This window comes from Paramisgurnus dabryanus, chromosome 10 (assembly GCF_030506205.2).
Source record: "Paramisgurnus dabryanus chromosome 10, PD_genome_1.1, whole genome shotgun sequence".
Classification (NCBI taxonomy): Eukaryota; Metazoa; Chordata; class Actinopteri; order Cypriniformes; family Cobitidae; genus Paramisgurnus; species Paramisgurnus dabryanus.
Window position 1 is genome coordinate 1,463,895 of NC_133346.1, and position 142,553 is coordinate 1,606,447.

The window sequence follows — 142,553 nt, forward strand, 5'->3', positions numbered from 1 at the left end:
ATGAGTTTCAATTTCATCAAACCACCATTATGGTGATCAGTGTTTGCATTATCAGCTAATTTGCATTTTAAAGGACACACCCAAAAACTGCACATTTTTGCTTACAACTAGTGGAAATTTTAAGATGTTATAATTAACGATCTGTGGGGTATTTTGAGCTAAAATTTCACATATGTACTCTGGGGACATCAAAGATTTATTTAACATCTGAAAAAAGTCATGTCCTATTTTAATTATAACATGGTAACTAATCAATATTAATGCAAGTGCTTATAAATGATGAATATATGAAAACAGACTTGTTACTGATCCTCTCCAAGTGAAGCAAACAGAAACGTCTGAAGTGTCTGAATGGCTAAGAGATGTATATTTACAGCGTAGATGTTTTGTAACCACTGCTTGTAAAACATTTAGTTGAGATAATGAGTTCATGATTTTTAGAGGAGGATGAGATCGCAGAGTTCATCATGAATCCAAACCTCTGAGATACATCAACACTGCCATCCAGAGGAAGATTTGACACTAAAATACTAAAGTCAGAGAGACATTTCAGTCTAATAGTTCACTGGAACATCTGTTGGCTTTGCATTTTATGATAGATTGATGTAGTTTTTTATTAAACGGGCATTCATTGGTTTTAAGAGAACAATCCTTACTATATTTGAAACATTTAAAAACTTAAGTATAGTCTATCTTAAAGCACTTATTATGGAAATATATAGACGTGTGCAAAACTATGCAAAACTTGTGCACTGCCAAAAATATCATATTCTGAATTATCTAACAGTGGTCTCCAACATGATGCCCGCGGGCACCAGGTTGCCCGCACAGATTGCCCGCCAAAGCACATTCTATTAATAGCCTTAATGTTAATATTTATTTATGACATTTTTTTATAAAGATTGGCTTCTTTCGTGTATATGTTAACATTTTAAACAATGATCATTAAATAAATGATGATGATGAACATTCAATAAAATCAACAAGAAATGCAAAAAAGTTTTGAGGAGACTATATTAAAAAAGTAGCCCTCCAGATTATTTTATCCATTGTGGTAGCCATTGCTCACAAAAAGGTTGAAGACCCCTGATCTAAAATCACTAAAAAGCAAAAGCATTTGTCTTGATTTAAGAGAGAAATATAAACTAAATTTTGTGAAGTTTGTGTTTAAAACGAAAAATATTGCCGTTTGCCAGTGAAGAAAATAACCTTGTTTCTCATTTTAAATTAGATTATTCTGTTTTTTTCATTGGCAAACAGCTTTTTCTTGTTCGAACCAAAAACAACACAACTTTGTTAGATTTTTTCTGAAAGCAGGACGTACAATCTTCTTGTAAACATATCTCATATTAGGGCGGTTTAGATAAATGTATTAAAAACAAGATAAAAATATTATATTGTTGCAGTTTGTTTTGCAAATATTTTGGTATCTTAGTACAATGATGAGAATATGTGGCATTACCATCTGAAAGTGAATCATCATCATTGATCTTTCAAGCTACTTTATGTTATTATCACAGTACAAATCTCAAATAACAAGACAGAGCAATGAGGAACAGAAGTAGCACCACAGGGCCCTCTAATGGTCAAAAATACAACAGCAGCAAGTGACGTCACACATAATCATAGTGTTATTTATTGAACATGTGCAACTATTTAATAGATTCCCACAATACAGACAAAAAATACATCAAGGTCCCTGTACATCACTTTTATCAACTGTAATAGCTGCTTCATGTATTCAGTATATACATGTTCAAAATAATCTTAAAAAAAAAACTAAAATGACTTTAGAGTACATGCTTCGCAGACGGCACTAGTATCATCTGCTCAAGAGACATTTGGACTGACGCATGTCATACTGATCCAAAATATTTCAGGTCCGACAGGTAACACAAGTTTATTCCTTAATACTATTATTCAATACATATACAATACTGTACAATCCTAAAAGTATTCATATGACCTGTTATATTACATTACAAGCTGTGCACATTGTCCTATATACAAAACCCAAAGCATGGGCCGCTACCAAGCGTTTGCCCATCACACACACACACACACACACACACACACACACACACACACACACACACACACACACACACACACACACACACACACACACACACACACACACACACACACACACACACACCATTGCTTTGCTGCATAATAATGTGATTGAAAATTCGGATAATGCAAAACACAAATAAAAGTCAAAGGTTGAGAATAAATAATAGGAAGGTATGGAAATTCAGATGCTAATGATATTTTCTGGCTGTTTCAGGGGTCACAGAAGAAGTGAAAGGGATGTTGAAGCTGCCGTTGTGCTGTTAGGGAATGATGGATGTGTTTGACAAACAGGAATCACTGAGCTCAGGTCAGGCTGAAACTTTTCTCAAACACAATTCTTTCACACACAACTTCATTTGGCAAATGTAAAAGCGTACTTAAATCAGATGAGCAGTGTGAAAAAGCCATAAATACCTACAAACATCAACACCTCAGCTTATATGAGCCCCAATAATGAGGGACACAATTAGGGCTGCAAAACGATTAATCGTGACTAATTGCGACTAATCATTTGCAGAATAAAAGTTTTTTATTTAACTCATATATATATATGTGTGTATAATAATTACTTATATATGAATCATACACACATTCATGTATGTATTTAAGAAAAAAAATCTATTTGTATTTTACGCATTTATAATTATATATAATATAAATTATATATAAATATAAAAATGTTCTAAATATATACTTGCATGTGTGTGCATTTATACATATATCATTTTTATACACAATACACACACACATATATATGATGTAAACAAAAAAACTTTTATTCTGCAAACGATTAGTCGCAATTAGTCGCGATTAATCATTTTGCAGCCCTAGACACAATCAATACAAGGATCAGTCAATAGAGTTCACACTGTCATATCTTGGAAAGATCTCAAATAATTTCATACTGGACCAAAGGAATGTGGTTATAAACATTAACAAAATAATTAAAGTAGTTTAAAAAATAGTTTAAAGTCAAAATTTCACCTCATTCCTCAAAACGTCCAAACATGAGGTAGCTGGTATGTATGTTGGCTACTTTTTAATTATTTTATAAATGTGACCCTGGACCACAAAACCAATCATATGTGAATTCTTTTTATATCATATAATAAATAAGCTCTTTCATTGATGTATGTTTTGTTAGAATAGGACAATGTTTGGCAGAGATAACTATCTGAGGGTGCAACAAATCAAATTATTGAGAAAATCATCTTTAAAATTGTTCAATTGAAGTCCTTAGTAACACATATTACTAATTATAGATACATTTTTGATATATTTATGGTAGGAAATGTTCAAAATATCTTCTTGGAACATGATTTTTACTTAATATCCTAATTATTTTTGATAATTTTGACTCATGCAAAGTATTGTTGGCTATTGATACAAATATACCCATGCGGTTTTGTGGTCCGAGGTCACAAATGTCTATTAGTTTTATAATGTAATGAACTACGGTACTGTTGAGTCAAGTCTTCTCGAGTGTAGAAATGAAGACAATTACATTTACAGAAAAATGTACAAGTATAATATTTTAAGCATATATAATGTATTTACTTATTTAAAACGCTATTGAATACCAATGTTCAAAGAGTCAACATGAAACTGCATTTGCAACATTTAGTTTCTGATTAAAATAGGTATAAAAAACGGATTTAATCTATTGATCTCGATATTTCAGCTTGCACAGAATGAAACCTAAGTAAAAGTTGTTTTGAAAGCAGAGCAAATCTTAACATTTTCATAAAGATAAAAAAAGACAAAAATATTTCTGGATTCATAAATGAATCTCTAAGAAAACAAGGAATGTGTAGTAAACTTTACGGGATGATTTCCCAGACAGGGATTATTTTAAAACGCGACTAGGCTTTAGTTTAATCAGGAAATATAACTAGTTTGAACAAACATGCCTTACTAAAAACATTACTTGTGTTGTGTCACAACAAAAAACAAAGGGCACTGATGTATTTTAAGATATGTCAGTGCAAGCTGTTTTACATTTTTCAAATTTTAGTCTAGGACTAGTCTAATCCCTGTCAGGGGAACCGCCCCTACATGTTGAATTTAAAATGTGAGACAAAAATGTCATTAACTCTCAGTTTATACTGACACTACTGCATTACACACGCACACACATGATATAAAGACTTAAACATATGAATTCAGAGAAATAACAACATCAAACCTGTGATGCTTCAGTCTGTCTGACATCAAACACCAGATTCATTTCTTATCTTATAAACTCTTCTCACATGATATGTGACTTTAAGGCTTATGTTAAGAAACAAATACGGACACATTCACTTTCAAAATCTGCCACATCTCACCCCATAATCAAAAGAAAGATTTTGCACAAAAAATGATTTTTGCATTTGAAATTAAATGTAGCTTCAAGTTTTGATCAATGATTTAATAAAATTTTGTCTTGTAAAAAAAAACTGTATTACATTAAAGTAATACAGTAAAACAATTTCAGAAGTTGGCTTCATTTCTTTTTATTTTGGGGTGAAATATATTATTGTAAGAATTCAGCTCTATTAGTTTACACATTAACAATACTCTTTAAACCTCACAAGCATCACGACCGTCTACTGCACTTTGCCCAAAGATCCACATTCATGAAGAGCACAGCTTTAAAGAAACTTCAAAAGATTCAATCCAACCACAGACATCTGAGTTTCTCAAACTCAACTTTCATTACATCCAATCAGATTCCTCTTATAAAGCCCTTAGTGTGTTCATTCATTTCAGTGTGGTGCAGTCAAATGAGTTCAAAATTTAAAATGACCATCATCTTAAAAACGACCGAATCTGAAGAATAAATACATTAAGCACTGAACACATGAGTCGTATGTGATGTGTTGACCGGCTTATCGTTTCTCATTCGCTGAAGTCACACGCCGCTGTCCTCCAGCAAAGGTTCGATGTCTTTGTCGCTCCCGGGCAGCGGGGTGTTGGTGTGGGCTCCGGCCAGGCTCGTGCTGGTCTTACTGGTTTGGCAGGACGTCGCCGGTGGTGTGCGGTGATCTGGTATGAACAGAGCGACAAGAAACGCCACCACCACTGAGCAGGCGCCGATGATAAACGGTGGACCGGGGATTGTCATTTTCTATTTATGAAAACAGAAGATACAATAAAGACAAAATGTACAAGAAGGTCAGTCTTGATATTAACTAAATATAGAGCTGTGAATGGGTCGAAACACTTCTGGATCATAACAAAACTGATGTAACTAATGATGATGATGATGTACCTCAGTGGACGTCTGGAGAGGAACGGTGTACTGCTCTTCTATTGATGGAAGGGCATCCAACTCCACATTAAAGAGGAAGAAAACGAAACCATAGAGCGCAGGACCCAGACCATTACAGAGACCCCGAATCCCAGTGATCATTCCCTGAACCAGTCCTGAAAAACACATCACAGATCAATTCAGCAGGAAATCTACATAGCTGTCAAATTTACTTGAGATATATTAGCGCATGTTATTCTGCACTAGGTTAACAAAGGGACGGAAAGTTTCCAGTAAATTTCAGGTAAATTTCCAGTAAATTTCCTAAAGGGAACTTAATCTGGGGAATTTTGGAAATATTCCAAATTGGAAACTTAATGGGAATTTATGGGAATTATTTGGAAATTTAGGGAAATTTATATAAACTAAATCATTATTTACAGTACATTTACAGTAAATTTCCTAAAGGGAACTTAATCTATGGAATTTGGAAATATTCCAAATTGGAAACTTGATGGGAATTTATGGGAATTATTTGGAAATTTGTGGAAATTTATATAAACTATATCAAAATTTACAGTAAATTTCCGGTAAATGTCCTAAAGGGAACTTAATATAGGGAATTTGGAAATATTCCAAATTGGAAACTTAATGGGAATTTACGGAATTATTTGGAAATTTTGGGAAATTTATATAAACTATATCATAATTTACAGTAAATTTCCGGTAAATTTCCTAAAGGGAACTTAATCTGGGGAATTTTGGAAAAATTCCAAATTGGAAAGTTTATGGGAATTTACGGGAATTATTTGGAAATTTAGGGAACTTTATATAAACTATATCATATACAAACATAAAAAAAAACATTTTGTTAGGTCATGAGCAGAAATGCATGCAAGGTAATGCAAATTTTGAAGAATCCTAACACTTGTGCTTATCAAGCCGGGATTTATTTGATCAAAAATTTGAATTTTGAATATGAATAAATTTTTTAGGATTTTTGGTCCGATAAATGCAGGCTTGATGAGCATAAGAGACTTCTTTTAAAAACATTAAAAATAGTAATGTGTCCACACTTTTGGGTGGTTTTTCTGTACTTTTTTTATTTGTCTCACCTAAATGTTTTCTCAGTCAGTGTATTTGTCTTTACAATGGTATAATGTTGTTGCACACTATCTTACACACAGCACAAGGAAGTTTAAAAAAAAAAATTATCTAATTTACGTGAATACATGCAAAGATTTTTTCAAATTCCCAGTTTATTCCCATATATTCCCGTTAATCCCCAGGAAAGTTTCCAGACTAGAAATTCCTGTAATTTTGCAACCCTAACCCTGATCTTTCATCAATACCACGTTGTCAAGACTTAGTTTGGAGTCAGATTTACCTTGTTTATCTGGATCTGCATTGTGGGACACTAAAGCGCTAACGGCAGGAAACGTAATACTGGACATAGCGGCTACGGCACCTGCTGCCCACATCATCCTGAATAACAAATTGCGTGATAGTAAATGACAAGGTAATAGATGTAATATATAATATTCAAATAAATGCACATCACTCACCACGGCTCAGAGCCCAAACCGTACCAGGCCAGCTGAAGAATCTGGAAACCCAGACCCAAGAGAACCGTGTTCTTGTTTCCAATGGTTCTCATTAATAAAGTGAGAAACAGCGTCTGTCAAGAACACAAGCCAATGAATGTTTGATTCATTATTAGACCTGCAGACTTAGAAATGTCACAAAAAATACTTATCATATTCATACACCATGTAAGATTAGTGCCATTGCATAAAGGTAGACAATTTTGCATTGAAATACTTTTAAATAACACGTCTGTTAAAGCAACAAGAGCGATCTCTTCATTACAGCCCTGTCGTAATTTCATTAGCTTTGCCTGTGAACTTCTATTGAATTCGAATCATCTGTAAGAGACACTTTCACAGTACCTCTCGCCAGCTCGACGACACCAGTAATAAGGCCGAATGAGGAATATTGCCTCAATTAAATACCTGCGCCAAGATGGAGAGAATTCCCACCACTCCAATGAACACGGCAATCGTTTTGGGCGAGAATTTAATGACCTGAGAGACAGAAAAGAGAGAGAAGCACATTCACATCAGTCTGCACCACTAAACCCAAATCAAATAAACTCTGTTATGTTCAGTAATGATCCGTCACAGACCTAAAGAGAGACCAAAACTAGGGCTGCAAGATATATGGGAAAATACTAGAGATGCATCGAATCCAATTTTCTTTCAGAACTATAATTGACAGCATATAGGATACAAACAAAAATTCACCTTTCTTTCATTAAAAAAATGCAGTTTATGAAAATAAAGTGCTTTCAGACTCCCTGACATTATGTTAGATGTTCAAATATCAGTTGTAGAAATGATTGCTGTTTCATGATCGTCTTGTAACTGCTGCGTGTCTGATAAGTAGGAATAAACACGAGTACGCGAGCACTCGAATGTGGCATCGATGACCGATCACGAAAATGATGATCGTGTGAGTTTATTTATTTATTTTTTGTAAAGACTGGGGGCGTGTTTAAAGTCGTGTTGCGCTGTGCAGACCTAACGGCGTATGACATCAGTACCATGATCCAAAAGCAAACGGAGAAGTCCGCTACCAAAGCACCCACGACACCCCTGACATATCAGTCTTGATACAATACAACATAAATATATTATACAACGTGCATATATTTGCACAACCTGCAGGACTTAAACCAAGTTATGTACTACTGGACAGAAAGTTTAACTCCTGTTGTGGATATGCACCATCATAACAGTGCACTTTAAAGGGGACATATGATGAAAATCTGACTTTTTCCATGATTAAGTGCTATAACTGGGTCCCCAGTGCTTCAATCAACCTAGAAAATGTGAAAAAGATCAACCCAGGAACTTAGTTTTGGTGAACCATTCTCTGCAAGTATGTGAAAAAATCCCTTTGTGATGTCAGAAGGGGATAATGCCACCCCTTAATCTGCACTATCCAACCACAGCACTGCCATTTAGTGCAGAGAGAGAAAATAATTGATAACACAATTGAGTTTCAATTTCAACAAACCACCATTATGGTGATCAGTGTTTGCATTAGCAGCCAAAAACAGCAAATTTTTGCTCAAACCTACAAAGTGGCAATCTTAATATCTTATAATAAATGATTTGTGGGGTATTTTGAGCTAAAATTTCACATATGTACTCTACGGACACCAAAGATTTATTTCACATCTTTAAAAAGTTTTAAAACACGTCCAGTTAAAACACAAGGATTCAAAATGACCGGCTCGGAATGTCGTGAGACTGACCGGCCGCTTACCGTTTCAGCCGATTAATGCGTAAAAATGGCCAATTTCAGTCTCTGGCCGGTCGATCGGTGCATGTACAACAATATCAAAGAGTTAAAGTTGTAACGTATCTATGTTGAACTCAGTATCTCACTCAGTGTGTTGTGTTGAATCCCTGAACATTATGTAGTACATCATCTGGATATTTCGTGTATACAGACAACTCTTATAACAGTTATAATCCTTGATTCTGAACTTTGTCTTTATTTTTAGCTGCTGGTCATACGGTTGAGGTTTGACTCTTTGTGTAATTTAAAAACCGCTGCAGTAAAAACATCTCCAACAGTTGCTGTGAGGTCAGGCGAGTAAATTAATTGAGGGTTGCGTGAGAGGAACAATAGGAGCAGTCGGTCGTTGGATAAATTGCTCTGCGGGAAAACTGCTAATTAAACTTTAATGCATGCGGACGACTGATTTAACCGGTGCGACAGGTCACAAGGGCAAAAAATATACAGGATATTTACACTTTTTCATTATAAGCAAGAAATAAACGGCATACCTGACGTAAATAGAGGAAAAAGCTGGAGTACTGCCCCGCCTCGGGCAGATACGATAAAACCACTGTTACACAAATGAGAAGAACTGTTGTGTCCTGTCCAACTTTTCTTAAAGACTGTAAAAAACAAACAAAATAATTATTAATAAAACAGCCAATATTTCTAATGAAATACATATGAATGTATTTTAGTTAAGTAAGGACCTAACAGGTGATTTTAGAGATAAATCATAGGTTGGACGACATGCATTATCTGTAATAAGCATTTTTATTCAAATATACACTAGGTTCAAAATGTGCTCTTAAAAATCTTTGTATGCAAAATGTTTGAAATTAAATGTGTAAACAAAAATATATTTGCCAACATATTACTGTAATGTCTTTCATTAGGAAACAAAATTTTTATTTAAAATAAAACAAATTGACAGGGTTCCCAAACCGTAGTTAACTTCAAATTCAAGGACCTTTGTGGGGACACATTTCAAGTGAGAGCAAGGTTACATCGTGTTACCTTTTAGGATACATTGTTACAGTTTCCTTTCGAGGGAACTCGCGCTGCGTCACTGCGATGACACTTTGGGGACGCCTCCAGGGGTAATATATTAAATTCAACCAATGCTGAGGCTTAACGACAAAGACAGGGTGACACGGGAGCCAGGTAGTATATCGCTATCTGAAATATTGCCACAGACAGCGTTTCAGGGACGCAGTAAGTATGGCAAGAGAGACGCAGGGTCTCATTCCCTTCTCAGAGAACAACAGTTACATATGTAACCCGAGACGTTTTCATGTGTCAAACACAAATATGCAAAAAAGCATTTTGGTATGAATCAACATTCACATACAGAAGATATAAGCATTTAAAGTGAACAGTTTAGCACGTGTGCTTAAAAAGTCTAAAATTTTTATAATATTATCCTACACTACACAGGGAATAATATGGACTTCTTGCATAAAATAGATTCAAGCACTTTAAATGACCTGTATCTATGTATGCATATTTTCAAAAACCTTGAATTTTTCCCCTCCAGATTCACAAACTTTCAAGGATTATAAGGACCCGTGGGAACCCTATTTTGAAATAGATGACTGAACGGTTGTATATATATATATATAAATAATATTTTATTTGTGGTCTTACAGCAAAAGGGTCGGCCTGCTCCCATGAGATCGGCGCTCCCCATGTATTGAGTCTCATCTTATCAGGCAGTGACTCTGGGACGGCCAACATAATGAAACAGATGTCGGCCAGAGCGACGAGAGTCGCCAACAGCACCACCAGATTATCACCGTAACTGGCCGAGAGATACGCACCGATGGCCGGACTCGTCACCAGACTCGCTGCGAACGTCGCTGAAACCTGAAGCCATTAAACAGACAAAGAAACTTAGAAGTCTGCCGCCCGGGCCAGTAAGATTGAATTCAAGGCATCTCATTGTGCTTTTAATGCTTTAAACTTGTTAATATTGCGTAAAATAACATTTTAGAAGATTTAATAAAAGTCCCTTACGAGTCCGTACGCCGTACTCCTCTCGCGCTCATCTGTAATGTCTGCGATGTAAGCAAATATTACAGAGAAGGTGACGGAAAACGCACCGGACATGGATATCATAGCAAAATACCACCTGAAAACAACAACAAAGATGCAAAACAAGAGACTTAAACTCACAAAGATAATGTTTCCTTTAATTTCCAGTCATTTATGATGAATACAGACATTATTAAATATTTAATAGATAGGACACTCACAAAATAAAATCTTTTGGACAATAAAATATCAAAGGTGAGCATAATTATGATTTATATTCACTAAAGAAAGTTAAAATGAAAGTTGACTATTTCCTGACTTTAAAAAAATGTCATGTTTCTAGATTGCCTAAATCAACATGAGTAGATCTTACCATGGACTGAGTCTCATAAGAGGTATAGGGGCACAGGTGAAGAATACAGTAACCAATAGAAACGATCGTCTGCCCCATACGTCTGATAGGGCGCCGATCAATGGTGCGCTCATAAACGACAACAGACCCTGATGAACAACACAAGAAAAATCATCCTTACATCATCCAACACAGATTAAACTGTAAAGATTTTAATATATTACACAGAACAACATTTACCTTCACGCCCTGAATGAGACCGTTTATTAAGAAAGTGTGTTTGGGGAATGTTTCATGTAAAACCTGTAAGCAAAAGAAGATAGACATCCGTGAGCTGCAGTAAACCATTTCAGTACAAAAATATATAAAACAACTGTAAACTAATGCTGTTCCTGAGCAAGACTTATATAATTTATACGAGGGGTGGCTGATATGCCCAAAATCTTATATAACGATATGATTCATTTTATATCATGATAACGATATTTATCACGGTAAAGTTTTCTTTTAATAAGGCTTTTATGTTACTAATTTAATACCATAGAATTTTTATAAAACTTGTTAAAAGGTAGAAAAGTGATTTAGTTAAAAGCAGTGAGAGATTTTCTCAAAATTAGGTAACTTCCTCTTTAAGATCAAAGTCTGAATCCAATATACTGTTACACATGCGTTTTCTTTTTCAGCTGTTTGATTCCTCTGAATGGGGCGTACACACCAAACGCGAATTCAAGTATTTGAGTAGATTACATGCAATGTCAATGCAAAGACGCAAATTCACGCTGGCCGAGTGACGTGAATTGGGCGGCACGATCGCAGTGAAAACACGCACTATTCCACCTTAATTAAACGCGTCTTTGCATGAGTTGAAAATATCCAACTTAAGCGAAAAATTTGCATGGCACGAAGTTAAATCTCACAAGTTAATTTGCTTTGCATTTGGTGTGTATGCAGCATAAGACCTAAATTGAGATTTTTATGAGGATACTTGCAAAGATGGGAATTTTGACGCGTATGTGCATTTAAGGTAAAAAAGCATGAGTTTAATGAGCGGCAGATGCGCGGCTTGCACTGTTGTTTGTGTTTCAATAACTTACAATCACTTGTTTTAAAACTGTGGTGCTAAAATACACTGCAAAAAATTATTTTCAAGAAAAAAAATTCTTAGTATTTTTGTCTTGTTTTCAGTAAAAATATCAAAAAATTCTTAAATTAAGATGCTTTTTCTTGATTAGCAAAAATATCAAATTTAAGTGATTTTGTGCATAAAACAAGCAAAAAAATCTGCCAATGGGGTAAGCAAATTTTTCTTGAATTTAGTGTTTAAGAAAAATGTTCAAGATTTTTTTGCCTAACCCATTGGAAGATTTTTTTGCTTGTTTTATGCACAAAATCACTTAAATATTATATTTTTGCTTTAAAAACTAGACTTATTTTTTTGGGGTGTTTTGCTCATCAAGAAAAAGCATCTTAATTTAAGAATTTTTAGATATTTTTACTGAAAACAAGACAAAAATACCAAGATTTTTTTTTCTTGAAAATCATTTTTTTGCAGTGTATGTGTACAAACGTACATTTTTGTGACCACGCACACAGCAACGTGACGTGGGCGCGTAACCTTGATAGTGACCATAGTCCAAAATCTCTACCGGTTGACAAATTTCGGTGCAATATACCTACCGGTTATATCGCCCACACCTAATATTTACTCTATACTTTAATCTTGCTTTTTGTCCTTTTTAAAGCTTGACTTTATAAATCACCACCAGTATCTTTTTATGTACAGAAAAAAAGCTGCTCTGATAATTCACAGAAAGAAAACCATATTTTTAAAAGGACATGAGTGTGAAATAAAAGGTGAAGTGTTCCTTTAAAGGCACAATATGTAAGATTTTTGCTTTTAAAATATCCAGAAACCACTAGCATAGTGTTATATATCATGTTCATTTGCATCAACCCAAATGTGACCAAACCCCAGTGTTTCATTATCACATTGGGTGTTCATTATTTTCTAATAATACAATGAACCAGAGTTTTTCCTTACTTAAATATGAATTATTCCTTACTTATTTTATAACTCCCATCATTCCACTCTTCTGATTTGTCACGACTATTATAAAAAATATATTGATATAATAAATATTCATATTTATATAAATTATATGTAAATATACAAATGTTTATACACATGCAAATATTTATTAAATATATACAAGCATGTGTGTGCATTTATATATACATAATTATTATACACATTACACACACATTTATTGTGTAAGCAAAAACTTTTATTCTGCAAACGATTAGTTGCGATTAATCGTTAGGCAGCTCTACAAGCTACACCTTGGAAGTGAATTATTATAGTTATTGTTTTGCGAAAATTACATATTGTACCTTTAAGAACTTAAAAGCATTTATCATGATATATAAATTAAAAGCTGAAATATCCAATAAAGCAGAACTCACAGTCAGCATTGGTGTCGTGAGAAGACCCCAGGCAAAGAATTCCAGAAAAATGACCACAACAGCATGATACACGCTGGGCTTTCCGATTCCCTGCTGGACCTGAAACATCAAAAATAATGTGTGTTATAATGCTGAATGTGGCACATCTCCAAAAACCACAGCTTTCCATGAGAACCAGCAACTTATTTCCATCAGATATTCTTCTGGGGCGCTTGGTTACAAAAAACCTCTTATACAGCACCAACAGCACCTTTATTGAGACTTGACCGGAAAATATTCATTCTTATCTTGTAAGGTTGAATTACAATCATTTATCTTTTGAATTAAAGCCCCCTATCCTAATAAATGCATTTTTTAAATGTGTGTGTCTATGACACACCTGACATTTTACACACAAGCCAAACAAAAGTCCTTTAGTATTAAATACCTTTGGCCAAACCCTCGTGACGTCGCCGATACATTAGAAAAAAAGATTTCGCAGTCGCCAAGACAACAGACTGCGCTCCTGGTTGTGGCTACAGGGGATACAGCTACGGCCAAAGTCCCGTAAAATCTCGCAAAAAGAGTGCTGTTTTCATCCTTATCCTACCCCCAAACCTAACCCTAAATACAACATTTCACGGGATTTAGGCCGTAGATGTATCCTATCAAGCCAGAACCTCTGTTTTTCATCCTAATCTTAACTCTGAAGGCAACTTCTCGCGAGACTTGGCCGTAGCTGCATCCCCTCTAGTCAGAACCCTAGCAAAAGGCGCGAAGGTGCGTCAGTTCCATTGTGCGCGCGCTCGCCTCCGTGTTACGTAATAAGAGACAGAAGCGTTCAGATGTATTAGCATCTGTTAGCTTTACCGCAATCTCGAAAAAAATGACACAAATCACCCATGACAGGCGTAAATACCTAATGAGAGACGTTATAAAACACCATATACGAGCTTTGGCGATACATACGATGAAAAGTTTCCCTGTCAAAAATCTGTATCTGTCATGTTTTAGTTAGCTGAGATGCTAGCATTGATGCACACGAATACATCTGTATGTGCACACGGCTCATACACGTTATAAAGACAAAAATAGTCACAAAAAAAAAGAAACCGTTTTGTTGTGATGTGTATTTAATGGGAGCTATGGTGGTAAAATAAATAAAAAAGGTGTCAACGGCGCCCAATGAATACGTGTCAATGGCATGTTAGATTTTACATACCGGTAATAATGTAAGGTTTGCTTTAGTCATGTCTTACCGGATTGTCGTGCTTCATTATTATCCTCTTGACCAGCACGACTTGGTTGGTGTGTTTTGGATCTTTCTCCCCCTGGGCCATCATCATCATCTCATCACTTCTCATACGAGCAACATAAACTCCATCCTGCTGGGTGCATATCTGCGAACCGCCGCCTGCTTCCAGCTTTCAACAGTGATGTAAGCCGTCAAAGCGGCTAAAGATAAGCTAAAAAAAATCTCCGATCAGATGATCACATCCAGTAGATAACAGACTGACAATAGCGTGTCGACTAAAATGATCAACACTTTCAATTTCTCGCCTCTGTTGAGTGCAGCGCGCAGAACAGCGACATCATGCGGCCGCGGTGTGAAACTGCACGCGGCTGTTCCTGAACCAGCATCGTGATGACCGCACATCAATGTGGATCAGGAGGAAAGTGAACTAAGCTGATCTGGACTCAGCATCACAGTTCAGTTTCTCACTTGGCCAATGATAAGGGCTGGTGACCGTCTATTACCTTATCAGATGAAGTTTCCTATTTCGGATGATGTTACCAAGGCTCACCAAAATAGATCAAAAGTGGGACGACATTACACTATTATAAATTACATTACCTTACTTCATATTCTCAGTAGTACTGTATTCATTGCATCTTAAAAAATGCTTTTGCATAAATGTACATTTGATATTGTGAGCCAATAAGAATGCTTTTAATAATAACATTTGAGTGAAGCAATCCAGTCTTAATTCTTGATTAGTTATATGCTTTGCTTTGCTTTAATTCAAATAAATTGGTTTCTCTGTGAGGTTATATGGCACCAGATCTGTTAGTGCCTGTGTAGTTTGTTTATCTCCATTACTAGGTAACAGGTGTGCTCATCTTACCAGCTGCTGGAGAGAATATATACCTTTGGATGGATATATCCACCGGGACAAAACATCAAAGCACATGAGACATTACTATTGATGCTCACAGAATATACAGTATTAGAATTTAATTCAGGAAAAATAACTTAAGGCCAACAGTTAAGAGAACTAAAAATGGCACTGGCAAGTGGACACTGGATTGACAAGGAAATTGCAGGAGTACCTCCAAGTCCAAGGTAAGCAGTATACATTTACAGTTTCTTTTGCTGTCAGAAAACTTTCACAGATGAACAAAAGCAAATGAAAGTGCTTTGACTATAAGCACAGTTTGGTCCAGTTAAATGTGATCATATGAAAATAATGTCTTTCAGATATGGTCATGCGATTGCTGTTGCAGGAAATATTGCATTCTTGTTTGGAGGAGCATCAAACGTAAACACAGAGGTGTGTAATCCCAATAAACTATATTTATTACATTCTTTATAAGATTATTGATTCTTACATAGAGCCTGAGCAAATAATAAAAACTATTTTCTCTCTAGGATTATCTTCCAACATATCTTCATGACTTTTATATGATTACGGGTATGTTGAGCGAGGCTCACTATTCTGCATTTGACAAACGATTGTCTCAAAATAGGCCTTACAGCTGTCTGCTTTTTTCACTGTATCTTTTAGTTTCAGCTAATCGTGTGACGTGGGAGCAGATGCCTCAAAAAGGAGACGTTCCCACAGCAAGAGCAGGACACTCACTGTGGTGATGACATGAGTCATACAGATTAATACGCTTCATTTAGATAGCTATATAATAAAAAATATGGCTGTCAAAGATTTAACGCAATTAATTGCATACAAAATAAAAGTTTGTTTGCATATTATATGTGGGTGTACTGTGTGTAATTATTATGTATTTTTAAATACACACACATTCATGTATGTATTTACATTTTTATATAATATATATATATATATATATATATATATATATATATATATATATATATATATACTTTTTTAATGTATAAATGTACTGTATGTGTGTATATTTATATAAACATAATAATTATATAATATATTATGCTAATACAAACTTTTATTTTGTATGTAATTAATCATTAGACAGCCCTAATTAAAGGGGACAGAGAATGAAAAACCATTTTTACCTTGTCTTTGTTGAATAATTGTAGTCTACCTGCATTCACGAACATACAAAAAGTGCTAAACATGCTAAACATCTCAGTCTCATAGAAATTCCTCTTTTTGAAATGTCAGCTTGAAAACGGCCCAATCTGAAAAACTGATGCTTATGACATCACAGGCATCTCACTGCTCCTCCACTTTAAAATAATTGTCTACATTTTTTGAGTGGCAGCAAAGTCAGCCAATCAATAATGAGATTGCAAGTTAAGCCATAGGGGGAGCCAAATAGGTGCAAAACCACTTGTTTAAAATCCCCCACCCTAATAGAGCTATCTGAGAGAGGTTTTTAGGAAGCTTCTAAGGTATTACAGACCCAAACAAAACATTTTTGTCTACATGTCACATTACAGAACAAGGATAAATACCCCGTTCTGTCATTCTATGTCACCTTTAAAAGCGATGTTTATTACTCTTCTCATAGTGTAGTTAAAGGCAAACTCTACTTGTTTGGAGGTTCATCACATCCTGAAGCTAAAGAATGTTTGCCTGGTGTCTACTGCTTTGATATCGGTAAGATATTAGACTGACTGTACTAATATACTGCTCAGATAAGCATCTTATACGAAACAATATTAACAAGTTTTTGTTGTTTTCAGTGACTATGACTTGGGAGAAGCTGCTCACTGCCGGTGTATCTCTGAGGACATTGAAAAACAGTTCAGCAGCTTTAGGAGAGAATATCTATGTGTACGGAGGAATCCTGGATGGAGTCCCTACAGATGATCTTATGATGTTTAACACAGGTCACTTTATGAGGCCCATAGATTTCAAGCAGAAATTATTTATCCAGAAATTATTGTTTGTCTTCATTGTTGAAAAACTGAAGACTTTCTTTATTAAAAAGCATTAATAGTCTTCCAAATATTCAACTTTGTTTTCCATGACAGAATATAAATTATATGGGTTCTGAAGAAGTATTTCAAATGACCAAATCAATGTTTATTAAATATTGATAAAACATTATATACATATAATAATATATATATAATGCCTACATACATACAGCCGTGGAAACAAAAAATAAAGAGACCATTTCAATCGTCCCTTTCTAGATCAGTGGTCTCCAACCTGCACAGAGTCTGTGAGTTTCCCACCAAAACACATTAATAACTCCAATTTAATATTTATTTATTACATATTTTTTATAAAAGGTTGGCTTCTTTTATGCATTTTTTAAAACCAAGAAGTTTTGACTGTATAAAAAAGTAGCCCTCCAGAAAAAGTTAGGAGACCCCTGCTCTAGATTTACTATTTATAGTGTTTAGGTAAAATTATAATTTTTGTTTCATTCTGTCAACTACCGACAACATTTCTATCAAATTCTTAATAAAAATGTGTTTTTATTTGCATTTACTGAAAATTGAACTGGCGAAAACATGGTCAAAATAAGAAAAAAAGATGCAGGCTGAATCCCAAACCGCCTACTTCCATACTATATAGTACGCAAAGTAGCGCTTTTTACATACTATATAGTATGGAAGTAGGCGGTTTGGGATTCAGTTGCAGTGTTTTCCAATCTTCAATACTGCAGAGAAGTTCAAATTCATTTCTCAACAACAAAATAATAATGATTTTACAAAAATCATTACATTTACAAAATCCCGCTCTCAGTCTTTTATATTTGATGTTGGGTGACTTTGACACTCCCGAGGTTTGCTTTTGTTTAAATTCAACAGAACCTGGACTGAAATGATCACAGTACATAAAGAAATCATTATTAAAGTCAAAACTCAAGTGGTCTCTTAATTTTTTCTGCGGCTATATAAAGTATGAGGACCTCAGATCCAATAAGATCATGATATTAACTGAATGCTCTTGGCATGTATACATTCATCAGATACTTCTGCTTATTTCTGGTCATTCAGAAATACTGCTTTGTTGGCAGAGACTGATCAAAAAAGCTGATTTATTTCTTAAATTATAATTGTACTGTAATCAAAAGTTTAACACCAGTAATGAAGTCATTTTTACATTTTTTTATTGTTTTTAAAATTCTTTTTTTATTCATAGTAGCTTGTGTTGTTACCATACTGTTTTTTAGTGTCATTGATTTGGATGCCAATCAAAACAACTGGCACCCTCCCCTCAGAAAGGTAATCTGTCTTGATTTAACTGTGAAATACAGCAGATTTAAGCTCTGCTTTAGTCAATCTATCCTTTAAATGTAGTGAATAGAATGACTGCTTCATCAGTATATATTATGTGTAGATGTGAAAATGTCATTTCAGGCCATCTGTTCAAAGTTGCAGTGAGCTGCTGTTTATCTGATGAATTTATTCAGTGTTTATTAAAGTCTCTGTAAAGTCAATCCTGAAGATTGTTTCTAAACACATTATAAATGTTAGAAATATATTGCTTAAACATGCCACAAAGGGTGTAAACCATAGTACTGAAATGCAAAGAGCAAAATCATCAGTGTTAAATGTACACTGCTGGTGTTTATATGAGTATGGTACTCTTGGAAATATTTTTTTACCATTTCTGAATTCAGGAGGCGGGCCTAAAATGGTGGCTCGATGACACACTTGAGCCACTAGGCATGGCCACGCCTCCTAACACAATCGTGAGCATTCATTAAAGGAGTAGTCCACTTTAAAGATGGGGTCCATTTACTTTTTATAGTAGGAAAAAAATACTATGGTAAGTCAATGGGCCCCATCTATAAAGTGGACTACTCCTCTTAGGTTGTAACAGTATTTGAAAGTTGAGAGAGACGGCAGCTTTGCAGCAAGTGGCTGTGGGTTCAGCATCGACAGCGGATGCGCACCCAGCGCTTGAGAGCAGTGAATGCTGCCTATTTTTTTCAAGATTATGATAACTTATTTATTTAGTTTTGTCCATAATTAAAACTTGGTTTGGTGGTTAAAATCTGAACACATTCGATATCTGACTTTACACAGACTTTAAGATTAATTGACACTGATGCACATAGTTTGAATGGGTGTGAATTAAACATGTCATCTTTTAAATGTTCTGTAGGTTTAATCATTCACTTGCTGTAGTTGGTGAGCAGATATTCTTGTTTGGAGGATGCTCAGAGGATGGTTCACCTCTCAAAGACATATATGCCCTGAATACAGGTACAACAAAACTGTATGGAGTGCTGGTATCTCGGGTATCATCGCTGCATGTACAGTAGTGAATGTTTTCTCCTGTAGAAACCCTGATCTGGGAACAGTGTAAAGTGAAAGGAGACTGTCCTGTCGTTTGCGCTGGTCAGACTTTCACATCACATCATGACAAGGTAAAACTAGTTTTCATAAAATCACATATTTCATCTTAAAACAATTTGAGTGATATTCACCTGTACAAAACCTGTCACTATAATGCTGGGTGGATTTATTGATGGATGGTTTTTATAGTAGTTTTTGTTGGGTACTGATCATATGCTGTATTAATAGTATATTAGGCCTAAGGCCTGTTGTTTCTACACAAGGCTATAAGACACCCAGGTAAACTTTCGTTTCCTAATTAAAAGAGCCCAGGTGCGATCCTGCGACTATACCCCGATTGTTCTCAGCACGATTATCTTGAGAAGCAAGGTCGAAACAACCGATAAACAAGAGTACGTCATTTTAGAGTAGAGAATTCATCCAGCTGTACTTCGCTACATTAACAATAAGGTATCTGTGCAAGCTAGGCCAAGGCCATGAGAACCAATAAGCAGAATATATCATTTTAGATATGAGGAAGGATTCAGCTGCACTTCTGCTACATCAAACAAATAAAATGTATTGTGGCAGACCGAGACCAATGAGAAGAATGTACGTCATCTCAGATAAGAAGTGTTTGATCTTACTGTATAAAAATGGAGTCAGATGTTGGGAGGGCAGATGATCTTTGAGCACCTCTTTGAGGGGTGTTGATTGTCTCACTTTGTTGGCTCAAGCGAATAAAGTAATTTTTGTTTGGCACCTGGAACCTTTGTCTCCTGAGTATTTTTCTTATGAAGACTTTTTGCAAACATTACTACTATCCTTTAAAGTTTAACTTTGACTGTTTTCAGGATATTTACTTATTTGGGGGAACAGTCACTAATCCAGATGGAGCAGAGACATCAACCAGTGAAATTTACAAATTAAGCATCGGTAAGGAAGAACAAACTCAAACTGAACTCTGAATACCCAAAAGTCTCATATGGTTGTGTCCAGTGGATAAGCAGACACTAACATTATTTCTGTATCACCTACATCCATCAACAGCAAAGATGAAGTGGAAGATACCGCTGTATGTGGGAATTTCTCCTGCCAGACGTCATGGACATACAGCATTCATTGTCCATAGTCATGTATGTGTGTGTTTGACCAGTCAAAAATTTGGACACACTAATTCATTGTTGGACAAAATCGTCCCAAGCTGTTACTGGGGCTGTATCATATGAAATGTTTCTTGTAATCTTAACACTCTTGATATAAAGGCTTTATGCATAAGGGGTTGTGTACACCAAAACTTTTACGCCCGCGGCCGGCGCATGTTTTCAATTGCTTCCAATGGAAGCTGGGCGTTTTTCAAATAAGCCAGCAGCTAGCGGGTTTTTTCCGCGCTGAAAACCGGGGCTCGGCGTTTTTTCCGCGCTCGGCGCTGAGCGTCGAGAGTTGAAAGAGATTCAACTTTGGGAGAAAAGCTCCGCTCGTCAATGTCAGTTCTCACACGGCCGCCCAATCACAGTGGAGGAGGGGCGGGACATTACCACAGCAACCAACCGGCTCGCAGCTGAAGTATCACAGCTACCAAAGCGCTCAGCTGAAGAAAGCTGGCACTCAGCTGAAAAACAGCTGGCATTCGGCATCCTCAAGGCGTTTTCAGCCGCGTTTAAAAGTTTTGGTGTGTCCAGCCCCTTAGGGTAATGTCCCGCCCCTCCTCCACTGTGATTGGGCGGCCGTGTGAGAACTGACATTGACGAGCGGAGCTTTTCTCCCAAAGTTGAATATCTTTCAACTCTCGACACTCCGCGCCAAGCAAGGAAAAACCGCTGAGCGCCGGTTTTCAGCGCGGAAAAAACCCGCTAGCTGCTGGCTTATTTGAAAAACGCCAAGCTTCCATTGGAAACAATTGAAAACATGCGCCGGCCGCGGGCGTAAAAGTTTTGGTGTACACAACCCCTAAGTCTTTTACAGGTGCCGTGGAATGTAAAACTGTATTTATTTAGGCATAGATGAATAATACGATGTCTGTACATGGTGATGGGATATCATGAGCCTCAAACACGATTGTTTCCTCCTTCTTATGTAAACCTCGAAACAGACCAATCTCAACATAACACAGACTGCGACGTTACAGTCAAGATGTACACCACAAGATTAAATTAAGTACAATGTTGTTACAAAGTTGTGACTGTTGAGTTAGCGTTATATGCTAGTAAATGCTATATGGTAGCGTTTAGGCTGAAGTTCTACTATTGACGCTACAGTTATGTTTTGCAGGTCCATACTGAAAAAAACACAAACTTACCACTCAGAAACGTCCATTAACAATCTCCAAACAATTGATTATTCCTTAAAATCTGATACAGACTCAAACATAAGGGGCTCTATTTTAACGATCTGAAACGCAAGTGCGAAGCGCAACGCGCAAGTGAGTTTGTGGGCGGATCTTGGGCGCTGTTGCTATTTTCCCGGCGTGAGAAATAACTCTTGCGCCGGGCGCAAATCAATAAGGGGTTGGTCTGAAGTAGGTTCATTATTCATAGGTGTGGTTTGGGCGTAACGTCAAATACACCAATCAGAACGCTATCCAACATTCCCTTTAAACGCAAGGGCGCAAGTTCCATGGCGGGTTGCTATTATTATGACGGATTTACCAGGCGCACGCCAGGAGCGGTTCACAGCCGAGGAGACCGACGTCCTTGTACGGGGGAATCCCACGCTTTCCAGCATAAATCGGGCACGCCGTGTAACGGGAGGTGGATCTGCCTCAGGACTTGATGCCAGCAGAGGACATCGCTGCGTCCACCCTCACCGCTGAAAGGGTTTGGGGGCTTTGAAATCGGACCCAAGAAACGCAAGCAAGGTCCAACCCCAAAGTACTCTTACAAATCAAGTTCATATACATTAAGGTTTCTTATGAAAACATTTTAACTATTATTTACATAAAATAAACGTAATACAGCCACACAACAAAGTTATGAAAATATTTTAATCGTTATTTGCATGAGAATAAATAAAAACTATCACCACAATGCTCACCACTATGATTCCCCTTATCTCGTGTATTAATATTTTTAAGTGTAACAATTTATGATTTGCAAAAATAACTGTTGCATCTGTGTAGATTAGATAAGCAAAGTGTATGCGCGTTGTGCACGCTATACATTATGGTCAAGCATGCGCCCTTAAAATAGCATAATGAACCACGCGCAACGCGCCACTGACTTTAGACTAGTTTTTTTTGGTTAGTAGCGCAATTGTTTTTTGAAACTGCAAAATAGCATAAGAGATGGTTTGCGCCGCAACACGCCTCCTTTTTGCGCTGAACCGCCCAGGGAGCGCAAGTTCATTCCCTAGTTTGCTGACGTGCATCTGTGGAGGGAAAAACCCCGCTGTGCGCCGGCGCAAAATACGAATGATACATGCGTCACTGACAAAGTCAATTGCGCTGGGTGCAAGATAGGGCCCAATATCTGTTTACACACATACACAGAGCTACTGAAGGAGCTGCTCTGAGAAACAGCCAATCAGAGCAGAGCTCAACATTATTATTCATGATCCTTTCAAATAAGGTATAATAGACCATTTCATTCTAAAGGCAAATCTTAGGGTTGTAAATGAGCATGTAAAACCATCTCTGGATAATTTTTGCACTTAATAAAGCCACAAACTTTCTATCAGAGAACAATTTTACAGATTATTACAATGCATTCTCTGGCACCTTTAATATTAGTTTTGTAGACTTCAGCTATACATTTCTTTAATGTAACAAACAAACAATTGAAAGAAGGCATTGTTCAGCACAAATTCAACATTATTTAAAAGCATCTTATGATGCACATCATGTTAGTTAAGGGAATGACAAAACTTTATTTTCCATGTTCCAAACATTTGACATAGATTACCTGTTAAAACAATACCCAAACTTTATTTCTGTTTTTAATTTTGTTAACTTCATGATTTTCTCTTCAGCTTTATGTGTTTGGAGGCAAAAATGAAGAGCAAGAATTGAATGACCTGAAAATAATGAAATTAATCAATCCATCTGAAAGACAGCCAGGTGAATATTATTGTCTGACACCTTTATGTCACCAGTTTTCATTTAATTTAAGCTCTGTTTATTAATCTCTCTGTACAGTGATGAAAGAGATTCTGTCTGAGTTTGGACTACATGGAAACAGGTGAGTGTTTTTGAAACACATCTGTCATTCACAGTTTCATATGAAACTTCTGTTATTTTTACTTTTAGTTTCGCTCCAACAAAGATACCTAACGTGAAGTATGAGCTCAGTCAGTCACCAGTGATCATAAAAAGCTACAATGGTGAACATATTCAGGTGATTTACACTGCATTTATTTACAACAACAGAGAAATGTGTTCATTACCCTAATGTCAAAACGAGTAATGATCTATACAATACAGTATTATTTGTTGTAATGAAATTACATTCTGTGTACAATCACTAATCATTTAACAAGAATACTGAGAAAATAAAACATGTATTTCTTCTTGATATTTGCTCGTTTGTTATTTGGAAAGGATGAGTTTTATAATGAAGATAATAAAATGTTATTTTCTTTAGGTGACGGGACATAGAGATTTCAAAGCAGTACGTGATGAGGCTATGAAAATGATTCACAAAGCCTTTACTATATTAGATGATGAGTTCCAAAAATTAGACAGGTAAAATTATCATTATTATTTCTCTTTAGTTATTTGTTAAACATAACTTATATTGCAAAATTAAATCTGTTTGACCTGAACCAGGGAGAAGGCTGAACTTGCACGAGACACAGAGATTCTGCGAAATGAGAGGGAAGTTCAAAATGAGCATCTCCAAAGACAGAAACAGGTGTAACTGCCTCAGACCTTCAATGATCAGATGTGTTTTTTGATTGTGTTTTCTTCACAATAAATAAATGAAAAAGTTTGTGGTTGTGATGTGACAGGAACTTGAGGACATGCTGGAGAGACACAAAGCTCAGAATGAGGCTTGGCTCCGTGCACGTGCAGACGAGAATGACAAGGAAAGGAAAGAGCTGTGTAAACTAAGGGTGTGTGACCTTCACAAAACCACAACCACATCTACAAACCAGTGACAGATGCAGACCAAACTCAAAGGGGCTCTTTACACTTCCAACAAACCGTTTCTTCCTCATTTCACAGCTTTTGCACAGCTGGTTTTTGAAACTGCGTTCACTCAAAAATTGCATTTTATTTTTGTGAAACACATGAGGAGTTTTCTTACTCTTTATGAGACCATGCAATGATGTCATATTGCCAATGTTTCTATATGTATTAGGTCCAGAAATATTGATGAAGTTGTGCTTTTGTCACAACTTCCAGCCGATGCCTGACCAACAACCACCATTTCATATCCCTATCGTGCTTATATATATAAATATATATGTATCTCTCTCAAGGGTTTTTCTCTTTCCTAGGAGTTTTCCCACAGGGTTTTTCTCCTAGGGGTTTTTCATTACCTGGAGAGTCAGCCAACATTGGCTTAACTTAGCACTTTACCGTATATGTTACATTATTATTACGCTCGCTTGTACGGTTTATTCTTAGCCACTGTATTCTGCTTCTTATATTATCTATCGATTATTCTGTGTTTTCCCCTACATCTAATCATGTAAAGCTGCTTTGAAACAATTAACAATTGTGAAAAGCGCTATATAAATAAAATTGAATAAAGAACAAAAATGTCCCTTCCATTGCAAAAAATGGATTATGTGAGAGATTAATGAAACTTATTAGCTATTTCCAAAAAGAGACAAGCCCTTCTATATGTCCCACCCAAACTTTCTGTTTCAATAGGAAATATGACTGCACAAAGTTAATTTTAAGTCATCCACACCCTCATAAACACAATAATAGTTTTTTTTCTCACGCCACGACATTAAAATGAACTATAAGAAGTCAAGAACACTTCTCATGCATTTCATGTCATTGAGAGAGACAATCACATTTGATAATTTTTTGTATACATTTTCTAGGAGGAGGTGCTTCACGAGCAGGAGAGATTAAAAGAGGAGCAATGCAACATCCAAAAACGCAGTGAGCAGCTCCTGTCCATTATGCAGCAGTTCAAAGGCATGTGAAGACACTGTCTCCATGGCAACCACACAGGGAGACGGCCAAATTTTGTTTGGGAAACAGCGAGATTATCGATGCCACTCCTTTACGGTGATATTTGGGGTTGATCGTCTGGCTGATGATCTGGTGATTCTGCTGTGCGTGTCACAACACATTAGACAACTAAATTGCTAACTTTAGACAAAGAACATGATTCCTTTATGACCGGTTAAAAAGGAAATCCTTAAAGGTGCAGTGTGTAACTTTTCATCTCTTGACAGAAATGCAATGTAATATACATAAATTTATTATCTGTGGTGTATAAAGACCTTACATAATGTACTGTATTGTTTTTATTACCTTACAATGAGACGTTTTATCTATATGCATCGAGGGTCCCCTTACATGCAAGTCGCCATTTTGTGCCGCCATGTTTCTACAGAAGCCCTTAACAGACAAACTTTGTTAACCATGTGCCTCCGATGATGACATGTTGGTCCAGTGACGGCTACAGTTGCGTCTCTATTCGTTTTCAAAAGCGAGTGGTGAGCCATGGACTGAGCCGTTGGTTGCAATTCACAACCTCATCACTAGATGCCGCTAAAATTTACACACTGCACCTTTAAAAATGCTTTAATGGGTTATTTTATTATTTCTCCGAAACATAATATTTGATTACTAGTTTGTATACAAAGTTGTCTGTAAAAATGATCATACTTTCATGACTTGTTCAGGGCCTTTGCATTCCGTGTATGCCATACAACAGTGTTGTGTATTTCATTGTTAATTAGTAAAGCACAGAAATTGGACTGTGATTGGACTTTTATTAAAAGCAACTATTATCCCATAGCAACTTTTCCTATAGCCTATTTTTAGAACAAATAAATAAACAATATATTATAATAATATATATATAATGAATTATATGAATTAACCTAACAATCTTTACATTCTATGATATAAATAAAAATTATTGGTGATATTAATAATCTGTGTATTGTGGCTTAAAATGGCCTTTTAACAAAACCCTTCAGATATTTTATTGGTCTTTTATTTTTAGTTTATGAAACTTTTAAAATGCACAACGATTAAATGCTGACCAGCTAAACAAAACCTTCACCTTTGAAAGACATTTGACATTTCAATAAACATATATTACAAATGTTTATATAAATGTTTACAAATTCATTTAAAAATGTTTGCCCAACCTGTCAGTCTAAATGTCTGCAAAGTTGTGTAGCACTTCACTGTGTGTCATGTGGACTTTATTGTCTACTGCCAGTAGATTTTGCCAGTGTATTTTGGGGGCAATCGTGTATCCTCCAAATCCTGTCGCAGTGCTTGCGCATGCGCAGAGCCGCTCGGCCGTCAGACCGAAAGCAGCCGAGGAGAAACGATAGAACACGATCTGCGGCGCACTATTTGGCAGGAAGGCTCGTACGTCAGCGCCGGTGGAGCACTATCTGGCAGCGGGTGAAGGGAGGGCTGGAGCTCGGCCGCAGTCGGGGCCGCCGCGCTCATCAAACGCTGCTCATTGAACAGACAGTGAGGCAGAGCTCGAGTGGAAATATTTTTATGCCGCAATATGCGTGATTTTCTAAAATATTATTGGGGTAAGCGAGCATCCACGCCATTAATGTCACATTTATGCATTGTACTTGAATAAAAACAAGCGAAATCCGCAAAGATGTCGGTGAAATGTGCAGAGGGTGATGAAATAGGTTTTTGGGGCGAGCTGTGGGGAGGCTTGAACCAGACGCTTCAGTTGAAATTCTGTTTCTTGCGCTTCCTTTGTTTCTGCTGCGGGATTGTAAATAAGAGCTTGAGCCAAAATGGCGGCCGGAGCCGTTGAGGTGCCGCGAGCTATTGCACTGCGTTTAGACACAAAAGTGACACATTTTTATCACCGTAAACTCTTTAATATGCCATATAACCACCTTGCATCGTTTGTGTGGTTTCTGAACATTTAAAACAAGGTATTTGAGTGCGTTTGTGGTGAATGTTTGATGCTTTATAAGGGTTGTTAGCAGGCTCGAGTCAGTTAGCTAGACAAATTTGAATATATTTGCAAAGTATTTCTCTTTAGCGTGCGCGTTTATGGTCATTTGCAGCCTTGTTTGAGTCGTTTGGTTGGTAAATATATTGTAAATGGTTTGTAATGGGTTTGATCTGTCTGTCAGGTAGCTATTATGTGTCTGCAAGGAGTATTTTGCTCGTTTTTGTCTTTGAAAATGCTTTGATGCTTAGATTTAACGTTATGGATGTGTGTTTATATAGTTTATATTGGTAAGATAACTAGACAACTGGCAGGTTTGCTTGTTAATGGCAGCAGTGAAACCCAATCTGGCCAACTGATCTCACTGCATTGTTGAAGGTTCTGGCCATCTGAAATGTAAGGTCTTGAATTAATTAATGTGAATGATGAAGTCTCATCTGATGCTCACTGATCAGGTTGCATTAAGAAAGTCTGCTGGATTTTCATGAGCACCACTGTCATACATCATTTGGGGATGGGGGTGTTTGGTTTGGAGGGGGGCGCGGTGGTTCATTTGTATTTCATGGCAGTCTGCTGAAGAGTTTTGTAGGACACCTCTGGAGGATTAATGAATCAATTAGGTTTGTAAAAGTGAGATTACAAGAAGAAAAAGGCATTGTGCTGGGTTTAGGTGCTTGAAAATGGGTGGTTTTGATTTAAGCATGTTTTTATGTTATGATTTGGGATATTTTCATGTTTCACCCAACCCCAATGAAGCAAAGCATGGCCATATGCTCATCTTTCCATTGTAGTTAGTTATGTTCAAAGATAATGTATTACAACTTATACTTCTTTGTTGACGTTACATGTTTTAGAATCATTGGTATAATGATATTTGATAAGGATAAATTGTGCATTATTAAGTCTACTATTGCATGTAACATACTTCTTTTCATGTCCCGGTTTACTTTGTTAAAAATCGTGTTATGAAATAGGATTGAATCGCACAATTTTCCTGCATCATTGAGCTGTAAATGCTTTCTCTTTAATTGTATTCATTGTCGTCAGATGCTGTCATTATAGCAGCCACTGGCCATCATTTGATACAGATCAGTACTTCTACAGCGAAAATATTCGATTTTCATACACTTGAAATAATGCATATACAAAATTGCTCCATCATCCATGTGTAGGTTTTTAATGCAATATATGATGCTTGTTATAGACAAAAGTTTGACAGCATTGAGGAGCCATTATCATAAATTTAGGGTTGTGTTGTGTATACTGGAAATTGTGTACACAAGAATATAATACAATAGTCAAGTGTGTAAGGTTAAATGCATGATTTTTATTAAATGTGTCCGGTTAACATCTTACTCCAACAATTTCAAGCATGTTTTGTGTGCATGTATTCATTGTGAAAAATTTTCATAAAAATCAAACGGTACATTTATATATTTAGCAGATGCTTTTATCCAAAGCTGCTTTTATGATGAAGTATTTAACATTTGGACTTTTTTACTCCCAATTCTTGTGGAAGACATGAAATATAAGTTGTGAACTATTTATGCTTTGTGGGTGTGTTGGCTTTACTGCATTTATCCGTTTCATTAGGCCTACTTTTTATTTTTACTGGTACATAGCAAAAAATTAGAATCACTTTTCAAACTTAATCAAATTGGGAATAAGAAATAAAAATATAATCAGCATCCAGATAGTAATGGATAAAGTTATTGAAATATGCTTATTTGGGTTTTATTCTCTATATGCAAAATATAAAGAGATATTTTTTGATTTTGCAGCATGTTGTTTTATGAGAGCTACTCAAATAAGATAAATATTAGAAAAGAGATGAGCAGAACCTACAAATAAAGAGTGGAAAATGTTTAAAGAATGCCTGATTTACCACCAAATGAACTCTGTTCTTGAAAAATATTGCATTCGGATTGCGTTACGCACCATATTGTTGTGCGGTGTACTGTTCAATTAAATCTGTTCTGGTTTTAAATATAGTTGGACAGTCTTAGTTCATCTAACAGAGCTTGGCTGTTTCATCTGCTGTAGTGTAATGAGTCGAGTGAAGAAACCTTCAGTAGTTTTGTTTGTTGTGTTGTTTAATAACATTTGAGCAAATTTCACTCAAAAGTTAAAATCATTTCTTAGAGAATTTATTTATTACCAGTACATTAAAACATCAGTTTATATTTTCCTAAACCTTTGTTGATAAGAGTCCAGACATCAGAAATATCAGTCTACTCATGTTTTTTATATAATAGAAAATAACCATGTATTATGGAGGTGAAGTTTCCTACTTTGTAGGAATTCTGTGAAATTAAAATGCACAAACCAGAAGCAATAATACCCAACAAATGAAGAGGGGCCACTCTTCAAAGAACAAATATTTATTTTCATTTTTACCTGCACATTTATGAGGAAGAAACAGCGATACGGATGTAAGAATTCTAAAATCTGCACTTACTAGAAAATTATTAGGAAAAAAGTTTTAAAACTTGGAGGCCTTGCATTGGTATTTAAGCCACCAAATTAGTAAATTAGCTTTGGTTTATTTGGTATTTTTAAAGTTAAGGACATCAGAAAAAGATTTTTGGGTCCATAATCAGGGTTTCCCACAGAAAATTTGTTAGTTAAGGTGGTAGGGTAAGGCGAGTGGGCGGGGCAGAGGGCGTGCCAATCAAAGGGGCGGGTTGTATGCGTCATGATGAAAATTAAAATATTTTTATTTAAAGCACTCAAATAAAACTTCATTTTGAAGAAACTATGACAGAAAATGAACACATACCAGATTATTAATGAATGAAATGTTTTTAACAGATACCTCTAATGGGAATAGCTGCGTGATGAAGTGAAACTAAAGGGTTAATAAACACAAACTAAAGCAGATGTTGTAGAATGACTGGCGAATTATGATAGATGGCGCAAAAATTGTAAAAACGGATTGTTTCCCACTATTAATTACATTATCTTAAAGGAGTGTAACTACTAAAGCATGTAAATAATGCACATAAATAAAGTGAGCAAGAGCGATCAACAGTTATATCTAATCAACAGGCATGTGAAACCTAGCTAGCAGGTTGCTCAAACAACAAATCACAAGCTCACTTACTTTCAATTCGCAAGACTATAGACTAATACAATAACAGGCTTAATTAAACTCAGAACATAAGATCACTTACAGTTCTCACGGACACACGTTTTATCAACTGGCTATCCTCCAGACATGATGGACCACGTCTTATCTAATTTTGGCTGTGTGGCGCGCGTGCACTCTTGCGGTGTGAATCGCGTCCGCGCAATTCTCTGAGATGTTTTATCAATTGGCTAGTTATCCTCCAGACAGTGACGGACCACGTTTTTCTCATTTTGGCTGTGTGGCGCGCGTGCACTCTTGCGGTGTGAATCGCGTACACGCTATTCTCCGAGATGCACTTGACGGCCTTTTGTGCAGCAATTTGTTTATTTTTTATTTTTCTGGACGACCTAGTTAAGGCGGTAGGGTTTCCATGCTTAGGCGGGCCGCCTGAACTGAAATGTGCTGCGGGAAACCCTGATAATTGAATAAATGAAGAAATAAATAGCTTTCCTTTCAGCTTAGATCCACAGATGTGGTTTTAGTTTTCTTTTGTAGCTAGTGCTAACTTGAGTTATCAGTTATCGAGGTAATTTACTGCAGTAACATGAATGAATCTTGAAGACTTACAGAATCTTTCAGTCTGGTATGAAACAATAACCCAGCTGACTCTTTTACTTTGAAGAATGGCATGTAATTTGACTCTCATTGAGGTCCTTTGCCACAACTCATCGCTTTCCCAGAAAGGAGATTTATCTGACTAATTAAAATATGACCATACCATTTACATTCCCACAGGGGCTAACAAACGTTTAATTTGCTGTACTTTGATTTTCAGGTTGCTGAAGATCTTTCAGTGGGAGTCTGGATCATCACTCAGCTCAGGCCCTGAGTGGGCTGACACAACCGGTTCTGCCCACTCAACACTAAACAGTGTCAGACGGGCATCGAGGGGGCTATATTTCATGCCAGCCTTTTTGTGTCCGCCCCTTTTAAGTTAAACCCCTCCCCTTTACACTCTTTTACACATTAGAAAGAGTACAATTGATCTTATCACCCTAGTGTGGCAGCTGAGCTGCCCGTCCACACACAGATGAATGAAGACCCCATTTGGGAAGAACACAGCCCAGAGAGCCAGACCTGATACAGGTACCACCTCTCTTTCTCTTTTTGCATAAGTCCGCTTGCTTGATTTGTGTTTAGTACACTTTTTGAGAGGCTACATACTATTATACTACATACTTATTTATGTCTACAAGTCTTTAGAAAAGTATGGCTGCAACTAACGATTATTTTTATAATCGGTTAATCTGGCGATTATTTTTCCTGATTAATCGACTTATTGCATAAAAACATAAAATATTATCTCACTTAGATTTTTCACTTATTATAGGCACTAAATTATTATTTTTACTAATATAATATTTTAGATGTTTTAAGCCTTAAATAAAGTTTGTGCAGCTTTTAAATCTTAAAACATCTTTAAATGTCAAAATATAAATAAACAAAAGTAATTGAACCTTCAGGGATGTGCTGGTGAATACATTTTTTTTCACAGATTAACAAACTCAATTTAATTTTCAACTTTAAACCTAACTAACTTTATATAAACTAATTTATATTAAAGGATAAAATTAAACCTTTTTTAACCAGTGTTCCGTGTTTTTTTAACCAACTAACTGATGATTAAATTTGTTGACAACAAATTTTGTTATTGATTTGATTGATTAGTTGTTGCAGCCCTATTTGAAAGTAAAAGCTAAATTCTGTTTTAAATATATTGTATGCTAATATTTTTTTAATTTAAACTTTAGCTTTTGTGCAATTGCAGGGCATGCTGGTGTCTCTGCAAATATGATGAAGAAGAAGAATTCTCATAAGTAAGTGTTTGTGTTTTAGCACTTTCTGGGGTGGTTTCCCGGACAGAGATTATCTTAAACCAGGACTAGGTCTTAGTTTAATTAGGAAATATAACTATTTTTAACAAACATGCCTTACTGAAAACATTACTTGTGTGCATTTTGAGGCAAAACAAAGGGCACTCATGTATTTTATGATATGTCAGTGGAAGATGTTTTCAGTTTGGACAGCTCTTATATTTATTTTAGTTTAGGACTAGTCTAATCCCTGTCCGGGAAACTGCCCCTCTATGTGATTATTAGAGTTAATTTTTCAGTCCATCTCCACATTTTACCATCCAATCAATACCTTATGGATAAAATCAAGCCTGCACTAAATTTTTTTTTAAGTATATATCTCGTTGACTACACAGTTTCATTCAGAAATATGTTATATTCCAGTAGTAAAGCAGGTTATGAATGCTGTTTCATGTTCACTTTAAACTTATTCAGTGTTGAGAGTGGTGTGAAAAGTATTTTCTGTTTTAAAAAGAAATCTCTTGAAGGCTTTCCAGGTGCCAACCATCAAAACGTATTGCTTAGACAACAAAAACAGTCCAATGCATAACTACTATTTTTATACAGTTGTTAACCAATGATGTCATAACCAGGTGGGTTTTTGGCTTATTTTTTTTAGCCTGTCAGCATTATTTAAGTATTTCTTCTTCCATGTTTTATTAGGGTGCAAGCACCACAGTTTTCTTATACTATGGTTAGTAGTAGTAGTAAATATGGGCCACTGCCCACATCGATTGGACCGCCCACATCAAAGTTCCAGCCTTGGCATTATTTTGTCCAGGAATGTGACATCATCATAGTGCACCATTTCGTCTTGGTAGGACTGGACAATAATTTAACCTAATATATCATTATGTAGTTTGCTATACAATTACAAAATCGTATTCAATAGTCTACTACCGTTTAAAAGTTTTAGGGTCACTTTAACTTGGGCTATTTATTTGTATTTTTCCAAATATTACTATAATAGCAAATTGATAAAAAGAAAGATTGGTTACGGGCATTCTTTGCACGTTTTTCCCAAGGTTTTTTTAACATTCAAACCTTTTTCTGATTTATACCGTATTGATCGGAATTTAGTATATCAGAAACATATCGTCCAGTTTTATGTCTTGGTTTGCGTGACGCTTCTATGATTCATTTTGCTCAGGGGATGAAATGAAATATTGTGAAAAACGTTTAACAAAGAGCGCGGCCCTTAAAGCAGCATTTTTGAGAGATGCATTTACTCGTAAATCGTTTTGGCAGCGCCTGGGTGAAGACCGGGTTATTTAAACCCGAGATGTGTTGTTTACGACCGGCTTCATCTCTAGTGCAATGCAAAATTAATTGCAAAAACAGTAGTTTACCGCCTGTGCGTTTGATTGGATGTCACCAGCGCGTGCACCTTTCTGACCTGCAACAGTTAGTCATGTGGCCCTGGACTAAACCGCCATTTAGGAATGCAGACTTAATTAGAAACATGTGATACCTCTCGCTACATACATGTTTTAAATGGTTTTAACTCGTAAAGCATGTAAATGTTGAAAGTAAATCAAAAACCATCTTCACCACAATATACTGTAGATGTTGTTATGTGTTTAATCACTGATTTCACATGATACATTTCCAGAAATACTTATTAAACTTATTACCACTACAATAAATGCTTATGCGTATCACTGCACAGCACCTTTAGCAATTTAAACAGATGTGAAACATTTTGTTGCGGTTCACAGTCGGTCAAGGACTATTTTTTTCCAGCTCGTGAAAGTTGCATTGATACTCTTTTTGCTTTAATCTTTATATTGTATTGTAACCATTTTATAAATGCAAAACGGTACTCAAGGCTGTCCTGTATTGCGAATAAGTCACGACTAAAGGGGTTTCATTGATTCTGCTTTGCATCATGCCTAACAACACTTTAGCCGTGACTTATTTGCGATACCGCACATCCTTATTGCGTACTTAAACTGTCTGAGATGCATGTATAACCGAGGCTTCAGTCTCTGCATGTCTTTTTTTATTATTAAAATGTAAAATCTACTATAGGAGTTATGAACTGATGCTTATATGTGATTGACAGGAAACACAAAACCACCGTAGGGCCGACTAAAGCTGTGGCGCAGCCCAGACGGAATATAGTGGGCTGTCGTATCCAACACATCTGGAAGGAGGGCAGCGGTGCGGCGTCGCAGTGGAAAGGAACGGTTTTAGATCAGGTGCCCGTCAACCCGTCGCTCTATCTGATTAAATACGACGGCTTTGACTGCGTCTACGGCCTGGAGCTGCACAAAGATGAGAGGGTGCAAGGCCTGGAGGTCCTACCAGACAGACTAGGTGCGTCCAAAACAATAAATCAATCAGTTTGAAGCACAAGACTAACAATTGACATTTTTTGTGGTGGAGGATGACAGAGAATTTTATTTTAGTGTTTTAAAGAAAATGAATTTAGGGGTGCATTTAACAAATGATTGGATGGTTTTCCTCATCATGTGTCTTGTTTCTTTCAGCATCGACACGCATCAGCGACGCCCACCTGGCTGACACTATGATAGGTAAAGCCGTGGAGCACATGTTCGAGACGGAGGACGGCACTAAGAACGAGTGGAGAGGCATGGTCCTGGCCCGAGCGCCCATCATGAACACATGGTTTTATATCACATATGAGAAAGACCCTGTCCTTTACATGTACCAGCTGCTGGACGACTATAAAGATGGAGATTTGAGGATCATGCCAGACTCCAGTATGTTCATTTAATCGTTGTTTTAGAGTTTTTGTAGGCTGTCAGAGGCGTTAGCATGCTAACTGACTAGCTAGCTACTAGGGATGTAACGATTAATCGTGTGTCCCATTAAAATCTAGAAATAGCGTTCGTAATACTACTTCTTCTGTGGCACAAAGGAATTTTCTGCATGAGAGCGCCCCCTGGCTTTGGGATGTACTGGAATTTCACCGTAATTCATTTAAATTCATTCATTGAGAAAACGCGCATTTGCACGGTTAATCTTTTTATCCCTACTAGCTACTAGGGTTGTACATCGGCAATTAATTGCGATACAATACCGTAACGGTTATCTGCGTCAGCGATTCGATGTTTGCCGATACATCAAATGTTTTGTTGATGCAATTACGGTTTGATTCGATTAATTTATTGATACTTTTGCGTCTTTTGCGCGCTCAAGTTCGTTATTGCAAAAAGGAAGAGACGCGCACGTGGTTGCGACACGCTCGATTTTTTCCAGGCGCGGCCGCATCAAATTAAAAACATTTCAACTTTCTAGAATGTCCCAATCGCTCCCAGGTCATGTGACAAGAACCCACCGATGGTCGCGTTTTCTGCGTGGATTTAGAGGCGCAATGTGAACCGCACCTTAGCAGTTACGTTTTTTTAATAACTCACGAATGCATCCAAAATATATAACATGAACATTTAATTAAACTCTTTAAAAAAATTATTTGTCCCATTCGGGACATTTAAAAATAACAAACTTAGAAAAAAATACACTTTTTAAATAAAGAAAAATAAATAATGATGGAAAAAATTTAATCAAATCAAGCTTATGACGTCAACAGTGTTTAGTCTCAAGTTTTTAGGGTTTTCTGCCAATCTGTTTTTCCGATCCATTTTCCAAATACAAAATATTCCCAAACCCACTATTTGCGTCCAATAGCTTAATCGCTGTGTTTTCGCTTCTACGACCGCTTTGTTGCTGCATTGCATTCATTTGCTGACACTAGCACACGAAAATAAACTAAAATGCACCCTTTGGAGGAAATGCGTATATGGACGTTAGAGTTACTGCATATTGATATTTTATGTGTGGCCTTGATGCATCGTATTGTTAGAAATTGAATCGATGCATCGACCCATATCGATGTATTGTTACACCACTACTAGCTACCAGTCTTATGTTGGATAAGTCAAATTAATTCTTATTTTGTTACGTTGCAGATGATTCTCCCCCAGCGGAGCGTGAGCCGGGGGAAGTCGTGGACAGCCTCGTCGGGAAGCAGGTGGAATACGCCAAAGAGGACGGCTCTAAACGAACTGGCATGGTTATCCATCAGGTGGAAGCCAAACCATCCGTCTACTTCATTAAGTTCGATGACGACTTTCACATTTACGTCTATGACCTGGTGAAAACATCGTAGGCGGCGAAACGTTTGCGGGGAAAGGGGAGGAATCTCACGTACCATGTGATCCACAAACTTTGCCAAAACTTATCTCGGACATTTCTCGTAACATCTCTTGGAAATGGAATTATGGATATTTCCGTGGAACTTTGGATTACCACTATGGTCGATGAACGAATAGCAGGACTTCACATCCCCCAACATACACGTAGCTTAACATTCGGAGGTCCGCCTCAAGCGTTTCCCGTTCCTGTTGGTACCAGTGCGTATTATGAAGACACATCATTTTCATCATAAAACCAGAGGTTTGATTCACTCATGTTTGTCTGGTGAAAATCTGGGATGCGTTGGGGTTTCCGATGCAAGTCTCTACGTGCCGAAATCAAGCTAGTAGCAAGTTTTTCATTGGCTTATTGGGTCCGTTATGGGGAGAAATCAAAAATGCGTTGGTTGAATAATTCAAGAGACGTCTGGGATGTCTTAAAGCATGTGCTGCTGTGTGTATTAGTGCCAGGAGATGAAGGGCAGAAAGCTGGCAGCCTGAGGAAATCGTCCTCTTGTCTGTAAACAAGCCAGACTAGAGCCGGACAATCTGTCGTGCAACAGAATCAAATGTCCTTGATGCCTTTGCAGTTATTGCGCGACTGCCGATAAGAAGGTTGCCAGATATGTTTAGTTTAAGCCCTTCTATCTTCTAGAACTTATGGTTACCCCTGCCAGAGAGAACTGCGTACACGGGCGCCGCTAACGTTTGTGGATGAAACCCCAGCGTCTTGTATTATTTTTATTATCATCATTTTTACGTTTTGTATCATCACCACTCGTAAACGCTAATGCAGCTCTTGTTATCATAAGCACTAAATTTTCAAAATCTGAGAAGCGCTTATTCAGTTCTCGTGTTCGTTTTGACTGAATTACCACCATTTTTGTAACTGAATGTTAATATGTAAACATTTTGAGTTTCATTTCACTTCGTGGGCTTCATTACGTGTATGAAGAATGCCCGTTAGTTATTATGACAATTTCAGATAGGTTTGCAAATTCTCTTGGGTATTATCGCAGAAGAATGGGTTCATTGTCTTTCAGCGACAGATTTTGGCTCGTACTGCATTCTGGTGGACGGTTACCCAATTCCCCAAAGTATTTAGTGATGCTGCACATATTGCACAAAGTGCTGCATCCTGAAGAGGTGACGTTAGATAGCTGATGCAATAACAGAAAAGTATTTAGGAATTTTGTTGCAAACTCTTCTTCACCCTGTTTTTATGTGACTTACTGTATCTATCAGCCTTTGGGAGATTTACTGTCTCAGATTCTCTGTTCAGAGCCTCGACGTTTGTGCCTCGACATTTTTCCGGTTCTTGTATCTTTTTTTAACTCTGTGTTTTGTCTGTAAATGGTTTGTATGTTTTTATTGGACTCGATTCCCCCCACTTTTAAGAAATGTTACAGTTGAAAGAAACCCATGCCATGCATCTGTTTTTCATTAAGTTTTTTGTATTTTAACACTTAAGACACGTGATGCTGTTCTGTTGTCTTTAAGCGGAAGGTCAGACAGCAAGCCGGTTTTCTGTTTTTGATGTGAGATGGGTCCTAATTCAATTTGGGATCAACCACAAAATATACTTTGCATGAAGCCTATTTGCATAATCTTTATAGGGCTGCATAACGATTAATCATGATTAATCGTTTGCAGAATAAAAGTTTTTGTTTACATCATAGATGTATATAAGAAATATATTATATTTATAAATATAAATTAAGTTTAAATGCTTAATATATAAATATATACATTATTATTATTATTATTATTATTATTATTATTATTATACACACACATGATGTAAACAAAAACTCTTTTGGCAAACGATTAGTTGCGATTAATCGTTACGCAGCCCTATGATTTTGTACATTGTGGCATCATTTTCATCACAGTTGAGCACAGATTCTCATTTTACTGTAACATGCAAATAATTGTGTTTTTGTTACTGTAACACATTTTAGCAATTATCTATTCAATTCAGTACAAATATGTCCGTGATGTGTACTCAATAGTACTTACAATATAAGTAAGAAACTAAACGTGCTCAATTGCCATGAAATCTACAAATAGGATTTATACTTTCTATGCAAAATATATTTTGGGGTGTGTGTGAATTCAGTATTTGTTAATGGTTTTGATGAGTTACCCAGCGTCCTTTGCTCGTCTTATGTTTAAGTTGTTTGTGATTCACTATCTTAGTTTCGACCTTGAATCTTGAATGCAGGCGGCCTGCTCGGCTTACCAAAAAAACAGCAACAGTGGTCATCAGATGAAGTGACCTCAGCTACAGTACCGTGCTGTAAATCAGGACTGTTGGTCTAAATTTAAAATGTAAGCTAGGTCACTATTAAGAGGCGAACTTGTCTCTTACAGCAGTATGCATCTTCACTACATCTACATATGTACTTACCAAATCTTCATTGGTAGGCTCGTGTCTTAATCAAAATGGAAAACGGACGTGTCAATATGCAAATGGTAAATCTTAGAAAAGACATATTCAAGGATTGGCCTTTTACATGTACCTACTGTAGTATTGTACTGTGTTTTGATGTCAGGTCGACGTGGGAATTTAAAAAGATAAACAATATGACAATTAGACCGTTCTTTTTGCATGATATGAGTAGAGTTGTTATCGTATGTTAGTGTGATGCATGTGTACTTGTCTTTTTTTATTTTTGTTGAAAGTTTATGTTTATTGTGTTGCTAATTGTGACATTTCTGTTCTGGTTTTGAATCCATTTAAAAGAAAAACAAAAGGTTAAACGATGTATTTTATTTTCTAATCTATAAGATCAAATGCACTGGTGTTGTAGTGTGTGGCGTGCCAATAGAGAGGCAAGGTACCAGTGTTAAACAGCATTTAAGGGATCATATCCTTATTTGAGACACAGTACTTCTGTTCTGCTACAGGACAAATGAGTTTGTTTCTATGAAGAGTGCCATATTTAACAAAGAAACAGCCTTACGTGATTCGGACGAAGTGAAATGTGATGTGGGCTATGACGTGTGCATGTTTGAAATATAACATATCGATCTTGTAGATATCGAAATAACAGATGGTCTTCTATCAATGCACACTGTTGGCTATGTGGAGAGAATTGAGCGTATGCTCCCTTTAAGATGCTGTTGCTCCTCAGTTACTTTGTATAAAAAAAAGACGCAGTGCAATTTGATTGTTGCAGATACATGTACAGTTCAATTTTCCTGTTCTTTCACGCATAGGTAACCGGCCGAATCTGTTTCTCGTCCTTTTTTAACATGTAGATAGTTCATTTTATTTTCATTTCAAGTATAAACACATTTTAAAACCTGTTACTTAATTCATTAAGTAATTTTTATAATTATATGTAAGTCTATCCTTATAAAGATTAAAAAACTTAATGTGAATTTTTGACTCTGTGGGTCTCACTTTTATTGCTGGATGAATGACTAAGTAATGAATGACTGTTTTTGTGGTTTAAGTAACTTTTATTTAAATATCAAGATTAAGTTTATTCAAACTATTTTAACATATTCCATATAAAATATTTAACATTATGGTGTAAGATGTTTATACTAGTACTGGAAAAAAAGATTAATCGCGATTAATCGCATACAAAATAAAAGTGCATTTTTGCCTAATATATGTGTATGTACTGTGTGTAATTATTATGTATATTTAAACACATACATATATACATTTCAGAACATTTTAATTTATATATCTATTTTTATTGTTAATATATAATATAGAATATTAAAAAATATAAATTTATTAATTTTAAATTAATTTCCCCTAATGTTTCTTAAATACATACATGAATGCGTGTGTATTTATATATACATAATAATTGCACACAGGGCACACTCATATATTAATCAAAAAAATCACTTTTATTTTGTATGCGATTAATCTTTTCCAAGCACTAGTTTATACTTCCGGGTAGTTCACCCAAAAATGAAAATTCTGCCATCGTTTTCTCATTCTCATGTTGTTATAAATCTGTATGAATTTAATTTTCTGATGAACACAAAAGAACACAACTTTATTCTCGAAATTATATTTATTCTGAGTTTTTCTCGTTAAATAATGACTTTATTCTCGCATTTTAATGACTTTAATCTTGAGATTGTTTTTTTTTTTGCTTGGCCCTAATCCTCCATAGTACGACGTTTAAATAACAAGCTAAACAGTATTATAATTTTTTTGATGAACACAAAATAACATATTTTGATAAATGATGGTAAGCACACAGCTTATTGTAACCACTGACTTCCATAGTAGGAAAAACAAATATGATGGAAATCAGTGGGTACCATCAACTGTGTACTTACCATCATATATCTTCTTTCTTATTTTTTTCACAATACTTCCATAATATTTGTTTTCCTACTATGGAAGTCAATGGTTACAATCAGCTGTGTGCTTTACCATCATTTATCAAAATATGTTATTTTGTGTTCATCAAAATAAAAAACTATGTATGAGTGAACTATCCCTTTAACAAAAAAATACTGTTTAGCTTGTTATTTAAACGTCGTATTACGAAGTAGGATTAGGGCCAAGCTAAAATAAAAAATAAAACCATCTCGAGATTAAAGTCATTAAAATGCGAGAATAAAGTCATTATTTAACGAGAAAAAGTCAGAATAAATATAATTTCGAGAATAAAGTCGTTTATTTAACGAGAATAAAGTCGTTTATTTAACGGGAATAAAGTCTTTATTTAACGGGAATAATGTCATTTATTTAACGGGAATAAAGTCGTTTATTTAACGGGAATAAAGTCGTTATATTTTGATGATAATGTCATATTTTTTACATTAACGTGTTTGGAGTAATGTGAACAAGCAGATCTACTTAATACAACATTTGTAAAACTTTTTATTTCAAAACGGAGATTTCATTATACGTAAATCTGGCAACCACACTCAGAGCTGTGATTGGTTGAGTCGGATGTCACTCAAATCACCGAAAGTTTTATGTTGTTTTGAACAAAATACAGAGACAGTTTCGTGGCATAATACATTAAACATTAGTGTTAGTGCTGTAGTTTTGATAGAGCATTTAGAAAAGAAAAAAAATGACTTCTCATTCAGAGCGTTCAATTAATATTCATGAGCCAAGCCAGCTTAGTACCGGGCAGCAAATCGGAAGGAGCGCGTAACTGCGCGTCATTAATATTTATGAGACAAACCGTCGTCATAGTAGGAAGTGATTTGTAAATGCTGTCAGAAGGTTTGCCAGAGTTCACTTATATCGCTATGCATTAGTGCTATTCATGTCTTAAACGTACAGAAGACACTCTGTAAGACATTTAACGGGATCCTAACAGTAATTAAGCCATTTAAATCCCGACCCCCGCTCACCTGTGATCTTCAACTATGGTAGATGTGTTTGTAGGACGAACACTCGTGAATAAAGAGCGAGATCTGGTGGATCCAGAGGAAGCTCTCAGAAATAAAGTGGTCGGGCTGTATTTCTCCGCCGGATGGTGTCCACCCTGTCGGGATTTTACACCTCTACTGTGTGATTTCTACACGGAGCTCGTGGAGGAGAGAGAACCGCCTGCGCAGTTTGAAATCGTGTTTATATCGTCGGATAAATCCACTGAAGATATGGTGGAGTATTATATTGACATGCACGGGGACTGGCTGGCATTGCCCTGGTCAGATCCATATAAACAGTGAGTTGGCATTGAGATTTTTATGTACATTTATGTATTGCATGTAAGTTATTGTCCCAAAGCTCGTGCTGGTGCGAAGTGCTACAGTAATCCCCTTTAAGAGGGTTAATGCACACAAAACATCTTGAGGATTATGTTTAAATAAAGAAAGTGTGTGTAGTGTCAGTGCAAACTGCTGTGATGTTCCTAACTTTTTTTTAATGAATTAAGCAATGAAACACAACCACTTGTACTGAACACTTGGACATTTTAAATACAGTAGGCTATGTGGTTGATATGAAATACTTTAGGAAAGTTAATGTGCCACAACTTCATCTTTTAATATAAAATACTATTTTATTTAATTGAATTTTCATTATTTTATCTAGGGCTGCATACTGATTAATCGCAACTAATCGTTTGCAGAATAAACGTTTTTGTTTACATCATATGTGTGTGTATCTAATAATTATGTATACATAAATACACACACATGCATGTATAATTTTAAGATAAAAATTATATATTAAGTGATTATACTTTTATATAAATATAAAAATGTATATACATTACTAGGGCTGCAAAACGAATAATCGCAACCATTCATTTGCACAATTAAAGTTTATATCATATATGTGTGTGTGTGTGTGTGTACTGTGTAATGAATACACACAGATGTAAGTATATATTTAAGAAATATGTAGATGCATGTGTGTATATACATTTTATATTAATAAATAATTTATATTATATATAATTATAAATACTTAATATTTAAATAGATTTTTTTCTTAAAATTATTAATTCGTGTGTGTATTTATATATTCATAATTATTTTTCACAATGCACACAAATATATGATGTAAACAAAAACTTTTATTCTGCAAACGATTAGTTGTTATGCAGCCCTAATTTTATGTTTATTGTGCATTTAATTTTATGACATAATATTAATTAATAGAAGATGAAGTCAAATTTTGATTGATAAAAAATCATTCACAGACATCTTATATGTCAAATACATAAATTTATGCGTGGTTATCAGCTGAATGATTGACATCTTGAATATTTTTCTTCTCTTTCCAGTGAACTGAAGAAGAGATACAACATCACAGCTTTACCGAAGCTGGTGATAGTGAAGGAGAATGGACAGGTTATCACTGACAAGGGGAGAAAACAGATCCGGGATCAGGGTCTTGCCTGCTTCAGGAATTGGGTTGAGGTGGCTGAAATCTTCCAGAATTTTAATGCTTAGGAAACATGTGGACCTGGGAATCCCTAAAGGCTTCTGATGCTGTTTACCTTTAGACAAAAGACAGCAACTTTTTATGCAACTTAACATATTTTTTACAAAGAGGTCAACCTATTTGCTATACTCAATTTTGTATGTAATTTATAGAGCTGCTTTAATAGCAATATACATTTTTGTAAATCAAGGTTTGTACTTTAAGAGCAACCAATGTTTACTGGTTTTGTTGTTATGGTGCATCTTCATTTCTATTCCTCAGAGTCTCATTAAACTTCTCATTTATGATCCTTTGAGAGTTTTTCCACAACACCCGGTTCCCTGTTATGCTCTCCGTTGCACAACATCAGCAAACTCATTGCTACAGAATGACAACACTGATAAATGTTTGGTCTGTAGAGAGCAATGCTTTGGGATCTCATGTCACACAAGGACTACGACACTACGTTTCTAAAACAAAAGATTAAAATAATCTACTTTAATATATGATTGTAATACCTTTACTTGACAGAGCATGCAGGTGATATTGCTGAAGTGAATCCAAACAGGACAAAATCAATGATCCACAATGTAAACTTTTATATGTTTAGTTGTCTATTCATTTCTGCGGCACTAGATGGCGCCCTGCGTTAGTTTATTTTTTATTTATTACTGTCATTTCATTTAATCACTTTACATGTGCTTCTCTGATCAAGAGCTTAGTAAATCATCTTTTTTAAATAGGGGATTTTTATGTGCTTGAATACACTTTATATTCTGAATATTTATTCAAAATAAAGCCATGACCCTGAACTTAGTTCACTTGTGTCAGTCCTACAAACTTTTATTTACAACAGATAAACAGATAATGGCATATATGACAAAATACATTTATAGTAAATATATAGTAAACTTCTTAAGCATATGAAAGAAACAGTAGCAGTAAAGCTTAAAGGGGACATATAACAAAAATCTGACTTCATGTTTAAATGCCATAATTTGGTCCCCAGTGCTTCTATCAAACTAGAAAATGTGTAAAAGATCAACCCAGTAACTTAGTTTTGGTAAACCATTCTCTGCAAACATGTGAAAAACTAACTTATTGAAGTATGGCTCCCCTTGTGATGTCAGAAGGGGATGTCGCCTCTTAATCTGCATTATCCTGTCACAGCACTGCCATTTAGGGCAAAGATCAGCTCATTTGCATTTTAAAGGACACACCTAAAAACGTCTCACACATACAACGTGGCAATTTTGACATGCTATAATAAATGATCTATTATAGACTGTTTTAGCGCTAACAACATAAACAAACTGCTTTCGTGGAACACACGTAGCTTAAGTTAAACTCCGCTAAGAATCAATAATAACAAAGTATTTTTAGTTTATTTATAATAAACATGTAGATTACATAGGAATTTTAATTTTCGATGAGGTATTTGTTATAGAGTTTATTTTAGCAGTCAGATCACTACACAAACAGAGGGCGGAAGTCCAGACATGTAATCGCATCACCGCACGTACGTCAGATGAAACCATCTATATGGTATTTTAAGCTTAAACACTAAGACTTATTTGACATCTTAAAAAAAGTCTTGTTAATAGACTTTCCCCTTTAATAAATTTGTCCCAAATAAATCATCTTTAAATTATATTTAGCATTCATCATGATCGATGTTCACTAGATTTATGCATATAAAGTATCTGTAGTTTATGTTTTTCTATAAGTCTGGATCTCTGAAGGAATGAAATTTACACAAAATAAATGTTTTAAAATGTAATCGTTCATAGTATCACACATTTTAGCTCTTGCCACTGGTTCCTCTGGTCCAAATGAATCATTTCTCAAAATTCCCTAAGATTATAAGTTTCTGGGTGAGGGTTAAAGCCATAACACTCATATGAAACTGTGCGTAGTCCATAAGCAAAACCGTTGTGATGTTTTATGACTGAAACTGGCCTGAATGACAGAGAAACACACCCCATCATAAAAACTGTGCTGATAAGAGAGTCTAAAGGACGAGCCGGACATGAACACTTTAATACAGTCGGTACAGAACTGAATCTGCTGAAAGTTCACACCGCAGGACTAAAGTAAAATCTTTAAAAAATCAAAATGATTTCTCAGGTATGTTTTCTTTTGATGTTTTTGGCATGTGGATGGATCGCCAACGCTTCAACAAACAGTAAGTTATTGACTTTATATTATTCAATACTTTAGAGGAAGTGTTTCACTGTTTTCTTTGTCTATGATAAATAAAACATTTACCTGCTTTACTACCCTTGCAGAAATATACCATGTTATTGTGGTAAAAGTGTAGCAATCATGTTTTTGGGTGTATTAATCACTATTAGAAAAACTATGCTTTTACCACATAAACCATGGCTTTTAGGATTTAATTGTAGTTAAAGGTAATTTTGGTAGGGTAAGGCCTGGATTACCTTTACAAGTAAAAAGACACATCCTTTCTTTATTTTTGCTTTTTATGAAGTAGCACATAATACATTTTCTTCTCAGGTCCAATGTGCACAGATCCCATGCATGAGGGCACCGGAGGAGAAAAGCAACTGAAGTTTCATTATAACCCTGAGTTAGGAGTCTGTACGCCCTTCTTCTATAAAGGAGAGGGTGGAAACAGCAACCGCTTTGACAGTGATAAAGACTGTTTAAAAGCCTGCTCACCAAAATACGATGAGATGTATCCAAGTGACGGTATAACACCTTTGTCTGTATTTAAATTAAATAGCCTTTGTTGACTGTACATTTGTTAATAATGTGTGTTGGTTTTGTTTCTCAGATCTGGTGTGTTCTCTACCCGAGGACAGAGGCAACTGCTACGGCATGATTCCTATGTTTTATTTTGACAGTGTTGAAAAGATCTGCCGTATTTTCCATTACGGAGGCTGTCAGGGGAACGGCAATCGTTTTGATAGCAAAGAGGAATGTCAGAAAATGTGTGCCGGTCAGTTTTTATCACTTCTCTCTTTGAATAATTTAACTCTACTGTAAGTTCCCATTGTGAGTGGCTTATGGGTGCTGTGATCATGCAACTAAAAACATATATAACTGTGAAAAAGAAATAGTTTAAACCGTAAAAAAAAACTTGCAATGATATGTAATAAAAATAACAAATGCATTTTTATACAAACTACCTTTTAAAACATATACACACAATATCATGTATGCAGTACATATAGTAAAGAATTATTTATTATATTAACCCTACCTCTTATTTATCTAAAATAAATAAAAAATCTAATTTAAATATAAACTATTTTTTTAAATCTGTTAATTAACCTCAGTCCCGATCAAAACTACTAAATGTTTACAAATGTTCTAACTCTTTTATTGCCAAGTTCATAAATGATGTCACTGATTTTGAAGCCAGAAACTAAGCTTTGTTTTTGCACAGACCTATCTAAAGGGTTAATGGTGCCACCTGTTGATCAACAGTTAAAATGACCAATTTAACCTCTTCCCAAAAGGGAAAACCACCAACAACAAGGAATCCATGATTATGATGTCATGGCTTTGCAATCAGAATGTCCTTATAATGGAAGTCAGTGGCACAAAAACAAAAAATGCATCAAAGCCAATGTTGTTAATAATCTTTGACATGCCAAGAAAAGGAAAAATCCAGTCCACAATCACTTTTTATATTAAAAATAAGTCTTTGTGTGTGTTTTTCTCCCAAATCAGTGACATCTTTTATAAACTTGGCAATTAAATTGTTAAAATCCTAGAATTTTGGTAAACATTAAGTAGTTTTAATCAGGATTGAGTTTGATTTACGTCCCCAACATAACATCAGCTGACGTGTATTTGATTTGGGGTTTGAGCAGTTTTGTCTGTACTTGTTTTGTCCAGCAGAGGTCTGTCTGAAAGTGTTTATGACTTTATTATTTTACAGCAAAATCTGGACGTCAGCTGTCTGATGCTCCAAGCCCAGACCAAAAAACTGTTGATGCAGGTACATTAACATTTAACATATCATTTACTACACATGTCATTAACCAATGTTAATGTGTTTGCATCATCATCACACTTTTCTAACATGTGTATGTTGTTTATCAGGATTGATTGTTGGTGTTGTTGGTGCTATTGTGTTTGCCGCTGCAGTCATTTCTGGTATTGTGATGTTTGTCCTGCATAAGTGAGTATGAACAGATCATTGATAATGCAGTTATCATTGTGTTTAATTCTGGAATAGGGCTTGATCTTTTAAATGCATGAGAAAATATTTCATTGAAATGTTTGTATTTTCAGGAAAAACAAAAAGAGCGAACGAAAGCCGGTGCCAACCAATGATATTGAAATAAACTAGATGTTCACTGTTGCAACAACATCCTGTTTGTACATAATGTCATGTGTGCTTTTATATCTCTTTATCGTGTATTCCTGTTTATGTTTTAAAAGTAATAGAAACTTTGTTGGTTTATTGATATAATGTTTACTTTATAAGATGAGTTCAGTAAAGCATGCTAAACAAACATCCTTTGTTTATATGTGGAGACGTCTGAGTTTCATCATAAATGTATTGAATCACAACAGAAGTCTGTGACTTTACAGTTCTTAATAAAATGATGTATTAATGTCACAACAACTATATCAAAGCTGTTGCTGTGTGTTTTGTAATGTAATGAGAGATTTTATTAATAAAATAAAAACCTAAAGTGTCTTAAGTTAGTGTCTCATTTTGTAAAATAGTCACATTGATTTATTTGGGTCACATGTTAAACATCATCATTATGTAAATGATTAATTCACAAACAAACAGTTTAATCTGCTTTATTACAGATGATGTTTCTCAATGACATGAACATGATATGAAGGTATCATCCACACCTGTGGTGACCTATTTTCATAAAACACACCCCTGACAGATGCATGCTGGAAAGTTATGAAAATTATTTGGTTATTCCAGTCTATTTCATTCGTAATATTAGACAGATATGTCCCATAGAGATAATAAATTTAGAGCATATGTTATGTTAAGTTATGTTAAGTTTGGTTGTGGTGAACCTGATAAGTTTGATTAGTTATTTTGGTAACACTAACATGTGCTAAATGCGTTAAATCATCTGTAGCCTCTGTTGAGAAATTCTCATTAATCTGACCTTGACCTGAAGTGTGATGGAATGGAATCTGACACATTTTTAATCTTAACATCGTTCTTGACTTCTTATTTAATTACAAATGTTTCTTTAAAAACTTCTTTATTTCCCAATGGTAACGTCATTTCAAAACAGTGACGTCATATGACAAAATTTAGCACACCGCAGACTGTTTCGCAGTAGGCTATCTGAATACAATCATTTACGTGTTTTATTTTATTTAAAAGATTACAGACCCTTAAAATGTGTTAATAATAAAAAACCCTTAAATTGAGTTTACTTTTTGATAAAGACAAGTTAATTTGAGTAAGCCTCTTAAATGTTTTGTGATATTATTTGTTTTTTCCTCTATAATTTGCTCAATTGAGTTTGTGCTCTTATTTTGTATTTTTGTAATTTGTAATTAGTAGTATGTTCAGCCAAAGGCTAATCGATATGTATATATTCGTTGTTGTAATCATATTTTTTATTAATAACTTCAACTTTACAAACAATCAAAGAATGTGATTATAACAAAGTATATATAAGTATCGATCAGCCTTTGGTTGAGCATACAAGTAATTGGAAATGACAAAAATACAAAATAAGAGCACAAACTCAACATCGAAACAAATTATATATATAAAAAAATGAATTAATAATAACATCATAATAAAAAAACAATAAAAGAGAGGCTTACTCAAATTATCTTGTATTCATCAAAGTGTAAAATCGGATTTGTAGGATTTGTATATAAGTTTAACCTAATTTAACAACTCTGAACATCTCTCCAAAAACACTAAGAAAAACGTGATCTTAATTTTTTTACATTTGTCTCACAAAAGACACAGTTATTCAAATCAAAATGAAATCTTGATAATAGATTTTTTTTTATAAATTTGATACATTCTTTTAAAGTTGACTCTTTAGCCTTTGGAGGAAATGGTAAAACATATATTTTTTAATAATAATAACAAAATAATAATAGGGTTTGGGTAAAAGTTGAAGTAATTAATAAATTAAATGGGAAAAAAATGAAAGGAAAGAGTTAACAATGATGCGGCTATGGGCGGAGAGAGACTCGTGAGTGAGTGAGTGAGTGAGTGAGAGAGAGAGAGAGAGAGAGAGAGAGAGAGACCGCTGTGTCAGCAGATCCTCGTGCGTGGCAGAGTTTGATCGTGATTCGTGTGATACGAGTGGTTGTTTTGTGATGTGAAGATCTTTAAATACTTGAAGTTCACGCGCGTGTTATTTGAGGAGAAGATGGAGAAGAAACTGCCGGAGGATCTCGCGAATCTTTCTGAACTGAACGAGCAGAGTTTACTGGAGCTGCTGACGGCACGATTTAAACAAAATCACATCTATGTAAGTCAAGACAACACTTTCTGTTAACTACAGTTAACCAGCAGTCTTAAGTTAATCAACAGTCTGACGTTAACCAGCAAGAAAAAAATGCAGTCTGTACAAGTTAACCAGCAGTCTACAGTTAATCAGTACTTTAAAGTTAACCATAGTCGGAAATTAACCAGCAGTCTAAGGCTGAAGTTAACCAGCAGTTAACCAACAGTCTAAAAATGTATCAGCAGTCTAAGGCTGAAGTTAACCAGCAGTCTGAAGTTAATCAGCAGTTTAAAGTTAACCAATATTCTGAAGTTTACAAGCAGTCTAAGGCTGAAGTTAACCAGCAGTCTGAAGTTAATGAGCAGTTTTAAACTAGCCAATAGTCTAATATTAACCAGCAGTCTAAGGCTAAAGTGAACCAACAATCTGATGTAAACCAGCAGTTTAAAGTTAACCAATATTCTGAAATTTACAAGCAGTCTAATGCTGAAGTTAATCAGCAGTTTAAAGTTAACCAATAGTCTGATATTATCCAGCTATCTAAGGCTGAAGTGAACCACCAATCTGAAGTAAACTAGAGGTTAACAGTCTGACGTTAACCAGCATGAAAAATAGCTGTCTAACCAGTTAACCAATTTAAAGTAAACCAATAGTCTAAAATTTACCAGCAGTCTAACATTAGCCAGCAGACTGAAGTGAAACCAACAATCTAGTAAACCAGCAGTTTAAAGGTTACAGATAGTCTGAAATTAACCAGCAATCTATAGCCAACAGGTTGAAGTAAATCAACAGTTTATAATTATTTAGCACTCAGAAGATAACAATAATTCCAACATTAACCAGCAGTCTGAAGTGAACTAGTAGTGTCATTATTGGTTTATCTGGCAGCTCTTTTTCTGTTCTGTTTGTGCTTATGTTTATTTTCTAATCCTGCTGTTTGAATTTATCAGGACTAGTTTATTATTGAGGGATTTAATTGAATTTTATGTGTTTTTTCAGACCTACATCGGAGATATATTGGTAGCGGTTAACCCATTTAAATATCTTTCAATCTATGAACGAGAGGTAAGAATTGATGTTTCTTCAGCTTGATATGGAGCCTCTAGAAAGGTTTATAATGTGATCATTGATTCGATGTTGTGATCTCAGGTTTCAGAACGGTATAAATGTCACGAGAAGAGATCTTTACCTCCTCATATATTCGCGGTTGCGGACCGAGCTTACCAATCACTGCTGGGACGTTTGGCCACAGGACCCCAAAACCAATGCATCGTGATCAGGTGTGTGTTATAATTCTCACGAAATAAAGTTTTGAACACAGAGGTATGTAAATCTTGTTTCTCGTGAACTCTGTACGTGACATCTGTCAGTACAGTTACAGTATGACATCTCATGCTCGGTCATGTTTGCTTTCACAACATGCAGAGACAAGACAGACGTTCATTTTTGATGAACCTGACGTATTTCTTCTGAACTCAAAACACTCACACATGGTTACTGGGTCAGGTCATTTGTGTGTATATTTCTTACCCAAGGCCAGAATGTTTGGCTTTTAATGACACCACCACACATCTTCAGTCTCCTCTGCTGATGTTTATTTTCTTACCATTCAGATATTTTAAAACGTATTTGGCTCCACAAACCTTTAGCTCAGATAGAGACTATAATCATATTATTTTAATACAGTACATCACTGCAGCGTCCGGTATCAGATTTAAGATTTTCCTCTACGTGTATCTCGGATGCTGTACTGTTAGGACGTCAGCTTAATGCGTTTTTAGTAACGGATCTTCACGGTTCATTTCTCAGATGTTGTGTTAAAGGAGCTTCAGCAGACGTGAGACTGAAATCTCGTTTTGTTTCCGTATTTATTGAGCGGCTGACAGTGATTATTAACAAGCACACAAACACACAGTGAAGGAGAACACAAGCGCTGGAGGGATGCTGATAATCTCCCAGACAACAGGGAAGAAAAGAAGTGCACAAAGAGCAAGACAACAGCTGTTTGTCACCAGATAATTAATAATGATGCTAATTTTAGACAACAGAGAGTCGATGACAATATCTCGACAGACAGATTTGAACTCATCACATTTGATTATGGAAGTTTGTATGATCAGCTGGGGTGTAGACTATTAGATCATAAACAATAACAATGGATCCACATTGTAACTTTTACACAGAGATTGGTACATTGTATATAATATTGCTGCATGTTCCCGACTTACCCTAACCCTAATCTCCAATTTAACAGCGTATATTGGGTATAAATCTCTATCACAATCATTCCTGTTATTCACCATCACAGAAGTTTTAAACCATGTCATGTGATTTTACTCGCACACATGAGCATGCACACCCGAAGCACTTGCACAGACACCAGCTGTCGTACAGAAAGTTTTGATTTGCATCTACTTGTCCTTAAACTGTCAAATACACAAACAGTCAGTTATGTTTTATTGGTAACACTACACAATAAGGTTGTATTTGTAAACAATTAGTTAATGCATTAGCTAACATAAACTAACAATACTTCTACTGCATTTATTAATCTTAGTTTGTAAATTTCATAGTTATTAATTTGCGTGCGTGCATTCATGTGTGTCTATACATTTTTAAAATCAAGCGTTGTAACATTAACTTATGCACCATGAACTAACATGAATAACTGTATTGACATTAACTAACATTAAAGGGGTCGTACTATGAGATTTTTTTAAAGATGTACAATAAGTCTTATGTGAGTGCTTATGTAAAGTTTTAGCTTGGTTTTTGGGTGTGTCCTTTAAAGTGCAAATGAGTTGATGAAATGCAAGCAATGATCGCAATGATGGTGGTTTGTTAAAATTGAAACTCAATTGTGCTGTCAATTATTTCTCTTTCTTTCTCTCTGCACTAAATGGCAGTGCTGTTGTTGGATAGTGCAGATTAAGGGGCGGTATTATTGTAATTCGCCTTGCTACCTACAACTAGGCTTGTTGCGACCATGCAAAAACTGAGGCAACGAAAAGAGCTATAGAAATAAAAAGTCATCTGACACATAACCATAACATTTAGGGGTGGTTTCCCGGACAGGGATTAAACTAGTCCTAGACTAAAATTAATGTAAGAGCTGTCCAAACTGAAAACAACTTGGACTGACATATCTTAAAATTAGGGATGCATAACGATTAATCGCGATTAATCTATAGCAGAATAATAATTTTTGTTTACATCATGTATGTGTAAACTGTGTATAATAACTTTGTATAGATAAATGCACACACATGTATATTTAAGAAATGTTTTCGTGTATATACACTTGTATATTTGTGTATAATTTATATGAAATATAAATACTTCATGTATAAATATATATTTTTTCTTAAAATGAAACATGCATGTGTGCATATTTATATATACATATTACATAATTATTATACACAGTTCACACACACACATATATGATGTAAACAAAAACTTTTATTCTGTTATAGATTAATCGCGATTAATCGTTATGCTTCCTACTTAAAATACATCAGTGATCTTTGTTTTGCCTCAAAATGCACCCAAGTATTGTTTTTAGTAATGAATGTTTGTTAAAACTAGTTATATTTCCTAATTAAATTTAGGCCTAGCCCTGGCTTAAGCTAATCCCTGTCCAGGAAACCGCCCATTAGTGTTTAGATCTGCGGTGTAGCTATTATACACGGACAGATGTGATCAGAGTAACACTTGTCTAAAGCAGTTAACCCTGTGAAGCTGGGATTTACACTGAACAATCACTATTAGCTGTTTAAAATTTAAATGCATATTTTATAATATTTATTTATGTTTTAAATATTTAATTAATTAAATAATTCCAATTTCATATTAATATTTCATATTGTTTATCTTAATATTCTTAAAATTCATGTTAGTTGTCAATTTGTGTTCTTAGAAAGGATGTACTTGCATTATTTCGCTATTTTATTGTCAAATCTAACAAGTGACATAAAATGGTCTTAAAAAGGCAATACTATCGACTATCGCCATTATTTCTGGAAAATTTATTTTTATGAAAAGTAGCTACCGTGACAGACCTACCTACATCAGAAAACGGGCGAAATCTGAACGACCTATTTTTTCACATGTTTGCAGAGAATGGTTTACCAAAACTAAATTTCACGTTTTCTTAGTTGATAGAAGCAATTATAGCACTTAAACATGGAAAAAGTCCAATTTTCACCCTTTAACAAGAATGAATACATGCTGAAAACTGTATTGTTTACTGTTTGTTCATATTAGTAAATGCATTAACTAATAATGTTTACTAATAAAACCTTACTGTAAATTAATACAGATACTGTTTGATATTTTTTTATTAATAATAATTTGATTATTTTTTTAAATAAAATGTCTGAGGAACAAGTTTCAGTTTTTGCTAGCTTATATCGGTACAGGATATCGGCTAAAATGGGTTGAAAATGATCTGCATATTAGACAGCTTGGAAAAATAATTAAAAAAATTAAAAAATTGTGAGACTCATCAAAAATCGACTTAATACATTTTTATTCTTATTTTTCAAAAAAGTTCCTCTGGGGTGAAAATCACGTTTTTATTGTTGTTTATATGTCTATTGTGGTGTTTTTTATATGCTTTAAAGTCTGTTAACATCAGCGAGAAAAAATTGCGCAGTTGTGTATGCATTGAGAAACCAGACTTCGTTAGCAACTCTGTCTGAAACTGTTGAAAGTTGCAGCTATGATTTTTGAAATCATAAAAAAATTGAAATCTTTAAAGCATGCAGAAATGACTGTCACAGGAAAAACTCTTACATATGCTATTATGATGCTCAAAGATGAGTTTAAGTGATAACAATTATTGACTATAGGGGGACTTTGACAATCAGACAAAGTGTCATGCTTCACTGTTACTCTTATTCAGTTGTGATTTGATTTGTGTGTTTGTTTTACTATAATAATTTCTCTGATTCGCAGTGGTGAAAGTGGGGCAGGTAAAACCGAAAGCACTAAACTGCTGTTGAGACACATCATGGAGTTGTGTAAGGCAAACTCACAGCTGGAGCAGCAGATCCTGCAGGTATGTGACTCGACACAAACACCACTCTTCATTTGAATATAATCACCTGCTGTGATCACTGAGGTTTAGGATTTATGGACAGGAACTGCGCCACCCCACCCTTTCAAACCTTACTCCTGTGTTCCTGTATATGTACACACATGCATGTGTGTGTTTCCTGACATGCAAACGAAGCACCACAGATGTTTATAGTGATAATAAAGTGTAAAGGGGTGTGTATGTGGTTTTTTATTTGGATGTGCATGGTGTGTTTTTAGCAAATTGCCCCTTTATTAAGTTCCACCCAACCTTTGAAACCAACAGATGCTAGTGCAGGATTGGTCAATAATGTTTGGAGGCGGAGCTTAGTGAAAGGTTTGAAATCTCAGGTTGGTTGTGTTGATTGTTTGTTCCTGATTGCAGTGTTTCCTGGTTCGATGTCTGATTTAGCTTTTAACGATCAGCAGACTGATACTATATAACACCGATACCGTGATTGATCCTGTAAAATACCTTTCTATGACGTCATGGTCATTGAGTTTATGATCTGTCATGCATACGTTACAAGATGTCAACGTTTCATGACGCACACCTTTGATTTCGCAACTTAGAAGCAGTGTGGGAAGAAAGAACATTGCACAAAATGAGGATGTATAAAAAGTTTTGAGTCACTCACATCTGATAGACGTAAAGAGCACAGTCAACATTAAACTCTCACTGCTATTTTAGGGATTAGCTGGTTGGAGTCAGTTGATGTCCTGAATTGCTCAAACATTTACACAACATCTACACATAATGTACGACATAGTTTCATAACAGTCTCTAAGTGAGACAGGACATCCGAGAAGATGTCTAAGATATAATAATAAAGAACTTAAAGAAGTGACCATCGTCTGACTATTATGTTGATCTTGAGAGACTTTTGAGATGTCATCATGTAACTCTTTACTGTCTGTCTGTGTGCTAATATGAAACATTCATCTCATCTTCTGCATTTATAGTTTAGTGTAACATCAACGTTCAGTTCCTAGGCCGTGATCTGCTTTTAGAAAGCTGTTATCTTAAAGTCTAACTTACGTTTTCAGTTTTTTCACACCTTGTCGTGTACTCTGTGAGTGTGTGTATGTCTCTCTGTCTTTCTGTGTGTGTGTGTGTGTGTGTGTGTGTTCCTGTGTGTGTTTTGGGTGTCTATCTCTGTGTGTACTTTATTCTGATCTTCTAAAGTGGAATAACTGGTTGCAGGACTTCCCGCAGTCAAAACAAAACTCTTTCCAGATTCTCTTTTCAGTCTCCTTCTGCCTCGTGCTTCATAAAAGTTATTTATTCCCAGATGAAGCTTTTATTGCTCAGTTTATTAGTTTGTAACTAAAGGCTCTTACAGAAGCTCTCATCTTTCATTTTAGTGTCAACTTACTAAAAACACAGAAGAACTTTGAATCGAACTGAAACAAAATGACACACTATACATGGGTTTCAGCTGGCGTCACTCTCTTGTCTTCCGCCATTTTGAGGACCTGAAGTGGTCGCAAAAGAACTAGAAGCTATGCCTTCAATATGTTGTGAGCATCAAAATCGCTATTTTTACAACACTAAGAAGGCTCGACAAAACATGATATTTTGCTCGAAGTATCGCCTGTGTCTCTACACGTGAACTCGAGCATTGAGAACATTGTTTGTGAACAAAGAGTTTACTAAAAAGAAGGTTTTGAACAACTGACTTTGGTTGATTTGGCTTCCGCTCGCCGCCATCTTCCCAGTCTAGATGTATCGATCTGCGAATGGAACGTAAGGAGGGAGGAGAGTAAAGATGGATAGCTCCTAAAGCATAGTTCTATATAAATGCACAGATAATTCGTTGTTTTGTCGCAAGTGAAAAACAATATTGACCTTCTAGTTGAAAAAGGAGCCTCATATGAGATTCATTCATTCCCCTTCAGAAATCGATTATTTCCGTCTGGCAGGGATGACGAGCAGACACCATAACAGCCAAAATCAGTTGTACAAAACTTTCTTTTTATTAAACTCTGTGTACACAAACAATGTTCTCAATGTTCGCGTTCATGAGTAGAGATCCAGGTGATACTTCGAGCAAAGTTTCATGATGTGACGCGCCGCCTTAGTGTTGTAAAATAGTGGTAGTTCGGTAGCAGCGAACAGCGGCTGGAAGAACGTATCGGGGATTGAGTAGGCATCACACCCAAACCAAGGTATATTTTTTTAAAGTCGCGTTTCTTTTCATGACAGTCGAGGTGCGACATGTTGTCTTTCGTAGCCATTTCCCGTATCCATAAGAATCATAGACAGTAAAAGATAAGAAATCCGTAAATCGTAGCAAGCCAGCCAATGCTTGTCAGTAGCCTACTGGTACTCGGTAGGTCCTCAAGATGGCGGCATAACGTAAAAAGTCACATGACTGAAACCCATGTATACAAGTTTTAAATCAGTGGTCACCAACCTTTTAACCGCCCAAGATTCCCAACCTCGGCATTGATGAATTGACAGATCTAACTATCAAAGGGCCTCTAACTTGAAGCGTTTAATGAAATGAGGGGAAACATTGATTGACAAAGTTCTTAACATTCTTAAAAAACAGTCAGTATGTCATTGCAATGTGAAACTTTATCATAATAATGACTTGATATTTCATATTTATTAGATACTTTCTCAAAATAATGACTAAGTGCCTCATAATAATGAAAAGCTTTCTTAAAGGTGCAGTGTGTAAATTCTAGCTGCATCTAGTGGTAAGGTTGCGAATTGCAACCAACGTCTCAGTCCACGACTCACTCCTCGCTTTTGAAACACATAGAGAAGCTACGGTAGTCGCCACTGGACAAATATGTCATCTTCAGAGACAACTTAGTAAAAAAAGTTTGTCTGCTAAGGGCTTCTGTAGAAACATGGTGGCACAAAATGGTGACTTCCATGTAAGGGGACCCTCTGTGTATGTGTATAAAAACGTCTAATTCTAAAGTAATAAAAACATAACGGTTCATTATGCAATGTCTTTATACACCCTTGATAATATAGTTATGTACAGTACGTTGCATTTCTGTCAAGAGATCCTTCTAAAAGTTACACACTGCACCTTTAAAAGTTAACATACTGCACGCTGGCGACATTCACCGGTATAAGCATTGTAGTAAATGTAATGAGAATGATGCAGAAACTGATTTTATAAAATCAATTGTTTTTATTATATACAGTATTATAATTTTTTTTTTTATTATGTATAATTGGTAGGTTTTAGTAAGACTTTAGGAAGACTTCTTAAATCATTCACATTATGTAGCCAATTGTTTTATCAGAATCGGTCCATTCCATTGTACCTTTATTATCTCTGTTGGAATACAAGTTGTAATGATTCAAATATAGATAATTTTATATTAATTGTTAAATGAGCTCCATTCATGTGGGCAGGGATTCAACTGTATCAAAATAATACTTAAAACTGTCCCATAATCCATCATCAATCACTGACACAACCGCTTATCATTCGGCTATATGAATTGCATCATGGTGTTGTGCCGAAAAATTAATCTTGTCAAATTATCCATTCACCATATCACCCTATATGCGTTGCGCAAGGACGTGGTGCATGGGCGACGCAAATGCTCTGCTCGCACATGCAGTGAAGTGAAACTACTTGATGATTTTTCTATTGAATGCCGAATTCGTAAAATTTTACATTAAATGCAATTAAACGGCGCACTGGCAGCAGGGCAAATTATCCGGACCTGGACCAACTCAATTTTCTCTTACTTGCGGGATCTACGGTGGAAGTGTGAAAGATCGACCGGTCGACGTGTTTGCGACCACTGCTTTAAATGATTGTGAATAGCACTATTTGATCATTTGGTGTGAATCAGAAATGTGTGAGTTCATACTGAAATATCAGTCGTACTTTTCAACATCTTTTTTATCTTTGAGGAACTCGAGGAGACACGTGAGGGGTGGTTTTTAGGAAAAACATCTTAGAATCTGAATTCTTGTGTACCACATGGCTAAAGATTAGTTCTGAATCTTTGTGATTTATACACATCTTGTGATCCAGTTTTACATTCATCCAGTTTTGTTTAGATGATTCATGAGTGTTTATTGATGTGTATAAATAGGTGAATCCTCTTCTGGAGGCCTTTGGAAACGCTCAGACGGTCATGAATGACAACAGCAGTCGTTTCGGGAAATACGTTCAGCTCCGTTTCCACAACTCTTCAGGTTTGTAGCGTTTATGACAGAGAGTTAAAGATAAACACTCAGATCAGAACCTTGGGTGTGTTTCATGAGCGATAAGTCATTCACTGCCGATCAAACATTAACGTTTGTTTATATGCCACCAGTCAAAGGAGCCAAAATCAGCGAGTATCTCCTGGAGAAATCTCGTGTGGTCAATCAGGATGATGGTGAACAGAACTTCCACATCTTCTACTTTATGTTGGCCGGTATCTCCACTGAGGATAAAGAGATGTATGGGCTCCTGGACCCAAAGCTTTACCGGTGAGTCGGTGATGTCATTGTGAGAACCAGATGAGCGACGTGTTTGTGATGCGTGTCTGAGATTCACAATTATCGGAGGCGTGGCCTCTTAGTCTCCTTTACAACATTTTTCACGTTCATTGTGTGAAAGGTTGAGCCAAAACATTGTCAGGTGACAAATACTATAGAGATAAGGAATATGTTTGACTCATTTATTCCAAACATCAATCAAATTCAGTATTAAGGTTTATTATTAACTTTTAACAACCTATTATTAACCTAATAAACTAAGTGCAATATATTATTTGTGGTTATTACTATTTAATCAAGCTATTGTACATCACAGTCATAAGTAACTTTTTATGTGTTTAGGGCAGGTGTATTTACTAAAAGCTTTTAATTATTTAGTTTTATTGAACGCCGTTCATTCGAGAAAATTGAATGAAATTGCTATAAGGAAACAAATGTACGCTACACATTAGAGCTGCACAAAATATCGTTTTCGGCATCGTCATCACAATATGGGCAGAACATTGACTAATTGCAAAACATGCAGAGCATTTTATTTTTTTAAACTATTTCAGATATGTTTGCCAGTGTTACACTATAGAAGAAATCACAAATGCAGTTACGGTTTCAAAGAAGATTTTACGAACACAATCTGGTTGCTTGGTTTTTAACCTTTAACTGGTGCTGTCCCGTGAGCGGGACACCTGAATATACCTCAATGTTTTGCGTGTAAATTTGTATCTATCACGACAACTTTATATTGTTGAAAAAGTATTAAGAATGTACTTTTTATATTTTCAAACCTTAAAGCAGTAATAACAATGCAGTGACAGTAATTTATAAATTTGTGACAAGAGTATGCAGCAAACTGCTGACACCTAGTGGTCGTTGTTGGTAAAACCACTAAATGTGTAAAAGAACCTTCATTTTTTGTGATTAATTTTATGTATTAAATATATACTTCATTGCATTATTTTTATTTATTATGATAAACGTGATGTGCTATTACATTTTTTCTATTTAATATTATCACTTCCAGACATTTCCGCAAAAAAGACCAACATTAGACTTCTAGACAAAGGGCTGCACCAGTTAAAGGGGACATTTTACAAGACTTTTTTTTAAGATGTAAAATAAATCTTTGGTGTCCCCAGAGTACGTATGTGAAGTTTTAGCTCAAAATACCCCACAAATAAGTTATTATAACATGTTAAAATTGCCAGATTGTAGGTGTGAGCAAAAATGTGCCTTTTTGTCTCCCTTTAAATGCAAATGAGCTGATCTCTGGCGTGGTTGGATAGTGCAGATTAAGGGGCAGTAATATCCCCTTGTGACATCACAAGGGGAGCCAGATTTCAATGACCTATTTTTTCACATGCTTGCAGCGAATGGTTTACCCAAACTAAGTTACTGGGTTGAACTTTTTGAAGCACTGGGGATCCAATTATAGCACATAGTCAGATTTTCATGATTTGTCCTCTTTAATACCATCACACAACTTTTTTGAACTATTACGAAGTGCAAGACAGATGAAACCATCTAGTATTTTGCATATCGTGATAAACATAGTAGAAAAACCTATATACCGCAACATCAGTTTCCACCTTAATATAGTGCAACCCTACTACACTTGCAAGACTTGAAAATATAAATGATGCAGAGATCATATCTGTTGTGTAAATTAACCGTAGTTTGATTACTTCAGACAAACCAAAAACCATAGTTACTATAATAAAACCATTGGTAAGTTTTTGTAAGAATCTGTAGAAAGCTGTCAGGAGGTTTGTGTAATGGCTGTATATTTGTGTCTGTCAGGTATTTGAACGGCAGGTTCGGGCAGGAAAATGTGGTGCAAAATTGGCGTTTGAAATATTCTGAAGTGTGTAATGCTATGGACATGGTGGGATTTGAAGAACAGGTAATAAAAGGATCTTCTTCTGTTAATGTCGACCTATTTTACTGTTAAAAAGATGATCATGTGTCCTTCAACTTTTAAAAGCAGTTCATTTATTTGATCATCTGGTGTGTAGGAGAAGGTGGACATGATGACCATACTAGCAGGAATTCTTTCACTTGGAAACATCATGTTTGAGACCACCGATAATGATCTCCTGAAGGTATCGGAGACGTCACGTGGTTGGCTGAAGGCAACTGCGGTGAGTTTCCTGTTATTTTTTCATCTGTGAATGTGAAGATCTCAGTTGGGGACTAGTTGTGTTTTCACAAGTTTTGTTCACACACAGGTTGATATGTGTACGAGATCATGCTTTCTGTCCACTGTTAAACTGTTTATATGAGTAATTATCTTCAGAAGTGTGAAGACAGCATTTGCAACAGATGCAACAAACAGTTAGCAAGCAAAAGCTTTTAGGTGATAATGTATTGAATATATAGAGAGAGGTGCAGGGATGAGGTGTTTTGGTAGGCGGTTGCTAACAAGTTGCTACATGGGGCTGTTGTCGGAAACTTAACGCCATCGCACATAAAAGTCTCAAAAAAAATACAACCCAATATGGCCACAATCTCACAAAAATATTCTTTCACAGACTATTTCCTGTAGTGATAGACCGATATATTACATTGTAGGGTTGCATAAAAACTAATCGCAACTAATTGTTTGCAGAATAAAAGTTTTTGTTTACATCTTATATGTTTGTGTAGGGTTAGGTTAATAATTATACACACAAACACATGCATGTATATATTTAAGAAATATTAACATGTGTATATACATTTTGATATTTATATCTAATTTGTAATCAATATAAATACTTAATGTAGGTTTCAGCAGTAACAACATAAACAAGCTGCTTTCGTGGTCAACACGTTACTTCCGGTAAACTCTGCTAAGAATAAATAAACAACACTTATATTACCTAGGAAACCTGTTATTTTCAACGATTTGTTCAAGAGTTCAGTTTAGCAACTAGTCAGACCATTAAACAAACAGAACCCGAAAGTTAAAGTTCCAACCAGACGCCTAATTGTGTCACCGCACATGCATCCCATGGGAAAAAAAGGTGATTTAAGCAATTTTGAGCGTGGCATGGTTGTTGGTGCCAGACGGGCCGATCTGAGTATTTCACAATCTGCTCAGTTACTGGGATTTTCACGCACAACCATTTCTAGGGTTTACAAAGAATGGTGTGAAAATTAATAATAATGAAATAACCACTCGTTACAAACGAGGTATGCAGCAAAGCACTTGTGAAGCCACAACACGCACAACCTTGAAGCCGATGGGCTACAACAGCAGAAGACCCCACCGGGTACCACTCATCTCCACTACAAATACGAGCTCACCAAAATTGGACAGTTGAAGACTGGAAAAATGTTGCCTGGTCTGATGAGTCGCGATTTCTGTTGAGACATTCAGATGGAAGAGTCAGAATTTGGCGTAAACAGAATGAGAACATGGATCCATCATGCCTTGTTATCACTGTGCAGGCTGGGGGTGGTGGTGTAATGGTGTGGGGGATGTTTTCTTGGCACACTTTAGGCCCCTTAGTGCCAATTGGGCATCGTTTAAATGCCACGGCCTACCTGAGCATTGTTTCTGACCATGTCCATCCCTTTATGACCACCATGTACCCATCTTCTGATGGCTACTTCCAGCAGGATAATGCACCATGTCACAAAGCTCGAATCATTTCAAATTGGTTTCTTGAACATGACAATGAGTTCACTGTACTAAAATGACCCCCACAGTCACCAGATCTCAACCCAATAGAGCATCTTTGGGATGTGGTGGAACGGGAGCTTCGTGCCCTGGATGTGCATCCCACAAATCTCCATCAACTGCAAGATGCTATCCTTTCAATATGGGCCAACATTTCTAAAGAATGCTTTCAGCACCTTGTTTAATCAATGCCATGTTGAATTTAGGCAGTTCTGAAGGAGAAAGGGGGTTAAACACAGTATTAGTATGGTGTTCCTAATAATCCTTTAGGTGAGTGTATTTGTAATATTTAAATGATTGTCATCAGCCGAAAATTTTATTTATCCAGCCAATAAATCTTTCTGCTTCTTAAATTTGTTGTTTGTAATGAAAACGTACTCTGATGTAAAGCCAGTGTCTTACAAACAGTAAAATGACGAATCATTATTCACTTTTTTAAATCTTATTTGTGTTATATCAGCCAAACAGCCACACTGGTTTCTCAATGTCAGAATTGGTCATAAAAAACCCATATTGGTCGACCACAAATTTTCTTATCAGTAAACATGTTTTATTAATAAAGTTTGAAAGAGCTGTTGTATATATATATATATATATATACACAACAGCTCTTTCAAACTTTATTAATAAAACATGTTTACTGATAAGAAAATTTGACTTCAGAAGAGTCAAGTTTTGAATAGGAAAAATATCGAAACTTTTTGGTTATTTTTTTAGCGTGATGCTAATGGTCTAATCAGATTCAATGGATTATGCTACGCTATGCTAAAAGTGGTACCCGTAATCAGACCCCGAGATCGGCTGAATGGATTTCAAAATCATAAAAATCACATGTTTAACTCTAGGGGAGCAGGAAAATGAGCATATTTAAAAAAAAAAGTGGAATCTCCCTTCAACAGGCATTTGTTGATCACAGGGCTTATTTGTTGTGAAAGCCTATGGAAAAATCTCATCGATTTTTTGCTGAGGGAACTGATGTCAAGCTAACTCCTGATTGCCCTACAAAAATACATCATCCCTGTAGCTCTCTATTGCTATTTTAGGGTCTTCTGATTGGTTGCTATAGTTTTCTGACTGATGCAAGTACATCGTTGGGGGAGTGCATATTGCAATGAATGTCTGGGTGTTACTATGAGGCAATAGACAGGAAGGGTAATATTGGAAAGAAGAACTAACAAGCTGTTTCAGAGACACGCATGCATGAGTTGCAGGAAGGCAAGGTTTACTGTCGCTGTGTGTCACGTCGACCGTCCTTCTGTTTATTCACGTGAATTAAGACTCGCACACAAAGAAACTCTTTTAAGGGCAAACTAAAGGACGTGCCCCCATCTGGGCTTTTATGATAAGAAACACAGTGCAGAGAAATGTCACATACAGTTATATTTAGACTCCGTTAGGTCTGCCGATTCATGATAGGGTAGTTAATAGTAGTTTAATGCATTTCCTGACGCACATGAGTTTATCAGATCATCTTGAAAGTGTAGCATCATCCTTTAACTTATTTAGGGATTAAGATTGATCTTTGTGATTGTAACTATGTCAACAATACGTGTTGTGACCTTTCCAGAATGACATTAGTGTTTCAGTAGCCATAGTTCACATCTGTTTGTTTATGTGTGTATTAGGGTGAATAATCGGCTAATGTAATCTAACCTTTAAAAGCATGACCCTTAAAATCAGAAAGGTTGATTTGAACTTTAAGTTGCACAATATATCAAAATTATCAAGAGGTTGCAGACGTGGATATCACAATAGTTTGCAACTCCTTCATTTTAATTCTCATAAAGGTCATCATGTTTAGTCAAAGGTTTAGCGAAGAAAAAATTAGCACTTGTGTGTGCGATCAACGATCAGAAAGAATGTAAAATGTTTTTATGTAATTTTCATATTCTAATAATATGCCATTTTCAATATTGCATTAATCATATTGCATGTAATTTATCATAGGATTATTAATTGTGATTTATTGCATACAAAATAAATGTTTGTTTTTGCATAATATATGTGTGTGCACTGCGTGTAATTATTTTGTATATATAAATAAACACACATGCATGCATATATGCATTTAAGAAAAGTGCGTGCGTGCATGTGTGTATTTTTATTCATCTAAATTATTTAAAATATATCAAATATATAAAAATATAAATAACTAAATAAATTAGTGCTGGGCAAAGATTAATCACCATTAATCGCATACAAAATAAATGTGATTTTTTTTGCAAAATATGTGTGTGTACTGCGTGTAATTATTTTGTATATATAAATAAACACATGCATGCATATATGCATTTAAGAAAAGTGCGTGCGTGTGTGTGTGTGTTTTTATTTATTTAAATTATTTAAAATATATCAAATATATAAAAAAATATAAATGACTAAATAAATTTGTGCCTTGCAAAGATTAATCACGATTAATCGTATACAAAGTAAATGTGTTTTTGTTTTTTTGCATAATGTGTGTGTACTGTGTGTAATTATTTTGTATATATAAATAAACACACAAATGCGTGCGTGCGTGCGTGCGTGCGTGCGTGCGTGCGTGCGTGCGTGCGTGCGTGTGTGTGTGTGTGTTTTAATTTATTTAAATTATTTAAAATATATCAAATATATATAAAACTATAAATAAATAAATAAATTAATGCTGGGCAAGATTAATCACGATTAATAGCATACAAAATAAATGTGATTTTTTTTTCATAGTATATATGTGTGTAATTATTATGTATATTTAACCACGCACACACATACATATATTCATTTCAGAAATGTTTTATTTATATAAAATAAAAAATTATATTATATAGAATATATGAAAATATAAATAAATATTTACATATGTAAATGTTTATTAAATACATACATGAATGTGTGTTTGTTTATTTATGTATACATAATAATTACACACAGCAAACACTCATATATTATGCAAAAAAGTACTTTTATTTTGTATGCGATTAATCGCGATTATTCTTTGCCCAGCACTAATAAATATACACAATACACACACATACTATATATATATATATATATATATATATATATATATATATATATATATGATATATAAAAGATTAATCGCAATAAATCGCGTACAAAATAAAACTTTGTGTTTGCATTATTTATATATATATATATATATATATATATATATATATATATATATATAGGCAAGGCAAGGCAAGGCAAGTTTATTTGTATAGCACATTTCATACACAGAGGTCATTCAAAGTGCTTTACACAGAAATGAGAAAACAATATATAAAAAAGAAAAAGAAAAAGTAAAAATAAGATTTACACGATAAGATCACAATAAAGACAAAGATACATGAGAATTTAAAATAACAATTAAAGAAAATAAATGTGATTTTAATAAAACAGTTTAAAATGTTAAAAAGAATAAAACAGGAGTAAAAGTGACTTGAGTTAAAGGTGCAGTCAGTGTGAAGCAGCACAGTGCTCATTCAGTAAATGCAGAGTTAAACAGATGTGTTTTTAATCTAGATTTAAAAGTGTTTACTGTTGAAGCACATCTGATCTCTTCTGGAAGTTGATTCCAGCTAGAGGTGGCATAAAAGCTAAATGCTGACGCACCTTGTTTTGAGTGAACCCTTGGTATTTCTAACTGACCTGATCCTAATGATCTGAGTAATCTTTTAGGTTTATATTCAGTTAGCATATCTGTCATGTATTTGGGTCCTAAGCCATGAAGTGATTTATAAACGAGTAACAATACTTTAAAATCTATTCTAAATGTAACAGGAAGCCAGTGTAAGGACCTGAGGACTGGAGTGATGTGCTCAGATTTTTTGGTTCTGGTCAGAATTCTGGCAGCAGCGTTCTGTATGAGCTGCAGCTGTCTAATGTTCTTTTTGGGGATCCCCGTAAGGAGTCCATTGCAGTAATCCACCCTGCTGGTGATGAAAGCATGAACAAGTTTCTCTAAGTCCTGTCTTGAGACAAAACATCTAATTCTGGCAATATTTCTGAGATGGTAGTAAGCTGATTTGCTTATCGCTTTCACGTGACTAATGAAATTAAGGTCAGACTCTAAAATTACACCAAGATTTCTGACTTTATTTTGTGTCTTTAGACCCCTAGAGTCAAGGTATGTGTTAACTTTGAGAGTTTCATCTTTATTTCCAAATACAATGACTTCGGTTTTGTCTTTGTTTAACTGGAGGAAGTTTTGACGCATCCAACAGTTAATTTCATCAATGCATTTACATAGAGAGTCAATGGGGCTGTAGTCATTAGGTGACAGGGCTAAGTATATCTGGGTGTCATCTGCATAGCTGTGGTAAGCAATTTGGTTCTTTTTCATTATTTGACCAAGTGGGAGCATATACAAATTAAACAGAAGCGGTGCAAGAATTGAACCCTGTGGGACTCCACATGTCATGGATGTCCACTCAGATTTATGGTTACCTATGTTCACATAGTAACCTCTTCCTTGTAGGTATGTTTTAAACCATTTGAGAACCATCCCAGAGAGCCCTACCCAGTTTTCCAGTCTATGTAAGAGTATGGTGTGATCTACTGTGTCAAAGGCAGCACTAAGATCTAGTAGCACCAGCACTGATATTTTACCTGAATCAGAGTTTAAGCGAATATCATTTATTATCTTTATGAGCACTGTCTCTGTGCTGTGATGCTGACGGAAACCAGATTGAAAGTTGTCCAGATAGCCATTTGAGTTTAAGAATTTGTTCAGCTGATTGAAAACAACCTTTTCAACGATCTTGCTTATAAACGGAAGATTTGAGATAGGTCTGTAGTTGCTAAGTATGGTTTTGTCTAGGTTACTCTTTTTTAGGAGAGGCTTAACAACTGCTGTTTTTAATGACTCTGGAAAAGTGCCTGTGATCAGAGAGGTGTTTACTATTTTTAATAGGTCAGTTTCTAAGCAGTTAAGTACCTTTTTGAGAAAAGATGTGGGGAGAGTGTCAAGGCTGCAAGTTGATGCTTTAAGATGTTGTACTGTTTCTTCCAAGGTTTTTATATCAATTATGTCAAATTCTGAGAGAACGGCTAATTTCTGAGGTTGTTGCAATGATATCTGACTGACCACAGTACAATTTGAGGTCGTATTGATTGCCATTCTGATATTACTGATCTTCTCAGAGAAAAACTTAGCAAACTCATTGCATTTGTTGTCAGAGAGCATTTCACTAGGAACTTGATTTGGGGGGTTTGTTAGTCTCTCTACAGTAGCAAAAAGAGTGCGAGTGTGGTTTATGTTGTTATTTATAATATTGGAGAAGAAGGTCTGTCTAGCTGTGCCTAGTTCTACATTGAAAGCACGAAGACTGTCCTTATAGATGCTATAATGTACTTCAAGTTTTGTTTTCCGCCACATACGTTCAGCTTTTCTGCAAGTTCTTTTCATGTGCTGTACTGCTGTTGTGTTTCTCCAGGGTGCTCTACGTCTGCCAGTGATCACCCTGACCTTAACTGGAGCTATACCATCAATAGCATCTTTAACTTTTATGTTAAAGTTTTCAAGGAGAACATCAACAGAGTCTGCGGATATGTTTGGCAACATTGACATAGCATTCATAAATACCTCACTGGTGTTCTCATTTATGAACCTTTTTTTGATATAGACAGATCTAGCATCAGTGGCAGGACAGATCAATAAATCAAAGTAAACACAGAAATGGTCAGATAGCGCTTCATCCTTGATTACAGTGGATGAAATGTTTAGACCCTTGCTAATGAGCAGATCAAGAGTGTGTCCCCGATTGTGTGTAGGACCTTGCACGTGCTGGGTCAGATCAAAAGTGTTTAAAACATTTAACAGTTCAATCGCAGTATTGTTTTCTGAAATGTCTATATGAATATTGAAATCTCCAGCAATAACAAAATAATCAAATTCAGAGGAAATTGTTGATAAAAGTTCTGTGAATTCATCAACAAATGCTGAGGTGTATTTGGGAGGTCTATAAATAATTGTAAACAGAATGCGTGGTGTACCTTTTAGAGCAATACACAAATATTCAAAAGACTGGTAATCACCAAGTAACACTTGCTTGCATTGAAAGGCATCTTTGAATAAAGCAGCTATTCCTCCACCTCTTCTAACAGCTCTACATACACTTATAAAGGTAAAGTTGGGTGGGGCTGATTCATTGAGGACTGTAGCACTGCAGCTGTCATCTAACCAAGTTTCATTTAGAAACATAAAGTCCAGGTTGTTAGTGGTGATAAGATCATTAACTAAAAAGGATTTGTTCTTTAGTGAACGGATGTTCAGAAGTGCTAACTTAACAGTAACTGGTTTTGGCACTGTATCAATCCCAGAATGACGTAAAATAGGAAGTAGATTAGATTGAATTGCTGTGCGGTTGGAGAGGGCCTTCGTCTTTCTATCACATGTCAGGACAGAGATAGGGAAAGCTAAAGGGACATCGGGCGCCCGCTTGTTCTTAAAATATTTTTGATTGTTACTGCTGACGTAGCGGGAACCCAACACACATCAGTTACCAGTGCTGTTCGCAGATGAGGGCTGGTGTGATCCCTGACGTTGAGGCAGAGGTCGGAGTGCTCTCTGAGATGGAGGGGGAGGGCGGGCTGGGCCCGAAGGCTTTGGTGGTTGAGGAGCCCGCCGTTTCTTGGTTGATATTTGGGGACTCGCAGCAATAGAGTGGGAGAGCTTTGTTCCAGCAGATACCAGTTTTTCCATTTTCTCTGAAAAGCCCAGAAGTGGTGATGTTGGAGAGAGGGAGAGAGAGTGTGACGACATCAGCTGTGATTCTGGTGTTCCTGAAGGCTGGGAGGGAGTGTTATCATTCCTCTGGTCATTATCAACAGAAACGTCCTTGGGTGTTGATTCACAATCCAGCTGTAGCGAGGTCTGTGGGCAGGGCTCAGCCTGAGCTGTGTCTGTGAACAGTAGTTGTGACTGCTGAGTTTTATCCTTGTCATCTGAATGTCCATCCAGGTGCTGGTGTAAAATCCTGTGGTCATTTCCGCTGTTCAGTAGTGGACTGGCACACTCAGCTGATGGATGATGCATGGAGAAAAAGATATTGTCTTTAAGCAACCTAGCACCTAGTTTGTTTGGGTGGATACCATCTGTGTTAAAAAGTTGCCTTTGACTCCAGAAGATATTGAAATTGTCAATGAAATTCAGTCCTCTCATGGTGCAGGTTTTTTGCAGCCATGAATTTAAGCTTAGTAGACGAGAAAACATATTTGTTCCTCGGGCTGGAAGAGGTCCACTGATGAAAAATTGAACTTTCAGTCTTGTAAGTGTTTCAAAAAGTTCATTGAAATCCCCCTTAAGGAGCTCAGACTGCTCTTTTCGAATATCATTCTTTCCCACATGTATGACAATCCGACTGACAGACTTATGTTTCATCAGAATGTTGCAAAGTTCCTTGTTAACATCAGAAACTGTTGCCCGAGGAAAACAGTATGTACGGGTAGCCTTGCTTTCAAAGTTTCTGATAATATTGTCACCCACTATCAGCGTGTTTGGCTCGGCTGCTGTCTGAGTGGAGCGCCGCTGCCTATATGATGTTGAGCGTCTGTTAGCTCTGTAAGCTACAGGCTGACGTGATCTGTGTCCATTAACATTTGGGGATTCTTCACCCAAACTCATTAGTGCTTCAAATCTATTTTCAAGCCGTACAGGGGGTGGTAGAATACCAATATTGGCTACTCGAGTTGTACCCATATCTGGGGTAGATGATGCTAATGCAGCAATTTGTGACACTCGTGACAGTCTAATGTCTTGAGCACTTTTGGGTCTCGCACCCTGTTTATGCCATCGGTTTGTGTCCTCAATTTCTTTAGGTTTCTCTGAGCTCACTATGACCTGTTTAAAAGCATTAGGTTCACAGGACTCACCAGCTTTATGTTGAGAAGGACCACGATGAAGCTCCGCTGTATGTTCTGGCAGGGTCGGCAGCGCCACAAGTAACTTTGTTTCGAGAACTGCAATCTTTTGTAAAAGTCTGTGGCAATTTGAGCAGCAGGTGGATTTATATCCAGAAGAAGGCATTCTTTCTTCTTTTCTTCTGTTTGAGTGTGGGCAGCTGTGTTGTCCTGTTTTAGGATTGTCAGCTGCCGGCAATAGCAGACTGCTAGACCGCTTTGACAAAATCCCCAAGTTGTTGAATGTTCCAAATATCAATATAGTTCCAGGAATTTGTAGTTTTAGTGTGAGTGCCCAATTGTTTAGTTTGAGCACTGTGCTGAACTGCTGGTAGTTGAATCAAAAGATAAAAGCGAAAAAGCAAAAGCGCAAAGCACAGAGCGCAAGTAAAAGCGTCCGAACAGTAGCGAAGCAGGAAGTCACTATATATATATATATATATATATATATATATATATATTGTACGCGATTAATTGCGATTAATCTTTTGACAGCTTCTAATTTATCACTTAATTTATCAAGTTAATGCTCACCGCGCATACCGCAAACAACAGGACATAGTCAATATATCACATACGCTCAATATCGTGCAGGCCTATATGAACAGGCTTGTAATGATGCACAAAACCAATTCACTAAAACTTAATCTCATGAAGAGTTTTGCATGTGTTTTTACCAGGGTCAGTTTGGTGTTCAGGAGGAAGATTTATTAAAGAGTCTGACGTGCACCATGTCAATGACGAGAGGAGAAGCCATTCAACGTCTACACAACCAGCAGCAGGCTGAAGGTACACAAACACCATTGATTTGTTTTATATGCAGGTGTTTTAGAAACCAGCTGCTGTGTAATTGAAATTATCCATATCATTGTTTCAGACGCCAGGGATTCGATTGCCAAAGTGGCCTACGGTCGAGTGTTCGGCTGGATCGTCAGTAAAATCAACAAACAGCTCGCTCATAAAGTAGACGATGATGTTGAGCTCAGTGAAATCGGTAAATATATTCCTTTACAAAACCCCTCCTCTCATCTCTCACACCATTAAATGTTGTTTTATCAGATTAATCTAGATAGCTTTGTTATTAAAATCTTGTATTGCATATAATGTTTGTTTTGGTTTAAGGTTTGGTTTTTCTTTGTGTAGGAATCCTGGACATCTTTGGTTTTGAGAACTTTGCTGTGAATCGATTCGAGCAGCTCTGCATTAATCTCGCCAATGAGCAACTTCAGTATTTCTTCAACCATGTACGATCTTCACAGTGTTTCATGCAATAATGTTATGAGCTTTATAAACTGCTGCTTCTTTCATCTGATTTGCTGTTTCGTTTCCCTGTAGCACATATTCCTGATGGAACAAGATGAATATAAACAGGAAGGCATCACATGGGAAACTATAGCCTTCAAGGACAACAAACCCATACTGGTACTAAACATTTCTGTCCACGTTTTCACTCTGTGATTATCTTGTACTCTCTCCAACGTTTTTCCCCTTTTTTCCTTCTGTTCAACTCCACAAATACACCCGAGCTGAAGGGGGGGAAGACTAAATTCAGACTCCTTTACTTTTTCTAAGATGGAGTTTTATGACATCTTTTATGACACTTCCAAGTTGAAATTTGAACTCTCCTTAGAAATCTGCTTTTATGTTCATTTTTATCAGATGAAACATTTTCACAAGATTTCTGGGCCTTTTCGCTTTGTAAATATGACCCTGTGCTCTGTAATTATGAGGATTTTAAACAGATGTCTGTTATTAAAGAGTTAAATATAAGTCACAGTCTGCTCCACAACTCCCAGTGCGTTTTTGGGCAGTAACAGAAGAGACGTCCACTAGAATATAACGGAAAACATTATTTATAAAAAAATTACATATAACAAATAATGTAAAACATAAAATAATATATAACACGTCATTACGTAAGACATAGCGTTACATAACATGTTTAAAGTAAAACGTATAACACAACATAAAACATAATGTATAACATAACAAATAACTTGACATATGTCAGTGCCATTGTTTTGTCTCAAGAGATGCAGACCAGTATTGTGTTATGTAACGTTTGTTTGTAAAAACTAGTTAAATGTCCTAAAATAACTAAGACTTAGTCCTGGATTCATCAAAACCCTGTCCAGGAAACCGCGTTATAATGTTTAACGTAAAATATTACGTAAAACATAATGTATAACATAACAAATACCTTATAACATAACACAGCATAATGTAAAACCTAACGTTACATAACATAATGTTTGACACAAAACATAAACGTATCACATAATAAATAACGTATAACTTAAGACATAATGTTACAAAACATGATGTTTAACGTAAAATATAACATATAACAAAACATAAACGTATAACACAAATGACTTAATGTTTAACGTAAAATATAACATATAACACAACATAAACGTATAACACAAATGACTTAATGTTTAACGTAAAATATAACATAACATAAACGTATAACATAACAAATAACATATAACACAAATGACTTAATGTTTAACGTAAAATATAACATAACATAAACGTATAACATAACAAATAACGTTAAATATAACATATAACCTAAAACATAACATATAATGTATAACACGACATAACATTGGACATAACGTAAGTTACATAACATAATGTTTAACGTAAAATATAACACAACATAAAACATAAACGCATAACATAAAAATAACATATAACTTGTAACACAAAATAACGTATGACATAACAATACACAACATAATGTTTATCGTAAAATATAACAGAACACAACATAAAACATAAACGTATAACATAACAAATAACATATAACGTATAACACAAATTACTTAATGTTTAATGTAAAATATAACATAAATGTATAACATAACAAATAACGTATAACACAAATTACTTTGTTTAACGTAAAATATAACATATAACGTAAAACATAACATATAATGTATAACACGACATAACATTAGACGTAACGTACGTTACGTCTCATAATGTTTAACTTAAAATATAACAGTACAGAACACAACATAAAACATAAACGTATAACATAACAAATACCGTATAACATAATGTAACATAACATATAACATAACAAATAATGTATAACATTACCTGTTACATAACATAAATTTTTACGTAAAATATCAAATAAAATATTATATAACATAATGTAAAGCATAACATATAACATTACATATAAAAAAGTTATTTCAAGTCCTGAATTCTGATGTTTTATTTACAAAACCCAATGATTCTGTGGATCATCACCCTTAGCAAGGTAAACATATGTGAAATATTCAGTTTTTCCAGTGGAAGGAACGATTTTACTGATTTTAATTCATGAAAGTTGCATTGATACTCTTTTTGCTTTAATATTTGCATTGTGTGGCAACCATTTTATAAAAGAAATAAGGTACTAAAGGCAAGTGCTGTATCGTGAATATATCTCAATCAGTGTTGGGTGTAACTAGTTACTAAGTAATTAGTTACTGTAATTTAATTACTTTTCCTTTGAAAAAGTAAAGTAAGGGATTACTCTTATTTTTCTTGTAATCTAATTACAGTTACTTCTGATGTAACTAAATACTGTGTATGGACTCTAAAACAATTATGTATAGTACTAATACAATAGTGGATTCAACATGGTTTTAGTTTACAATTCTCATTATTAACTGGTTGATTATTATTAGCATTAATATTAATGAGATGTTGGCTGTTTATTAATACTTAATAGCACATATTAATGCCTGATTCTGCAAAACCTTATTCTACATTCTTAACCCTCCCCATTTCTACCAATACTTAAAACTAACAACTTCTTTAGTATTAATAAGCTGTAGTTGGAGTATATTGAGGCAAAAGTAGTTAATAGTTAGTTAATAGACTATCATGTACTAAATATGATTTAGAAAGTAATTAATAAGTAATTAAATACTTTTTGGAGAGAGTAATTTGTAAAGTAATCTAATTACATGATTGAAGATGTAATTAGTAACTAGTAATTAATTACTTTTTTTAAGTAACTTACCCAACACTGATCTCAATGAAAGGGCTGGCGTCGACTCCGTCCTTCATTCGTGACTTATTCACGATACAGCACTTGCCATATTGCTTATGTATAACATAGATATGTCATAGATAAGTATTACATATAACATAACTTTATTACTCAGTGTGTAAACTTACTCTGGTTTGTTTTTGTGTTCAGGATTTATTTCTCACTAAACCTATTGGGATTATGTCTCTGCTGGATGAACAGAGCGCCTTTCCACAGGTACATGAACAACACTGGCCAGCAAATGTTGCCAAAAATATAAACATGTGTGAGACATAAACTTATCTTCCTACAGGGTGCACCTGGCAACCCAAAAAACCAAATCCTCCATAGGCCACATTAACATTTCAGAATATATAGTATTATATAGTATTAGAAGTGTATGATTTGATTAATGTATGTTTGTCTATAATTTACAGCCCTCATGTTGTGTCCTTTAAATATATTCATTTCAAAGATTGATGCCTCCCCCAAAAAACTGAATTGAAAAAACAGTACTATGTTTTAACACTTGACATTACGTGTCTTTGTTTTATCACCTGCCTCTGACCTGTTAACCTCAACATTGCAGTTCATACAGATGATGTTTTGTGTTAAACTAAGGAGCATGCATTGCAGGTCATGTGTCATTTTTGTCACCCACAGGCCACAGACAAAGACTTTGTTGACAAGCTAAACGGCAAATTTAAAACGGCTCCAAACTTTGAGGTTGTGAGAAGCCACACCCCTCTCTTTACTATTGTTCACTATGCTGGGAAGGTAAGATTATACCTTATATCATCATCACCTTTATTTTTGATTATAATGTTTGTATAAAGAGGGTTTCTGTGCTCTGTTCAGGTTCAATACAACGCTGGTGGTTTTCTGGAGAAGAACAGAGACACGATTCCAGCAAACATCCGTGAGCTTTTCATCAACAGCGTGACTCCACTGCTCAGCGTTCTCTTCGCAGGTTCTTCAAAACTTTCAATCTGAACTTTGACAGTCACATATGTGTGATTTGAATGCAGAAGTATCTCTGATTAAACCACAGTGTCAAGTGAAATCATTGAAATACTGTATGGGTTGCATTGTTTCTGTCAGTTTAAACATACTGTAAAAGCCTGTCAGATAATAAGATAACAGATTTATATTTACACAATACTTATGTTTGCCATTTCTGTGTTTCAGCCACAATTTCTCGAACAGGGACTCTGATGCCACGCAAAGCAAAGGTATAATCTTTTTTTTTTATGCATGTTATCCTAGTTTAAAAATCATTACAAACAGATGTATTGTTGTCAGAATGTCACAATGCATCAAAATCTTAATAGTTTTACGAATTTTTCTAAACATTTTGCAAATATTAACAGCTACAGTTGAATGATTTGTTTCATCCGTACATTCAGCACAGTTATAATCATAATCTACACTCACCTAAAGAATTATTAGGAACACCTGTTCAATTTCTCATTAATGCAATGGTGTAAAGGGATGTTTTCTTGGCACCTTAGTGCCAATTGGGCATCATTTAAATGCCACAGCCTACCTGAGCATTGTTTCTGACCCTGTCCATCCCTTTATGACCACCATGAAGGCGAAAGGGGGTCAAACACAGTATTAGTATGGTGTTCCTAATAATCCTTTAGGTGAGTGTATAAAGGGCGATTTATAGTCGTGCGTAGGTCCTACGGCGTAGCTACGGCGTAGGCTATCCGTAGCCTGTGCGTAGCTCTGCGTAGCCTGACGCGCACCTCCCAAAATTTCTAACAGCGCGTCGGCTCTCCGCGGACCGTAAGCGCTGTGATTGGTTGACCAAAACCCCTCCCGTCAGGTAAAAAAAACTGCGTCATAGGTATTTCCGTTTGAGACGGTGAAAACAAAGATGAGCCAAGTTGAGGAGTGATTTAACTCAAACTGAAACATAAGTCGCTGTTTATTTACTTCCATCATTGCTGGTCTTCTCAAATTATACACAACAAGTTGCTATTTCTTCTTCGTTTGTGGGTTTACTTGCTTAGCTTCTTCTTCTGTGACGACTTCTGCTGCGCTGTGGTTATACGCGTGATTACTGCCAACCAGCGGTTTCGCATGTGTTTGCACGTCGACGCGGATGGCGACGCACAAGTATAAATGAAAACCGACGCGGAACCTACGCCGTCGCTGCTACGCCGTAGGACCTACGCACGACTATAAATCGCCCTTAAGTGTTTCATCGTGTGATCTACTTTAACATCCGTTTTAATTTCAGTTAGTTTCAGATGACAACTTTAACTCCACCAGGAAACAGTCTGTTGGTGCACAGTTCAAGGTAAAAGATGCTTAGAAAACAAACCTTACACATTCATATATATCAAATATCTCAGAAACACTCAGTGTATGGTTAAATGTGCCTTTAACATTCAGTGTAAAAAAAATAAGGCAAGAGATTTTTTTAACATTTAGCTAATGTTAATTCTGCACATCATGTGGCGCAATTTGCAAAAATGTCTGTATACACATATGAGTCAAATAATCTATAATTTGCAAGGCTGTGCATTCGAATGTGTGCCTATGTTTGCGTACATGTTAAAAAAGACAGGGCGAAGACCATGAAAAAATGGTCTTGAGACCGGTCTTGAGTACTACAACACTAGTATATGTAAAATAAATGACTTCTCTTTGTTGAGAATCAGATGTGTTGTTATTTGAACCCGATGTGAGTTTTGTTTTGTTTTGTGCAGCATTCTCTGGCTGTCCTGATGGAGAAGATGTTTGTGGCCAATCCACACTTTGTACGATGCATCAAACCCAACAGAAGCAAACAGCCTGATGATCTGGACAGTAATCTGGTGATGGATCAGGTACGTCTGGAGATCTCATCAGGATCATGTCCACTGTATTCCAGCCTTGTTTGTGGCCTCAGATATTTTCCACAGTGGAGTTGAATGATGTTGGATCTGTGCTTAAAGACTTGGAAGCGTTTCACTGCCCTTATAATAATGATGACAGACTGCAAATCTCTGTCATAGTGAAGCTACTGAGTATAACGCATGACACCGAACCGGTTGGTTGAATCTAGGGGAGAAAAAGTTGAGTTAAACTTATGAATGTTACAGGAAAAGTCTGCAGACATGTTTACATCATATATGACCTGTGACGTAAAAAGGCCGTCTCAGTGAGTTTATATGAACGTATAAGCAGCGTTATACAACACTGACACCTGCTGGACATTTGTAGTAACACTGTTTATTGCATCCTCCTCATTTCTTCAGTCCGTTATATTTACAGTCGTCTCTCTTTCTCCTCAGCTGAGGTATAACGGTCTGTTGGAAACCATCCGCATCCGGCGAGATGGATTCTCATGGCGTCCGACCTTTAGGGAGTTTACTGAAAGGTTTGTTTGTGATGTCATCATTTATAAATTTACATCTGATGTTGTGTAAAATAACTCACATCTCTGTCCTGCAGGTACAACATTCTGCTGGTGAAACCTGATCTCCCATTGGACAAAGAAAGGTCAGTGGAAAAAAATTATAATTCACTAATAATTGCGTACGTTTTTCGTATTTATACGCACACTTGAACTTCTCACGAAAACTTTCCGCCTAATTCACAACACGTGTGTATGCACATGAATTTGTTCTTATACTCGTTCTTACGTCAGTGAATTTGACGTTTTCTACATGAGCGGCCGCGTGCACGAGGTTGGTAATTTGCATTAAACACGCCCCAAACCAGCTCCATATAAAGGCTTTCCACATCGTTGGTCCACAGGAATTTTAAAGCAGTTTGTCACCGAAGCAAAAGAGCTCGAAAAGAAATCCATGATCATATTTATTATCGGTAAAGTTCTGTTTTACTTTGCATTTTTTATTTGGGAGGTCTTGATGTCGCTGGAGGAAGCCAATGCTCTCCACCGACCGGAGTAACATTAAAGAAGTATTACATGCGATAACAAATATGACATTTAATTAATATGTCTGAGCATCTGTATCTAAAATAAAATAGACAGGAGATCAAGTGATTGACATTTGGGCTTCTCATTACATTTACATGACATTTACATCAGGCATACATTAAGCAGACGCTTTCACATAGAGATTTAAAAGGTGAGGAAGGAAAGCGTGAGGATTTGTAATAACGCATCTTCTTTATATGTATAGGAAAAATAAGTAGGCTATAATAATGTATAATATAATGTATATAATAATATAGATCATGTATTATAATAATATATAATACAGAAAATATTATAATGTTAAATATAATCATGTTAATTTGATATATCAACATTATTATAAACATTATAATTATAGCCTAGTATTTGATTATAGTGTATGTGATTATTGCATACGAGTGGTTATAGGTTTTATTGAATTTTTGCGTACATTTAGAAGACATTTTGATATGAAAATTTTTGTTGAATCACGATTTGTTCATGAAAACATCCGTACGCACATCTCACACACAAATTCGTGCATACGCATGCTTCATAAATGAGACGTAAATGAGATCCTATACCTCGATTATCAATGTAAAGGTCATGGGTTTGATCGTCGGGAAAGACACACATGGACAAAAATACAATGCATAGATATATAAATAAATAAATGCATAGATTAAATTCACTGTAGGTTGCTTTGAATAAAAGAACGTGGCAAATGTGTACATGTAATGCAAATAAGGCTGCAAAACGATTAATCGCGACTTATCGTTTGCAGAATAAAAGTTCTTGTTTACATCATATATGTGTGTGTACTGTGTAAAATAATTATGTGTATATAAATACACAAACATGCATGTATATATTTAAGAAGTATTTACATGTGTATATACATTTTTATATTTATATTGAATTTATTATATAATTATAAATTATAAATGCTTAATATATAAATAGATTTTTTTCTTAAAATTATACATGTGTGTGCGTGTGTATTTATTTATTTATATATATATATACACACACACACATATATGATGTAAACAAAAACTTTTATTCTGCAAACGATAAGTCGTGATTAATTGTTTTGACACCCTAAATGCAAAGGTTATAAATGAAGAAAGAAATCTACAGAAATGATTAATGCTTTTATAAGAGCTTGTAGAAACATGACTGAGTGCTTCTTTATAGTTATTAAATTGCCGATTTATAAGGTCAAGTGTTGTTTTTAATGTATGTTTATTTCTTTTAGTTGTATAGCCATCCTGAACAGCACTGGGTTGTCTGGCTGGAAATGTGGGTGAGTTTAAAACAACATTTTATTTGCCATGAATGTTTCTTCCACTTCCACTTGAGATCTTTGAACCATTTCGTGCCGAATCTTAAAATCTGATTACAGCTTTGTTCTTATGGTATCAGGCAAGTCTGAGCCTTTCTCTTTGATTGCTCTTTCAGATTAAGCCGGTTGTTTTTTAAGTTCTGGCATCAGGAGGAGTTGGCGCGTCTGCTGGACAGAATGGGCCAGGCAGCTGTTATCATTCAGAAGAGTGAGTAACAATAAAATCAATTTGCTTGAATGATATCAGTCGTATGGAAGAGCTCCAGTAAAAGGCTTGCGTGAGTGCACAAAGCCCTCGACTTTTCAGGTGGTTTTAATTGCATTGCCCAAAGCATCTGTCAGACATCAATTATAGCACAGAAACCATCAGTACAAGTAAAGACGTGATTCAGTAGCTGTCTTAGACGTTTTTACCCTGGCATATTTACTGTAAGAATGGCATCAGATAGAGTTTACTATGTCTGGTGTATATATGATCTCATTATGCATTTATGCTAATATTAAACTATATTTGGTTCTTTTGTATGTTGGGTATGGTTCAGAAAGTTGGTTGATACGTCTCATTTTTATTTAAGCTCTATGCCTCAGATTTAATGTCAACTTTGCCAAATTATCTGACTTGTTCATACAACCCAACCAAATGCATTAAATCTGATTATAGTTCTTCTGGGTGGTCAGGTCCTGCGTCGCCCCTTTATTTTTTTGGCAAACACATTTACTTACTGTAGCACTGAATACATTTATTGTCCTTTATGCAGATTACCGTGCGAGGATCTGCAGGAAGAGGTATTTGGTTCTGATAGCGGAGATACGACGACAGCGACAGGCCCAGCGAGAGAAAGAGGAGCGAGAGGAGCAAGAGAGGAGACGCAAGCTGATGGAGGAACAGGAGGAGAGAAGACGACTGGAGGTGGAGCAGGAGAACCTTCGTAAGAAATATTCTTCATGGCTTTAAATTTTAACCACAAATCTGCTTCAGCATAAGAAACATTTATACGGAGCCCCTAAGAGGACATGGAGCAAAAATTAAATAAAGTTTCGCATTTGTATTGCGAAACTATCGCGTGCGCACGTGAAACTATCATGAAACCACCGCATGCACACGTAAAACTATCGCAAAACTATCGCATGCGCACGTGAAACTACCTTGTGCGCACATGAAACTTTCGTGAAACTATAGCAAAACTATCACATGTGCACGTGAAACTATCGTGAAACTTGCACGAAACTATCGCGTGCGTACGTGAAACTATCGCGTGCGCAAGTGAAACTATCGTGAAACTATAGCTTTCAGACGTGGAACTGTCGTGAAACTATCACGTGCGCACGTGAAACTATTGTTTTTAGTTTTGCATGCTCACATGAAACTTTCACGTGCACGCACAAAAGTTTCACAAGAGCATGCAAAACTAAACTTTAAAAATATTCTGCACATGAAGGTTTCGCGTGAGCACAACTAAACGTTAGATTTTTTTACTCTAATGTCACCCCAGGGGCTCGGTTCATTTATACATGCAATAATTTCAAAAACAAATTAAGGTGAGACACAGATAAAAAGTTCCCAGGGAACATGCATGCTTCTAAAATGTATTGCATCTGCCAAATGTGTAAATGCTTCATGTTTTCAGGCCCGGCGTCTCCACCGGTACCTCTGCCGAGAAAGAAGTTGCCCCAGCCGAGGCCGCGGTCGATCCTGAACGGCATCACTAAACCCCCACACCTGATACCTGTGCCACGGCCTCGCAGCAAACTGGTTGAGGTGAGGCGTGATCTTCACAATGATCAGTATTATATTAAGTTAAACCTACACCTGAACACGCAGTGAGATTATCTCCTTCATGTGCACATCAGTTATACAGTCCTGTTTGTATTAAAGCTCAATCAGGTTTCATTTCAAATCATCATGAACTCTTGTGTTATTGTGCATGTTTCTTTTTTTGCATATGATTTAAACAAAAAGGTTTTAGACAAATTCAAGCCTGTTTTACACACTATTTTTCTGTCTGGACAGGCGACTCCGTTTGATAATGAATTAAATGAGAATGTTCATCTGGACGCCTCTCTGGTGCTTCAGCCGATAGATGAAGAGCGTATTAAAGAAAAACGCTTGAAAAAGACCAACACCATCCGCTGGTTTAAAGAGACGCAAGTCCGTAAGCTGGCCAGAGACGGATCCTTTCCTTGCTGGTTTCATGGAATGATCTCACGAAGGTTTGTCTTAATAAACAGATCAAAATATACATCTGCAAAAAATTTATATTGTGCTAAATCATACCTTTTTGGTTTCTTAGACAAGCAGAAGATCTTTTGACGGATAAACCTCTCGGCTGCTTCTTGGTGCGTGTTGGTCAAAGTCGGGAGGGCTTTACACTCACATACAGGTGAATATAATGCTGAATGCCCCCAAAACAAAAAGTTTTGTGTCATGAAATCAGTTATTCAATAAACACTTTTTTTCTGTGTTTTATATGTACAAAATTAGCTCTTATTATAAAAACTTGGTTACATGCTAATCAAAAACTGATGACACAAGAAAAGCATAATGATTTTGGGTTTCTTCAGTCACACTATTTAGAAAAACTCATTGAAATGCTCAAGCGTGCATTTTTTGAAGGTCTTTGTCTCAAAACCATTATTTTGTCCTGGTCTTCAACTAAGAGGACTCTTGTCTTATGTATTTGTTAACATCATTAATGTGATTGCCAAACGTACAGCTCAGCACAACAACAAAAATAAAAGAAATGAAATTAGAAATATCAACAAAATGATTGCAATCATATCTTAAATTTTGCATTTGCATTCAAGTCTTCGTATGAGATGTAATAACGGCTGATATAATTAGGCAATATTATCAGAGAAAGAAAGCCGTTTTTATCATGTGATACGGATTGAATACAAAACTTTCATAAACACAATGTTAATATTTTTGGAAAGTTTTTTTTAATGAAGACTAGGGGCCTAGTTTCTGAAACAAGCACATGACAGAAAACTGCGTACGGTTGTTTCCACTTTCTTACACTACACACTGCGAAAAAATGATTTTCAAGAAAATATTTTCTTAGTTTTTTGTCTTGTTTTCAGTAAAAATATCAAAAATATTCTTAAATGAAGATGCTTTTTCTTGATGAGCAAAATGACCCAAGAAAATAAGTCTAGTTTTTAAAGCAAAAATATCAAACGTATGTGATTTTGTGCATAAAACAAACAAAAAAAATCTGCCAATGGGGTAAGCAAATTTTTCTTGAACTTAGTGTTTAAGAAAAATGTTCAAGATTTTTTTTGCACAAAATCCCTTAAATTTGATATTTTTGGTCTAAAAACGAGACTTATTTTCCTAGATCATTTTGCTCATCAAGAAAATGCATCTTAATTTAAGAATTTTTTGATATTTTTACTGAAAACAAGACAAATATACTGAGAATTTTTTTTCTTGGAAATCACTTTTTTACTTTGTATTTGTGTCTTGTTTTTTTAGTAGAAATTTCAAAAAAAAATCTTAAATCAAGATGTATTTTCTTAATGAGCAAAATGACCTAAATAAATTTTTTTACTAAAAAAGCAAACATAAAATTTAATTGAATTTGTGCTTAAAACAAGTCAAACAAATCTGTGAGTGAGGTAAGAAAATAAATCTTGATCTTTTTTTCTTAAACACTTAAATCAAGAAAAAAAATTCTCACCCCATTGTCAGATTGTTTTGCTTGTTTTAAGCACAAATTCGCTTAAATTTGATGTTTTTTTTGTCTAAAAACTAGACTTATTTTATTGGGTCATTTTGGTCATCAAGAAAAACCATCTTGATAAAAACATTTTGAGATATTTGTACTAAAAACAAGACAAAAAACTAAGTAAGAAAGTCATTTTTGTAGTGCACGCAAGACTTTAGATTTATCAGTATGGACATGAGCGGTGGCTACGATCAAATCTCACGTCAAGTTTCACCTCAAATTTTTACATAAAGAGTTCTTTCAAACTTGTTGATTTCAATACAACAATAAGCCTTAATGTTTAACACTTAGCAGTCAGTTACCCCACAGATGAGGTGAAGAGAGGAGGAGTTTGAGGATTGTAAGCAGGCTCTGTATAAAACATTGTTCATTTCTGTATCTTTTTTCTTCTCCTACACTCTTTTAAATGCCCTTGCTTCCCACAGTAGTGACATCTGCTTTCCTTCCCAGGACATTTATTCTTTTGTCTGCTCTCTTACTAAAATTGTTCAGTGTTGCTGTTAATTTTGTTCTGACTTCAACGTTTTTCCCCAAGTATCTAACCTGCCTAAATTCCTTCGCAGAATTGCGTTAGACCAGTGGTTTTCAAACTGGGGGCCGGGGCCCCCAGGGGGGCCGCAAGATGGTGCCAGGGGGGCCCCAGTTTTATGACATTTTATAAAATACATTAATTTATCATGAATTTTGTGTAATTAAACCTAAACAAAATAGGCTTCTAACCAAAAGCACTACTTTTTTGTATAATTTAATGTTTTTTTTATTAAAATGTTGAGTTTTAGAACAATGTTTTTTTTGGGGGGCCGCAAAGGAATGCATCGTACACAAGGGGGGCCGCACGCTGAAAAAGTTTGGGAACCACTGCGTTAGACCATGTGAGATCTAGGAAAGGCAAAGCATTTCTGTATTCTGATAAAAGGCCATCAAACCATGAACGGAGTCCCAGTTATCATTTAGTAATCTTCTGGGGGCCCTAAGCAACTTTGTGAGGGGGCTCATATGAAGCCATTCATTGTTTCTGCATAAATGTAGCTATAAAGAAAATGTTGACTTGAGTAGTTCAGTAGTAAATTTACCATACAAAAACATTACTGGTGTGCATCTTGAGAGAAGGCAATGGTAACAACTCTTGTATTAATGTGTGCTCTAGAATTAAAGTGAACATTGAACAAATGCACTATGGTGAAAATCAAGTTTTTATTGTTATTTATGTGTCAACATGGTGTTTTTAATATGCTTTAAAGGATTACTCCACTTTCATAAAAAATCAGATAATTTACTCATCCCCATGTCATCCAAGATGTTTATTTTTTTTTATTAATTAAGTTTCTAAGGAAAACATTCCAGTTTCAGTGCAGCTTCAAAGGACTCTAAACAATCCCAACCGAGACATAAGGGTCTTATCTAGAGAAACCAACATCCTTTTTGCAAAAAAATAAATAAATAAAATATGTACTTTAAACCACAACTTTTTGTCTTGCACCAGTGTGATGTGCCAGGGTGAACTTACGTATTGTGTAGTCACGTTGAAAGGTTACACGTTTTTGACTTGCGGACCATTTTAAACAAAAAACTGACACAAAGACATTAATTAATATCATTCCTCATACAACAACATCTGAACGCTCCTCTTTCTCCACACTTTTCACATACGTCATGTGTGACCTTTCCACTTCATGACGCATTATGTAAGGTCGCGCTGGCGCATCACACGGCTAGTGCAAGACGAGAAGTTGTACATATTTCAATTTTTGAGTGAAAATGAAGATCGTTTTGCTAGATAAGACCCTTATGCCTCGGTTGGGATTTTTTAGAGCCATTTGAAGCCGCATTTTTTCCTCAAAAACTTTATTTCTTTTCGACTAAACAAAGAAAGACATAAACCTCTTGGATGACATAGGGGTGAGGAAATTATCTGGATTTTTTTATTAGAGTGGGGTTTCCATATTCATATCCATGGTCTGAGCTGTGCAATTCAGGCTAATTTGCATATTCATTGGTCCGTGCATACTAAATGAGGCAAGGGTGTAGGGATACTTTTAATTTAAAGCATAAAGAAATGACTGTCACAGGAAAAACTTTTACATATGCTATTACGATGCTCATAGATGAGTTTAAAGTGATAAAATAAAATGATCGTTCTTTAAAATATGTAAATGTTACTGTGCGTTCACACCAGACGCGGAAAAGGTGGCAAGCGCGAGTGATTTACATGTTAAGTCAATGCAAAGATGCGAATAGGCATCGAATTGAGCGTTGCCGCGGGAAATGCGCAAGTTGAAAATCTAAACTTTGGCGGATATTCGCGTCACATTAACCAATCAGGAGCTAGCTCTAAGAGTGTCATGATTACAGAAAGTGAGCGGAGTCACAGAAGCCCCTCCCATAACGCATATTTCCGTGTGAATGTCTCGAATTACTAGAATCTCACGCGTGGCTTTCTCACACGAATGAAGAGAGTAAACTCAAAATGTTCAAGTGTCCATCTGCGTGTGCGTCAGGTGTGAATGCACAGTTAGGACGGCTCAAACAAGCATTTTAGTCTTGGACTAGACTTAAGCCCTGCTTCTATAGGTTTAGGGTTATGTGAATCTTGAAGAGTGATGGTTTTGTCTTGGTCTCAACTCACTTTGGTTTTGGTTTAATCTGGACTCTTGATGTTTGTTTGATTGTAACAGGGGTGGCGATCGCTGTCGTCATTATATGGTAGAAGTGCAGACTAATGGGAAGTATGTGATCCTTGGGGAGGACCGGGCTCACTCTTCTCTCACAGATCTGGTCCATTATCACGCTCAGGTGGGCATCAAACCCTTTATGGAGCTGCTTACAGCACCCTGTGGTCAGGTGAGTCTGTTTATTATTTATTTAATCTATGAATTATCCATTCAGATTATCACATGATGTAAAACACTATACACTTGCAGTTGTAACTCTTTTATGTTTGTTTGTTTATCAGGTGAGTGAACATGAGCCAGATTATGAAGAGCTCAGAGGCTTTTCATCGGCTCATGCAGAGGACAGCAGTGATGCTGAGGACTTGGGTTCAAAGAAAATCCACTTTCAGATGCAGAAACTCTTCATTCCCCCACAGCAAAACTCAAACCTCGAACCACGCAAACCCCCTGTGATGAAACGCATCTCCGACAGACGCAGACGCATGGATATAGGAGAGATGGATCATAAGGATACTGATGATCATGAAACGCGACCGTTCCCACGACTCTACCCATCTATCAGACTGGCCATGAGAGAAATCCAGCAAACCCAACAGGTACAGATGTCATTTCTGCCTGCGCTTAATAAAGGTTTTTTTTATTTTATTTGAGTTATAACATGAATAGTTCGACTTATTGATAGATAGATGTGGACACTGCAAAAAATTAATTATAAGAAAAGAAATTCTTAGTATTTTTCTCTTGTTTTCAGTAAAAATATCAAAAAAATTTTAGTGATTTTGTGCATAAAACAAGCAAAAAAATTCTGCCAATGGGGTAAGCAAATTTATCTAGAATTTTTAATTTATTATTTTAAGAAAAATGTTCAAGATTTGCTCATCAAGAAAAAGCATTTTAATTTTTTGATATTTTTACTGAAAACATGACAAAAATTCTAAGAATTTTTTTCTTAAATATTTTTTTTGCAGTGAAAAAATGACTTTCTTACTTGGTATTTTTTGTCTTGTTTTTACCAAAAATATAAAAATATTCTTAAATAATTATGCATTTTCTTGATGAGCAAAATGACCCAAGAAGATAAGTCTAGTTTTTAGACCAAAAATATCAAATTTAAGTAAATCAATGCTTAAAACAAGCAAAAAAAAAATCTGTCAATTTAATAAGAATTTTTGTTTTTTAAATAACTTTACTTTTTTTCATAAAAACTTAATTCAAGAAAATTTTTCTTATTCCATTGGCAGATTTTTTGCTTTTTTTAAGCACTAATTCGCTTCAAACTTTTTTTGTCTAAAAACTAGACTTATTTTCTTTAAGTCATTTTGCTCATCAAGAAAAAGCATCTTAATTTAAGAATTTTTAAAAATTTTTACTGAAAACAATACAAAAATACTAATAATTTTTTTCTTGAAAATAATTTTTTTGCAGTGTAGTATTTTTGTCTTGTTTTTACAAAAAATATAAAACAATTCTAAAAATTATGATTTTTTTGATAAGCAAAATGACCTAGGAAAATAAGTCTAGTCTTTAGACAAAAATATTAAATTTAAGTAAATTAGTGCTTAAAACAAGCAAAAAAAAAATCTGTCAATTTAATAAGAATTTTTGTTTTTTAAATAACTTTACTTTTTTTCATAAAAACTTAATTCAAGAAAATTTTTCTTATTCCATTGGCAGATTTTTTGCTTGTTTTAAGCACTAATTCGCTTCAAACTTTTTTTGTCTAAAAACTAGACTTATTTTCTTTAAGTCATTTTGCTCATCAAGAAAAAGCATCTTAATTTAAGAATTTTTAGAAATTTTTACTGAAAACAATACAAAAATACTAATAATTTTTTTCTTGAAAATAATTTTTTTGCAGTGTAGTATTTTTGTCTTGTTTTTACAAAAAATATAAAACAATTCTAAAAATTATGATTTTTTGATAAGCAAAATGACCTAGGAAAATAAGTCTAGTCTTTAGACAAAAATATTAAATTTAAGTAAATTAGTGCTTAAAACAAGCAAAAAAATCTGCCAATGGAATAAGAATTTTTTTTTTTTAAATAAGTGCTTCTTTTTTCATGAAAACGTAATTCAAGAAATTTTATTTTTAGTCCATTGGCAGAATTTGTTTGCTTGTTTTAAGCACAAATTCGCTTAAACTTTTTTTGTCTAAAATCTTTTGCTCATCAAGAAAATACATCTTAATTTAAGAATTTTTTGATGTTTTTACTGAAAACAAGACAAAAATATTAAGTAAGAAAGTCATTTTTTGCAGTGTACTTCTTAAAAAATTCCTAAATCAGGATGCATCTTCTTGATAATCAAAATGACCTAAGAAAATAATTTTAGTTTTTAGACAAAAACATAACATTTTAGTGCATTTGTGCTTAAAACAAGCAAAAGAAACTGGGTTCTTCTGCCAATGGGGTAAGAAAAAACCCCTAATTCAAGAGTAAGAAAGTATTTTTTTGCAGTGACTAGACAAGACTAGACCAGTAAGCAAACACATCTGAATTATCCTAGCAATGGCATAGCAGTCAAACAAACAAGAAAAAACACAGAATGTCTTCATAACCACCCACATGCATTGCATCTTTGACTGACTTTTAGAAAGGTTGTGTAAAATTCCTCTTTTAAACGTGCTTTGAGGATTATGCTATGCCACCTTTTTATCATTTGGGTGTTTTGCTTGTCCAGACAGAAGCTCATGTTGAAACATTAAATCAACGGTAAATCAAAATCAAAGTCAATTGTGTTTTATGGGCTTTGACATCCTGTCGTTTCATGTTGTTTGCACAGCAGAGCCAAGAACACATTCATGTCGTCTCCGGGAAACCTTTGGCTTCGTGGAAAAGGACCGGTGAGTGTTTGGACTATTTGATTTAAACCAAATATATGTTGATGACTAATCTTGAATCAATACACTGAAACAAAAATGCAGCATGAAGTTAAAACAACTTGGTTTTGCAAGTCAATCCCAACGTATTATTTTAAGTTTTGACGTGTGAATAGTTGATATAACTTATAAAACTTTACAGTGTAGGCACATACATATATAAAGAAATTCGATGCAAAACCCACTAAGTGCATTTGAAATGTTTTCTTGTAAACAAGTATTTTTTACTCTTACGGTGCATTCACACTGGGCGAAAGCATTTACGCTTCTCATTTACTTTAAATGGGAGACGTCATGCGTTGCCGAACTGAATTGTGGATCCGTCAACGTCGCGTCACTGCCGTTGCTCTCAGCAGAATTGAACATTTCTCAACTTTTCAAGCACCAACGTGTGTGTCAGCCAATCATATCACCTTATGCAAATAACCTAGTGCTACCCAGCCAATTACGTTGATGCAAGACCGGAGCATGTGTTGCGGCCACTGTGATTGGCTGTTGGCCACGCTTCAGACAAGCCTTCCGTCAAGCATTAATGCTTTCGCCCTGTGTGAATGTACCCTTATGTTTTAGCTTCAGGAAACTCACTTTAATAAAAATGAAAAGTTTATTAGTCAGTAATTAAAATCACTTTAGTAATTTTATTGGTATTTAACAAACTTCACTGCAAAACCCTCTAAATGCATGCAAAGAATCTCCACTTCTATAAAAGTCTCCAGTCACTCTTCACTGTCCTTTCTGAATAAAAGTAAAAGGCAAAAAAAATGGATTATATATTCAGTAAACCTCTTTTAAAGTCCCTGTAAACAAATCATGATCGACTTTACTTCCGTATTGTGACGCACTGCCAAATGAATTGGAATACAACATGAGATAAATAGCGGGCATGGCTTGTGTTTTAACTGTAAATTGATTGGATATAGAAAAGTAGATGTTTTATTCAAAAATAGTACTCTGAGCAGACTGACATTTGGAGGGGGCGGGGTTAACAGATGCTCCGCCCAGGCAGTCTAGCTGACATCATCAGGAAATTATCTCCACAAAAGGATGGAAGTACATTTTCAGATTATGATTAAAGTTTATGAGGGCGCATGCAAAAAGAGACACACGGATGAATTGTTTATAATGAAAACTGCAATTTTTCATAAAAAATTTTTAATTGTCAGTTTTTAATTCATGGGGACTTTAACCAGGTAAAAACTCTTGCACCTTGATGTATGCGCACCTTCATTCATCCAGTTCTTCTTCCGTGCACCGTGCAGGAATTGAATAGATTTTGCAGACAAAGCCGTGTTTCTGAATGACCTGAGGCCGGGATTATCCGGATTTAAAGAAAGTATTTGATGAACAGATAATACGTGCCAATAGCATTCTGTAATCTGTTGTTGACAGATGCATGTTTTTAAAACTCTATTTTAATGAAATCATGTGTGTTTATGTGTTTCAGATGCATGACACTTTAGATGAAACTCCAGATGCTGCTATTCATTTTATTTGATTTGTTTTATCCTCTTTATTTTATTATAAATTGTAACTAGAAGTTTGATCATTTGTTGTAATTTTAGTATTTATTTATAAATTATCTTAATGTTTGATGTTAATAAATAAAATGTTGTTTTCATATACTAGATGCCTCACTTTAATATCAAATGCCTTATTAAAACTAATAAAGTAGCTCATCTTTGACCTCAGGGATGCAGAATTTTAAAGATACATCACTTAAAATTAAATTACTTTCATGTTCATTTCTGAGCCCGAAATATATCAAAACCTGTCACTTTAAAGGAGGAGCTTTAAAGCACACACACATATAAAGTGGGCAGATCACAGCCTGCTACCAAACCATTATCACGGGATTCAAAGGTTTGAAGGCTTGATACAAACACTTCCAATGGATCTGTTAATCTTCGGTATTTTTCTCTCTATCACCTGCAGCATTGTTCAAGGTAAAGCTGATCATTTCTTTACTGAAGTATAGTTTTGTATTCCAATGGTTGGTATTTTGTTTATGATATTTTTCATGTTCACAATGAAACATAATGTCATGGATTCACTCATCACTTAAGAGCAACGCATCCTGAAAACATTAAAAAATGTCACTTCAATTTTATTCAATTTTAATGTTTAGCGTGCACTTGTTTGATTAATGTGTCCCAGCTTTAACAAAAATATCCTTAAATATTTGGACCTTAAATATTTGTATATTCTGGTCAAAAGCATGAATACAGATCAACTGAAAAATAATTGATCTTAAAAATCAATGTCTATTACAGCATTAGAGATATTAGGATATTCATATTTTATTTTCAGGTGTTACTCCAAGATGTTGTATTACAACAACATCAAACATTCCAATGAGAATTCTTAGAAAGGTGGATAAATATGATGTTCAGACCAGCGACGGAGTCTGTCCGATCAATGCTGTCGTGTGAGTTTTATATTTAACATTTTAAACTTTTATTTCTGATTAGAAGAGAGTCGTATCTCAATCATCTACAATCTCATTTCAGGTTATATGTTCAAGAGAGGAGATTTTGTGCTCATCCAAAGGTGGAGAAAATTCTGTGGCGCTTAATATCACAAAGGGAAAAAATGTCTCAAAAAAACATATCTGATGTCCGTGCATGAGGACAGGCAATGTTCTGTACAACCTAAAAAAAAAAAAAATGTATGACTGATGTTTGCATGCTTGTGTCTTCTTTTCCCATTTTTATTTAGTGAACTTCACATGTAAGTTTTCTGTAACTTTTTCTTATAATTAGAAAACAAAGATGTTTTTATTCTAGAATCTGTCATGCTTCAGTAGTTTTTGGGGTAAAATGTTTTGCACCGTATGATCGTGCTTCCATATTTAATGTCATTTCATTACACATCTTCACTTTGAATATAAAGATGATGCTTTGCTATTCGTGCATCAACATATTTCCTAAAATGTTATTTTTATATTATTATAAAAAATACTTACAGATAAAGTAATCAGTTATTTCTCTTACCATCATCAATATCTTCAATTGCATGAAGCCTTCAGGAATAAATGCATCTTTATAATCCATGTTTCTGATTGTGCTTCTGCTTCTGGATTAAAATTCCTGAATTGTAAACAGGGGTGTAATTTCCACTCGTGCCCCCCCCCCACTTTAAAATTGTTTTGACATGATTTGTATCACCATAGTCCCTAAAGTTTTATGCACAAAATCACTTAAATTTGATATTTTTGGTCTAAAAACTAGACTTATTTTCTTGGGTCGTTTTGCTCATTAAGAAACATCTTAATTTAAGAATTTTTTGATATTTTTACTGAAAACAAGACAAAAATACTAAGAATTTTTTTTCTTTAAAATCATTTTTTGCAGTGTACAACTGAATTAGACTATAATACTGCTCTAAACTTTACTAGCGCAGTGCATCATAACATAACTATAACCAGTGGTAGTTACTTCACCAGCACAACAGAGATGTTAACAGTGTAAAGTTTAAACAAGAAAAACAATTTAATATAGTTTAATATAGTTTAAATAAGCTATGGTATGTGCTCTGGGGACTCTAAAGACTTATTTGACATCTTTAAAAAGTCTTGTGACATGACCACTTTAAATCGCACACACATATAAAGTGGGCAGATCATAATATGATTATGTTGCCAAACCAAACCATTACCACAGGATTCAAAGTTTTGAAGGCTTGATACAAAAACACTTCCAATGGATCTGTTGATGTTCGGGATTTTTGTCTCCATCACCTGCAGCATTGTTCAAGGTAATGCTGATCATTTTCTTTACTGTTGGTCTATTAGTGTATTTGAGATATTGGGGTATATTTATTATTTTATATAACTTAGTAAGATGGCGGTGCGCACTGACGCAGCGACTCGAGGCTCCCAGCTACTTTGCACCTTTTTGTGTTTTTATGTTTGTTTTGTCTTTTTGGGATGCATGCATAAGCAATCTAAAACCGACAAAACTGATAGGCATCGGATTTTTTGTGAAAATGGATATTACCTTAGGAAGTACCTTTTCACGGACTCGCATCCCTAGGGGACCTTTTACAGCCCAAGTGATCAAATAGCCTGCGCGCGCATTAATGCAACAGAAGTGTTCCCCATTGGTTCTAACGTGTTAGCAACTCAGAAAGTTTATTAAAACGGTTTCTCATCATCAATATGTCTGGTTGTTGCGTTTGGTTGCACTAATATAATATAGGTATATATGTATCTGGCAACTTTATTTTTGGCCATCTGCTAACGTCTTCTATCCACTCCACCAAGAGAATTGAAGCACAAGAGGCGAAACTCTGATGCGTTTTTGGCAACAGTAGCGCGGCCGCCATTTTGGAATGAACATTCTCACAGCCAATTCATTCTCAGCGAATCTCACAGCCAAATCAGAAGCGCAATAGTAAGTTTCTCAAATAAAAATTTTGTTCACTTGCTACACCTACACAAAATGCTGTATTGTCTTTTATGTATGTGTTGTGTTGTTGTTGTTACCAGTTGTGAAATCCAATCATTAAATAGATACACATTTGGTAGTTTTATTTCTTGCTTATTATGTAATTCTATTTTATGCTACTTTACACATTTACTTTATTATAAGTTACCAACTCCACTAGGTTTGAAATATATTTTGTACATATTAATCCCGTGGATCTCGCTACAAACATTATAATCTTATAGAACATGATGCATTGCTCTGTCTGCTATAATTGAAACTTTTGGCTGTTTTTTTTTTACTTAATCCATTTCGAGCAATTCTAATGTATATGTGTATGTATATGGAGCCAAAATATTAAGCGTGGATGAGTTTATGTCTGTATGTATGTATATATGTAAATGGGAGATGTGTTCTATGTTTTTATATTGTGCTTGCCCTGCTAAAAAAACAGCATACCAGCAAGACCAGCATATGTTGTGTTTTGGTGCTGGTATGTTGGTGACCACCAGCATAGACCAGCATAATTCCCATTTAATTTTACGCAAAATCCAATATCCGCTGTGTTATTCTGTCATCTTTTTTTCCAAAACGCGACAAACGGCACTCCTCCTTTTCTACAGAATGCAATAAATCCGCTCCACAAATTACAGCGCATCATTCCACGCAATGTAAACAAACAAAGGTGGCGCGTTACTCACGGAGTCCTAGTTTTCCTCATGTACTTTGTACTTCGTGATCAATAAACAAACAAAAACGAAATAATACTTTAATAGCATTGATAAACCTGTGGTGGTTTTCTTTGACGGGAAAAAACCGTAAGCCAGTAACATCTAATAATTTACACGAGAGGCACTCGGGAGAAGGTTGCTTGTTCCCCCGACATCATCAAGCTTCTGTCATGCTAACACATTGACCCCAGGGGATCTTATGAAAAACTTTTATTTTACGTGGAGCCAACAAAAATCGAGCAGGACCAAAACATTTAACAGCTGATTGCTGTCAAAAAAGTTCAGCACCGACGTCACAAGTATAACCGCAGCAATGACAGTGTTATTAATATGACATTAATGCCATTAATGTTTATTTTTTAATCAGTGTATAACTCTAGTCAACTAAATGAATATAACATAGATGAATGCACATTTATATATTGATTCAATAGATTTATATCATTTTGGAAAAAAAAACTTATCATAGATGTATTGCATTTTCTAGAAAAAATAATCTTTCTTTATGATAAATCTTTGAAAATCAAGTTATGGATTTGAATTGTTTATGTTTTTATAAGATGCTATGTGAAAGTTTGTAACAGAAAATAGTGGTTTTCATCTTTTCTCTTTCTTGGTATAGAAAACACATTTTTACCAAAATTTGTCAAAATGGATTTATTGCGTTTTGGAACCAAACTCTTCATATATTTATATTACGTTGCATATATATTATATATATATTTATAATTTTCTTTTTTTAACATTATTTATGAATTAACATTGGTTGTTTTAGTCTCTTTTCTTTGTCTTTTGTTCTAATGTATGTTTTATTTTCTTCTTGTTGTTGGGTAAGGGAGCACCTGAAATTTCGTTGTACCTCAGTGCAATGACAATAAAGTCTATTCTATTCTTTTATTTTCAGGTGATACTCCAAGATGTTGTGTTACAACAACATCAAACATTCCATTTAGAATTCTTAGAAGGGTGGATAAATTTGAGGTTCAGACCAGCGATGGAGTCTGTCCGATCAATGCTGTCGTGTGAGTTTTATATTTAACATTTTAAACTTTTATTTCTGATTAGAAGAGAGTCGTGTCTCAATCATCTACAATCTCATTTCAGGTTGTATGTTCAAGAGAGGAGATTTTGTTCTCATCCAAGGGTGGAGAAAATTCTGTGGCGCTTAAAATCACGAAGGGAAAAAATGTCTCAAAAAAACATATCTGATGTCCGTGCATAAGAAAAGACAGGCAATGTTCTGTACAACCTAAAAAAATGTATGACTGATGTTTGCATGCTTGTATCTTCTTTTCCCAATTTTATTTAGTGAACTTCACTTGTAGCATGGAGCATCTTGCATAACGTTTTCTGTAACTTTTTCTTGCAGTTAGAAAATCCTCATGCTTGAGTAGTTTTTAGGGTAAAATGTTTTGCACAACATATGTTCGTGCTTCCATATCTAATCATTTCATTACGTAGCTTAGCTTTGAAAATAAAGATGATACTTTGCTAATAGTGTATCATCAACATATTTCCTGAAATGTTATTTTTAAAGACTTACAGATGATCAATTATTACTCTTACCATCATCAATATGTTTAATTGCATGAGACCTTAAGGAATAAATGCATTTTTATAGTCCATGTTTCTGATTGTGACGTCTTTGAAAAACATGCTTTTGTATTAAAATTCCTCTATTGTAAACAGGGGCGTAATTTCCACTGGTTACAGGGGGCCATGCATGCCCCCACTTTTCAAAATCCCATTCGTGTCCCCCTACTTTCAAAGTGATTATCACCATAGTCTCTAAACTCTTTTTGGAATCCAATTTTTTTCCCCAAGTTACGCTCTTGATTGTAAATATTGTGGATAATCTGTTAGGGTATAAACTGAGGCAGACAATGAAAATCTCTCAAGATACAAGACATCTTTTAATTAAAAAATGAATTTACACCACACAGAGAACTTGATGTCAGACTGTTTCACAGTATACATATATCATATGCATTTACAAATGTTTGGCATCTCTTTAAATGTTATTCTCTTAGAATTGTAGATCTTTTCAGACAACACGATGTCTAAAGACAATGAACGATTGAACACTAATCACTCAAGATTCAAGTTTGAAATAAAATGCTTCAGTTCAAATAGCTTTAACTAGAATTAATGCATTTAAACACGTAATTCAATTGGCTGTATTGTACCATTAACCTGTCATTCATGCAATATCACATTCAGTGGGTTGTTTTGGCACATTAGTTTCTGGACTTCTGCAGATATTTTATGAGACACACAGAGATTGATCATAAACGCTGTGCTTTGAGTTTTATCTAAAGTTATAAAGCACAACCACTGAACCATTTGCGTCTGAACTGCATTAATGGCCATTATATTATTGTCATGAACACAACAAAAACCTCTCAAATACATTTAACTACTTTCGCATTTGAAAACCAAAATTAACAAGTGAAAATGCATTTTGAATTCCATGAGTTGGTCGAACACACGCCACAAATTAAATAAATTAAATACAATTAATAAATATTATTAAAAATAAATACAAATTGGCACCAAAACCATCAAACGTCTACAACTGAATTAGACTCGACTATAATACTGCTCTAAACTTTACTAGCACAGTGCATCATAACTTAACATATAACCAGTGCTAGTTACTTAACCAGCAGACAGAGATGTTAACAGTGTAAAGTTAAAACAGTGATCACTACCATCAAAGAAAAATGATTGTCTTCTGACCAATTGTGTTGTTGGGTAATGCAACCGGCTACCTACGGATGGACCCATAAATATAAAGTTAGGATGTCAATTTGTCCAATACTGAAGCGGTTAAGCATCAGTGTGTGACTGTGAAACTAAAACGACTAACCAGCACTGAAAACATCGACTTTAGTAGTGTGTGACCCTGAACGGGTGAAGTTGTCAGCCTGATCTAAAAGTACAGAACTTTCCCAAAACATTTAAGGTGAGCGTCTGGTGTTTGATGAGGCATTTTGTGTATCAAACACACAAGAAATTACATCCATGCCATCAGATTCATGAGATTCACGTGAGATTTCATGGGGTTACATCAACACTTAACCATACGGTACACATCTTAAGAAACAGCATTGGGATTGAAACTGGAAATACAGCAATGAACGTCCCTCTGTGTTCCCGAGCGGCGGCGGCTCTACTCCTCCAAAGCCTCCAGGAAATCGGCGATGGATTCCACCACATAATCCGGTACGCAGTCCTTGCGCTCGAGTGACTCGCTGTCTTTATACTTCTGTGCCTCCTCCATGGTGGAGACGCCGGTGAGGGTGAGCATGGTGGAAAGACCACAGTTGCTGCCAAAGAGAATATCCGTCTCTAAACGGTCACCGACCATCAGCGAGCGAGCCGGGTCCAGATCGAACTGACTGGCTATGCACTCGAACATGAAGCGGCTGGGCTTCCCGATGACAGTGGCCTTTCGGCTGCTAGCCGTTTCCAAAGCTGCCGTGAGACTTCCAGAACCTGTGAACGTATGTTTATGGCAGAGCATGAAACATTTGCTGGCACGGTTTATTGTACTTCATTGAATAGATGCTGCAGTGGATTTCTAGAAGTGGACAATGAAGCTGAATGTTATTGTTGCAGTGTCACTGACTCAGTCGGCTTTCCAGATGACGTTTACAACAGAAAAGCTTACATTTACTTGAATTTATTTGGCAAATGCTTCTATCAATGGCAACTTAGAAATAAAAAAGCATTTAACATTTTGTCTAAGTGTAGTTTACAAAGCTATGATGAGATGTATAGATGACATGTAGGAAAAGAGTTTAGGGTTTGTTGAGATATTGACATATTGATGAAGACCATTTAACTTCCAAAATGTGTCAAGCAAGCCTACTTTTAACTGGCAGAGTCGTTTTTGAGTGTGGGGTAAAAAGGTGATGTCCCCCTTTCAAATTAATATAAAGGGCATTTTTGTGTCTGGAGGTGAAAATATTAAATAAAAAAATTGTTAAAGCCGTTAACATTTATTGTAATAAATAAAATAATGGAATAAAGTATATATTAGGGCTGTCACAATTATGAAATTTGGCTGATGGTTAATTGTTTAATAAACTGTGACGATTAATTGCCTGTTAAGGGCTTTGACAGTTATGACGATTAATTGTCTGTTTTATTGCTTTGACATTTAATTCTCATCATTTTTTTGTTTGATCATGAAAGAATTTTTACACATTGTTGTGATTTATTAAAAATTTAATATTTTGCAAGGTTTACCTGGCAGTAATATTAATACACATAACACATATTTAAAAGTATTTATTTAATGAATATATCTTTCAGAAACTGAAAATTCTTCATAAGAAATAAACACTAATGAAAAATAAAAATGCATAAAAAACCTGACTATACCAGAACAGGCCTTAACCTCTTCAACCCTGAGGACCCTGTCCCGGGTCCAGAATTTCGTATTTTGACTTAATATAAAATATTCTTTTAATCTTTGATGCTCCATCATGGACCCCAGTAACACATATGAGATACTGTTTGAAAGCTTAGAGTCTCTACTTTCTGCAGATATGCATCACTTTGACATATCTTTTACTGTAAGAAAGTTATTTACACTTAATTTACACTATCACCCCCCCGACAATTTATTATATGATTTAATATTCACATATTTCATATTTGTCAAATATGACAAACATGGGCAAGTCTTATATCAAATGAAAGCTCTCATTCTCAGGAATAAGGCTACAGTGTTATTTTTGTTCTATTATAAACACATATCCAACAATCATTGAAAGAATAATAAGGTAAAAAATGGTCTTTTGTAAACATATGTGAAACTTGAGTGTGAACTGCCTCAGATTTCACATATTGCCACAAATGATACATCATCTTTTATTTTAGGTCCTACTCTAAACAATGAGTCCATTCACAGCATTTTCTTTGGTTGTGTGCATAATTAATCCCTTGCTATTTATTATATGTGCAAAACAAAAAATTAATATTTATATGAAAAATGTATTTTCGCACCCTTCAGTAAAATAAGAATATCTTTTGAATGCGACATGCTAAAGAGTTCATTCTTTTTTTATGTGTTTACTGTCTGCTGCTGGTAACAACCAGAACTGTCTGCAGTCTGCTAGAGCACCCAGAACCAGAGTTATACACTATCAAAGACAGTATTTACAACATAAAAAAAGAAAATTTGGTGTTTCATCATATGAAAAACAACATAAATAACAAAATTTGTCACAAACAGCAGCTTTTTGTGTAACTTCAAAGGGTTTTCTGCAAAATGATATAAAGATATTGCATTTATTCCACTGTATGTGGTTATGGGAGCACTTTAAATGTTTTTAGGCAGAAATTGTATACAAAAAGGGTATTATTCCTTCCATCAGTTGGAGTAAAATAACTTTTGCATAGATTATGATAGAGAAAAAATTCATTTTTCCTCTGTAAGCTGACAATTGCTGGAATCAAACAAAACTGCAGGGACCTGAGATACCCAGGGCCAGAGTTATATACTTTCAAATAAAAACTTTAGAAAAAAAAAATCAAAAAGCGCCTATTTATTTTTGTGTTTATTAGAGGACTGATATCACATACAACCATGTTTAGCACTTTCAACAGTGTTTTATGTAATTTCAAAGGGTTACCTGTAAAATGATACCAAACTTTTGTATGTAAACCTCTGCATGTGGGTATGGGAAGCTTTTGAAATTGGGTAGGCCAAATCCAGGCGAAAATCCCCAAAATAGCTTCAGGGTGTAAGAAGTTAAATAGTAGCCAATCCTACTAGGGTCATATAAATCCTGGACCACATGTCTGTGGTGGCTGCAAAAAAAAATTCCTTACAGATCCTTAAGAAGAGCATCCTTCACTTCCCTAAATTTGGAATTGCTATTGCTATTTTGGAAAGGTCTCATTAATACAGGCGCTTGCAGCTCCCCCTTGTGTTTTTTAGAGAGATGTGCAATCATTGTGTTGATCTGAAATTATTTAATCATTGTGACAGCATTTTATACAGAAAATTATTACAAAAAATTAGGTTTGTAATTTTTTGTGGTTTTACCAACAACGACCACTAGATGTCAATGTTTGCTGCATACTCGTCACAAATTAATAAATTACTGTCACTGCATTATTAAAAGGTTTTGAAAGGTTTTTTGGCCTTTCCAATGATATATAGCTTTTCGTAAAGATTAAAATTTACATGCAAAATATTGAAGTAAACGCAAATGTCCCACTCACAGGACAGCACCAGTGTAGGGGTTAACCCTTTAACTACTACCGTCTCACAGGTGACCACGTTTGATATTAGATATTTAGAACACAGACCCGTAGTTCAGAGAGAAGCTAGGCAAAATCGCATAGATTATCAGAGTCGATTTTCCTCGATTATGAACCCGATTTTGCCTAGCTTCTCGTGAACTACGGGTCTGTGTAATAAATGCCGCTCCATCGGAAAGCAGCTGATGGCGGTTTAATACTAATCACTGAACCGGCTTTACTGATGACACGCGCTTGATAATCGCATTCGATTTTTTGCACAGCCCTAGGCCATTGTTGGTAAAACCACTAAAAGTGTGACACAAATTGTATTTTTTGTGTGAATTTAACTTGAAATTTGGATCAGAACTAGTTGAGACCTGTGCCTTTATTTGTCTATTATTTTGGGCGTAAAACGTTTTTATTTTTATATTTTTTTAAATAAGTATATTTAAAAATAAATTTAAACTGCTATAACTTTTTTTTTTATCTTCACAACTCCAAACACTTGAGTGAACCACTTTAAAGTGTCTTCTTTAAAAAGGACCAAGATTTTGCTTCCAGACCAAAGAATGCCAGAGTTATATTAAATTGAAGTGCAAATCACCTTTTCACTCCCCCCACTCAAAAAAGAGGGGTTAAGGCCAAAATTTCTTTATTTTGCACAATTAAATGAGTTTTTAACAAATAATAAGAAGAAATCTCTTTCATCATTGTAATGAAATCTGTTGAGTATTATGGTAGTAAATGATTGAATTGATGGCTTAAATACATCACTGTTTTAATTTTGTAATGTGGATATATGTTATAATAGTTTCCTGATTTTTTTTCTTCGTCTTTCTTGTAAAATTGCTTTGAAGCAACTTTACATCGTATAAAAAGTGCTATAGAAATAAATGTGAATTGAATTAAATAGCTTATAGCTATATGATTCACTCTTTTGCTCCATACATTTTCTATTGAGTCCCAATCTATAATCAGTACTGCAACAGCATCCTCAATAAACACCAACTGTATAATCAATCAATGGAAAAATCTATATTTCAGTACCTGGGGTGATTCTGCCTCCCCTCAACGGGTGCCAGGGATCCGGGTCAGTGGCCAGGAACAAGACATCAGAGTTCATCAGGTAGCAGGAGGCTTTTGCCAGCTTCATGAAGGTGAAGTTCTCGTCATAGCCCACCAGCACAGCTTTGACATCCGGATCCAGCGGGCAGTTATAGATGGTGGTACCCGGCTCCTCATCCCCGACCTCCTCCACGACGGGCACCCCGGCGTCCTGCAGCTCCTTTATCACCCCGCTGCAGGCGATCACATACACCTTCCCCTGAACCTTGGCCACGTCGCGCAGGTACGCGGCGGAGCAGTACGCGGAACTAAAGATCTCCTCTTCCGCCACCTCCGTGAAGCCCAGACGGCTGAACTTCTGCACGTAGTTCTCACGCGGCCTGGTGCAATTGTTTGTGACGAAGAACACGCGTTTACCGCGCTGCTTGAGCAGACGCACCACCTCCGGAGCGCCGGTCACGGCCGTCTCGCCATTCCAGATGACGCCGTCGCAGTCGAACAGCACGTTGTGCTTTGCGTCCAGCAGCTCCTGGAACTGAGAACCGCGGAGCGTCACGCATCCTCTGCTGCCGCCCGCCATTCTGCTGCCTCGAGCTCCTATTGCTACACGAGATCCGTAGTGTGTTTGTAAATCACAACGCACAGATGATAGTGTACGCGTCGCCTGTAACGAATGCAGCCGGTTAACGGAACGATCGCAGACTTAACCGAACGCAGTAAAGCGTTTCAACAGCGCTGCCATTGCTGCATTACAGCAGAGGGGCGGGAACACGGGAGACGGCGAACGACCAATCAAATTCGAAGAGATTGAGATAAGCACGCCTCTCCTGCAGCGTTATCCAATCAGAAATCAGAAACCATCAGAATGCTTCGTGATCGAGAGGTTTTGCACACACAAAAATCGTGTGCAGTTTCGATGTTTCGATGTTATTATTTTAGATTTGTTGACTTGTACCGTAGGACAATCCATATTACAAACGGAATTACTTAGTTATTTCAGAAATACAATACTGAAATAATAAAATACTGTACTCCTTGCTTTATAATGCTCCACACTCCAGTCCAGTTGGTGGCGCTAATACCTCATAAATTGGCTTGTCAACAGCCATTAAACAATACATGAAGAAGATGTTGGATTATTTTTTTACATATTTACGTTGTATTTTTTATTTCAATTTTATTATTATTACAACGTGTCATCTTTCAGATAAAATACATATCTGACTGCAAACAAGCCTAAAGCTTCATCATTTGTACTGGAAAACATGATGTGTATTTGAAACATTTTAAGCATAACAGTGTTGCATCTCTCACCCCTTTTCCTTGTATGTATTATTTATTTTATTTTATTCTTTTAATTTGAATATTTTTTATTGTGTTGTTTCTGTTATTATGGTATTTAAAAAAAATATGGTTAATCACTTCAGGATCTCCCAAACACTGGATGACAGTAGTGTATGTCTGGAGAACGAGCGGTGACACAGCTAACCGTAAGATATCAGAAATAGCTCTGATATAAGCGAATTGTCACAAATTAGGAATACAAATAATGCAGTATTGAAATGTATTATGAACATATAAAATATATGGTTTATATAAAAGGATTTAGCAGTGCGTAGGTCATTAACACTCCATCACTGTAGGTGGCGGTATGCACCTATGACATGGGTTCGCAATCCGCCATAAAAACCCAAAGAAGAAGAAGCTATAAACAAACGATATGATTAAAACACTTTTTAAAGCGTTTGAAGTTAGGTGGAAGTCATACAGACACCGATTTGTCCCTTGGATAGCATTAAACCTGCAGAGAAACGAGAGGTATAGTTTAATTTGTGTTTCTCTTCAGGTTTTAATCACACTAACTCTTCAGGTTTTAATCACACTAACTAACCATGTTGAAATAAACCACTGGAGTTTTGTTTTTGCAGAACTCTTCGTCAGGTTAAAGATCGATCAAAGGACAAAATACTTCCAGACAAAGAGGTGCTCGCATCTCTCGTGTGTTTATTCAGTGAATTGTTAAGAAATGACTTAAGAAATCAGAGTGAAGTCCTTCAACTGCTTCCTGCTCGCTCACAGCAGATCTACAGCAGTGATGAACACAAACAGTATTGTGATTCCTGTGCAGTAATGAGGAAAATTTTAGGATTCTGCATCGAGAGGAAGCGCAGCTCACTGCAGCACGGGGGGACAGGCGTGTTTGTCACGCGCGGACACGTGCAGAGGGGAAACATTGTCGCAATGTATCCAGGTAATGGCCACTATGACGTCATGCGTCACTTTGGCTTTGGTTTTAAAAGAAAAAATAGATTCAAGTCATCTTTACAGTCTTTTTTTATTATCCAGATGCACAGTTTAGCTTATTGTAGTAAACCTGATGGTTACTATAATTTACTCTGATAATCAGCATATCTGCTCTAACAAAATATGTTGATGTCAAAATACTAGTTATTGTTTCAACTGTAAGCTTATTAAAATAAAACTTTTAGCTTTGGTATTAATTTGGTAGCCTTGCCCATACGAAAAAATATGTTTTAACCCTATTTTCAAATATAATTTTAAATATATTTCAAAATATACAAAAAATGGTCAAAGAATATGAGCTGAAATATATTTTGAAATATGCTTACAAAAATGTATTTTTGGGCCATTTTTTATATTTTTAAACACATTTTAAAGCATTTGTATGTTTCAAACCTGCAAACATAACAGGTTTATAAAGGTTAAAATTAAAAAAATAGAAATTTATATTTTATACATGCGTATACATTTTATACTTGATACATTTTAAACAAAGTTATATATTTTGGTCAGGAAAATATTTTTTGCTGTATGGGTTGTAAAATTAGAAATGTATTAGTTGCCCCTGAAATATATGTTAATAAATGAAGGTAATAAATGATATATTTTCAAATTAAGCTTAACGTTCTACAAAATGTAGTTAGCAATTTATATATATATCTCACTTAGTCTCACTTTTTTCATCAGATTTTTCAGACATATCAAATTCACTCAGTCTACAACCTAAAAAGTGGGAAACTCAATATAACTTTCAGTGAAAATTACCTTAAACAAATTACTTGGTGCATTGAAAAAAAACTACAGCAACTGCAGTATTTTGGTTGAAAACATGATGACCAGTTTTTTAAGTGAGGGCAACAATGTAAGCTGGTTAACATGATATCTGTTTTCTTTTTCACAGGAACTATATATCAAGTGGACGAACCCATCTTTTTTCAGTCAATCCAAAATCCATTTGTTTTCAGATGCATTGATGGCATGTTAATTGATGGAAATGACAAGGCTATCTCTAAAATCGTGTATCGGTGAGCATATTTTCAACATTTGCTACATCTTTAAATATGTCTTTTACATGCAAAGCAAATGTTGTCTCAAACGGGGTGAAATTGTTTGACAGATCTTGCAGTGGACGAGACAGACTTGGTCCTTTCCATCTAAGTGATTGTTCCTGGTTGACTTCTAACCCTGTTAACCCTCTCGCAGTGGGACAGTATGTAAACAACTGCTCAAATGGCAAGTGTGCAATAATGATATAAAATAAAAAAAACATTAAGTGTCCACAATGCTCTTTTTAACTGATGTATAACTTAAGCTTTTCTTATCCGTAGAAAGATCAGCGAATGTATGCTATCAAGAATTTGATGTAGCAAATGACTTTCCTCTTGAACTTCGTCAGTATCTGCCTAATATTAATTACAAATCTGATACCCAAAGGCAAGATGATGGATTTCATAATTTGGTATTGTAACACATTGACATTCATTGTTGTCAGTTTCCATCCTGAATTTCATTTTATTTTTCAGACCTTTGCGTACTGTTGTCCTTGTGTCGCTGAGAGATATCAGAAGAGGTGAAGAACTGTTCTCCAACTATTACACAATTGTGCATTAAATAGTTTTTTAAAACATGTTTGTGTGAGTTTTGATTGTAAGTTGGTTTTCAATCTCAGTGTGGTCCAAAAGGTGAATCAAATATTAGTATGGTTTTAGTTTTTTCTTTCCTAAAATGTTTGATTTGTGTTTTTAATGAAGAACTGAAAGCAGTTAATGACTAGTTCAGTCTCACAACTTATTTTAATCATAGAAAAATGCTGTTTCTGGTCATAAAAAGTGAGCACCTAAACATTTTCAAAACGCTGCAACACTGTAATATCTCCAGAAGTTTATTCCCAGAACAGTTTGCCAGTTAAGTACAACATAAAAAACAAAATAAAAACCAACAAAACAAGAACAGAAGCTATATACAAACATTAAGAATGATAAAATGTCCTTTTGAAAATGAACTGTTTTCTGATTGTCTATTTAACATTATCATTTCATTACAACAAACTGTTTCAGAATCGAACGGTAACTGGTAACCTCGCCCAATAAAATGTAAAAATGAACAAGGAGCGCTCATATATATATTGAACAAAAAATATAAAGAACACTCCAAAGATAAGGGAAGATTTTCCCTCTGGAAGCAGACCTTTACTACATTACAATTTAAAGATATTTTTGTATACAAACTTTGGACAAGATTTACTGCACCAACACAAATTTCCTAAAGCTCTTTTCAGTTCTTGGAGTGACAGAAGAAAGTAATTGCACAACCTACGTGACTTAATTAGAGAATATTAATGTATTTAAGTATCAATACACATCCTTCAAGTATGTAAAGACAAAAAAAAAAAATTCTGGCCAGAAGATACAAGGAAACACAATTTTACAGACATAGCACAAGCCAATCACCATTGTCTGCAACTTAAAACCGAACACACGACCAGAGAAAGGACAATTTGTGAGTGTTTTCCTGGTAGATGCAACATGCAGGTTTGTAAATGAGCGTTAAGGCAACGCTGCACATTAACTGGAAAACATTCATCATTGAACGACTTCAGTAAATCCCTAAGCTGCAATAATACTGTACATTCAACAAACTGCTCTACTTCTGGGATGTATCTCCACGCACGGCATAGCAACGCTTGTGTTCGGACCAGGCGAGAGACCTCACATCCTTGGACGAGGACATTTGACTTCACTTGTATACAGAAAGCTAACACACTCCACCCGCTTGCAGTCGAGTGAATAAATAAATAAATAACTCTCTTCTTAAACAAATCTCTTATGAAGAATAAAGTCAGCCGAAGGAAAGTAAAAAAGGCATTCTTGTGGCGTACATACAGACAAGTCTGTTGGCCAAGGAAGAAAAACAGGAAGGTATGTCGGTACCTGTACATATTTACAAATTATTGCCATACGAGAGCGAAGTTGTGAAATGAATGGGAAATCAAACTTTTAAGTTTTTAAACAGACAAAATACATCGATTTAATCTGTTCATGATGTAACTTATTTTCCAAGACATCCACATAGGAAACATCAACGTAGTCCGAGATTATATACAGAGATTTGAGATGCATAGATCAGGTTGGGTCAGTGCTTGCAGGCCTTTGTGAAGGTCTTTAAAGCAAAAAATCATTTACAACATTGCATAATTGGTTACAAATGGGAACAGACATAAACTGTGGTAGATTCTGATCCGCAACCTATGATACGTGTAGGATATCCCTGCAAACAAAATTAAATAAATAGCAATAACAAAACAACATGTGCCAGTCATTTCACAAGCATTTTGGGGAGTTTCAATCTTCTCTGACTGTCCACAATGCAGTCCAATGGTCTTCGATGCAATAAATACACTTATTTACTATAAACCACCGTCTGATAAAGCAAAATTACATAAGCATATAAAGAACACGAATAAATAATAGAAAGAGTATATGACATAATATCTAGCAGGTCATTTGTAATTGCATGTTTGCTAGAACCACGGCTTACAAATCTGTGCTAATTGTTTGCAGTATATTCTTCAATTCAAGATATTCTTTCAAAATAAAATCTCCCATAAACATGAAAATATTTCGATGAACTTAAATGATTTCATAACCCTAACCAGAGTCTTGATGCTAAAAAAACAACAAAGCTGGCTCGATCAAGAGTGGTCGTAGAGTAAATGGCGTTCAGACGGTAGATTCCCAGAGCCTGACACGAGGACCAGGTACAAACGCCTGTAAACACTGATACGTACCACAGAACAGACGGCCAATCATCGTCTGCCAAAGTTTAGTTCTCCACAGTATTCGGACGTAGACACGTTATGACACTTCCAAAATTCAAGACTGGAAATAAATGGCTGTATTAACTCTTGAGAAATCAAGATTTAAGTCTGTACAATAAGACATCACTGATGTCATAGTAAAAAAAGAATCTAAGAATACATCTGTACATATATACACACACATATATAATCAGAAAACAAAAAAAATGAAAGGAATTTCCAGGAAGTGGCTATGTACACGTTTGATTGCAGATCGTCCCGTGAGGCGGCGCGTATGCGAGTCGTTACTCTGTCTGCAGCGCCGTGTGCTGATGTAGTGTGTGCGCGCCCATGTACCCGCCGGCCTCGCTGGCCGACAAACCGCCAAAGTCTGTGACCGAAACTGCCATTTTGGCACTGGTGATGTGACGCGCGCGACTCTCAAAGTCCATGTTTCTGTTGCTCACCGACACGTCGTTTAGGTACGGTTCAGAAAGACCCATCTTCAGCCGCTTGGCCGGCGGCCGTTCGCAGTCATCTCCGCACACGTTGATCTGGCTGAGGTCCGAGTGATAGAAACCGGTCTCCAGCAGGTTGAGGCAGTCGCCGTCTCCGTTGCTGGAATAGTTGAGCGGCTCTTCGTGGCTCAGGGATCCACGGTGCAGCCCGTCCAGCGTCGAGAAGTTATAGGAGTCCAGACAGCCGACATCTGCTGGGTTACACACCGAGGCCACGGTACTTGTCAACGCTGCGTGCAAACGAAAATAAGTTACTAAACATTAACTATAAAAGTGCATGGCAATCAATATCGTTAGAGAGGTTCAATCAGTGATCACTGTAAAAGTTGATCAGATGATGCAAAACTTGCGAGTCTCACTGTTAAACTAGATGTGTTTAACAAGAATGTCGATAACAGCATTACACGTCTCTTTTTACGAAATACGCATTTTGCAGCATTGAGCATTTTACGATGTAATGGCCAATCAGATGTGTTTTAATGAATCGCAAAGCAAAGCGTCCGGTGTTTTATAAAAACTGTGCACTCACGCTTTCAACATAAACAACAAAGTTTATTTACAATGACAGTATGGTGTAAGGCTACATAACTGCGAATTGCGACTTATCATTTGCAAAATAAAAGTTTGTGTTTACATCATATGGGTGTGTGTGCATTATGTATAATAATTATAAACCCACATGCATGCGTGTAGAATTTGAAAAAACGTATAATATAAAATAGAATTATATTTGTTTATTATTTCTTAAATGTATACATACATACATGCATGCATATTATATATATATATATATATATATATATATATATATATATATACACACACGTGTGTGTGGGCGCATTTATAGACATACATTATTATTATTATTATTATTATTATTATTATTATACACAGTATATGATTTAAACACAAACTTTTATTCTGCAAACGATTAGTTGTTAGGCAACCCTAAATATATACATGTGCAGATTCTTTCATTGTAACAGGAGTTTTGCGACATTAAATGAAGTAATTGACAGTTTCAGTAATCGTTCTACGATCGTTTTCTGTATACAATTTATTCAGTTTGAATAACCATTTTGTTTATAACACTACTAGACTTAACTTTACTAATCCTTAAAACAGCATCCATAAACTTTTCTTATGCTGCGTACAAACCTCGCTCTAGATTACTTGCAGGATTTAATTTCTCATCATGCACATTTTTTCGCTTGAGTTTAATATTTTAAACTTGCGCGAAGACGCGTTTGAGGCGAATAGCGCCTAAATGTTTTCTATTATACTGTTTTTAGACTTATATTCATGATTACAATATGAAGGGCAATAATCAACAATAATATCTTGCTGTATTGAGAGCTTTTCTATATTTATAACATGTTATACGCTGTACTGAGTCACCTCAGTTTGAAGACACTTCTGATGCTGCTTGCGTTATGATTTGTATACTTTATGCATTCAAATAACTTAATAATGACCTTATAGCATCATGCTATTGTTGTGCAGATATATTTTTGGTAGTGCCAGCTGCATTTCTTGACATAGCAGGAGATTTTGCAGCTGCTATGGTTTAAGTTGTTTCTATAAGAAAGGGGGTGAAATATGTAGCACAATGTCTGCCGATAAATAAACAGTTGTCAAATCATGATACTATTTTTTTTTTACTTAAATTTAATAATACGTTGTTTTTATAAATGGATAAAAACTATGCCACCTTATAAAAATACATGGCTTTAAATAAACCCTGTGATCGGTATCGGCCGACACTGCTATCGGTGATCGGTGACTAGAGATCGGCCTCAAAAATCCTAATCAAACATGTTTATAAAGGCTGATAAACATGATATATGATAAGACTAAAGGTCTAAATTTGCACCTAAAACAACATTAAAGCTGTTTCTTTGTGTGCAGGAGCTGGAAAGTCAATATCAAACCTACACTGACCTTATTGAAAACATGTTTAAATCATTTTAAAAATAAAAGAACTTCTAATAATCTTTTTTCAAACTGCAGTTCCTCTGAAATCCCTTTCTATTTTCTGTATAACCGTAATAATCAGCATGTGATGAGAAGCGTTTAGTGGCGATGTGTGGACGTACCGGAGAGGTCACTGGCTGTGATGGAGTTCAGGATATTCAGCTGTTGCTCAGTTGCTGGCTCTGTCCTGCCACTACCAGAAGAACAAACAGATCCCGACCCATCCACCAAACCTTCAGCTTCATCCACCAGCCGGTCCATCAGGTCCCTACACAGACCATACAGAGAAGCAGGCACTTTTAAAGCCCATTCTGTCTAATGAAATCATCTACAATCAATGCACATTGAACCGAAGTGAAGGGACTCACGTTACGCCAGGATAGCTGCTGTATTTCTTTTTCCCAAATCGGTTTTGCTGGACGAAAAAGTCAAATCGTTCGGACTTCTTCCACATGTAGTAAAATGCGACACACTCGGCCACCGTCCTCGTGGTGACCTTAAAAAACATCACATGGAGAATAAAGATTAAGTAACTTTCTCAAATGCTACTAATGATTATTTTTATGATCTAAATAGAGAAGCGTGGACATCTTACTTTGTGTTTCTGGATGAGATGGAAGTTCTTCTCGTATAACAGAAGAGCATGCTCAAAATTCCTGCATTCTTCTTCAGACCATGGAAGCATTTCACCTATTATACAATTATAGTTCAAAACTATTAAATCCATCAACACCGACTTGTGTTTAATTTTATAACTTAGCTTTATATTTACCCTTTGAAGATTTTTCATTCTTGCGATATCGTTCAAGAGCTTCCTGGACGTTGTAGTTGCACTTCAAAAGCTCATACAAAGCCTGGAGAAACCAAACCACTACTGTTAAAATAAATCTTCCTCACAGATAAATCTTGGAAATTACACAGAAATCTTGATAAGATTTATACTCATTCAAACAAACAGTCTTCAACAAGAATGTAAAGCAATGCAAGTATTATACTAAATTCCCTGATATCCTAATACGTGGTTACATTTCTAGCTGCTATAATAATAAAGCACTATCTTTATTCAGTCAAAGCTATTCATCTATTTGTAGTTAATAACCACCTAATGCATTTCTGCTTTGTCTGTATTGTTTACCTGCTCATTGTCTTTGACAAGAGAACAATCAACATTAGCCTCCGTCTTTCCGTCCACACCTACAGCAGCATCTAGCAGGAAACTCTTGACTTTAGACTCAGGCAACACATCTGGCTGCCACAGCAGTTGATCTTCATCTGCGTAAACTAATAAATATAATAAATACAACAGAACAGAGTTAGCTTCAGGGGTCTTAATAAAACAAACATATGAGGATGTGCACCTGTTTAAATATCTCTCACCTTTATCCTGCTCATTATAACAGGCAAGAGGAGGAATTTCTGCTTGATAATTAGATCCCACCATGATTTCCTGTAAAACAGATAAAATATAAACTCATCTTCAACACATGCATTACTTTGTTAAACAAGATGAGACAAACTTGTATCTATTTTTATGACAGTAACAAACTGAGCTTCAGAGCAGCGCATGAAACGCTCTTCCTCACCTTGCGAGAGTCTTCAGGGTTTAAACCGTCATCTTCACCTTCAGATTCTTTGTCGCCATCATAAACGGCGTTAGCTAAAAAAATAATATTTGAGTTCAACAAGGAATCTGAATAACAGAATGGAGTTTATGTCACAAAACAACTGTGTGCTTACAGCGAAGAGTTCTGGGGAAGAAATCGTTGGTTTCGTGTGATGTTACGGACGGTGTGAGGTCATCAGCAGAAGACTGAGTTTCTTCATCATCTCCAGAAAGAAGATCTTTAGCAATCTCCTCCTGTTATGAGATAAAAGGACATTAGCAACAGCCTTTGATGAATGGCATACAGGGGCACGCTAAAAAAATTTGGGACCACTTTTACTTTGCTAGCTTATTAACCTCTAAAATCTATACAGAACTTGTGTAAGTGTTGTCAATTTGATTGTTGTTATGATACAATAAGATGGTCCTTGTACTAACTACTGTGTGTCAATAACTTACTTTATCTAACGTCATGTCTGGCAGCTCGTCGGTCAGCTCGACGGAGGAACTGTCCGCACTCGACCCCCCGAGAGCACTGTCCACCGCTTCATATCTGTACAAAGCCAACAACTCCTCCAACGGCATGTTCCCCTCCTATGACAAACAGATTTAGATGAGATTCAACAAAAATAAAAAGTGGATTGTCACTAGGGTGGCAAAATAAAATTTAGTGGGAATTAACGGGAATATATGGGAATTAACGGGAATAAACTGTGAATTTGAAAGAGTTGTCTATAACAGGGTAATTTCCAAATAATTCCCATAAATTCCCATTAAATTACCAATTTGGAATATTTCCAAAATTCCCCAGATTTAGTTCCCATGGAAAGTTTCCAGAAATTTACCCCTTTGCAACCCTAATTGTCACTTAAATTCAACTAAACCCTTTTTTAAAACAGCAATCACATTAATTGGCCAAAAATAAAGGCAAACCTTCTCCAGATCTGCGATTTCTGAGCCTTCGTTTGAATCCGATTCCCTCATCTCCTCTTCCTCTAACGTCTGCTCATCATCATAATCGTGCACCAGCATCTCAGCCGTCGGGTCAAAATCATGATCATCCGATGACAAAGAGCCAACTGAAATAATCAAATCATTATAATTACAAAAGAAACGAGTTAAACATATGCATTTTGTAAACAGGTCACAGGATAAAGCTGTAAATGTGTGATAAAACATTCAGATATGATTGAACAGATATTGAGGATGAATTACCTGGGCTTGTACTTCCAAAGGAAGCCTGAAATTACACAGAGAGAAAAGTGAGATTTGATGGGAAATAAACAATATAATTATTATGAAGTATAAAAAATCTGTTATTTTGTTTTATTTGTGCTTTTAATGTCGGTGGCTAAAAATACCATGGTTTACTGTAGCAAGTAGAGGCGGAAAGTTTCTGAAAAATTTTCTGAAACTTTCCATGGGAACTTAATGGGAATTATTTGAAAATGTAGGGATATTCTTATAAACTATATTATAAACAAACATTTTATTTGGTTATAAGCTACGGAGCCCCTAAGGGAACATGGAGCAAAACGTTTACTTTTAAACGGTAGTGTGTATTGTTACAAAAGATTTTCATTTTAAATAAATAGTTTTTTGTTTGAATAAAACAGTTTATTTTTAACTTTTTATTCATCAAAGAATCCTGATACTTGCACTCATCAAGCCTGGATTTTTTTTATTATCAAAAATCCTTCGGAAATCATTCTAGTAAGCAGTGTCCATGTGACTGAGGAATACGCGGGATAAAAATTCAACTAAAATTGTATTAAATATTGTTTGGAACAAATTAGGCTGCAAGATTTTTTAACTACATTAAATTCCCTGTTATAGGCAACTCTGCATTTTTCCCCCATCAAATTCCCAGTTTATTCCCATTAATTCACATAAATTCCCATGGAACCTTCCAGCTATGAAACGAAACCTTCCAGCAATTCCAGCTTCTTGGAATTGTGCAACCCTAGTAGCAAAAATAACTGTTCTAACAATTTAGGAGGCAACTAGTTGCCATAGTAATTTTTCAGGTAGATACATAATTTAGGATTAAATAATTGTATTATTTTTGCTATTTTAGCTGTCCTACAAATGCTGCGAACTTCAGTGCTGCAAGGCGAATAAAACAAGCCAAAAGCCTCCAGTTTCAAACAAAAATATTATGGAATATTTGGTTATCGTTATACCTCATGTTTACCTCAATTACATCAATAAATCTGCGTTTTTACTCATTTTAAAAACCGCAACATAACTGCACATTGTAAATTGTATATATAACGAAACCAACGGGTCAATAACTCAAGTCATTTCAGAAATCAACAAAAGTTATCAACAAAACACAGAGCGGTGTTTAATTTTAAAAATCACTATAACATCACATAGCAAAAAAAGCACAGAAATGTTTTAATGTCGTCACTTTTAGCATCTATCAACCCGGTTCTGCAGTAATGAAAAAAATACTCCTTACATTACTTTGTAAAATCAAACCGGAGTATTCTGGTAACAGAGAAAAAGTGTGAAAAATAGTGAGAAATAAAAATATAATACAAATTTAGCGACAGCAGCGCAAAGGAGAATCGAGCTGCTCATATCTGACGCTAAATACGGACGCCCGATCTAAAGCGCTCGACGCTACAGAGGCCCTTCGACGCTTTCACCATTAGATTAGACGGCCAATACCGCTCAAATCCTTCCCAAACCGGCCTTTATCTACAGATAAGCGTTTAATACATACAATCAAATCAATAAAAGCCAAAATAATGCACTGATGTGAGAGAAATTGGCGGCCAAAATACGACGCCTTCCCCTTATTTTCCAACTTACCTCCGCCATCTTGGTACCTTTCGGCTGCTAAACTGGCTTTACGACGGAGCCCGGATTGACGCCGGTATCCAATGACGTTGGGCGACTGCTGCTGGTTCGATGTGATTGGTTGGCGCGTTTGACGCGTACTGCAAGCAGGGCATCGGATTGGCTGTTCGGAGAGCGCTGGTTGACGTCGACATACGGTATTCCAGTGGATTTATTCACCTGGGCGTTTATTAAAAGTGTTCAAATGAAGCTGTGAAGTTATCTAATGTGACTTTAATATGTTTTTTTAACATTATTTTATGTGAAGTTTTTAAGTTTAGGCAATTTTCTTTCAATTATATCTTGCAGTAAGAAGTGGCTTTTCAAGTTCCATTATTTTGCCTCATTAAAAATGTAATAAAATTCAAATTTATTCAAGGTGATTTAAAACGTTGCCATTCATATAGTGTTGTTCTTCACTTTTACATTAGTAATACATTGTTTAAATCAATATCTGACTATAGATCCTTCTATATGGATTTAATCCAAATATTATTTTCGATTTCTTTAAAAAAAACAAGACGTTTTTTATTCCCTTTATTTTTTTTTATTAAAATACATATAGATATATAATTTGTATATATTTGAAAAGCTTTCTATGTCATATCATATATGGTGTATACACGATTTGTCTGTTATGTGCTACGATCACAGAAGAGCAGATGGTGGCGCCAATTACATGATATATTCATATATTTAAACTACATTACAGCACAGAAATGAACCTAATCTGGAACCACATTGTTTTTTTATGATTATAAAAATGATAAGTGGATTAAATTGTCCTGTTACTATAAGGAAATTATACTGTGTCGTAGATATAATCACTGATAATTATTTGTAATGAACATAATAAAATAATTTGGTTGATTAGAAAGAATATACTTTTTATAAATTAAAGTAGCCTACACTATTTAATGCCAGATTTAATCATTTTTCTCAAATTTCTGAAATGGTATGATTGCGACGAGTGAACGTGGTCTTGGAGTTATATTTTGTTTATAATGAAAGCGTGACGTCACAGTTTACAGTAGTGACGCAGCCTCACCTGTACCGGTGAAACGAGATTACACGCATCAGAACTGATGTATGCAGAACAAGTAAGTTGAGTCTCGTCATTTGTTAGTGAACACTTGCCGAAGAATGACTTTACTCTAACAACATGCACATTTTCGTTATTAAATTCACACGCGGGAAGTCTTTATAATAACATGCATGGATCATTTTTTTATTTTTTAGAAATATGAGATCACTAAATGCACATTAGGAACGAAGAGGGAAATACATGCAGAAATCCCAACTTGGTTGACTTTTGCATTGGCACACACTGCAGAGATGGAAATTGAATCAATGGTAGCAAACTGTGCACTTATTAAAGCACGAGAAGGTAAGAACATTAATTCATATTTCATGTATTGTTTTTTCACCAGTTTGATAAATAAACAATGATAATTACACATTTGAAGTGGATCAAAACCTTACATAAAAGTTGTCTTCAATACTCAATATCTGTTCTTGACAACTTTTATCAACTGTTTTGATCCACTTCAAATGTTGACTAGTATATTTAGGAATTTAAAAATATGCTTGTAGACAAAGTTAGTTTTGCCATAGTAACTAAGAAAAGTACAGAACCTCAATCCAAATGAACTTGAAAGCGATATTGTATGAACATGTAGTTGACATGAAATACTTTTGGAAGGTTGACATGACCCATGGTGTGACCTGCTTTCTCAATTTTAAACTTTTTTAATTAAAGACTAATAAAGATTATAATAATTTTCTTGCCTAATTATTTTCTAATTGGCAGCATGCCTCTTTTGTGACCTCATATACATTTTTTGGGCTTTATTATGGGCTACATTTGTCATATCAGCCTTTAAAATAATAGTCATATAGCTGCCAACTGGTACCAAAAAACCCTTACAAAAATTAACCATGGTTTACTACAGTTAAAACAATAAAAAAACATGGGTAGTGTAAAACATGGTAACCACAAACCATTGTGCTGCTTATCTGTATTTGTCACTGAGACGCATTTCAACTGAAATTTGTAGTAAATACTTTAACATCTGATTCTGTGACACACAGTGACTCAAAACACTGAATGAAAAGCTATTTAAAAGTTTTTCAGTCTTGTCTCTAAATAATAGGTAGGATGAAGCTGGAAACAGCACATTCAACATATTTTCATTTGTCCCTATACCTCTAAACTAGAATACTCATCGTCGGACAAAAGCTGATATACAATGTATTTAACGTCATACTTTTCTTGCATCACAAACAGGTCGGACTTCTTTTAACTTAACACAAAGTGTGTGTGTGTCTGTATAACCTGCAATTCAGCTTTATCTGAGATCTAAATATAGATTTAGTTGCTGTTTTTAACCCATCATACGGGTTCTGTCAACATTTCAAAATGAAACACTTTTTTTGTCAACACTCCCTAGTAATTAAGGAGTTAATTAGTCATTTGTCTCATACAGTAGTTACTCAGATGATGAAGCCTCTTCTATATATGTTTTATTTTTTGAACATGAGAATATATAACACATCTTGCATTAGCTGAAAGGTGTGGCCCGCAATACCTGATCTCCATCATCCATATAGCTTCATTCCCACAGCTATTTTTAGCACAGGTTCATGTTGCGAAGGTGTAGATTTTTTTTCATTTTTACTGTGAACAAACCGGTGTTTAAACACAACACAGATTGCACACATTAATATCATAGTAAACACAGCAAACAGCTCATTCATTTCCATGTCTAGCTTTAACAGCCACTTATGAAAGCTTTGGTGGGATGTAGTTGTTATTCACTTTTCGTTTGCGTAAACAATTGCTTTTAGGGAACATCAACATCAAATAATACTCAATAAATGAATGATCCTAGGGGGAAAGTTACTTTTAAAAGTAATGCATGAACTTACTCCCAAAAAAAGTAACTAATTGCGTTACTTAGTTACATTTCATAGAAAGTAATGCTTACGTTACTTTTTAGTTACTTTTGTGTTACTTTTTCTTGGCTGAGGGTTGATCTCTTTCAGGCCTTGCAGGTGTTTTTTATGACTGAAAAGTTCTGCATTCAGAAATTGCATATTTCATCACAAAAATGTCGAGCTCTGGCCTGCCATCTCAGTTTCTGACTCAAACTATTCCCACACAGGCGTGTACGCATAAAGTGCATAATGTTACTATGTTTAGTTTAATTCATTACATGCATTTTTTTTACCAAATTAATTAAACTAAAAAAGTAACTTGCATTATTTAAAAAAAAAAGTAACTCAAATATTAATTTGTACATTTAAAAAGTAATGCGTTACTTTACTCGTTACTTCAGAAAAGTAATATTGTTACGTAATGCACGTTACTTTTAATGCGTTACCCCCAACACTGGTTGACAGCCCTACCAAACAGTCCCCCAATTGTTTTTAGATTCAGAAGATAACTCTAACTTCCTCAGATCAGTATTTGGCTTCTTTAAAGCCTCCCGACATAGATGATTTCCTACATTTTACATGATATGCATTTGGCAAAAGTTTTCATCCAAAGCAACTTCTCTTTAAAAAATAAAGGTGCTTAAAGTGCTCATAAAGTCATTTCTTTCATACCATTCTATTATTTAAAGAACCTTTTTTGAAACAAAATGATTTTTGGATGTGAAAGGTTTCTTATTGATCCATTAAGCCATAAAAGTTTCTTCTATGGCATCGTGAAGCATCTTTATTTTTGTTGAAAAGAGTGTCTGTTTCGTCAGTATGTATTTGCCCCAGGATACAAACCCATGAACTTTGCACATCTAAAACAATGCTGCACAACTGAGCTATGAGCACACTTTTCGGAGAAAAAAACATCCTCGTGGGCATAAAAGCATGTAATAATTGCATTGAAAAAAATTTTTTTTAAAGGTGTATAACATTTTCTTTTTATTTCTGTCTAATGTTGTTCAGTAGGCAATGGTGGAAAACGCAAAGGAAGAAGCCGAAAATGGAGAGACTTTCTGCGTTTCCCACACATAAATGAGTGTAAACAGTTGGAGAACACCATCGGTGAGATATTAATGGATTGAAATATCTTGAAAAGCATTTTAACCGCCTGATGCTGGAAAAGCATCCAAATATTTTGTATTAGCGATGCCCAAATACAAAACTTGCATGCCGATACCGATATTCGATGTCTAAAAATGACATCTACCGATAGTTTTCAATTATGATGTCATGAAATCCTAAAAGCGCATAGTGTACAAACTGCAATTCTGTTATATAAAATAATCACACATTGTGAGATCTGAGATCCTTCAGATTATAATCGGCTGTTTTTAAACAATTTGCCGATGTCCAATAGTTGGATACCGATTATTGGCCAATATATCGGTGCATCCCTAATAGAAACGAATATTATATATTATCATTTCTTGTTTGTAAGTTGTTTTAAGAAAAATGATCAAATGCATTCAATCAATTCTGTCTTCTTTTCTGTCTGTCAGAGCGAGATTATGACAGTCTTTGTGTGAAGCAGCCCATCGGCAAACAACTGTTTCGACTCTTCTGTGCAACGAAGCCTGATTTGCAGTATTGCATTGACCTCATGGATTCAATGGTATCTTCTGTTCAACATTGGAATTAAATCACGCATGCATATGGCCTGATAATAAATTGTTTATTATCTCATTCATTTAACTCCATGGAGCAATTTGTCTGTGATGTGAGTTGATTTGTTTATGCATTTATCTCTCAGGAAGAATATGAGGTCACGCCTGATGAGAAGAGAAATAACTTTGGCAATAAACTTGTCACAAAGTATCTCACTTCACAGGTACTTTTCTTATGAATATCTAAAACGAAATATCTCAATTATTTTATGGACATAACTTTTCTATCAATTCACTATAACTATATAACACGTTTGTGAGTTCATAAATCTGTTCAGTTTGTTCACAGTGTGAAGGAAATTTTATCCAACCAACTTCAGATCTGCAAATACAACCTGGAGGTTGACGCCTCTGAAGACATCTTCAACGACTGTGAAAAGTCAGTTTCATGAGCGTTTATGACTCTTTGCACATGTGTCTGTCATCATTGATGGGTTTAAAAGTTAAAGATGATTTCATTTGTTTTCTGAAAGAGCCCTACATGAGTATCTGAGTGGAGATCCATTCACAGAGTATCAGAAAAGCATGTACTTTGATCGCTTTCTGCAGTGGAAGATGGTTGAGAGGTAAAACAGATATCTCATTTATGTGTGTTTATCCATTATTTTGTGTGCAACTTTGTCCAAAGTTTAATTTACTGTTGTGGGGTTTTTAAAGAGCTATTTCTAAAGTTATTACTATGTTTGAGGTACAAAGTGTACTTTAAAAAAAAGAAAAACTTTTGTACCTTCACTGTTAAAATGTCTGTATAAATGACAGTATTACTGCCAGCTGTTTGGCAGCAACTTACTGTAGTTAAATTGATGTTATTTATTTATGTTATTAACAGTTTGTTAAAAAATAAATGAACGTTAAACATTAAAAAGACTTTATCCTTACAGGAAAAAATTATTTAAAAAAGTGCAGCATTTTGCAAAGCGTTTCTGGGAACCAAAATCAGAAAAAGGTTGATGAGGATTTCTGGTTCCCAGAATGCTTTGCATGAGGCTGTTTTTAATTATTTTATTCTGTCAAGACAAAAACTTGTTTAATATTATTTTTTCTTTGAACAAATGGTTGAGATAAATATTAATCTACAGTAAGTTGGCAAACTGCTGCATAAATATAGCACATTTTTTACAGTGTTATTTATGTATCTTGTGTGCTTCAATCTCCTTCTGGATTTGATCTCATTATCTTGATAATTTTACCACAAACTTTAATATGATTTCTTAGCTAGCTTGCAAGCATGTGTGTTTCAAATCTAGATTAAAGTGCACCCATGTGTCATAATTTTCTCATCCTTATGTTGTACTACTTCTAAACCTGTATAAGTTTATTTATTTTGAAGAACACAAAAGAAGATATTTTGATAAATGATGGTAAGCACACAGTTTATTGTAACCATTTACTTAGGAAAAACAAATACGACGAAATTCAATGGGTACCATCATCTGTGTGCTTACCATTATTTATCAAAATATCTTCTTCGTCATTTATTAAAATACTTCCATAATATTTGTTTTTCCTACTATGGAAGTCAATGGTTAAAGTTCAAGTTCAAAGTTCTTTATTGGAAGTCAATGTTTACAATCAGATGTGCTTACCATCATTTATCAAAATATCTCTTTTGTGTTCATCAGAGAAATAAAAATTCATGCAAGTTTAGATCAAAATGAGGATAAGAAAATGATGATTTTTTTTAAAAAGATATGTTACTGTATAAAAATGTTTTGTATAAACTGTGAAATTTCTTCCACAGACGGCCAATCACCAGAGACACATTTCGAGAATACCGTGTTTTGGGGAAAGGAGGGTTTGGAGAGGTAAGGACACTTGAGTGTAAGGAGGTTTAGTTATCCAGCACTGAAATTTAGATTCGACTGATGGGACAGTAAGATGTCTGTTGTCGCAGGTGTGTGCGTATCAGGCGAGAGCCTCGGGGAAGATGTACGCCTGTAAAAAACTGGAGAAGAAGCGAGTGAAGAAACAGAAGGGTGAAGCGATGGCCCTCAATGAGAAGCAGATTTTAGAAAGGGTCAACAGCAGATTTGTGGTGAGTTATTTATCATCAACATCCCAGTTAATGCAATATTTCTTCAAATGTCTCTCTGAATCTAAAGAAATAAAAATAAGAAAGGATATTTTAGCTTTATTTCAGGACCACTGTGATATTATTTTCACCACAATCAAGTGCATTTGTGACCCAGTCTGTGTAAACCCAGCTTAAGTCATTTTTTGTGTGATTTACTGTTTTCTAAAAACAATAAAACTAAAATAACAGCATCATGCAAACCATTCTGTAAACCAAAATCTGAAGGAAAAACAAAAAGGTTGATGAGGATTTCTGGTTCCCAAAATGCTTTGCATGAGGCTGTTATTTTCTTTGGCCAAAAATATATATTTAATATATGCTAAATACATTTTGTAGAAAGCTCAATTGAATATATTTTGACATTTGGAAATAGATTTAGTTTTAACCTTCATATATCAACATATATTTCAAAATGTTTTTCAAGGGTACGGAGCCCCTAAGGGGACCTGAAGCTTCAACTTTAAATAAAGTTTAGTTTTGCGTGTGCATGTGAAACTATTGCGTGTGCACGTGAAACTATCGCGTTTACTTTTGCGTGCTCACGTGAAACTATCACGTGCGCACGTGAAACTATCGCGTTTACTTTTGCGTGCTCACGTGAAACTATCACATGCGCACGTGAAACTTTCGCTTTTAAAGTTTTAAAGTTTCACATGCGCACACGAAAGTTTCATATGAGCACACGAAACTAAACTTTAGATTTTTTTTACAACCCATATGGCAAAAATGTATTCTTTGCCAAATATATGCTAAATACAAGTTAATTTTATAAAGTATATTTTTGAGGGTAAGAATATATTTAATTTGAACCTTTTTAAAACTGTAATGTTTACAGGTTTGTAACAAAAACAGTTTTTTTCTAATCCGATGTGAATATATTTCCCTGGATTGAAATATATGGAGGGCTAAATATATGTTTTAATGCTTTAAAATGTATGTATTTATAAAATATACATAAACATATTTGTAAATATATTTCAGCAAATATATTTTTTGGCTATTTTGAAATATATTTTAAATTGCCGTATGGACAAGGCTTAAGCCTAGATTAAAATGCACGTCTGAGCTGTCTTAACTGAAAACAGCTAATCCTAAAATATATCAGTGCCACTGTTTTGTCTAAAGATGCACACCAGTAATGTTTTTAGTAAAGTATATTTTTAAAAACTACAGAAATGTCCTTGTATAACTAAGGACTAATCCTAGCTTAACCTAACCCTGTCCGAGAAACTGCCCCATGAAAAACTCAAAGGTTCATTCTCATAAAAATAAAATCCTAAAAGCCTTTCTTTAGATTTTTCACTGGTTTATTAATGAGATTTTTTTTTAGATATTGCTGTGGTTGTGTTATAGGTCAGTTTAGCGTACGCATTTGAGACTAAAGAAGCTCTTTGTCTGGTACTGACGCTGATGAACGGAGGAGATCTGAGGTTTCACATCTATAACATGGGCCCACAGGGGCTCTTGAAAGACCGAGTCAAATTTTACGCTGCTGAGGTCCTCTGCGGTCTCGATCACCTTCATCAACAGTCCATTATTTACAGGTACGTTTGTGATATTTCCAATACAAATGAAAACCCATAACACAGAATGACCCAACCTACTTTCTAGAAACTTTGCCCGTGAATAACATGACAACAGAATGAGTCGGTCTAATAATGGTGTGTTTCAATCCTATTAGAGATTTAAAGCCCGAGAACATACTGCTGGATGATGATGGTATGTACACATCCTTTAAAAACAAAAAACTAATCTGACCAAACGTGTTTCTCCACCTTTTTTACTTTCTCAAATTTCCTGACGGGTTCTATTTTTGGCTCAAATGAAGTTCATTCAAAACCAGGAAACATTTCTCCAAAACTTTTTTCACATTCACTAACAAGGAAATTGTTAAAGCATTAAGGGCATGTGAAGGGCATTAAACACTGTTTTACAATAATAAAATATTATTCAAATGATCGATGCAAGCAGTACAAGACTCAGAGGTTTGTATTGCTTGTGAAAACCCAACAAAATATTAAATTGTTTGTTTAATTTACTCAGATTTTTAAGTCATGTCAACTTACTATTATTTGTCTGGACAAGAGATGATTTGCTATCACTTATAAAATGAAGTTGACTTCTTTCAACTATATTTTATAAGTTGTAACAAAGTTATAACATCTCTTGCCAAGATAAAAAAATTGTAAGTTAAAATAACTTTTATTGAGTTGACAAAAATGTTTTGGGCAGCAAAGATTTTTTGTATTTACTGTTTCCTACATTAAAATCATCCTACATTTTGTAAAATTATAACCTTGATAATACATACATTGTAAAAAAATATGCAGCATTTTTGTCAAATCAACATATATTTTTGTCACTTTGGCTTAAAAAAAACTTAAACAATTTCAACTTAATTTCATAAGTTATGGCAACTTATCACATGCCAAAACTTAAAATTGAATTGACTTGCATAAGTTATTTTAACTTCATGCTGAGTAAAGTCTCATCAAAGATTGAAATTAAAGTAGAATCAATAATTAAAAATCTAACTTTGATGCTTTTCATCATTAGATTTTGAGACTGTAGCCTGGATTTATTAGACAGGGTCACAATTTTCATTTACTTACATGAACGGTTATTAACAATAGCAGTTACTAACAGTCGTTAAAATGTCAATCTGAAAATAATGCCTGAAAATGAAAGTGTTGCTATGTAGCCGGCAGCATGGAAATAAAGTAAATATTTCCTTCTCCGTTTTTCCTAGTAAATTAATGTAGATTGTGCTGTCTGACAGGTCACATCCGGATATCTGATTTGGGACTTGCTGTTATCTTAAAAGAGGAAAGACTTGTGAAAGGCAGAGTGGGCACGCAGGGTTACATGGGTATGAATAATCTACTCACTAATTCAACTTTTATGAAATATTACCAGATATGTAATCCAAATAAAGCTGAATCTGGACTCGAAATCAAATAAGTTGGTCTGATAAACATGCTAATGGAAAGAATCTCATGAAATTATGTCCAGGACACATTTCACATCAAAGTAAAAAACATTTTGGAGATCACAATTTTGTACTTCATTTTAAGCAGCATTGTTTGTGGTGTAACTAAAGTATTATTTTGATGATTTGTCTTTAGCTCCAGAAGTCATCAGTAACAAACACTACGGTGTAAGTGTGGACTGGTGGGGTCTTGGGTGTCTCATCTATGAGATGACAGCTGGAAATCCTCCTTTTCGCATCCACAAAGAGCGAGTGTCAAGAGAAGAGATGGAGAGGAGAGTTCTGGACATGACCGAAAATTATGGGGAAAAGTTTGATGAGCATACGAAATCAATTTGCAAAAGCGTAAGGCCATATTTTATACTCTGGTAAATGGGCACAATCCACATATCACAGATCTATTACAATCTTTTTATCAGTATTAGTTTGTTTAATACAGAAACACACAGCATTTATGTCTTCTATTGTTTTCCTGTACTGATGGCATAATCGTAATGAAAAGCAACAAAAAGTAAATATTTGGTTGCATCATTTATTCTTATTTTCAATAACAAATCTGTGTTTGATTGAAGCTTTTGGCCAAAAACCCAAAGGAGAGACTGGGCTGTATGTCTGGGAATGGATGTGAAGATATTAAAGCTCATCCGTTCTTCAAGAGCATCAACTTCACCAGACTGGAGGCCGGCCGCGTGAAACCACCGTTTGTTCCTGATGTGAGTCCTGATGTTCAAACTGAATTCATTACATTCATTATTTTCTCATCCAACTTTCTTCTCTCTTTCAGCCGAGAGCTGTTTATTGTGCAGATGTCTTGGATATCGATCAGTTCTCCACTGTTAAAGGAGTGATCCTCAATGAGACAGATAATGATTTCTACACTAAGTTTAACACGGGAAGTGTGGCCGTGCCTTGGCAGAATGAGGTAAACGCACAGTCGAGGATTACTGTAAACTCGTTGTGTCATCTTGTGTTGACATTTTGCGTTGTTTATGTGACATCAGAAGTTGATGTTACTGTAATGTTCATGGATGTTTAAAGCGAGACAAACTAATAAATAAGCAACACAGAATTCAATTGAAGTTAAAAGACATAAACATACATTCTATTTTAAGTTTTGACCTATGATGAGTTGACTTAACAAGTTAGAAATGTTTAACTTAATTTTATTAAGTTAAAGTAACATAAAAATATATGTTGACTTAACAAAAATGCTGCGCTGTCTGTGTTGATTTATTATTTCATTCTTGAGCACTTCCTGGAGAAAGATTATAACAAAGAGATTTTACACATGACTGAATAGTGAAACTTTCAATTCCTAAGAAAACATGTAACAATTGAAACTTGTATATTAAGCTCTTTTCACACACAGATTACAGAAAATGTCTCCGGGATTTGTCAAAGGATTATTTAATTTTAGAGAATAACAAAATGAAGTATAAGGACATAACAAAAATGATAATATCTAAAAAACTAATTTCTCTTTTATTAACATTAGTTACTTCCATATCTAAAATGAACTAACAAATATAATAGCTGTTTATGTTAGTTAGTAGGTTACACAACTTTTGATTTTAAAGATGTATTAGTAAACGTTAAAATGAACATTAACTAAGATTAATAAATGCTGGAGAAGTCCAATAGAGCAAAAAAATATATATTTTCAAAAATAATTTAAAAAATATTTATAAATATACAAAAATGGGCAAAAATATATTCACTTAAAGATATGTTGAAAGATGTTTACAAAAAGGTACTTTTAACAAATATATTTTTGGGGCAAAATATATTTTAAAGCACTTATATTTACGTCACATTGGAAGTAAAACTTTGTATGTTACAGCATCTGTAAACATAGGTTTGAAAAGATTAAAATTAAATATACTTTTTTTTGCAAAATTATACTTTTATATTTTATACTTTGGCCAGGAAAATATATGTATTTAAAATGTATCTAAAATTAGAAATGTATTTGTTGCCCCTGAAATACATTTAAAACTATATATTTTTAAATAAAAATATATTTAATTAAGCTTTACTTTCTACAAAATGTATAGCATATATTTACACAAACGTATTTCTGGCCAAAAAAAATATTTTTTGCTGTATGGGATATTATTCATTGTTAGTTCATACACTCAAAAAAATTAAATGCTCGATACATTTAAAAAATAAATGATGTAGTGCATCATTTTTGCATCCACTTTTTTGAGTAAGTTTCACATGGAATCTTAAGCAATTTAAGCAAAAACTAGTTTAGTTCTTGTACAATGTTACTTATAAATCTTTATTAACCATAAAAATAACTTTATAATCTTTTCTATAGATGATTGAAACTGGGTGTTTTAAGGACTTGAACGTGTTTGGTCCGGGAGCGACAAGAACTCCGGATCTGGACCGGAATATTGTGATCTCATTGAGCGGCTCTGATCCACAGCTAGCTAATCGGAGTCCACCGGATTACGCCCCACATCGGCTACTGAACAGAATCTTTGGAAGACGGGTAATGAACCCTTTTATACACTTCTTTTTTAAGAATTAAGAACTAAATGCTGAAGCGTTTTAAAGGGCACCTATAACACAAAATCCACTTTAACAAGGCGTGTGAACACAAACAACCTACGATGAAATAAATCCACTCGCTCCTTCTTTTTTAATCCTCATTAAACCAAAGCAGTCTCATTGGACATGCCATTTTGATTCTCTTATCAATGTGAGGTCACACTGATAAAGCCCCTCCCACTTAAAGTCCTGCATTTCCACCCTTAGCTAATTCTACTTTGTCCACTAGATAATATTGTCTCAGACTTTATTAATCAAATCTTTTTTAACTGAAATCACTCACTGTCTATTTTTAAGGAAGTGAGGAGCTGTAGCTCATTTACATTTAAAGGTACAGACATTAAAAAAGCCCATTCTTGCTCCCACCCAAATGTGAGCATTTTGGACGTGATACAACAAATAATCTGTGAGGTATTTTGAGCTGAAACTTCACAGACACATTATGGGCACACCTGAGACTTATATTACATCTTTTAAAAATAGGTGCGCTTTAATAATATTTCTGGGAACACTCGACAGTGAGACTTTCAGATTGTGTCAGTGATTTCATAAAACCAACTCATAAGGTCTTTAGATGTGAAGCGAAACATATTTTGTTATATCTCTTCACTTAAAAAAAAACATTAAATGTATGAACTCTGTCTGTTGTAGCGAAGGGGTCGATCTGCTGAGCCCATTTGTCCTTCCAGTCAGGGATCTGATTCAGGATGAACTTCATTTGAGGAACGAAAACATCTGAAACATCTCACTGAAGACATAAACGGTGGCTTCCAAACAGACATTGTTTAAATATTACTAAAATCTACAGGATTTGATACCATTTTCCTATAATAGAAAGCTTAATTGATTTAAGTTGTTTTGTACACATGTATTTTTTTACATATATGACTGTGAATGTGCAAATAGCGTCCGGTCACATGAATACAACTCTGAATAGATGTAAATAAAACTGTGAAAACTAAATCTGTTTAGATCTTTATTAAAACAAGAGTGTAAAAAAGGATTTAATTTTACATCTATTTAAATGACTACAAACATTAACAAAAAACATCAAATCAATGCATCAGAAACATATGATTACTGGTTCAACACACACAACTGTATTACCTTCAGATTTGAACAGGGTTAATGTACAGTCAAGCAAAGACTTTAAATGTTTACATTAGCTAAGAAGGAAGAGACTCTGCACTACTGCACACGTCACTCAAACGATTTCAGGAAATAAAATACTGTGACGTATACCAAGATAAAACTGCAGTATGAGGAAACAAAACCTGCAAACACAACATCCATGAACATCGAATTCTAGTTGTATTTGTTTTCGATATCAAGTTTAAACAATATTGAAATACGACCCATGCATGCAAGATTTTGATGATGAAAATATTACGTTTGATTTATAAAAAAAAAAAAATTATTGCATGAAAAAACTCTGTGCGTGGTGACCGTTTATGAGCACATGCTCGTGCACGAGACTTTATTTGGCATCTGTGTTGTCATCTAGATGAAGGTGGTTGGTTTAACCCTCCCAAGGGGGACTGCGTCGACCGTCTACATCAGTCTCAACGTGGTACAACATATCTGCCAGTGTGTGTTCAATGACGGCACCCCATCCCATATCACTGATCTAATGACACAATACAATAACAACAAATATTACAAATCACTGAACACACAATAATAATCCATACTTGTGTACAATACAGTAAAATAATGTGTTTAGTACAAATATAGACAATAGGTGCACTGAACCTTAAACACCGACAGACATTTGTAATGCATCGTGGAGAATGAACGTCAGATTTATTTCCATTTATTGCTGTAATATTTATTAACTGTAATGTTACCCTGCTATACATAACAACAGCCTATCACAATGCCTGAATAATCCCATTTAATTATTTAACATTAAACATTGATGATGTCAGCCAATAAAGGAACAGTGGTTCAAAGGCAAACATGTTTGTCATCAGTATAACACGCACAGTTTATTCAGAAGCATATTATTAAAATAAATTGACTTGGTTTTGGTATTTTTATTAAGTATGCATTTATTTTGCACCTACAGGAAAAGTTATTAAATGTTACAAAAACATCTGGTGTAAAATGTTTGCTTTATACTCACCGGCTGGTACTTGATGTCCTTTGGTGGGTATCTAAAGTGAGGTCCAAAATTAACAGACACCTGAAAAAAAAAATTGTTAAAACTATAACATCTTCAGTCTGGAGACCTGATACCATCTAGTGTACAAACACTATAACCAACAAACATAAATAAATGCAGAAAAAAATAAATAATTAATTAAATGCAGAAATAAATGCAGACATAAATAAATAAATATATTTCTTTGTCAAAAGTATCAACTTTTAATTGTATTATTTTTGCACCTACATGTATTTATTTATTTCTATACTTCTACATTTATTTATTCATTTCAAGAAATATGCCGACTAATTTATTTTACACATCATAGAAGCACATTTGTGACCCTGGACCATGAAACCAGTCATAAAGTTTAATTGTTTTTAATTGATAGGATATGACAATATTTGGCCGATACACAACTATTTAAAAATCTAAATATGCAAAAAAAATTATTATTGAGAAAATTGCCTTTAAAGTGCTCGAACTGAAGACCTTAGCAACACATAAATATTACTACTGATAAATAAAGTTTGATATATTAATATAAATTATTTATAATATTATTATTACAAAATATCATCATGATCTTTACCTAATATCCTAATAATTTTTTGGCATAAAAAACGATAATTTTGACCCATACACAATGTATTGTATTTTTTATACACTTTTAACCCCTTGTCATTTCCCATGCTGCCACATAGGGAGCTGCTTTTTAAGGCAACATCTTAACACGAAACAGCAAGGGATTTGATTACACAGTTTACTACACATTTCAGCAATCTGATCATCTAACATCCCAAAATGAATTCGACAAGCAGAGAGTATAGATAAGGGAGAGGAGGAGGAGGAAGAGGAGTGTATTACGTACAGTGCAGCTCTTGTAGAGGGATATGGCCGGGTAATACATCCCCTCATACAGATTCTCATACGCCACACCTTGATTCACTCCATTCTTGTAAAATATAATCTAAGCAAAAGAATCAAAAACATTATGGATCGGTAATGACATCATCATTAAAAAACATGCAAGCGTGATTGATCAGATGTTGTGCAATAAACACTCACACGACTACTGCTGTTTGGTTTTAAATTCTTCTCGGCCTTGTCCACGTAATCTTTCTCTTCAAAGTACAGGTAGCTTTTGAATTTGATCAAAGCCTAAAGTACACAAATGCAGAAATGTTAAAGCTCAAATTATTTTAACAGCTATTTAATATGCAAGAACTAGCAGTGGCGGTCAGTGACTTATTTTTCGAGGGCGCACGATGTGAAGTTCGTCAAAACATGTATTTACATGTGGTTCGTCATCTGAAAATATGTGTTCGGCACGTCATATGACGCGTGATGACCATGGTTCATGTCAAAATACGTGCCTGGTGCAGACGCTTCAAAGGGGTTTATGATAAAAGAGACACTTGCGTTTGCCAGAGTTTAGTGTTAAGTTAGTATCTTGTGAGGATTTTGTGAGCGTTAGCGTCTCTTTTATCATAAACCCTTTCGACGCCTGTGCAGCAAGCACGTATTTTGACATGATGCACATGGTTCACATGACGCAAGGAACACATATTTTGAAGTCTCCACCTGCCACTAGTAACTAGTCAATAACTACTGAGGTCATTGACTACTAATATGCAAAGGGTGCATATTAGGGATGCAGCGATATATCGGCATATAATCAGTAAAAGCAATTCTTCCCAACTAGGGTTGCATAATGATTAATCACGATTAATCTATTGCAGAATAAAGATTTTTGTAGTATATATCATATATGTAGTATGGAGGACAAAAAATGACTTAAGTGTATATAAATAAATAAATACACAAATGCATAAATAAATAAATAAATACACGAATGCAAGTGTATGAATATGAAATACAAATGCAAGAATAAGTAATTAATTAAATGCATAAATAAATAAATGTAGAAATGCATAAATAAATAAATGATTAAATAAATAAATGCATGAATAAATAAGTAATTAATGAATTAAATGCAGAAAAAAATAGTTTTGACAAATGTATCAACTTTTAATTTTATTATTTTTGCACCACTACATTTATTTCCACATTTATTTATTTATTTCTACATTTATTTATTTATGCATTTAATTAATTACTTATTTATTCATGCATTTATATATTTAATCATTTATTTATGCATTTCTACATTTATTTATTTATTTATTTCTGTATTTCTACATTTATTTATTTCTGCATTTACTTAATTACTTATTTATTCATGCATTTATTTATTTATTCATTCATTTATTTATTTCTGTATTTCTACATTTATTTATTTCTGCATTTAATTAATTACTTATTTATTAATGCATTTATTTATTCATTCATTTATTTATTTATGCATTTCTACATTTATTTATTTATTTCTACATTTATTTATTTTTGCATTTAATTAATTACTTATTTATTCATGCATCTATATTATTTATTAATTTATATACACTCAAGTAATTTTTTGTCCTCCATAAATGTATGTGAACTGTGTGTAATAACTTTGTATAAATAAATACACACACACACATGCACGTATATATTTAAGAAATGTTTACATGTGTATATACATTTATATATGTATGTTTAATTTATATTATATTATATATAAATATAAATACTTAATATATAAATATATATTTTTTCTTAAAATTATACATGCATGTGTTCATATTTATATATACACAATTTTTATACACAGTTCACACAAACCTATTATGTAAACAAAAAAACTTTATTCTGCAATAAATTATTCGCAATTAATCGTTATGCAACCTTATTCCCAACTATTGAAGCCAATGATCAGGGCAGAGTTTATCCTGGAAATCAAAAGGGGTGGAAAAACGCATCAGAACTCAAACTGTGTGATTATTTTGAATTGGGTAACAATGACAAAAGTACAATGGCAAAAGTGCGACTGTAGTGCCCTTGAGCAAGGCTTAACCCTAATTGCTCCCCAGGAGCTGGGATTGCTGCCCATTGCTCCGGGTGTGTGCGTGTTCACTATTCATTATTCACTGGGATGGGTTAAATGGCGAGGTCACATTACGAGTATGCGTTGCATAAGTGACAAGCATGTTAAATTGACAAGCAAATTTGTCGGTTCTTACTTTGTCCTTGTAAGTATCTGGCAAAGCCTTTGCGGTCTCCGTGTCGTCGGGCAGGGCAATGTAAAAGCCCAAGATGTCCCCCTGACCGTAGCTCTCAGAGTAATGTTTCCCTATAGACTGATGGAAGCGCGTTCCTTTCTTACTGCGCCACGAGTAGCTGAATTTATCATAACCCAGAGGAGCCTGAAGATTACCTGAGAAAAAAAATCACATAACATATACACACATTAGCTTTGTATCAAGCTGACGAGTGCTTTTAAAGAAATCATACAGACCTAAAGGTTGAGACCAGCCCAGTCGAGCAGAAGTGTCAGGAGGCATTTCATCCACAGTGACCTCAAAATACCACGCTCCCTTTCTGACACCGTGAGACGCTCGGACCATAGAATAACCTTTCTCTCCGGTTACCGTCAATCGGTCGTCTGAGATCTTCAGCTGTGGAGCTGTGAATATTTTTACAAAGAGTTCAATTTGTACCAATAACGCTGCATGCACGTCAGAATATGATGCGTGAATAAAACAACACTTTATCCCGTGATATCATATCCGGTTGCATCCCACATATGCAATGTGATCACAACATATACATATTTATGAAAACACTTGGATGGAGGTTAATATCATCGTATAAATCTCTTGTACCTCTATCATGTAGGGCCAGCAGTACTCTTTCATACAGACACGCTCTGTACAGATCTCCAGGAATGGGTTTTCCAGCCCAACAGTCCAGCTCCAGTTTCTCAGGGTCGGGAGCGTGAGGGTCCGGTTCTGCTAAGATGTAGCGATAACCGTCTTTGTTGAACGGATGCTCAAGTGGGTACCCATGAGGCGGCAAACGCTGAGCGGAGAACAGGGGGTCACTGCGGAGAAGAGAAGAAAAAAGTTTGTCAAATTTCTGGCCAATGAAATAAATCATTATAATAATTATATTTAATATTTATATAATATATACAATTCTTCAATTAAATAAATCTATATACAACAACAAGTAAAGATATGAAAATAGGGGAGGCACAATGCAAGAATGTGCTTTACATGAACCTGAAACAGACATCAATAATAAAGGGTGGTTTCCCAGACAGGGATTATCCTAAACCAGGACTCGGCCTCAGTTTAATTATGAAATATAACTAGTTTTAACAAACATGCCTTAATAAAAACATTACTTGTGTGCATTTTGAGGCAAAACAAAGGGCACTGATGTATTTTAAGATATGTAAAGTTGTTTTCAGTTTGGACAGCTCTTACATTTATTTTAATCTAACCCCTGTCTGGGAAACCACCCCATAATGTTTATTGATGTCTTATGCCACTTTTTGTCTATCCAATGGTTTTGTTATTTGACAGAGTAATGTAATGCCTTCAAATGAATCACCTTTAGAGGATTTTCTCAGCAAATTTTAACATGTGATTATGAAATGATAATTAATAATAAAAATATCATTGATTAACAGCCCTGCTAATATTAGGGTTGGACAATAATGCAATATTAATATATTTCGCTGTATACTTTTTCAATAACGGTGATATGGTTTCTAAACATATTTCCGATATTTCGATATACATTACAGCGTCACGTGGCCTTTCACGTTTAAAAACACATTAAATGGGGGTCAAGGCGCTTCTTTCTTCCAAAGCGCGCTCCCTTAGCGTCTTTCGTAGCTAATGGGAGTTTACATTTAATTTTGTATGAAGGCTAAATACAAATTAAAGATGAACATCGATTTATTTATACAATTTTTTTTAAATACTATATTGTTTTATAGGAGGAAGCTTCATAGACTTGGCAAATTCGTTTGTTCAGAAGTTTGTAGGTACAGACATTCGTCAGTCATGGGTAGGGCTGTCACAATGATTAAATAATCGCCTCATCGCGATGATTTCCAATCACCGCAATGATTGCACATCTCCCTAAAAAACAAAAGGGGGAGCTGCAGCGCCTGTATAAACGAGACAGTGCGTGTTATGTGTATTAATATTTACTGCCAGATAAACCTTGCAAAAGATTTAATTTAAATAATCACAACAATTTGTGAAAAGTATTTCATGAACAAACAAAAAAAAATGTATGAGAATTAAATGTCAAAGCAAAAAAAAAAACAGACAATAAAAACTTCATAATCGTCAAAGCCTTAAAACAGGAAATTAATCGTTCATAATTTCATAATCGGGACAGCTCTAGTCGTGGGCATTTTTTGCAGTAACATTTATACCGTAATCTGATTTATATTGTATCTACCAAAATTTAGAAGTACATCTGTGATAGAAATTTTGGCCATATGGTCCAGCCCTATTTAATATTATCAAATAAACTTCTTACATTTATACACCATGTCCTTACATTACCATTTAGATCTTAAAGTAACATCTTACCCAAAAAAATCTGTTCAAGATCTTTACTCAAGCTGAGTTTTAAACAAGATTTTTTAATCACTTATATCACAGTGATGTAAATTACATCCACAAATAAGTATTAATCTGAATCAGACGTACCTGCGTGTTCTTTTGGCCGTTCCTGCAGACGTCCCGTCCAGCTGCTGCTGTTGTTTGCGTTTGGCTCCTCTGCCTTTACCTGAAGCTGCTCCTGGAAGACCACCTGAGACAGAAGATCTCCTGATCAAACCTCACACAAACATCTGCTGTGACAGATTTAACATTCACATGCTTGGATAAAAGTTTGAGAGGTCAGTTTACAAAAACACAGATTAGTTGTGAACACAGAGAGGTGAAGCAGCCAGGCTGAGGGATAAACAAGGGTTGAGATTCATCTAATGGCCAAAGCGTTTGGCGAACACACCAGGATAAAGCAGTTTACAGGATAGAAAGTGAGATTTTGGATCAATTGCAGCATAAGCACACAGAAATATGAATCGACATTCAGGCTGTAGATAGATAGCTGGTGCCCGACAGGAGCAAGCAGATTGATTAAAAGTGCTGAGAATAAATGCAAAGCAGAGGGACGAAGCTTAATAGCATCAGGCTTAATTTCAAAAAATGCTTTATATTCACCTTGAAAAGTTGATCCACCTGGAATACAACATACAGCTTTAAATTCATTCCCTTAACAAAATGAAATATTCAAGTTGAAGTTCTGTATGTCAGTGGAGTCTGGCTTACCGTTCAGACCTCCAGCTCCTGGGACTGTCATTTGCTTTTGGTTGTCATATGATGGTCCAATATTACCCAGATCCTGAGTGAGTCACGGGACAATAAACACAATTAAGATCATGGTAAAACTAAACTCTGGCTATGTTCAGAATGGCTTAAAATTAACTTTTTTAGTATGTAGTATGTAGGTGATCCCAATTTTAAAAGTTTGAAGCACCAACAAAAAATTTTTTTTAATTATAGAAGCACCACAACTTAATCCTAAAGTTAAAAAACTTGAACAATCAAGCTTGATCTTAAATTATTAGCCACACACTTGACTTGTGCTTGGCCCATTTTTAAATAAAATCTTATTGCGTAAACGTGTAAATTTATGAGGCCCTATAAAACAATTCATATTCTAAATTCAGTTTTTTATTTTTCTGTATTCTGTATTTTTATTTGTCATTTTCTTTAATGGTTAAATAAATTTCACCTATCAAACAACATATTTAATCAACTAAATTCATAAAATTAAATAATTTACCTTTTCTAAAATTAAATAAAAATAAAACAAATTTATCAAAACATTGCATTTTTATTTTTTTTGTCAAAGGGCTGCATAACAAAACTTGGTTTAAATATAAAATAAAGGTACAAATCTTTTGAGGGTGATGATTATATTACTTGTAATCATGTAAAATCATTATTTTTAAAGCAGATTTTACATGATTATATTACTTGTAATCATGTAAAATCATTATTTTTAAAGCAGATTTTACTATACATTAGTAATATTTTTTTAACAGACTTTTATTTTGATGGGATGTCAGTTTGTATTTAACGAAAGCATTTCTCAATGAAACACTAAAAAATTTATCAAAAAAATTAATCTGACAGCAGCATGAATATGAACTTTATGTTTTTACGATGCTAAAAACAGATACAGTCACGTGTGTAATGTTTCATTGGTCTCTATGAGACGTTCACTAATTATTCCACAGTATTTGCAAATGTTGCTCAAAAATAAATCATTTAAAACAGATTGCACAACAACAATCATTTGCACTTGCACAAACGCTCCCAAATATATTTTGAGGGCGTGCAAATTAAATTTCAGGAGAATATGCGACCAAAATAGTTGCAATTTCCAGGCCTGCCTTACAAGCCTAAACCAGCAGAAAACAATCAAGGAACGCTGTGTGAAATACTGTATCCCACAATGCAATGCGATCTTTTATTTCCAATGTTACATTGGACCAGAAGTACGATTTAATTGTTATTTGAACATTTCTATTTGACTGGTGTGCTAATTCAATAAGGGGTATACAGTATTTACAGTGAGGTCACATAACAATGTAATGTGCATACTGTTTTAAAAAAATAGCAGATAATGTAGAGTATATACTTCAACGCTTGCTAGCAGTCCATCACAAATATAACTACTATACCTATACAGCAAGATAATAAAATGAAATTATCATGGGTTGTACCTGATCAAGCAAACCAAATTTAGGATAATCCTCCTCAGGGTCTTTGCTGCCCGGGTCTGGATGTTCCTTCACCAGAAAAACGTCACGCTCTTTAATCTGAGATCAACACAAACCAGACCGTCAGCCTTAAACATTTTAAAAGTCAAAGAAAACACAGACGGGTAATAAAGTGTTTCAGGTAACAACCCAAATAGACTCACCATGGTCTTGACAATGTTATTTGGCCACGTGAGTTTGCCGGGTCTTTGACGGGTCGTCATATACTCCCAATATTTGTCAATGAAGGGAATGATGTCCTGTAAAAGAGATATTATAACTCTAACGAATCCATAACACGACAAACATATCGGGGAAATTCGTCTGAATATCCAAACTTAGCTTACCTTGTCTTTAGAAAACATTGTTTTGGGATGTTCGTCCTGAGTCCTGGACCTCCATGTAAGATTCCCCAAAGCGGTCAGGCACATCTCCTTTAAATCTGTGGACAAAAAATATTCAACATTGGAGAAAATTGATAATAAATGGCCAACAGTATTGTACACAGCCAAACAATATGCAATGATAAATATTTTAATGACCTCACTTGGATACTCAAGCAGTCATCACCTCAGAAACATCAAAATTTGCATTTAAATCCTATTTTGTTTATAATATCATGGTGATAAAACTCTTCTGGAAGTTTAAGCTAAACGCAGTGAATTGTGGGATATGCATCATTCTCTCCAGAGTGCTCCGGATGAACAGCTGTCAAATGTCATTGGCTATACGTAAATATGAAAAGCATGGCAGTATGCAATCTCAAACACACACATACACATACTAATCAGCAAGCTAACTCACTTGCTTGTTTCCTTAGAAAATAAGTGTTTCCACTGTGATGACACACGTTGCAATGAAACACATAATTGGTCATGAATGGAAGACAAGTTCTGCGGAGACAGAAAGACAAACTGTTAATAAACGTGCATGGTTTTATTTTACACCTCAGACAGATCAGAGAAAAGTGATGTGATTACTCTACAGAAAAAAAAACGTACGCCGTGTCAATGCTGAAAGTGTCCGCTGTGAACCACTTCATACAGAGAGCGCACTGCAACTCCACATCACCCAACTGACGGCCGTTCTCATCGTCTCCTGAACCCATCTGTCCATCAGCCGCTTCTGAACTGTCACCAGCTGTATCCTAAACATCCAAACACATCATGTGAGACTTAATAAAGTTTTCAAGAATCTCCTAAATCATGCTTTACAGTAACATGAAACTATACTTTTCTTAAATGTTTCTTCTGTAGTGTGATGTGATGAATGCTTAACTGGATATAAGATGATATATATAAATTATATTTACTGGAACTTATACTGAGATATAGGAGGGCTTGGCAGCATCGCCAAGTCAACGGTTTACCCCTGGTTGTTTTTATTTGTACGCAGGTAAGGATTTTGTTAACCTACTGTCCATCTTAAAACATCATGATCTTATTTATCAGACTGTGTTTATAATAACTTCTATACAGTGATTTTTAAAGGGATATTTCTTTAAATAATCACCCTCATGTTAATACAAACTTGTATAAATTTCTTTGTTCTGCTGAACACAAATGAAGATATTTAGAAAGATTATAATTGTTAAACAGATCTGGGGCACCATTCACCTCCATAGTATTATTTTTTTCTTACTATGTAAGTCAATGGTGCCCCAGATCTTCTTGGTTACACACATTCTTCAAAATTCTTTTGTGTTCATCAGAACAAAAAAAATGTATGCAAGTTTTGAACAACATGAGGGTGTGTAAATGACACAATTTTCATTTTTCTGTGAACTATGCCTTCAAGAAGAATTTGTGAGTATTGCATGAAGTGAATGTAAAATATGTATTCTAGGTATGGGAGTGGCATATTTTAAGTCTTGACGTTTGACCTAAGGTCATTGTGCTATTTTTGGGCTAGTTTTAATGGACTTTGAGTTGATTTTGTTACGTAGAACTGGCAACCCTGGGGCTTGGTGACATCAGCCAAAAAGTCACTTAAGAGGTGGAAAATTTTCATATTTGATTAAAGATTTTAAAGAGATAGTTCCCTCAAAAATTCTGTCATCATTTTCTCCTCCTCATGTTGTTTTAAACCTGTATGAATTTCTTTTTTCTGATGAACACAAAAGAAGATATTTTATTAAGTGATGGTAAGCACACCCGGTTTGCCTCTCATGTCATTCGCGGATTAATACGCACATTTAAATATGGAAAGTTAATCATTTACAAGTGTTTCAAAGCCTTGCAAATGTTAACATTCAAGTGATTTTAAGCTATTTAACAGCAAAAAGGCACTAAAGTGAGCAGCTTTTTGTATGCACAAACGCACGTGCGGTTGAATAGAGCAATGAAAAACAACGTAACGTTTTTTTGTGAAGCGAATGTTTATGTTGCGCCGATTGCAATTCGCCCTCAGTCTGTGAGTGCGTGTGGGTTTAAGGGCACTCAAAAGTGCACACATGGAGAGACGAGTTTCAAAAAGCAAGCGAACATAAAATCTATCTGTTCTTGACAGGGCACATAAAAAAATTATCTCCACTGTATTCTTTTTCTAATAAAACATTTGTGTATGTATATATTAGAGTCAGAAACCAGTCTCTGCTTATTTGGTCTTAAAGAGACAGTAACCTAAATTAACCTACTTAAGTCTGTGTCATTAACGTTAATCAAACAACCCAAGACAAAGAGAAAATCACTTCTCTTAAAAATAATTATATTTGATTTATTAAAAAAAAGTGTCATGATTCATTTGATTCGACTTCTGTACTTAATGCTAATTTCAGACCTTACTTAATGTGCAACTTTGTTCATTTTTTATAAATGTTTGCAACTTCTTTATTTGTTATTAGATTTTTCCCACCCCCTTTTATTGCCGATCCGAAAAATGATTAGATCCGTGCCTCAAAAAACGTAATGTGATCCATCACACCCCTAACTGTATCCATTGACTTCCATAGTAGGAAAAACAAATATGATTAAAGTTAATGGGTACCATCAACTGTGTGCTTACCACCATTTACCAAAATATCCTCTTCATCATTTATCACAATACTTCCATTGTATTTGTTTTCCTACTATTGAAGTCAATGTTTACAATCAGCTATGTGCTTACCATCATTTATTAAAATATCTTCTTTTGTGTTCATCAGAAAAAAGAAATTCATACAGGTTTAAAACAACATAAGGATGAGAAAATGATGACAGGATTTTGATTTTTAAGTGAACTATCCCTTTAAAGGCAATGTTTAAAAACCACTGACGGATTAGCAATACATAATGTGTTTTAGGAGAGCAAATAGTGTCCATTTAGATTTTATTTTAATGATAAAATACCTTTAGTATCCAATTCTTCATGTCAAAAAACAATAGCATACCATAGTGTCTTTGCCATTTGAAGACTCAGTCTCCATGTTCGTAGTCAAATCTCCAAATGAAGCATCTCTGCAGACACACATGAGAAAATGAGATAAAAACTGTACACCAGTGTGAAGTAAATAGCAACTGTTTTGACCAAACCCTTACAAACATACAGGGAGGACAGGCGAAAGAATAAATCTAATATGGGCTAATGAATATTATCAACAATTCAGGCTTAACGTAATGCAAGAAAACCATGAATGAAGAGTACATGCAGAAAAACGTAAAGAGTTAAATTATTGAGTTTAACATATTAAAACACCACATAATAAATAAAAAACACACATAATTAAATTAAACCGCATAAAAACGAGTAATGAACCGCATCACTTCATCATAACACTTGACTTCAGTGAGCTCCTGTGTTTATTTAGTTAAAAAGTGTTTTTATCATCACAGACTCATGTTGTAAATGTTATAATGACTGTTAGACGCTGTTGTATCGATGAATGCGATGCTCGAGTAACATTTTAATGAATTAATGCAGATATTTTCATTGATTCTCACCCTTCTGCTGTATCTCTGTCACTCACTGACGCGCCGCTCGCTTCTGCAGCCATTTTTCAAATAACGATCAGAGACTCAAATCTCGCGAGAACTCAGCGACTTCTTCGCGTCCGCCCGTCTGTGAGTCAACTGACGTTTACTGACATCTGCTGGTTAACTGATGAACAGGCGGGATCTGCTATGTTTCGAGGTCAAATAAAGATGCATAAAATACTCACTATATTAGAAAATCTATTATTTTAATTTCCTTTAGTAAGGGTGGCTTAAATTTCATTGACGTTGACTCCCTTAATAATACATTAAAAATGAATTGGCTTAAACGCTTCCTCCACAATCAACCTACTATTTAGAATGTAATCTCACAATATGTTTTTTTCCCAATTAGGAGGCATACATTTCCTTTTAATGTGTAATTACTCTATTAGCAAACTTCCTATCAAACAATAATTATTGTTCATTCATTTCTGTTTGCCCCCCCCCCACTCCTGAATCCACTATGATTGGTTCTGTTTGTTTCTCTCCATTGAACAGAGAATCAGAGAATTTGGTCATTATTTTTGGACCTGATCACTTCAATACCATCCACTATTTCATATTGGAACAATATATTTGATGATAGGCCTATACAGTGGACATATGTATGGTCGCCCCCCCCCAAAAAAAATTTAAACAAATAAAGTTAAAGAGATATCTTATAAAATTATCCACAGATTTTAACCCATCAAACACTTTTTACAGAAATTTAGAAATGACATTGATACAACCTGCTCCTTCTGAAACTATTAATCATCTGTTTTGGGACTGTCCTTTAACTTAGTCTTTCTGGAGTGATA

At 35.1% G+C, this 142,553-nt stretch overlaps 12 protein-coding genes and 1 long non-coding RNA gene across 19 annotated transcripts; 9 read left to right on the plus strand and 4 right to left on the minus strand.

Moving 5' to 3' along the window:
- Positions 1–1,608: 1,608 nt before the first annotated feature.
- On the minus strand, positions 1,609–15,034 carry mfsd14ba (major facilitator superfamily domain containing 14Ba). Its single transcript, XM_065264184.2, has 12 exons — positions 14,744–15,034; positions 13,506–13,604; positions 11,283–11,345; positions 11,064–11,191; positions 10,673–10,787; positions 10,304–10,522; positions 9,166–9,279; positions 7,321–7,392; positions 6,874–6,986; positions 6,696–6,793; positions 5,330–5,484; positions 1,609–5,185 (listed from the first exon to the last, which is right to left on the minus strand). Exons 1-12 carry the CDS (start codon positions 14,846–14,848, stop codon positions 4,970–4,972), a joined length of 1,497 nt encoding a protein of 498 aa, XP_065120256.1. The 5' UTR covers positions 14,849–15,034; the 3' UTR covers positions 1,609–4,969.
- A 316-nt stretch (positions 15,035–15,350) lies between these two features.
- Positions 15,351–26,943, plus strand: LOC135745768 (uncharacterized). The gene is made up of 18 exons (XM_065264173.2): positions 15,351–15,828; positions 15,964–16,036; positions 16,135–16,177; positions 16,271–16,349; positions 17,214–17,302; positions 17,389–17,535; positions 18,834–18,885; positions 19,772–19,872; positions 19,951–20,036; positions 20,799–20,880; positions 20,995–21,080; positions 23,911–23,998; positions 24,077–24,119; positions 24,188–24,275; positions 24,522–24,622; positions 24,707–24,791; positions 24,889–24,993; positions 25,939–26,943. The coding sequence occupies exons 1-18, from the start codon at positions 15,767–15,769 to the stop codon at positions 26,041–26,043; spliced, it is 1,515 nt and encodes a 504-aa protein (XP_065120245.1). The 5' UTR covers positions 15,351–15,766; the 3' UTR covers positions 26,044–26,943.
- Positions 26,944–27,475: 532 nt separating this feature from the next.
- spina (spindlin a) lies at positions 27,476–40,543 on the plus strand. Of its 3 annotated transcripts, none has more exons than XM_065264141.2 (6): positions 27,476–27,630; positions 31,919–32,229; positions 32,912–32,960; positions 35,062–35,315; positions 35,489–35,722; positions 36,932–40,543. In XM_065264141.2, exons 2-6 carry the CDS (start codon positions 32,178–32,180, stop codon positions 37,129–37,131), a joined length of 789 nt encoding a protein of 262 aa, XP_065120213.1. In that variant the 5' UTR covers positions 27,476–27,630; positions 31,919–32,177; the 3' UTR covers positions 37,132–40,543. The 3 variants fall into 3 exon arrangements, with proteins under 3 accessions (XP_065120213.1, XP_065120223.1, XP_065120232.1); XM_065264151.1 differs by lacking the exon at positions 27,476–27,630 and adding an exon at positions 27,667–27,993; XM_065264160.2 differs by lacking the exon at positions 27,476–27,630 and adding an exon at positions 29,620–30,445.
- Positions 40,544–42,385: 1,842 nt separating this feature from the next.
- nxnl2 (nucleoredoxin like 2) lies at positions 42,386–44,843 on the plus strand. The gene is made up of 2 exons (XM_065257807.1): positions 42,386–42,822; positions 43,888–44,843. Exons 1-2 carry the CDS (start codon positions 42,521–42,523, stop codon positions 44,054–44,056), a joined length of 471 nt encoding a protein of 156 aa, XP_065113879.1. The 5' UTR covers positions 42,386–42,520; the 3' UTR covers positions 44,057–44,843.
- Positions 44,844–45,782: 939 nt separating this feature from the next.
- tfpil (tissue factor pathway inhibitor-like) lies at positions 45,783–48,709 on the plus strand. Its single transcript, XM_065257806.2, has 6 exons — positions 45,783–46,212; positions 46,545–46,739; positions 46,825–46,989; positions 47,938–47,997; positions 48,102–48,180; positions 48,294–48,709. The coding sequence occupies exons 1-6, from the start codon at positions 46,143–46,145 to the stop codon at positions 48,349–48,351; spliced, it is 627 nt and encodes a 208-aa protein (XP_065113878.1). The 5' UTR covers positions 45,783–46,142; the 3' UTR covers positions 48,352–48,709.
- A 1,538-nt stretch (positions 48,710–50,247) lies between these two features.
- Positions 50,248–91,747, plus strand: LOC135745737 (myosin-IIIb). 2 transcript variants are annotated; one of them, XM_065264110.1, is made up of 30 exons: positions 50,248–50,485; positions 51,461–51,526; positions 51,611–51,741; positions 55,421–55,523; positions 59,618–59,720; positions 59,843–59,999; positions 61,803–61,905; positions 62,018–62,143; positions 72,228–72,336; positions 72,425–72,541; positions 72,691–72,791; positions 72,883–72,969; positions 75,758–75,823; positions 76,250–76,363; positions 76,445–76,556; positions 76,775–76,818; positions 77,835–77,894; positions 78,307–78,426; positions 78,874–78,959; positions 79,034–79,081; positions 80,761–80,808; positions 80,964–81,055; positions 81,606–81,776; positions 82,476–82,606; positions 82,859–83,058; positions 83,139–83,228; positions 87,251–87,416; positions 87,529–87,843; positions 90,029–90,089; positions 91,570–91,747. In XM_065264110.1, exons 1-30 carry the CDS (start codon positions 50,384–50,386, stop codon positions 91,575–91,577), a joined length of 3,237 nt encoding a protein of 1,078 aa, XP_065120182.1. In that variant the 5' UTR covers positions 50,248–50,383; the 3' UTR covers positions 91,578–91,747. The 2 variants fall into 2 exon arrangements, with proteins under 2 accessions (XP_065120182.1, XP_065120187.1); XM_065264115.1 differs by having other exon boundaries at positions 90,032–90,089.
- A 165-nt stretch (positions 91,748–91,912) lies between these two features.
- ccl27b (chemokine (C-C motif) ligand 27b) lies at positions 91,913–92,554 on the plus strand. The gene is made up of 2 exons (XM_065264129.1): positions 91,913–92,068; positions 92,433–92,554. The coding sequence occupies exons 1-2, from the start codon at positions 92,014–92,016 to the stop codon at positions 92,552–92,554; spliced, it is 177 nt and encodes a 58-aa protein (XP_065120201.1). The 5' UTR covers positions 91,913–92,013.
- A 4,620-nt stretch (positions 92,555–97,174) lies between these two features.
- Positions 97,175–103,609, minus strand: pdxp (pyridoxal (pyridoxine, vitamin B6) phosphatase). The gene is made up of 2 exons (XM_065264078.2): positions 102,589–103,609; positions 97,175–98,778 (listed from the first exon to the last, which is right to left on the minus strand). The coding sequence occupies exons 1-2, from the start codon at positions 103,184–103,186 to the stop codon at positions 98,453–98,455; spliced, it is 924 nt and encodes a 307-aa protein (XP_065120150.1). The 5' UTR covers positions 103,187–103,609; the 3' UTR covers positions 97,175–98,452.
- Positions 103,610–104,086: 477 nt separating this feature from the next.
- Positions 104,087–106,178, plus strand: setd9 (SET domain containing 9). 2 transcript variants are annotated; one of them, XM_065264100.2, is made up of 5 exons: positions 104,099–104,424; positions 104,535–104,589; positions 104,686–104,857; positions 105,809–105,932; positions 106,025–106,178. In XM_065264100.2, the coding sequence occupies exons 1-5, from the start codon at positions 104,327–104,329 to the stop codon at positions 106,161–106,163; spliced, it is 588 nt and encodes a 195-aa protein (XP_065120172.2). In that variant the 5' UTR covers positions 104,099–104,326; the 3' UTR covers positions 106,164–106,178. The 2 variants fall into 2 exon arrangements, with proteins under 2 accessions (XP_065120162.2, XP_065120172.2); XM_065264090.2 differs by having other exon boundaries at positions 104,087–104,424; positions 104,535–104,857.
- A 56-nt stretch (positions 106,179–106,234) lies between these two features.
- On the plus strand, positions 106,235–106,534 carry LOC141282899 (uncharacterized). Its single transcript, XR_012337760.1, has 2 exons — positions 106,235–106,341; positions 106,431–106,534. It is a non-coding gene; the product is annotated as an uncharacterized lncRNA (long non-coding RNA).
- Positions 106,535–106,773: 239 nt separating this feature from the next.
- mier3a (mesoderm induction early response 1, family member 3 a) lies at positions 106,774–115,679 on the minus strand. Of its 2 annotated transcripts, none has more exons than XM_065264059.1 (13): positions 115,619–115,679; positions 114,014–114,038; positions 113,732–113,877; positions 113,258–113,392; positions 112,933–113,053; positions 112,779–112,852; positions 112,573–112,642; positions 112,331–112,476; positions 111,968–112,049; positions 111,791–111,885; positions 111,564–111,691; positions 111,318–111,463; positions 106,774–109,451 (listed from the first exon to the last, which is right to left on the minus strand). In XM_065264059.1, exons 1-13 carry the CDS (start codon positions 115,625–115,627, stop codon positions 109,009–109,011), a joined length of 1,620 nt encoding a protein of 539 aa, XP_065120131.1. In that variant the 5' UTR covers positions 115,628–115,679; the 3' UTR covers positions 106,774–109,008. The 2 variants fall into 2 exon arrangements, with proteins under 2 accessions (XP_065120131.1, XP_065120138.1); XM_065264066.1 differs by lacking the exon at positions 106,774–109,451 and adding an exon at positions 110,500–110,799.
- Positions 115,680–116,750: 1,071 nt separating this feature from the next.
- grk5 (G protein-coupled receptor kinase 5) lies at positions 116,751–128,879 on the plus strand. The gene is made up of 16 exons (XM_065264037.2): positions 116,751–117,032; positions 119,594–119,692; positions 120,130–120,242; positions 120,381–120,458; positions 120,573–120,673; positions 120,768–120,860; positions 122,036–122,099; positions 122,189–122,329; positions 123,722–123,912; positions 124,050–124,087; positions 125,148–125,237; positions 125,494–125,702; positions 125,930–126,070; positions 126,142–126,279; positions 127,681–127,857; positions 128,568–128,879. Exons 1-16 carry the CDS (start codon positions 116,981–116,983, stop codon positions 128,625–128,627), a joined length of 1,785 nt encoding a protein of 594 aa, XP_065120109.2. The 5' UTR covers positions 116,751–116,980; the 3' UTR covers positions 128,628–128,879.
- Positions 128,880–129,320: 441 nt separating this feature from the next.
- ash2l (ash2 like, histone lysine methyltransferase complex subunit) lies at positions 129,321–141,804 on the minus strand. 2 transcript variants are annotated; one of them, XM_065264049.1, is made up of 17 exons: positions 141,721–141,804; positions 141,171–141,237; positions 138,805–138,950; positions 138,608–138,696; positions 138,151–138,245; positions 137,968–138,063; positions 137,768–137,863; positions 136,305–136,377; positions 136,197–136,214; positions 135,681–135,783; positions 133,830–134,047; positions 133,463–133,630; positions 133,188–133,381; positions 131,131–131,223; positions 130,934–131,032; positions 130,042–130,101; positions 129,321–129,543 (listed from the first exon to the last, which is right to left on the minus strand). In XM_065264049.1, exons 1-17 carry the CDS (start codon positions 141,771–141,773, stop codon positions 129,436–129,438), a joined length of 1,776 nt encoding a protein of 591 aa, XP_065120121.1. In that variant the 5' UTR covers positions 141,774–141,804; the 3' UTR covers positions 129,321–129,435. The 2 variants fall into 2 exon arrangements, with proteins under 2 accessions (XP_065120121.1, XP_065120129.1); XM_065264057.1 differs by lacking the exon at positions 136,197–136,214.
- Between the last annotated feature and the right edge of the window lie 749 nt (positions 141,805–142,553).

What these genes read in the sequence shown, in the direction of transcription:
- mfsd14ba (XM_065264184.2), bottom strand. Translation starts at nt 14,848, where the DNA reads ATGAGAAGTGATGAGATGATGATGATGGCCCAGGGGGAGAAAGATCCA. An exon ending in GGAGTACGGCGTACGGACTC is followed by an intron (nt 10,523 to 10,672) that starts GTAAGGGACTTT and finishes TAATGGCTTCAG; the next exon opens with GTTTCAGCGACGTTCGCAGC. An exon ending in TTCTCTCCATCTTGGCGCAG is followed by an intron (nt 6,987 to 7,320) that starts GTATTTAATTGA and finishes TGTTCTTGACAG; the next exon opens with ACGCTGTTTCTCACTTTATT.
- LOC135745768 (XM_065264173.2), top strand. Translation starts at nt 15,767, where the DNA reads ATGGCACTGGCAAGTGGACACTGGATTGACAAGGAAATTGCAGGAGTA. An exon ending in AATTTACAAATTAAGCATCG is followed by an intron (nt 20,881 to 20,994) that starts GTAAGGAAGAAC and finishes ATCCATCAACAG; the next exon opens with CAAAGATGAAGTGGAAGATA. An exon ending in AAGAGCTGTGTAAACTAAGG is followed by an intron (nt 24,994 to 25,938) that starts GTGTGTGACCTT and finishes TACATTTTCTAG; the next exon opens with GAGGAGGTGCTTCACGAGCA.
- spina (XM_065264141.2), top strand. Translation starts at nt 32,178, where the DNA reads ATGAAGACCCCATTTGGGAAGAACACAGCCCAGAGAGCCAGACCTGAT. An exon ending in GAGAGCCAGACCTGATACAG is followed by an intron (nt 32,230 to 32,911) that starts GTACCACCTCTC and finishes GTGCAATTGCAG; the next exon opens with GGCATGCTGGTGTCTCTGCA. An exon ending in GGTCCTACCAGACAGACTAG is followed by an intron (nt 35,316 to 35,488) that starts GTGCGTCCAAAA and finishes TGTTTCTTTCAG; the next exon opens with CATCGACACGCATCAGCGAC.
- nxnl2 (XM_065257807.1), top strand. Translation starts at nt 42,521, where the DNA reads ATGGTAGATGTGTTTGTAGGACGAACACTCGTGAATAAAGAGCGAGAT. An exon ending in TGGTCAGATCCATATAAACA is followed by an intron (nt 42,823 to 43,887) that starts GTGAGTTGGCAT and finishes TTCTCTTTCCAG; the next exon opens with TGAACTGAAGAAGAGATACA.
- tfpil (XM_065257806.2), top strand. Translation starts at nt 46,143, where the DNA reads ATGATTTCTCAGGTATGTTTTCTTTTGATGTTTTTGGCATGTGGATGG. An exon ending in TGAGATGTATCCAAGTGACG is followed by an intron (nt 46,740 to 46,824) that starts GTATAACACCTT and finishes TTTGTTTCTCAG; the next exon opens with ATCTGGTGTGTTCTCTACCC. An exon ending in CCAAAAAACTGTTGATGCAG is followed by an intron (nt 47,998 to 48,101) that starts GTACATTAACAT and finishes GTTGTTTATCAG; the next exon opens with GATTGATTGTTGGTGTTGTT.
- LOC135745737 (XM_065264110.1), top strand. Translation starts at nt 50,384, where the DNA reads ATGGAGAAGAAACTGCCGGAGGATCTCGCGAATCTTTCTGAACTGAAC. An exon ending in GTTGGCTGAAGGCAACTGCG is followed by an intron (nt 62,144 to 72,227) that starts GTGAGTTTCCTG and finishes TGTTTTTACCAG; the next exon opens with GGTCAGTTTGGTGTTCAGGA. An exon ending in TTGTCTGGCTGGAAATGTGG is followed by an intron (nt 80,809 to 80,963) that starts GTGAGTTTAAAA and finishes TTGCTCTTTCAG; the next exon opens with ATTAAGCCGGTTGTTTTTTA.
- ccl27b (XM_065264129.1), top strand. Translation starts at nt 92,014, where the DNA reads ATGGATCTGTTAATCTTCGGTATTTTTCTCTCTATCACCTGCAGCATT. An exon ending in CACCTGCAGCATTGTTCAAG is followed by an intron (nt 92,069 to 92,432) that starts GTAAAGCTGATC and finishes TTTTATTTTCAG; the next exon opens with GTGTTACTCCAAGATGTTGT.
- pdxp (XM_065264078.2), bottom strand. Translation starts at nt 103,186, where the DNA reads ATGGCGGGCGGCAGCAGAGGATGCGTGACGCTCCGCGGTTCTCAGTTC. An exon ending in GGGAGGCAGAATCACCCCAG is followed by an intron (nt 98,779 to 102,588) that starts GTACTGAAATAT and finishes ATACGTTCACAG; the next exon opens with GTTCTGGAAGTCTCACGGCA.
- setd9 (XM_065264090.2), top strand. Translation starts at nt 104,327, where the DNA reads ATGATTAAAACACTTTTTAAAGCGTTTGAAGTTAGGTGGAAGTCATAC. An exon ending in AACCTGCAGAGAAACGAGAG is followed by an intron (nt 104,425 to 104,534) that starts GTATAGTTTAAT and finishes TTGTTTTTGCAG; the next exon opens with AACTCTTCGTCAGGTTAAAG. An exon ending in CATTGTCGCAATGTATCCAG is followed by an intron (nt 104,858 to 105,808) that starts GTAATGGCCACT and finishes TCTTTTTCACAG; the next exon opens with GAACTATATATCAAGTGGAC.
- mier3a (XM_065264059.1), bottom strand. An exon ending in TTGTCAAAGACAATGAGCAG is followed by an intron (nt 112,050 to 112,330) that starts GTAAACAATACA and finishes TGGTTTCTCCAG; the next exon opens with GCTTTGTATGAGCTTTTGAA. An exon ending in GAATGAAAAATCTTCAAAGG is followed by an intron (nt 111,886 to 111,967) that starts GTAAATATAAAG and finishes ATTGTATAATAG; the next exon opens with GTGAAATGCTTCCATGGTCT.
- grk5 (XM_065264037.2), top strand. Translation starts at nt 116,981, where the DNA reads ATGGAAATTGAATCAATGGTAGCAAACTGTGCACTTATTAAAGCACGA. An exon ending in ACTTATTAAAGCACGAGAAG is followed by an intron (nt 117,033 to 119,593) that starts GTAAGAACATTA and finishes AATGTTGTTCAG; the next exon opens with TAGGCAATGGTGGAAAACGC. An exon ending in ATCTTCAACGACTGTGAAAA is followed by an intron (nt 120,674 to 120,767) that starts GTCAGTTTCATG and finishes GTTTTCTGAAAG; the next exon opens with AGCCCTACATGAGTATCTGA.
- ash2l (XM_065264049.1), bottom strand. Translation starts at nt 141,773, where the DNA reads ATGGCTGCAGAAGCGAGCGGCGCGTCAGTGAGTGACAGAGATACAGCA. An exon ending in TTTTCTAAGGAAACAAGCAA is followed by an intron (nt 138,246 to 138,607) that starts GTGAGTTAGCTT and finishes TTTTGTCCACAG; the next exon opens with ATTTAAAGGAGATGTGCCTG. An exon ending in CAGATACTTACAAGGACAAA is followed by an intron (nt 131,224 to 133,187) that starts GTAAGAACCGAC and finishes TGTGTACTTTAG; the next exon opens with GCTTTGATCAAATTCAAAAG.